Here is a 144,179-nt window from a genome sequence, read left to right on the forward strand (position 1 = left end):
CAAGCTCGGCGACCGGCTCGCGGGAGGCTCCAGGCGGGAACTGACCAGGGAGCGCTTAGCCAGGCTCGCTGGAGGTTTCCCCGGCAGGCGCCCGGCTGCTAGCAGCGGCTTGGGCCCATATGAGGCAGGCTTCCATGGAGGCAGGGGGAACAACACTTTAAAACACAGTCCAAAGCAGGGAACAGGCACGGTCCGTGGCAGATGGCAGTGCAGGCACGGGGCACACTTGTAACAAAGTCCAAACGCACACTGGGAAGTCCAGATACAGGTCAGGGCAGGGCTGCCCAGAAAGAGAGTCCTTTGTGTAGTTATCCAAACATGGAGTCAGTAAACTACACAGTCTATAACAGCAGCAAGGCAATTGACACGCAGGCAGGAAACTGACACGTGCATTAGAGCACACACGTGCAAAGCAGTCTTTGTGTAGCAGCAGTGAAACAGCAATGCAGGAAACTTTAACACAGTTCATGGCAGGCCTTAAAAGCAGGGGAGGGGGCCTACTTGGCAACATCCGTCTGCACTGTCTGCCAAGTCAGAGCTGGGAGCCCCCCTCCCTCTTGCTCTTTGCTCCCTTGTTGTAACAAATTTGGAGCTCCACACTTGAAAGGAAAACCTGCCTATCAAGCTAAATTGGGCTTAGATTGGGGTTTCCAGGGCAACAGCAGGAGTTCAGACAGAGTTCAGACAATCCCTGCCTAAGTTGCCAAGAGAATTGATTGCAGGTGCCAGACTGTCTGGCTTGATGAACAGCAACAAACAGCAACGAACAAGGCTTGCAACGACCACCTATTCATTTAGAATGGGGCTTCATGAACAGCTTGTTCACGAACAGCAAATTGGGCTGTTCGTGGCTTTTTTTTGGTTCATATTGCTGTTTGTGCTCATCTCTAATTGACTGATTCTAAGCTGTTTCCATAAGCAATAGCAATATATTTGCTGGTGTTCGACATGACAAATGTGCTCTTTTTTAGTAAAGGATGCCAAGTCAACATGGAGATGCTATATATGCATTTAAAAGTCCTGAGGAAGATGTTACTGTGGTTCTTTTGCTCTGTTAACTCTTCTCCAGTCCCTTTGTCCATTGTATTCACCCACTATCTATAGCAAACAGAATTCTGACTTTGCACATGTACACATGGAAGCTGTTTTATACCAAATAAGAATGCTTATCTATCAAAGTCAAGACTGTCTACTCTTACTGGCAGTGGATCTCCATAGTCTCAGACAGAGGTATTTTGCATCACCTATGACCTGATCCTTTTCATTGGAGATGATGGGGATTGAACCTGGGGCTGAGCCTGGGACCTTCTGAGCCACAGCTCAATCCCAGGAGGGGGAGGAGGAAGAAGTTTCAAGGCACCTGAGAGGTCTGAGAAGCTGCACCAAGTAGCTGCAATGTTTCCTGAATGTTTGATGTTTTATATAGCCCATAACTCAGAGCGGAACTACAAGTGACAAAAGGCACAGGTTGGACACTTGTCAGCTTCCCTCAAGTTTTGATGGGAAATGTAGGCATCCTAGTCTTGCAGCTTGGCTCTCTGACTGCTGTCCAATGGACTTTTCAACTGTCACTTGTCAAACATTCCACCAAGCTGTTCTTTTGTACTCCAGCTGTGATTTTACTCCTATCTGGGCTCCAGAACTAAAAGAATAGGTAATGTGTAATGACTTGGGAGGGCATTTGCTTGGATAGATGTGGGGAGTGTTAAATAAATACCTTTCTACAGAGCTTTCATGCTCGCCAGGTTTAATATCCTGCCTTCTACAATTTTTTATGGTAGATTTTTGGGGACTCCTTCACAGGAAATATGTTGCCTCTGTGGGAGTGAGGTTCCTGAATACTTACCATGTCTTGTTATGTTGCGGTTTTTATACCATCTTGAGGAATTAGGGCTTGAAAGGTTAAGACCAAGACCTTGAACTTGATCGAGAATTCCACTGGGAGCCTGTGCGGCTGGTGCAATACTGGTGTTACATGTGATTAGAATGGAGTCCCGGTCAAAACACACACTGCAGCATTCTGGACCAGCTGTAACTTACAGAGCAGGCCCAGAGGTAGCCCAGTGTAGAGCGAGTTACAGTAGTCCAATCTGGAGGTGACTGTTGAATGGACCACTGCAGCTAGGTCACAGGTTGAGAGGTAGGGGGAAAGTTGCTGAACTTGGTGGAGATAGAAAAACACTCATCCGGCAACAGCTGTGACCTGGGCCTCCATACATAAGGAGGCATCCAGGACCAGACCCAAGCTACTCACCAATGGCACAGGTGCAAACAGTGCCTTATGAAGAGTTGGGAGCTGGATCCCAGAACCTTAAAACCTGTGGGCCAGGTGCAGGACCTCCATCTTAGTGGGATTCAGTTTCAGTTGGCTCTGCTTTAACCATCCAGTAACAGGCTCCAAAGCCCTGGCCAAGTTATCTGGGGCAGCACCCAGCTGACTGTCTATCAACAGGTAAACCCCAAACTCTGCACCAATTGGGGAAGGGAGTGCATATAGATGTTAAACAGCATCAGGGAGAGCATCTCCCCTTGAGGTATGCCACACACCAAAGGGTGACAAGGCGACATCTCCTCCCCAAGCACCTCCACGGTTGTGGAGGAGAGAGATCAGCCATCGTAAGGCAGTTCCATGGATCTTCATGTCAGCGAGACAGTGGGTCAACAGGTCATGACTGACTGTGTCAAATGCTGCTGTGAGCTCTAATAACACTAGCAGCACCGACCTGTCTCAGAGCAGAACCACAAGTGACAAAAGGCACAGATTGGACACTTGTCAGCTTCCCTCAAGTTTTGATGGGAAATGTAGGCATCCTGGTCTCGCAGCTTGGCTCTCTGACTGCTGTCCAATGGACTTTTCAACTGTCACTTGTCCAACATTCCGCCAAGCTGCCTACATTTCCCATCAAAACATGAGGGAAGCTGACAAGTGTCCAATCTGTGCCTTTTGTCACTTGTGGTTCTGCTCTCAGTCCAGGTGTCTGTGGAGATTGTCTGTGAGGGCAACCAATACCATCTCCTCCCCATGGCCAGGATGGAAGCCATCCCTTCCATGGCCAGGAAGGAACAAAACTAAGCCCACTCCAGTCAACGTAACCCCCATGATCTAGTTGGTTTATCCCAATAGGGCAGAGTGAATGTCTGGAGCTGAGCAGTCAAGGAGAAGGCTGGTGGCTGGGGAGCTTGATAAGATTTTATGAGCTCTTATCACCTTGAATAAGAGCTGCAGTTTCTAAGTCAAAGATGGGAGCCCGAGTTCCAGTTTGTTCTTTAATGTAGAGGACTGCATCAAGGGACTCTGGCAGTTGGTGGATCTGAAAAGTTACTTGGCTGAATTCACAGACGTTATTTGCTGCACCTATGTGTTCAGTTTTCTACACCTATGTGTTCAGTTATAAAAATCTAGTTGTATTGTTCTAACTAGAGATGGGCACAAACAGCATTACGAAACATAAAAACATAGCCCCTCCTTCCCTCTGGTGCCAGGGCTGCTGCCAGGCCCTGGGGCCAAGCTCGGTGGGCACCTCAGCTGAGGGCTCACATTGATTATTAATCAGTGCCTGATCTGTTCAGGTCTGTGGGAGTGGTGGGCTAGGGCTCTAATCCCTCCCTCCATCTGGTGCCATGGCTGCTGCCAGGCCCTGGAGCCAAGCTTGGTGGGCACTGTGGCAGAGGGCACACAGAGTCAACTCGTTTCCTGTCCTTAATTTTAGTTTGGTGGCACAATGAGTCTTCCTCTTGTGTTGGCTGCCAAGGGTGGTTGTGGGGTGAAGTGCGATGGCAGTCCTCCTGGTTCAGTTGTGGAAAGCAGTATTGGGTGTGGCTCGGGGGCTGCAGGGTGTCCTCCCACTCCCCCCAATTCAGCTATGTGGGCTGTGGAGGCCCAAGAGGTCTTTGCGCAAGGGGGAGAGAATCTCTCTCAACATTTTGAGGAGGGGTGGGTGGGCGATGTATTCCCTGGAGGAATGGTATGTGTGTTATGAAAGATCCCGCCCATCCCCATCCCAAACTCTCAGTGGTGTCCCCTCCTGCAGTCCACCCCTCACCCCGTCATCCGTGTCCAGCCCCGCAACACAACCTGTAACCATTCGTCCTCCTTCCCCTGGGACAGTTAGCGGTCAACATTACAAACCTTCCATACGGAGGCACTTTCAGGCCCTTCCTGATGACCCCCATGTGGTGCGGTGCCGTGCCTGTGATGTACTGGTGCGCAGGGGCAAAAACCCAAAGCACCTGTCTTCAACAGCCCTGACTCGGCACCTGAAGAGGCACCACCCGAGCCTGTCTCCCTCCTCACCCAGTGAAACATCCATTGCGGGGAGAAAGAGGGCCACCAGCTCTTGTGAGCGGGGGTCGGTGGGAGGATCAGTTTGCCCTGAGGGTGATGCTGGCGAGAGCAGAGTGCTCCGGCAGGCCGCACTGGCGGAGGTTCTCCCCTCGGGGGCCGGGGAGAGCGCCGCTTACAACCTTGAGGCTGATGGCTCAGGAGGCAGCTGCCGCCACACTGTTCCTCAGTGGGACCCTTGGGTGAGGACCCGCGGTGGCTGGGGAATCAGACCCCTGGTCCGAATGACACGTCCTCTCCCTCCCATGCTGGGAATTCCAGCACGCTCCTCTTTGGCCTGGCAGTTGCGGGGGGATCTTTGTAGGAATATATAGCAGAGTTTGTGCAAAGATTGCGCATTGGAAGTAATGAGAATAGATTGACAAAAACACACTCCAGTGTAGCTCTGTAAAATTACTTTACTAAAGGATAAAAATTAGGGTTACATTTGGAGAAAATAATAAATTGCTAAGTTGACTACATCTTGCTAGATAAGTGACTTAGAGTCAAGATGAAGTAAAGTGGAAATGGAAGAAGTGGAAGTGAACAAAGAGCAATAAAACTTCAGTATATAGCATCAATTAATTGCCCCCAATAAACTAACTGCCCAATAGAAAATCCTAGTCTTACTTCATTATGCTTAGTGACTCCCCTTTCTATGGCGGGAATCTTATTCGAAGCTCTAATGGTTACATTCAAAGTATGTTTACTAATTAAGTAGGTAACACAAACAGTTTAACTCTTTCATGACTGAAAGGAAAACAGTTGCTAAATTCCCACAATCTTCCCACTTACCCCCCACATGACAGGTCCTCTCCCTCCCATCCTTTCCGGCAAGGCAGGAAGGTGGGTGATGCTGCTGATGGAAGCCTCCTTTGGGCACTTGCGCAGCAGCTCAAGAACTGTTGAACATATAGTTCAGCCGCACGGTGCCCCCATCCATCGCAAATGCTGAGCCCTCTGAGCAGGGGGGAATGGGTCGCTCGACTGATGTCCTTCCCACAAAGGCAGGAAAGTGGCCAATGTCAGCTGCTGCTACTGCTGTCCCATTTCCATCTCCCTCTCTCAGGAACCACTCTGACCCATCCAAACAATGCCTCCTGTCCTGCCCATCCCCTACTTTCCGCAAAGGCAGGACAGCGGATCAGGTCAGCCCCAGTTTCACGTGGGACTATCCTGTTACTGGTCCCTCCTTGGTTACACAGCTTGGTGGCGTTCGCACAACCGATTGTATTGTGTACGGATACAGTCGGTTGACAATGTGGCGGCACCCCTGTCAACGGGACTGACGGGACCTCTTTCAGCTGGGTTGGAATGTGTCCCGCAACGCCCGTCCTTTCCAGCAAGGCAGGAAGGTGGGTACTGTTGGCTGCCACCGCCGCACTGTTCCTTGGTGGGACCCTCGGGTGAGGACCTGCGGTGGCTGGGGGATGACAGGTCCTCTCCCACCCATTCGGGGAATACCAGCGCATTCCTGTTTGGCCTCGAGTTTGGTGGGGGGGTCTTCCCACTTAACCCCCACATGACAGGTCCTTTCCCTCCCGTTCTTTCTGGCAAGGCAGGAAGGTGGGTACTGTCGGCTGCCACTGCCGCACTGTTCCTCAGTGGGACCTGCGGGTGAGGACCCATGGTGGCTGGGGGATCAGGCCCCCGTCCGAATGTCATGTCCACTCCCACCCTCGCCGGGAATACCAGTGCGCTCCTTTTTGGCCTGGCGGGCGGGCACATGGGGGGTGCTGCCGGTGAGCGGCCAGACCCCCCCACATCAGCTACCATTTCTGTATCGCTGGGAATACCAACACGCTTTATTGTGCCGTCCCTGAACCATGAACCATGATCCGGTTCAGCAATGGTAGATGTTCGTTGTGGTTCGCTAACTCAGGATCATCATCTGCACCGAACCACAATCTGCTGGTTCATTAATTTTTTTCAATTCGTGCCCATGTCTAGTTCTAACTGTTCAAAAGTTTTCTTAACTTACAATTGTCTAGCACATTTGATTTCTAATATATCCCCACAGAACCCATATTGAAAGAGGTTACATCAGCATTCTGGCTGCAGCATTCTGTACCAACTATAGCTTCTAGAGAGTCTTCAAGGACAGTCCTACATAGAGTGCATTGCTGCAATCAAATCTAAATGTTACTAGTACATGCATCACAGTGACAAGCTCTTTTCTGCCCAGGAAAGGCCAGAGGTGTTGAAAGGCGCCCCTGGCTACCTCTGCCACTGGTTTATCCAAGAAGAGGCCCTGGTCCAGCAGCACCCACAAGATACAAACCTGCTTCTTTTTGGAGGGTGGGGGGCATGGTTGCAACTCCATCCACATCAGGAGACGTCCCAATTCCTAGGTCAAACTTTCCTCCTACCAGTAGCACCTCTGTTTTGTCAGGATGGTTTCAGCTTGTTAGTCCTCATCCATCCCAAAACTTCCTCTAGAACAGTGAGAATAGTGAAACTAAATGCAAATGCCTCCTCCTATTTGCACAAGAGAGTACACACATACCTACTTGCAGGATCTGAAGCACAGAACTGAACCCTACAAGAACAGGCTTTAGTATAATCATTTGTGCAACTGCCACCTTCCCTCTTTGGAGCCAACCCTTTGTTGGCCAGCTGGCAATTACCTGTGACTTCCAACTTCCCTCCTAATATGTAAAGCAGCTGACGGTTGTCATAACATGACCCACATTGTGGCAGGAATATTCTTTTTTTGTGTGACATGATTGAATTAAACACAGAAAAAAGCTACTTTTTGGAACAAGTTGTTCTTTTCAATGTGCACTTTGATTTGCAGGAAAAAAATGTTTGTTCTTTGTGAATATTCAAGAACAATGATTAATAGTACAAGGCATGGTTGGCATTGAAATGACGCCAGAACAGCTATCAAGAGCAATATAGTCCCCCATTTTCTGTTAAAGATGCAAAAGACTGGACCAAAGAGAGTCCTTCAAATATAGTTGGCCTTCTAATGTATTATTCGTAACTATATTTGCATAAAAGTCCCATTGATTTCCGAGTAAGTACACTCAGCATTGCAGTCACAGGTGCTTTTAGACTGCCAATGAAAATATATTAAGGTTTCACTAATATGTAGAATTACCTGAGAGTAAGTCCTATTGAATTCATTTGGACTTACTTCTCAGTAAACGTGTGGAGAAATGCATTCTATTTGGATGTTTGGAGTGTGTTAAAACCTTCACCCTCAGTTTTAAGAACTGCCTCTTCTCTAAGAACAAGTAGGATGGGGGCACGAAGGCCAGATGTTTTCCAAGCCACTCCTAGCCTTGCGCTTTAGTCATGCAGATATGGCCAAAAGTCTTTCTGATAAAAGCTTATCCTTCCTGAGGGGGGTGAGGACAGGGAAGACTAAGAGCCAAGCTACAAGTGACGCCTGACATAGGTTGGACACTTGTCAGCTTACCTCAAGTTTTGATGGGAAATGAAGGCGTCCTGGTTTTACAGCTTGGCTCTCCATTACAGCTGCAAGACCAGGATGCCTACATTTCCCATCAAAACTTGAGGGAAGCTGACAAGTGTCCAACCTCTGTCAGGCGTCACTTGTAGCTTGGCTCTAAGAAACCCAACTAAGACTGAAGACTAAGGCCAGAAAGTTTTCTTCCTGGAACCTCCAGGAAAGGCCTCTCTAATCTGTACCTTCGACCTGCCCAAGGGGTGGGCAAAGGAAGAGAATAAACCTTCTGGCACAGGATGGAGGGTCTCTTTGGCTAATTTGAGCTGGGAGCTGCAGGAGACTTTGCAGGTGGTGGCCATCGACCATGTGAAGAAGACTGGAGGCCAGAACCATGAAAAGTATGAGGGCATCACAATAAACCCGGAATTTTCTAAGACAGCCTGCCTAAACAGAAGATCAAAGTTAGGCATGTACAGCAGGAGGGACAGAGGAACTGCGTTTTTATCCATTTCTTTTTGAGTTCTTTTGCTTCCTCTGGTGCTGTGCTTAAAAGTGTGTGAACATTTTTTTTTCTTTTCTTTACTAAATGCTTTTTAATTCTTAAATTCTGGTAGCTTCTCTGTACCACAGACTTCCACCACTCAACCACACTACTTAAAACATGTGCCATGGAAAGGAGGTGGTCTGGTAGCAATCAGCTGATCCCTGAGTGTTGCAGAGGTGCCAGGTAGCCAGATTCTGAGTAGCAGGAGAGTGGGCAGAAGCAGGTCTCAGAGTGGCAAGCCTGCCAAGGGGAGTGGGGAGTTTTGGCCCTCTCCACAGGCAATTCCCTCAAAAGCCACATGATGGCATCATCTGGGGCAAATACTCACAGGGTCCTTTGGACTTTACCTGTAGCATTGTCACCATCTGCTAATATGCCTGGATTTGGGTTTGGTTTATTAATACTATGAAGGCTATGAATACTATTAAAACTATGAATACTAATACATATGCCATGTACAAGGTTTGTTACATCATATATGAACATTAGAAGGAAGAACATATATCTAATGGTAATGTGTAACATTGCATTATGTAATAGTGCCTAAAAGCTCAAAAGAAGGGGAGGGCAAAGGGGGGGGGGGTGCTCAAAAGGGGAGGATACAATGAGGAGGAACAGGGATTGTACCATGAAGACAAGCTATAGGATGGATGTGTAAAAGGCAGAGAGAATATGTGGGTATTTGCAACTTCATTTTGAGTCACTATTTAATTTATAACAGCAGGAGGAAACTCTTATCACCATGAATTAATTTGTTAATACAGTTGTCCCTTTTCCCATAATTTAATACAAAGAATAAAGAAGTTGCTTTTTTCCTACCTGGTCAGCAGCTGGCTTAAGATCTGTAGGGATTTACAATATAAAGAAAGCTAATTCTTATGATTACTGCAACAAAAGAACCCACAAATTAAATTCCCTATCTACAAATCCAGGTTTATCTGCAAAGAAAAGGAGGGGTGATAATGTCCAGCCCCTCCCCAAACAAGGAGTTTGATAATGTCCAACTACATCAGCAGTTCTCAAACTTTAGTAACCCACAGAACCCTCTTTGGATTTTAAAAAATTTGCAACCCACCAAGCTCTCCTCATTGTCATGTATGCCAGCATACCTGCCAATATTGTTCCACAGTTTGTACTAATCATTACTGTTTTGCCAAAGTTGTATTCTGTTATAACATCTGAGAGTGTGTAAACTGCTAACATAAAATGCAGGAGAGCCAGTGGGGCCTCTCTGTTATCTACTGAAAATATTTACTTCCACTTTTCTAGCAAGTGTCCTTGAAAGCGAGCTGCCAGCAGCAAAGGATGTATCTTTTCCCAGAGACTGGGATAGTTTCACTTTGTACTCTGTCTAGCCTAAACTAATCAGTTCCCATGTAACTTCTTTGGGTTTTCACGCCAGAATGTCAATGGACCCGAAGGGCGGGAAGTATCCCTATAATTAGTAATGCCTTTGTTTGAATTGTCACTTCTGCCAATTGCTACCTTTGTGTGAACACCTTGGACTGCATAGCTCTCTAATAAAGTTGCTTCAACTGGAACACCTGTGTGTTAACTGTGAAGAACTTGAGGGGACCTAACTGCGAGGGACTGACACTCATCCTCCCTCACCAATACACTGGAAAGTCCCTTTTCAAGTAGGGCATGCCCCATGGAGGTTTGTGGCCATGAAACAATACCATTCAGTTCAGTTCGAGGTTATTTTCAATAGGCATTGGCCATAACAGAAAAAAGAAATGCAGATACATCCAGAAAAGTACACTTTAGACTGGCAATAAAGATCCTTGTTAGCTATGCTTCAAAAACAAGTTTACAAATAATTATATTGTCTGTGCATATGGCCTACAAGGGTAGTTGATTCTATCGGGCCACAGTTCAAAAGAAACCGGAAATAACAAAAAGTATGATCAGTTTAATTTATATTACTAAAAATCTTTCTTGTTCCTACAGAAAGACGGCTGCCGCAGCTGCTGAACTGAATCAGTCTTGCACAAGTGATGTGTTCTGAGAACTGAAGACATACTTCCTAATTCCTATCTTAATTTTTTCTTTTAAATCAATTAAAATACCAATATATCTAAGCATACTTTTCTATTAAAACTTCAGCTGTACATTGCTCATGTACAAATCATTAGGATAAATAAAGATTGCAATTTCAGTGCATTTTCCCATTCGTGGCATGTTTTATAAGCAGCTTGGAATTTTTTCCCCTGTTATAGTCCCTCTGTGTAGCACAGGTTCAATAATTCCCCAAATCAGTCCTAGACCAAACTGAACCAGATAGATCTGTGGTCAAATTTGTTTTTTATGACCCAAGGCAGAGAACAGAGGCCAAGATTAATATGAATCCTACAAAGATCTTCAGGAAAATTTCATTTTTCAATAGCCTTAGGTAAATACATGAACAATTGTTACTCTTATAGTTGAATATCGCTGAGTTTCACTATTTTTGTTGCATAGAAACCCCATTGTCCCATTTATCATTTTAGACACCCTATATTCTATAATCTTTCTATTTATCTGAATCGTTTTCAAATGTACTGAGCAAAATTTGATCCACTTCTTGAAATGTTATCTACACAATGCATATTTCAATAACTCTTTAGGTAGGCATTACCACATTGAAAACATGAACACTGAATCTCCTCTTGCATCAACGTAGAGTTGCCAGTCCCCCACCAGGGCAGGGCACTCTGATCTTCCACCCTCTGCCCCCATTTACCTGGCCAAGGAGGAGGAATGGGCCTCCTGGGAGGTGCACTCCCCTGCCATGCAGCATACTCCCAGAAGGCATGGTGCACTCCCATGGGCCAGATCCAGCTCAATTTTGGCCCGAATCAGCCCGATTCCAGCCTCTGCAGAGTGCAGGAGCCACCCTATATGTATAGGCATTTATTGATATTGCTCATTTGTAGGGTGGCATCAGGGCTGGATTTACGGTGGGGCAAGGGGGTCACCTGCCCCCAGCGCCAATGAAGAGGGGGTGCCAGCACAGCTGCCAGCCAGGAGCTGTGCTGCAGAGCTGGTGGAGGCAGCACTGGCAGCTGAGCAGGAGGGTTGAGAGGCTACCCACATGGCTGCCTGCCGTACCGACAGCTGTGCCTGGGCTGTAGCTGCTGCGCCTGGCCGGGAGCACATGCTGGCAGTGGCAGCACAGGGCAACTGAGCAGGCAGCCTCCCAGCCCTCCCACTCAGTTGCCTTGTGCTGCTGCCACCGCCAGCATGAGCTCCTGGCTGGGCACAGCAGCTTCAGGCCAGGTGTGGTAGGTGGCCAGGGTAGCACATGGGGCAACTAAGCAGGAGGGCTGGGAGGCCAACCACATGCCACCCCAGCTGCCTGCCATGCCGATGGGGTGGCTAGTTTGCAGTGGCGTGCCCTGCATGATGACATCACTCGTAGTGATGGCATTGCACAGTCTGGGTATGCGTGCGTGGCTTGTGCGTGCACATAAATGCTCAGAGGGGCAACAACAGCCCTGGAGCTGCCCCCAGGTGCTGGAAATCCTTGCTACAGCCCTGGGTGGCATCACCCAGATTGTCCAGTATTTGGGGAGACTGTTCAGAGACAACATTCTCTAACTACCAGACACCTAGCCCCTCCCTTTTTTTAGGCAGCTTTGCACTGCCTAGCCCAGCTGTAGTGCCAGGGAGGAATGGCCAGCCAGCCTGTCCAGCCTCCTATGCAGTGTCAGAGGAGTGGCTAGCTAGGTCGCCCAGCTTCCTGCATGGCACCAGAAGCACCTGAGATGGACAGCACCCGCATAAGCTGGGATGGGGTGGAAGAGGAAAGAGGAATCCTGGACTGGGAGCACATACAATCCATTGCATATCTAATGACATTACTGTGTGTTCTATGGTGTTCTAGAAGTTTGGACTCAAGTTGGAAGAAATCAAGCCTTTTGATCACTTATCCTCAAAAGGTTTGGTTGGTCTAAGCTGGAATCCAGCATGGCCTTGAAAGTGGTAGCTCACCTGTCTCTAGGAGTCTTATTACTTATCAAAAAAAACCTCTGAATGATACATGCAGTCCTCTGTTCCTAAATCTAAAAATGCATCTCAATATTGATAAACAAGGAAGAGACAAAATAACCTTAAAAATATTTTTTTTCCATTTCCATTTTTTTAAACCTGATTACAAGGTAAGTCACCACCTACTACTTCATACTGTTTGACAAGCCCACATACTTTTCCCACCACAGCGAAGGGTGGGGGGGAGCAGCTCTTTCACCCCTCTGAATCTCTAAGGACTGACCCCTATATTCTTCTTTTGTATGCTTATATCAGACTCCTGTCCCATCTACTGGTTCCAAAAGATGCCAAGATAAACTTGGAGGATAAACTAGGTTAAGTCACAGCTGCTGGGAGTAATAATAACACAGCATTTGATGAAACATAGAATGGGACTGTAGTAGGGTTGCCAGCTCCTAGTTCCCTCCTGGCAGGAGAGGGGGGGACCTGGCACTCACCTTTAGTAAGTCTTTGTGTGTGCAAGGTGCACGTGTGCACCTGGAACTGACATGATGATGTCACTTCTGGAAGTGACATCATCGCACAGGCTGTAGGAGTGCTCCTACACTTCATGTTGGGCCAATTCTTAAAGAATCGGTCCACTTGGGGCTAAAATTGGCCTGGTGTGAAGCGCAGGAGCACTACTGCAGCCTGTGTGATGACAGGAAGTGATAACATCATGCTGCACTGGAAGTGTGCCCCAGGAGGCCCATTCCTGTGCCATTTCCCGCCACCAACCAGGTGAGTGGTGGCAGGGGGAGGAGTCTGGGAGCAGAGGATCCCCCACCTCCACTGAGGGACTAGCAACTCTAGACTGTAGATCAAATCACAGAACCTTGAATTTCTATCTTATCCAAGAAATAAATATTCAGAACAAAGTTAAACACAATCTTTGAAAATAATAACCAAAGTAGAAAAGATGCAATTGTCACTCGTATTTGTTCAGTATTATGCATTGTATAATATCCCCCTTATGGAACAAAGAAAGTGCTTCCTGAGGCATATACTGAAGTATCACCATAATCAGTTATTTCATTTTCTACATTTGTCTGCCCCAAAGCACAGACCATCTTGCAGTGAGAAGTGGCAAGAACAGCCCACTGATGTCTTTATGTTTACCACTGTTCGGGCTCTTCCACGACAATTTCATTTTCTAAACATTCTCATACTTCATTACTTTGTTTCTCTCATAATTTTTAGTGTTCCCAGTTTGAAATTGAGTGTTTCATTATTTTTGATTTATTAGGCCTTTATCTATGTTTAATGATGACTGATTCCCCAAAAACTACTTTTTAAGCTTTCCCAAAATATTGATTAGTACCCTCATTTTTCATCACTCTTGTCTGAGATTCACACACTACATTAACTCATTAATGACTTGAACTGAAGGTAATAATAGGATAAATCATTCAACACTGTCACAGAATTATACTTGCATTAGTCCTATTTTCCCCACAACCTTGGGTTTTCTAATATGCTACATGAAATAACGTAAATATTCTAAAACTGATAATGCAGAAGAGTATAAAGACACTGATTGGACAGTGCTGATGCAGGGATTTTTTTCATTTGCTACTGGTCAAATTTAGACCTTATATGAATTGATGCCATGAATTTTTGCAATTTTCTCCTTCCAAAGAAAAACCTATTAGTTCTGTGTTGTGAATAACAGCAACAGTTTTGTAAAATGAAGGAAAGAATTTAATTAAGCATCCTATTTCACAGTAAAACCTCTGTACAGCAGTGGTTTGGAGTTGCACTACCTTACACTGATGTGTAATTACATCAACTATATATGAGATGCATAGGGTTGCCCAGCTGAGCCTGGCAACCAGCAGGAGGATTGGGAGGCAGGGAGATGGGAGGGAGGCATATGACATCAGTGGCATTGGCAACATTATGTCACTACCATGTGCAACCTGGAAATGATAAAGGTAGTTCTAGGAATCATAACTATGGTAAAACTCTATGGTGATTCCTAGAGCTATGATTGTCGCTTCCAGATTGTACCCAGAAGTGACATGCTGGTGACTAGGCTGGAGCCTTTTTTCCACTTTTATTTTTTTACTGCCACCACTCAGAGAGTTGGTGGGCACTGGATCAAATCCCCAGGAGTTTGCCTACCATTGGCAGGGAAATGGTAAGTCTAGAGATGTGCAATAACTATTTAGATCTACTTTACAAAAACTGCATATCCACAAAAAAAGGGACAGGTATCCCAAACATAAAATGCCAGCTGTAAATATAAAGAGCAAGGTTTCTAATAATCTTGATGACTATCTTTTGCATACTGGTTGACCAGGAAATACTCTTTCAGCATACTTATTTGTAAGCAATTTCCATTGAAGCCAGAGGAACACAATGGCAAGTAAATATGCACAAGATTTGCTGCCAGTCAACTGAAGTCTTTTCACTTGTTAAATAAATTAAGGCATCTCATAATCTCCCCAAGCATTCTGTCTTGGATGTTGGATTGGTCAGTGATATTAGGATTAAATTTGGAAAGCTCCTTAACACTCCCATGATGCATCAATTTAAACATACATGCATATAGAACTCAGTGCAACTATCAGAGTTGTTTAGCTAAATTAGATTTTTTTATTCATATCCAAGTTTTCTTTCCTTTATAAATCCCAGTGCATTTTCTAATTAGCTGAAATATCATTATAGTTGTTAATGTCTGGGTTTTTAAACAACCAAGCAAACATTGTCACAAAAACGGATAAACTTTGACAAAGCTCAATGAAAATATATATCACCAGGGAAATTGTGAGGGAGTATCACTCTATTTCATAGTATATTTAACTTGCACTTTTAATAAAAATCAAACTCCAGCTAGAGGGGTTTTCATTTTATGCCTCAGAGGGGAGTTATTTTATTAGAATTTAAAACATAGAGATTAAATAAGGACTTTCTAAAAATTCTTAAACTTACCTGCTCAGCTAAATAAATTCTCTCACTCTGCACTTGGGATAATTTTAATAGAGTTTTTGATCCCTGGGTAGACAGATATAACAGTCATATAAATCCAAGATTTTCAGCATCTTCAAAGACATAAAATGTTTATGAGAGAATATGGTTTTAGAGACATCTGGTGGTTATACAGTCCTAAGGAGAGAAATCAACAGTGTTAACATCAAGGATAAATACTATTTTTCAACAAAAAAGTCTTGTAAAGAGGGAAAAAAAGATTAGTTTGTGTCATGTTATCTATGAATACTTGAGTCGATTTATCATAAGAGGTGGCCTTGTTTTATGAACTCATGTCCTCATTTTAAAGGGGCTGGTAGGGTACAATTCTAAAAAATAAATCTGAATTATTTCAAGCAAATAGATTGTTAAGCCCATCAAATCTTCATATATTTCATTGTTCATTAGTAACAAACAAACTTTTTGCCATTATAGTTATTTTTTAAAAAATTCTGAAACTCTAAAGATAATTCCGCAGCCGTGTTCAGTCATTACATTTGACCATGCTAGAGCAAACACACTAAACACAATCTTCTCCATACGCATGATTGCCATGTCTTCTAAAAGAGGCAACGTGTATGTTCCAGTCTTAGAACATATGTACCAGTTAAGTCTGGTGTCTGGTACATGTGTGCAGAGGCAGAAGATCCACTTTTTGCCCCTTTCAGAAGACGAGATGGGCACAAACCGGAAAAAAAAACCGAACCATGCAGTTCGTGGTTCATCAGATTTCACGAACCACATACCATGAACTTTCACAAACCTGCCCCTGGTTCGTGAACTTGTTCATTTGGTTCGTGAAAACATCACATCCAGGTCAAAAAAATCATCACTTCCGGGCCAGCAGAAGGCCACTTCCGGGCCAGCAGAAGTTCACTTCCGGGTCAGCAGAAGGTCTTCAGGAAGTCCATCCCCTGTTGCCTAGGAAACTGATTGATTGGCACCAGGCTGTCTGCAGTGATGAACCAAAAAATGAACCAAATGAACCAACCTAAAAGTTCATGGGGGTTCATCAGAAATGGAATCTGATGAACCATGGTTTGTGAACCATGAACCGGCCTGGTTCGTGCTAAATTTTGGTTCATATTTGTGCCCATCTCTACAGAAGACACAATGACCATGTGTGTAATGTTTTGTATTTAAAAATCATTTGTATTTTATTGCTGTTTGCTAATGTGTTTTTTTTAAGTTGTTGCTACTAGTTAAAATGCAAACCTCCGAGGAAAGAAGGGGGCCTGGATGGGTGAGTGGATTAAAGTCTTATTGGATTGTAATTGTACCCTAGAGAGTGGAATGAACTGGCATTTTAGTTAATGAGCTGGGAGAAAAGTGTTCATTCTGGAAAAAGCAGGCAACCTGTGTGGATGCCTAAAAGGGTCCTCATTCTGGGCAAAGCAGGTAATCTGGATTTTTATTCTAGTTCAGTCAGGCAATCTGTGTGACGCCTGAACTGTTTGAGTGTTTCTGAAATTCATCCTGCCGAGTTCAATGAAACCATGCATTTCTGAAAGAGTCTCTATCTGTGTGGTTTTCCGAGAAATTCTATCTAAGACAGGCAAACTGAATGTGCCCGGGGAAGTCTATGTCTCTCTGAATGATTATTCTGTCTGCCAGGCAAAATGTGTGCTCCTGAGAGAGAAAGCCTGTGTATATCTGAGTTACAGATTAATCTATCTAAGTCAGGTAAACTTTGTGGAAAGGCCTGTGTGAATCTATGTCTGTATGGAGTTTTTTCTGTTAGAGAAAATTTGTATGGAAAATCCAGTCTATGTGACTGAGGTTGTGATTATATAACTGCCTCTTAAACCACCAAGCTTAAGAAACATCCTGAAAACAATGTTTATTAAAACTCTGCAGCCATCAAGTTTATGTACCTACAAATAAATGCTACTTGTGTATAAGAAAGAAAAATCCTGTATTTTCCTCACAACCACCCTCACATGCTGACCATTCTGTCATACTACCAGCTATAAGAAAGCCTTCCTATATTACAAGTTATAATAAGAAGGTCTATGACAAATGCCTTTGCAGGCAGCAAAATGCTTTGTGGGAGTTAGGGAGATATTGCTATACAGTTAACACAAACACAGAAGCGAAGGTGTTCTTGAAGTAACTGCTTCGGTAAAGTAGAGAACACCTGACCTCTTTGTGAGTGGAAATATAAGGAGTGTTGATTGGGATTACAGCCCTCCTCAGATATAAATAGAAGGTAAATTAAGGAGGAGCTAAGTTTAACGTCCAAAGCCAAAGGTACAAGGTATAACAAAAGGACTGAAGGTGTAAAAAGGTTATCAGACTAGACAAACCATTAAAGGAAGGTAATAAAAAATAAGCAAAAATGTTACAACACATATCAGAAGGATTGTGTGTTGCATATTAGTTCCATACACACAGTCACAGCACCTTGAAGTAATATCTGAAAAGGTCTAGCATTTATATAGCAATTTAGTTAAGTAGTTATGGGAAGTGGAACTTTTTTTTCTGAATTCAGTTTTTAAGATATAGCTATTTATTCCTCTTATTCTCCATTTTCCTTTGAAACTTCGGCCTGTGAAGTTGTTTTATGTTACATGCCCCAGGGTGGTGCTCTAGCAGGAGGATAGGAAGGCTTGGGAGAAGACATTGCCCGTCTCTGAGCATCGATAGATTGAAATTCAGTAGAACCTCCCTGCCTACCCCCTCCCCTTTTTAAATTTCTTTTTTGATGAAAAGGAATTGATTTGAAAGACTCCAAATTCATAAAAAAATGGAAAATAAATAAATGGATATTTGGATTTCAGAAAGAAATTGGATAAAGAATTAAGAGAATTCCTCTTAACAATGCTAAACTTTAGAGTATTCAAAGTCCCCCCCCACCAAGTTCTGTAATTGTTACCACCACACCTACAGAACATAAGTTATTATTCGTAGGGAAAACCATAAGGAGGAAAGGTAATGGCTTAGTTCTTGGATGAGATTGTGGGAATATAGAAATGTCAAGAAGGAGGAGGAGACAAAGATCATGGAGGAGACAGCAAGCTCAAGGTAGATGGAACCATAGGGGCAGTATTTTGTTTCTTATATACCTTTTCCCCTTGGCCATCTATAGAATACTAATCTTAAACTATTTTTATAGAACTCACTCTCTCAGCAGTTATGTAGTTCTCTTTACTCTTTTTTTGTTAATTCCATAATTAAAACTGTTGTTATACTTTAAATCAGTTTGATGTTCTATCTGCTGCAAAGAAACTTTGCCAACAGAAATAAAATATGAACTGGGATCTTTTTTTGGTTCCCAGCATTTAATCTTTTAACCATTGCTCTGCTATAACTTTCAATGTGAGCCTGAAACAATACATGCAATATGCAATACTTGCTCTGCCATCCTCTGGCACTCTTGTAGCAACTATTCCCAAGACCAAATCACAGGATACTTACAGTGCCATCCTAAGCAGAGTTACTGTTGCCAGATACCCCCTTTAAGAACTATGGGCTCTGTTACCAGCAATCAGGGATTCTGCCATCTGTGCCACCCTCCCCCTTTCTGGACTATGAACTCTACTACCACTGCCTATCCCCTGAACCAGACACCCAGCCACTTGTGCCTGTTTCCTGCCATCGTGGTTTATGGACTCTGACACCCCTGCCTGCCCTCTACCCCCCTGGATTATGGACTCTCTTGCTTCATGCTGGGCACGAACTTTCCTGGAGCCACGGACTGGGCCGCTAGCAATGTCACAGAAGCAAGGAGGGTTCTCTGTGAGACAGACTGGGTGGCCCCTGGCCGGGGTCGATGAACACATAAATAGGACCATCAAAAAACCTGATTCCTATTCATAACTGGCTAACAGGACATGAGCAGAACTGGTGGGTGTCTAAACATCCCCATTTAAAACTTTTTGTTTCATACCAAAGAAATAAAGGTCACACAAGGACGTTCCAAGAACAGTTGCAAATTGAAATGTGTTCGTTTCTAAAAAATGTAAAAAAGAAAGAATGGCATGGACACCTTCATTCCATGGATGGATGTTTGCATGACAGATATAAGAGCCATTGACCCCAAGGCTAAAACAATGCAGGGATTGGTTCTGGGAAGGAGAAAAAAGAAACAATCATGAGTGTGTTTTTGATCTTGGACACACAGAAACATCTATTAAGTGGCTAAACTGGAAATTAGATACAGGGAGCATGTTTTTAACTTGAGATTGCATTATTTCTGGTACATTGGCTAGTTCGTTTTTTAAAATTTTGTTAGGGCTTTTGGATAAAAACATAGTCATCCCATCTGTTAAACTAATGTAAACATCTCTCAGTATTCATCCTGTAAAATGAGTAATTTTAAATATGTACTTCTCGTGGATATGCCACAATGCAGAAATCACTACTTTCTTCCAACTTAGTATGTGCATTGCTAAATTGGATCGAAAATGTTTTTCAAGCCATCATCCACATTTGTTTTTGGCGTTTGAAAATCTGTTTCCTGTTGTTTCCATGATTTTATTAATTGACCTTGATATACAAGTACAAATTTTATTTTGACAGAAAGAACGCTTTTGTTAGTTTATATCTAAAAGTTGTGTGTGTTCATGTTCCTAGGCATTCTTTTATCCAAACTGTGATTTTCTTTTCCCGAAGTTGATTTTCTCCCCTTTTTTGGGCATGAGGAATTTAGGCCTGAAGTATAGGTTAGAGCCACTAAGCAAATAATAATGTACAGTGTCCATTTGCTTCTAAGCATTGAAGGAGACCATGCCTCCAGTGTGCCCGCATGGGTTCGCTCAGTCACAAAGCCCTAACTCTCCAATATATTATAGCAATTTTTTCTCTTTTTTTCTATAACCATCCAAAGCAGTCAAAGGAATATGCTTTATATCCCTTTCCTGACTCCTTTCACCTTGGCAGAAGCACTCATTTTGATACTCATGGTGTTTTCTATTTCCTCAGGTACTCCCCCACAGGTTTAAGAGTATGAGGTAGAAGAAACAGTGCTTAAGCAAGAAAATAGACATTCAAGCATAGCTTAGTGTAACAGCGAAGACAGAGTTCATCACTCAGAAATGCGCTTATATTTAAGTGCTCCTGCTGGGTCCCCAAACACCCAAAGAGATGAATCTCTGCAGACAGCTGTTAGCATAGAGGAGCAGCGCTGAAGTGCCTTCCAACCATGCACCTCATCATAGCTAATAATATTGTTTCTGCATACACATGGGAGTGCCAAAAACGCGTGTACTCTTGAAAGGTTTCATTCCTTTTTTGCCTCACAGAATGGCTTTTTTTCTTCTTTTGTGGAAAAGCAGCGCTGCAACAGAGAGAAAAAGTTCTGCAAAATGCAGTTTGTATCAGAGAGTAGAAAGAAGTTATCTGTTTTGACAGCTTTGAAAGTGGTTTGAAAGAGACTTCATTTTGCAGGGTAAACAAAGCCTATTTACTAGAGGCAGGAGTGGGATGAACATACATACCACACGCAATAATGTCTCTTTTAAACCACTTCCAGCCTCTGAGAAAGCTACTATTTCTACCCAAAGATACTTTAGAAAAAGGGGAGTCTTCTACAGATAACTTGCTGGATGCTGCAGAAAAGCCTGTATACCCCATAGAAGAGCCAGGGAAAGACTGTGAAAAGATCTGCTCTAGGCCCTTGATAAAAGCGTTTATTTCATAGGATTGTTCTCTGTGCTGTTTCATTTCTGGTGCTTTTCCTAATCCAAGTTCTGTTTCTAGACAGAACAAAATTTGGAAATATGCTGAGGTTACTTGGAATACTTTTTCTTACTCAGAAATAGCTCTCATTAATGAAAGGACTGGCAAACTCTTTTTTAGAAACATAGAATTGACTCCATGTTTATATTTAGTTCCTTTTACAGTGCAATACTGTGTATCTCTGCTCCAAAGACCTACTGTGTTCAGTGGGGTTTTCTACCAAGCAAGCATGCAACTTTGGTTACATACATCGGCCTGCATTAAACGAAGCTGAAGTTGGTTCCTAGTTCCCAGATCCTTATTCGCAGTTCCTAGTTCCTTATTCGCAAAGCCAAAGAAAAATATTGTGGGGAAACTGAAAAGCTCTGAACCTCAAAATGAAGTTTGCAGGGGCGCATATTATACACCTCCATATTCAGCAGACTCAGCCCTCAGAGTGGACCGATACTGGGACATCCTACAAAACCCAGATCTTGAGTTAACAGCTTCAAATTAGGGTGCCCCCAGAACAATTCAATAAGAAGAAAGGGGCGGCAGCTGAAGCAGAAAAAAACTTTGGATCACCCCAAATCACACAGATCTGAACTCCAGCGGCTGTCCTGAACAAGAGGACATGTGATGGTGCTGATGCAGTCTCTACTTCTGGAGCTGAGACCTACTATTTCACCTTTCTCCCAGAACCTTGCATTAGGCATTGCTGTGAATAAGGGACTGGGAAACATAAGAGGCTTCTGCACCCCCAAATAATCTTTGGATCACCCCAAATCACACAGCCCTGAACTCCACAAACTGTTCCCCACAAGAGACTGGTTCTGAACCTTGTATTAGACATTGCTTTGAATAAGTAAGTGGAGAAAATATAAGACTTCTGCACCCCAAAATAATCTTTGGATCACCCCAAATCACACAATCCTGTAATCCAGAGACTATTCTGCATTAGAGGACATGTGCGGCGGGGGGAGCGGCGCAGCCGCGACCCCCGGGGTCCCCCAGCCCGCTGCGCGGCGGGCCGGGTGTCTTTGTCTTTGTCTTTGTCTTTGTCTTTGTCTTTGTCTGGGGATGGGGATGGGGATGGGGATGGGGATGGGGATGGGGATGGGGATGGGGATGGGGATGGGGAAATTTATTTTTGGCAACCTCTTCTACATGCAAAACTTAAAACTTTTGTGGTACAAAGTTGTAATGTTATAAAATGGTAAAAATGTCATAAAATTGTAATTTTACTAACAATTCAACTCAAATAAGTATAGATAATTCAAACAGTATAGCTTCTATAAATATTAAACATAACTTTTAAACATTATGTAAAAAGTATTAAATACTCAGTAGAGATGGGTTGAAGGTTGTATCTTAAATCCTGAGCAGCTTGACACCTTCAAGTGAGAACTGAAAACACGTTTCTCTGTTTTAGAGAAACCGTATGTCAGTACAAAATAAATGGGATGGATATTTTTGTTGCACTCTCCCAACCAGGAGACAGACTCCTCCTAAGAGTTTAATGGCTTCTTTCATTAACAAACGCAAGTCTTTTTCATTAAGTGAGGTGTCAAAATATAAATGTTTATTTAAATAAAACATAGAAAAATAGAACAGATGAACACAACAAGAATTAAGTTTCCTAACATTTCTTAATGAAATCTAACTCAGTCAGATTAATGATGAAATGCATTCAAGTTACCGTAGCACATATTACAAGGGTAAGTTTCCTGCCTAGATGTTCATGAGATTTCTTTTGGCTAAAACCCTGATCTGCTATTTGGATTACTATTTTTATATATTATCTTATGCAGATATTTAAGATCTTTTCATATGATAACATAGATAAATATCAAACCAATCATAATTTAATTCTTTTTTTACTATTTCCAATCATGTGACATTCTACCTAGCCAAAAGTACCACTATGCCCAGCTGCAAGATAAGAGATATGAATAGTAAAAATGACAGGAAAAGTTACATGACCAGATCATCCTTGGTCTCTGCTAACAATTACAGAATATTTATCTGATACTGTTCACTATTTTTAATTGGCTGTCACAGATAAACAAGCACCAGTTATACACCATACTAGAAAAAGAACTACAGTGAAGTTCATACGGCGTTATTTAGAATGCATATGTTTCACTAAGTATGTGTTCTAAACCATAATCAGCAGTCTACTGGTTTGAATCCCACTACTGACATGAGCTCAGTAGGTGGCCTTGGGTCAGCCACTCCTCTCAGCCCCAGCTCCATTGTGGGGATAAGAATAACACTAACTTGTTCACTGCTCTGGGTGAGGCACTAATATGTGTAGAAGAGTGGTATATAAGCACAGTTATTATTATTATTTATATTTCCATGACACCATCCCTTGACCTGTGAAATTAAGTATTTTGATAAATATGAAAGTGATACAAAATATAAATGCATTGCATAATGTGTGAGTGTACATATACAAACTTTAAAAATGGTATTGGATAATACCGCAAAGCAAGATTACTGAGAAAGCTGCTTTCACTGCTTTCAGTGTGGAGAGCTGCTTGTAGATCAAAACAACCTGGTGAGCTGTCTTCATGCAGAGTGCACTTGATTCTCTTGGCTTTACATTCTGCTTTCGTTCAGCATGGGTAAATCAATGTGTCAGCAGTAAACATTTGTATCACTCCTCTCTGAATGACCTTTTAAATTTTACTGCCTATCGTGTCAAAGCAATTAAAATTAACAATACAGTTACTAAGCTGCTAAGATCAATTAATGGCTCTTAGGCTTTATCTATTGATCTAGTGACATCTTCAAAACCCACTGGTAACAGACTATACATACTTCTCTTCTATCCACAATATATACACAAGGATTGATTACATATTCTTATCTCCTAAATTAATTAGTCAAACTCTTTACTTGAAGGATAGGTGACAAGTTGTGGACAGACTATGCTTGGACAGAATGTACACTGAGAATAAATGACATCAAACAAATTGGAAACTAAATAAATCACTTTTATTTAACAAATAAATTTCTTCTGAAGTATCTTTAGAAATTAAACAATAGAAACAAATAAACTATGTGGCATTCCTCAAATCCACATGTAGGATGCTATGGAAGTGGTACTTAGAGGGAAATTAATCTCCATTGCCTGCTGTCATGAAGAGCAAAAAGAAAACATTAGAAATGAAATGATATCTAGAATAAGAAAACTAGAAGATGAACACAAAAAAGGCCGCCCAATCTATAAACTTACGTGCTTGAAAATTAAAGGAAAAAACCTCCTCACATTCTATACAAGCTATTAAAGGCACCTAAGAAAAACTCAAACTAATTCTGTAAAATTAGCCAATGTATTTGCTGAATACTACCAAACCATTTGTACATCAGACAATCCTGACACTAATCATATTTTAAATTGTTTATCATCACAGGAAATTATTTGGAAAAAAACTCACAAGAACATAAACAATATCTGAACCAACCAATCACAACAGAAGATGTTACAGTCACTATCAAATCCTTGAAAAAAATAATAAAGCTTCAGACAGGGATGGATTCCCTCCCAAATTTTTACAAAAAAATACATTCACCTACTTTCAACTCCACTAACTGCCACATGCAACTCTGTTATGATAGGAGGTAGCATCCCTCTATCTTGGTCAGAGGCTGAAATAGTAGTTACTCCAAAAAAGGACAACGATATTACAAATACTAAATCTTCTCAACCAATACCCTTACTGAATCAAGACCAAAAGATCTTTACAAGCATATTTGCCAAAAGATTTTCTAAATTTAAATAACCAACTACATTCACCTTGACCAGACTGGCTTTATGCCAATAAGGAATCTTTTTGACAATACACGTAACACTTTAACTATAATTAATTTCTGTGAAGCATACAAAACCCCTGAATTACTTCTGGCCTTTGATATAGAGAAGGCATTTGATTAAGTGGAAATACCATATCTAAAACTTTTACTTCAAAAAATGGGTTTTGGTGACCAATTCTAAAATGCCATTAATGCTCTTTATCTTTCTCCAAAAGCTACAGTTAGGACTAACAATGTACATTCGATAGATATCCATATAGCAAGGGGAACTAGACAAGGCTGTCCCCTTTCCCCATTTCTGTTTGCCATAACTATAGACAGCAAAACAACCAATATAGCCGTCACTTACTAACTAGTATATCACTAAAGGATACTCGACACGTTTATATGCAAAATTACAAAATTTACTCATACATCAAATGAATTCTAAATGCTCAGTAAGACAGATTCAGTTTGGACAAACATGTTGGAACATATATCACACCCTCACTTCAAATAGAAAGGAAACAAGGGGGGGGGACATACAAGCCAATCCCCTAATGTTTGCAGAAACAAAAATACTTATAATAGGGCTGAGAAAGCCTCTACACAGTTTCATACAGATATCAATATACACAATGCACATATATGTTGCTCAAGTCAACAGTCAACAAAAAATCAACTGCTAAATTTGAATCAATATTTTCAAATTGTAACTGAACGGGTCAGCTAGCAAGAGGTCCTGTTTCCAGTTTCCCCTCGCCAGTGAGCGAGCCGTAACTTTGTGAGATATGCAATTTGAATTGCTGGATTTGTAACTGCTCTGAAGAAGGGGAAAACAGGGGTGGGCAATTGTTTTGGCTCGGGGGCCACTTTGTGGGAGCGGAGGTTAGCAGAGGGCCGCACCTTTTAAAATGATTGCATTCATTAGTTAACTTTGCATTTCAGAAAAGGTATAAATTATATCATAAAAATCAATAAATATAAATTAAATAAAATAGTGGTAGTTTTATTTAATTTATTTATTGTGTGAGGGAGAAAAGCTGCAGAGTGTTGCTCTTTCGGTGCCAGGTGCCCAGTAGGCGACTGGCTTGGCGGGCCGCATGTGGCTCTGTAGCGGGCCGCATGTGGCCCGCGGGCCGCAATTTGCCCACCCCTGCCCTAAGAGAAACTGACTCAACGGAGCACATCTTCTTTAACTGCCCAAGTCACAGTAAAATTAGAGCAGAAACCATCAGTCCATTAGTAGAAAGATTCCCTGGAAGTTCAAATAAAATTAAACTTGATTATCTTTTGTCTGATCGGAATCACCAGACACATCAAGTAGCAAGATTCTGTGGCCAGGTCTACAAGCAACGTAAATCGCATAAGGCAGACTGAATGTATATTTTAACCTTTTAAACAACTAATTTATGATGATCTTATTTTTTTACTCTTATATTTATTCATCGTTCTTCCCCTGTATCCAATCTCGACTGTTTTTAAACTGATTTGCAAATGGTTTTATATGTACTGGTCACAGACTATAATAATAAACGTGACTTGACTACCTCTGCACTAAGAATAGCAGAAATACCTGAACCTACTTCATGGGATGAATTATCCTAGCTACCACCAGAAGAAGCTGAGAAATGGAGAAAAGTGGAGGGTGTGGTGTCGGTGTTGAAGAGAATGATAGCACATTGAAAGAGCTCCGTCTCTCCCATGCCTGAAATTTAAAATTTATGTTGGAAGGGTAAAGTAAAAATATTTACCCTTCCAACATAAAGATACACTAAGAGATCCGAAAGGCAGATTCATATTTATTAAAGGCACTATAGAAAACCAAACTTACACATTTGGCTCAATTTATGCCCCAAACCAAGACAGCCTAATGAAATTCTAAAACAAAGTTCATTAGAATACACATGTATCACTTAGTATAATGTGCTCTAAACCATATTTTCATGACAAACCCACAGAAACAGCAGCAACATAATCTAAGAGTATAATGGAGAGCAACAAATAGAAACAGAAGGATTAAAAGTATCCTGCTCACTAGGTTGGAGGCAAGTTCTAACGACAACAGGGCCAACAACAAAGATTCTCAGGTCAAACTCCATGGTCAAGTAACAGATTCCAAAATCAAAGACTGTGACCCACCAAGGCTCAGGCAGCCAGAACCTAAGAGCTCACCAACAGCCAAGTCCAGAATACCACAATTGTGACTAGCTAATCTCATGCTAGCTGCAGCCTTATAAAGGGAGTTTCTCCTACAGGTGAGGCTGGGTTCATTAAGCTTCTTTCTCCAAGCTGGCTCATCTCTGCTACTCAGGAGGAGTAGATCAGGTCCTGTACTGGCTCTCCTGACATTTCCTCAGCAGGGGCAAGGCCGTGGGCTGCCAGGCATGTGCTCCTGTGCTTGGTCCATGCCTCTGCCCTTACCCTCAGCCTTCGCTGCTCCTGGAGTTCTTTGGGAGACAGTGGCAGGTCTGGCAGCAGGCAGGTCCATGCTAAGGCTGCCTGGCTTGATGATACTGTGGTTGCCAACCCTCCTGGAGATCCCCACAAATTACAACTGATCTCCAAATGACAGATTTTAACATTCTCCGAGACATGGAGGCTTCTTAGGCTGGCCTATGTGGAATTATACACCACATAGGTACTACCTGACAATTGATGCCAACCCACCTAGAGAACTCCGAGAGTTACAAATGACTTTCAAATGACAAGTTTTAATTATCTCAAACAGAATGGTGGCTTTGGAGTGTGGCTTCTGTGGAATTATACCCCACTGAGGACCCTCCATATTATGATTGCCGTACCTGGAGATCTACTTCCATTTCAGCTGAACTCCATATGTCCTATTTTACCTAAATTGGAGACAATGGTGGTATTGGGTATTGGCAACTGGGGTGTCTGAAGCACCTCTTTACAGTAGTTGCCAACCCGCCTGGAGATCTGTTTCCGTTACAACTGAACTCCATATGGTGACGTTATCTCTCTTGGAGACAATGGTGTCATTGGAGGTCAGTGCCTGTGGCATTATACCCCTCCAAAGCCCATCTTACTGTGCTTCCTAATATCCAGCTGGTATCATCTGGCCCATAATTTAAACCCTATCCTCTGCTGCCAACAGGAACAGCTCCCTGCCCTCCTCTAAGTGACAGCCCTTCAAATACTTAAAGAGAGCAATCATTTCTCCCTATGACATCATGCAATTTGGATGTTATGCCTCTGTTGATAGACCCCAAGATCGCACTCACCTTTTTGTCACTTCATCACACTGGCTGCTCATATTTAACTAACGTTCCATCTGAACCCCAAGATCTTGTTCATACACACTGCTCACCAGAAGTGTATCCCCCATCCAGTATGTGTGTTCCTCATTTTTGCTACCCAGATGTAGAACTTGGCACTTATCCTTGTTAAATTGCATCTTGTTCACATCCACGCACTTTTCCAATGTGTTCCGATCTCGTTGAATTCTATCCCTATCTACTGATTTTGTTTGCTTCTCCCAATTGCTGCTTCTCCCAATTCGATGTCATCTGCAAATTTAATGCATAGCCCCTCCACACCCTCATCCAGATCATTTATAAAAATATTGAAAAGTACCAGGCCCAGGACCGAGCCCTGTGGCACCCCACTGGGCACCTTCCTCTGTTCAGATGAAATGCATTGACATCTACTCTTTGAGTGTGGTTCTCCAACCAGTTCCCTATCCACCTAACTATCCTAGAGCCCAGTCCACAGTCCTCTAGTTTACCCATCAGAACATCATGAGGAACCTTGCCAAAAGCTTTACTGAAATCCAGATAAACTACATCAATTCTCACGATCCAGTAAGCCTGTCACTTGATCATAGAAGGAGATGGGGTTGGTCTAGCAGGACCCATTGAGGACAAATCCATGCGGACTTCCGCATATCACTATGTTGTCCATCAGATGCTTGCATACAGACGTGTTTAATATCTGTTCCAATATAAATTTTTTTGTCACTGCATCACACTGGCTGCTCATATTTAACTTACGTTCCATCTGAACCCCAAGATCAGCTGTAATTCAAGGAGAACTCTAGGCCCCATCTGGAGGTTGGCAATCTTATCCAGTCTCCCGCTCTTCAAATCAGCTCTGCTGTTCTCCTCTATATGCTTGAATCATCTCTCCATGCACTTACTGACGCTTTAGTCAAATCCCTCTCCAAATACCCACACTTTGTGCAGCTTTCTGACCGACATGTCGCCAAGTTTTGTTCACATTCATCCACTGTTCAATGTTCACACACAGCCCCTTTCCATTATTGTTGCATTCACCTTCATTTTCGACCCACTGACTGAATTGATCTATGGGGAAGCAGTTTCCTTTGTTTGGTTGATTATATATATTAACTAGCTTGATGCCCGTGCTTCGCTATGGTATTTAACTACTTAAAATCCAGTTATAATATTTATGGGTAAGTAACGTTTTTGGGTTGGGGGGGCAGGTTGAGTTGGTTTTGTAGTATAATAGCATAGTACCCGAGCTTCACAAAAGTGTTTGAATAAAGCGAAGAATGTTGATGCCTAAAACTGATGAAGTGAATTTCGAAATGTAACATTTATTGAAGAGATTTTTAAAAGGAAAAGATTGTAGTGCAAGAAATAAAGTGAAAAATACGTACAACCTTATTTTTCTACTGAAGGACCTCTTTATAAACCTCATGGGTGGTTTTCTCCCACTTTGGAGCCCCCACTTTGAGGAGAACCTTGTGGGCTTGGAAGTCAGGAGGGTTGAGCATGTTGAGGAACTCCACAGGGAGTCATTGAATGTGTCCTGAGTACTTTTTAGAATGTTGGGATGATGACCAATCAGGACCACATATGCAAATGACCTCAGGGCACAGTTGGCAGGGGGAGTGGGATGAGCAGCCTCCCAGCCACACAGGGAAGCTGTATCCCTATGGGGAAACACATTTTACCCCTTTTTGCCTCCTTAGGGGCCAAATTTCTTAAAATCTCTTCTTAGTGAGCCTCTACACCACAAAAGGAACGTTCTCCCCAAATTTCATGCTTTTAGGTTCAGGGGTTTGGGCTGGGCATTGATGAGTCAGTCAGGACACTTGTCTTAGATAGATAGATAGATAGATAGATAGATAGATAGATAGATAGATAGATAGATAGATAGATAGATAGATAGATAGATAGATAGATAGATAGATAGATAGATAGATAGATAGATAGATAGATAGATAGATAGATAGATAGATAGATAGATAGATAGATAGATAGATAGATAGATAGGACATCTCTTTTTGATTGTTTGTTGGAGCCTCCAGCCAGGCAACCGGTATTGGCTTGAAGCCATATTTTAAGCCCCAGGCTAATTCCAGACAATGGGGAGGGGGTTTGAAAACCTGATCTGGGTGCACATAAAGCCCCGAGCCACTGCAGAAAACCCTGCTGTCTGCTGTTCTTTTTTTTTTTTTTTGAACTTTTTATTTTCTGATTTTCTGGAATACATAACAATTTAAACAAAAATTTTACACATAACATGCAAAAAACATAAACAGTGAACCTTGGAACAGTCAATAAGAGATCAGCTATCACTGAAAAGTACATTATTGTTAGAGAAGGCACAATACTAGAGAAGACTCATAAGATTGCCAAAAAGCTGAAAGTGTTCATATCTGCATTCGGCAGTTTATTGGTAGCATGAAGATGGTTCAAAAAAGGTATCCATTGTGTAAAGAACGTTGAATGATGCTGTGGATTATCAGTAGAGTGAAGATAATCCGCTATTTTCTCCATGGTGAAGATATCCCACACTTTCTGGTACCACTGCTGCAATTTTGGAAGTCTGTCTTGTTTCCAGTATAACACAAGAAGCATTTTCTCTGCAGCTAATAACAAGAGTATTCAGTTTCTCCTGATTGTTGGTACTGTTGGGTCTTCCCAGAGACCCAGCAGGATTGTCTCAGGATTTTTAGGTACATCATAGCCTGTGATTTCTGTAACAAACCTCAAGATTAAGTCCCAGAATGACTGGATATTAGGGCACGTCCACCAGAGATGAATATAATCTCCAATTTGGCCGCATTGCTTCCAACAAAGTGGGGCTATAGTAGGATTAAGGTGATGGAGGGAACTAGGAGTCACGTACCATCTCGACATTATTTTAAAAGATGACATTTTAATATTGATTGCTTTAGTTTTTAGGTGTCTGCCTGACCAAATCAGGGCCCACTGGTTGTCCGTTAGTATGTTCTTGTAATCCCTATTCCATTTCATTTGGTATTTTAAGGGTGGATGTTCATTTTTTTACGTTTAAAATGGAATAAATTCTTGCTATAAATCCCTTATGTTGAGATGATATTTGTTTTAGCAGGAACTCAAAGTCTGTTAGCTCACGTTTCAAAGCATTTGCAATTGGTTGGCTGTTTATAAGGTGTGACAGTTGTAAGTATTTGTACCATAGCAAGGTATCAGCTGCATCTTTTTCAATTTGCCCTTTACTTAGGATGGCCCCTTGTTTGGTTATATCCATAATTCTACTTTTCTTAAGTATCTTCCATTTCTGGAATGAGATTAAATCCTTTCCAGGTGGAAACCAAGATTGGTCCAGGAAGGATAACGGAGAAGGAGTGGGGGCTAGATACTGCCTTACCCTGTCCCAAGTTATTAGAGTAGATTTTAGAAAAGGATTGGTAAATGTTTGAACTGGTCTGCCTTTATGATCTGTTGTGATTATATCTTTTATGTCATGTGGGGAAATGTGTGTTGTTTCAGCATAGCTCCAGTCTAAATTTTCTGTAGGATTTAACAAAAAGCACTATATTAGCTAATTGAGCAGCCATGTAATAATGTTTTAAATCAGGTATAGCCAATCCACCTCTATTGGAGGCACGTTTCATGGTTGAGAAGTTGATTCTAGGGTGTTTGTTAACCCAGATAAATTTATTTATGAGACTTTGCCATGACTGGATATCTTGATCCGTGAGATGAATAGGCAACATACGAAAGTTAAATAAGAAAAGAGGTAAAATCATGGATTTGACTAGCAGTATTTTTTCAGCCCAGGAAAAATTAAACTTGTCCCAATCCTTAAACTTATCGTTAACCTAGAAGCTGAAGTTGGTTCCCAGTTTCTTATTCGCAGTTCCCTATTCCTTATTCGTTATTCGCAAAGCCATGGAAAAATATTGTGGGAAAACTGAAAAGCTCTAAACTCCAAAATGAAGTTTGAAGGGGCACATATTATACACCTCCATATTCAGAAGACTCAGCACTCTAAGTGGACCTATACTGGGTCATCCTACAAAACCCAGATCTTGAGTAAACAGCTTCAAAATACGATGCCACCAGAACAATTCAATAAGAAAGGGGCGCCAGCTGAAGCAGAAAAAAAAATTGGATTACCCCAAATCACACAGATCTGAACTCCAGAGATTGTCCCCTACAAGAGGACATGTGCTGGTGCTGATCCAGTCTCTGGTTCTGGACCTAAGGCCTCCTAGGGGGCCTGCCTGGAAAAAACTTGTATTAGGCATTGCTGTGAATAAGGAAGTGGGGAACTATAAGCCCTCTGAAACCCAAAACAATCTTTGGATCACTCCAAATCACACAGATCTGAATTCCAGAGACTGTCCCCTACAAGAGGACATATGCTGGTTCTGATCCAGTCTCTAGTTCTGGACCTAAGGCCTCGAATGTGGCCTGTCTCCAAGCACCCAGTACTAGACATGGCTTTGAATAAGGAAGTGGTGAAAATATTAAGCCCTCTGAAACCCAAAACAATCTTTGGATCACCCCAAATCACACACCCCTGAACTCCAGAGACTGTCCCCTACAAGAGGACATGTGCTGGTGCTGATCCAGTCTCTGGTTCTGGACCTAAGGCGTCGAATGTGGCACCTCTCCAAGCACCCTGTATTAGACATGGCTTTGAATAAGGAAGTGGTGAAAATATAAACCCTCTGAAACCCAAAACAATATTTGGATCACCCCAAATCACACACCCCTGAACTCCAGAGACTGTCTCCTACAAGAGGACATGTGCTGGTGCTGATCCAGTCTCTGGTTCTGGACCTAAGGCCTCGAATGTGGCCTGCTTCCTAGCACCCTGTATTAGACATGGCTTTGAATATGGGAGTGGTGAAAATATAAGCCCCTGCAACCCCAAATAATCTTTGGATCACCCCAAATCACACACCCCTGAACTCCAGAGACTGTCCCCTACAAGAGGACATGTGCTGGTGCTGATTCAGTCTCTGGTTCTGGACCTAAGGCGTCGACTGTGGCTTGTCTCCAAGCACCCAGTATTAGACATGGCTTTGAATAAGGAAGTGGTGAAAATATAAGCCCCCCTGCACCCCAAAATAATCTTTGGACCACCCCAAATCACAGAGTTCTGAACTACAGAGACTGTCCCCTACAAAAGGACATGTGCTGGTTCTGATCCAGTCTCTGGTTCTGGTCTTAAGGCCTCCTATGTGGCCTGCCTGAAAAAAAACTTGTATTAGACATTGCTGTGAATAAGGAAGTGGGGAACTATAAGCCCTCTGAAACCCAAAACAATCTTTGGATCACTCCAAATCATACACCCCCGGAACTCCAGAGACTGTCCCCTACAAGAGGACATGTGCTGGTTCTGATCCAGTCTCTAGTTCCAGAGTTGAGGCCTACTATTTCACCTTTCTCTCAGAACCTTGTACTTTATATTGCTGTGAATAAGGAACTCAGAAATATAACAGCCCTCGGCACCCCCAAATAATCTTTGGATCACCAGAAATCAAACAGACCTGGGTTCCAGAGACTGTCCCTCACAAGAGGACATATGCTGGTGTTGATCCAATCTCTGCTTCCGGAGCTGAGGCCTCCTATTGGGCCTGCCTCCCAGAACCTTCTATCAGACATTGCTGTAAATAAGGAACTGGGGAAAATGAAAGTCCTCTATGCATCAAAACAATCTTTGGATCACCCCATCTCACACAGACCCGAACTCCAGAGACTGCCCTCTGTAAGAAAACATGTGCTGGTTCTGATCCAGTCTCTACTTCTGGAGCTGAGGCCTACTATTTCACCTTTCTCCCTGAACTTTATATTAGACATTGCTGTCAATAAGGAAGTGAGAAACATAAAAAACCTCTGCATCCCCAAATAATCTTTGGATCACCCCAAATCACACACCCCTGAACTCCAGAGAGTGTCCCCTACAAGAAGATGTGCTGGTGCTGATCCAGTCTCTGGTTCTGGACCTAAGATCTCCTATGTGGCCTGCCTGGAAAAAACTTGTATTAGACATTGCTGTGAATAGGGAAGTGGGGAACTAAGCCCCCTGAAACCCAAAACAATCTTTGGATCACCCCAAATCACACACCCCTGCAATCCAGAGACTGTCCCCTACAAAAGGACATGTGCTGGTATTACAGCATATCTGAATGGGAATAATAGGAAAGGGCATAAAAATCAACACTCTAGTCCAGGCTCCAAATCTGAGCAGACCCGAGACCAGGGCTGCTTTGAGAGAGAAACTTTTCCGAATACAAGCTTCTTGGAGGCAGCCGAAAAGGGAGCTCACAGCACCAGAACCACTTTGGGGGGGCAGAGAGCTTATATTTCCCCCACTTTCCCCCACTTTCTTATTCAAAGCAATATCTAAAACAAGTTTTTTTCCAGGCAGGCCTCTTGTAGGGGACACTCTCTGGAGTGCAGGGGTGTGTGATTTGGGGTGATCCAAAGATTGTTTTGGGTTTCAGAGGGCTTATACTTCCTTACTTCTTTATTCAAAGCTATGTCTAATACAAGTTTTTTTCCAGGCAGGCCACTTAGGAGGCCTTAGGTCCAGAACCAGAGACTGGAATAGCACCAGCACATGTCCTCTTGTAGGGGACAGTCTCTGGAGTTCAGCGGTGTGTGATTAGGGGTGATCCAAAGATTATTTGGGGTTGCAGGGGGCTTAAATTTTCACCACTTCCTTATTCAAAGCCATGTCTAATACAGGGTGCTTGGAGGAAGGCCACATTCAATGCCTTTGTTCCAGAACCAGAGACTGGATCAGCACCAGCACATGTCCTCTTGTAGGGGTCAGTCTCTGGAGTTCAGGGGTGTGTGATTTGGGGTGATCCAAAGATTATTTGGGGTTGCACGGGCCTTATATCTTCACCACTTCCTTATTCAAAGCCATGTCTAATACAGGGTGCTTAGAGAGAGGCCACATTCAAGGCCTTAGTTCCAGAACCAGAGACTGGATCAGCACCGGCACATGTCCTCTTGTAGGGGACAGTCTCTGGAGTTCAGGGGTGTGTGATTTGTGGTGATCCAAAGATTATTTGGGGTTGCAGGGGGCTTATATCTTCACCACTTCCTTATTCAAAGCAATGTCTAATACAGGGTGCTTGGAGGAAGGCCACACTCGAGGCCTTAGGTCCAGAACCAGAGACTGGATCAGAACCAGCACATGTCCTCTTGTAGGGGACAGTCTCTGGAGTTCAGCGGTGTGAGATTTGGGGTGATCCAAAGATTATTTGGGGTTGCAGGGGGCTTATATTTTCACCACTTCCTTATTCAAAGCAATGTCTAATACAGGGTGCTTGGAGAGGTGCCACATTCGACGCCTTAGGTCCAGAACCAGAGACTGAATCAGCACCAGCACATGTCCTCTTGTTGGAGACAGTCTCTGGAGTTCAGGGGTGTGTGATTTGTGATGATCCAAATATTATTTGGGGTTGCAGGGGGCTTATATTTTCACCACATCCCTAATCAAAGCCATGTCTAATACAGGGTGCTTGGAGACAGGCCACATTCGAGGCCTTAGGCCCAGAACTAGAGACTGGATCAGCACCAGCACATGTCCTCTTGTTGCGGACAGTCTCTGGTGTGCAGAGGTGTGTGATTTGGAGTGATCCAAAGATTGTTTTGGGTTGCAGGGGGCTTATAGTTCCCCACTTCCTTATTCACAGCAATGCCTAATACAATTTTTTTCCTGGCAGGCCACATAGGAGGCCTTAGATCCAGAACCAGAGACTGGATCAGCACCAGCACATGTCCTCTTGTAGGGGACAGTCTCTGGAGTTCAGGGGTGTGTGATGTGGGGTGATCCAAAGATTGTTTTGGGTTGCAGAGGGCTTATATTTTCAACACTTCCTTATTCAAAGCCATGTCTAATACAGGGTGCTTGGAGACAAGCCACATTCGACGCCTTAGGTCCAGAACCAGAGACTGGATCAGCACCAGCCCATGTCCTCTTGTAGGGGACAGTCTCTGGAGTTCAGGGGTGTGTGATTTGGGGTGATCCAAAGATTGTTTTGTGTTGCAGAGGGTTTATATTTTCACCACTTCCTTATTCAAAGCAATGTCTAATACAGGGTGCTTGGAGACAAGCCGCATTCGACGCCTTAGGTCCAGAACCAGAGACTGGATCAGCACCAGCACATGTCCTCTTGTAGGGGACAGTCTCTGGAGTTCAGGGGTGTGTGATTTGTGGTGATCCAAAGATTGTTTTGGGTTTCAGAGGGTTTATACTTCCTTACTTCTTTATTCAAAGCTATGTCTAATACAAGTTTTTTCCAGGCAGGCTACTTAGGAGGCCTTAGGTCCAGAACCAGAGACTGGAATAGCACCAGCACATGTCCTCTTGTAGGGGACAGTCTCTGGAGTTCAGCGGTGTGTGATTAGGGGTGATCCAAAGATTATTTGGGGTTGCAGGGGGCTTAAATTTTCACCACTTCCTTATTCAAAGCCATGTCTAATACAGGGTGCTTGGAGGAAGGCCACATTCAATGCCTTTGTTCCAGAACCAGAGACTGCATCAGCACCAGCACATGTCCTCTTGTAGGGGTCAGTCTCTGGAGTTCAGGGGTGTGTGATTTGGGGTGATCCAAAGATTATTTGGGGTTGCACGGGCCTTATATCTTCACCACTTCCTTATTCAAAGCCATGTCTAATACAGGGTGCTTAGAGAGAGGCCACATTCGAGGCCTTAGGTCCAGAACCAGAGACTGGATCAGCACCGGCACATGTCCTCTTGTAGGGGACAGTCTCTGGAGTTCAGGGGTGTGTGATTTGTGGTGATCCAAAGATTATTTGGGGTTGCAGGGGGCTTATATCTTCACCACTTCCTTATTCAAAGCAATGTCTAATACAGGGTGCTTGGAGGAAGGCCACACTCGAGGCCTTAGGTCCAGAACCAGAGACTGGATCAGAACCAGCACATGTCCTCTTGTAGGGGACAGTCTCTGGAGTTCAGCGGTGTGAGATTTGGGGTGATCCAAAGATTATTTGGGGTTGCAGGGGGCTTATATTTTCACCACTTCCTTATTCAAAGCCATGTCTAATACAGGGTGCTTGGAGTCAGGCCACATTTGAGGCCTTAGGTCCAGAACCAGAGACTGGATCAGCACCAGCACATGTCCTCTTGTGGAGGACAGTCTCTGGAGTTCAGGGGTGTGTGATTGGGAGTGATCCAAAGATTATTTGGGGTTGCAGGGGCTTATATTTTCACCACTTCCTTATTCAAAGCCATGTCTAATACAGGGTGCTTGGAGACAGGCCACATTCGAGGCCTTGGGCCCAGAACCAGAGACTGGATCAGCACCAGCACATGTCCTCTTGTAGGGGACAGTCTCTAGAGTTCAGGGGTGTGTGATTTGGGGTGATCCAAAGATTATTTGGGGTTGCAGGAGGCTTATATCTTCACCACTTCCTTATTCAAAGCCATGTCTAATACAGGGTGCTTGGAGACAGGCCACATTCGAGGCCTTTGGTCCAGAACCAGAGACTAGATCAGCACCAGCACATGTCCTCTTGTAGGGGACAGTCTCTGGAGTTCAGGGGTGTGTGATTTGGGGTGATCCAAAGATTGTTTTGGGTTTCAGAGGGCTTATATTTTCACCACATCCCTAATCAAAGCCATGTCTAATTCAGGGTGCTTGGAGACAGGCCACATTCGAGGCCTTAGGCCCAGAACCAAAGACTGGATCAGCACCAGCACATGTCTTCTTGTTACGGACAGTCTCTGGTGTGCAGAGGTGTGTGATTTGGAGTGATCCAAAGATTGTTTTGGGTTGCAGGGGGCTTATAGTTCCCCACTTCCTTATTCACAGCAATGCCTAATACAATTTTTTTCCTGGCAGGCCACATAGGAGGCCTTAGATCCAGAACCAGAGACTGGATCAGCACCAGCACATGTCCTCTTGTAGGGGACAGTCTCTGGAGTTCAGGGGTGTGTGATGTGGGGTGATCCAAAGATTGTTTTGGGTTGCAGAGGGCTTATATTTTCACCACTTCCTTATTCAAAGCCATGTCTAATACAGGGTGCTTGGAGACAAGCCACATTCGACGCCTTAGGTCCAGAACCAGAGACTGGATCAGCACCAGCACATGTCCACTTGTAGGGGACAGTCTCTGGAGTTCAGGGGTGTGTGATTTGGAGTGATCCAAAGATTGTTTTTTGTTTCAGAGGGCTTATATTTTCACCACTTCCTTATTCAAAGCCATGTCTAATACAGGGTGGTTGGAGACAAGCCACATTCGACGCCTTAGGTCCAGAACCAAAGACTGGAACAGCACCAGCACATGTCCTCTTGTAGGAGACAGTCTCTGGAGTTCAGGGGTGTGTGATTTGGGGTGATCCAAAGATTGTTTTGCATTTCAGAGGGCTTATAGTTCCCCACTTCCTTATTCACAGCAATGCCTAATACAAGTTTTTTACAGGCAGGCCCCATAGGAGGCTTTAGGTCCAGAACCAGAGACTGGATCAGCACCAGCACATGTCCTCTTGTAGGGGACAATCTCTGGAGTTCAGAACTCTGTGATTTGGGGTGATCCAAAGTATTTTTCTGCTGCAGCTGCCTCTCCTTTCTTCTTATTGAAATGTTCTGGGGGCATCCTATTTTGAAGCTGTTAACTCAAGATCTGGGTTTTGTAGGATGACCCAGTATAGGTCCACTTCGAGTGCTGAGTCTTCTGAATATGGAGGTGTATAATATGTGCCCCTGCAAACTTCATTTTGGAGTTACAGCTTTTCAGTTTTCCCACAATATTTTTCTTTGGCTTTGCGAATAACGAATAAGGAACTGCCAATAAGGAACTGGGAACTGGGAACCAACTTCAGCTTCGTCTGCATTAATCATTTTTTCTGCTATAATACAATTAGTCTTTATATTAGCAATCAAGGGCCTTAACCTCATCTAAACCATCAGTTAAATTATCATCATTTGACAACTCACAGCTTCGCTTCAAGAGATAATCCACGGTTAATTGTAATGTTGTATAATAAGCAACCTGCTGGGAGATATTTTTTTAAAATGTTTGATGGTGTGTATTAAAATACATTCCTAGAGTATCTATCTGAAAGTCATTTACAAGGCCTGGAAGTTATTTTAATATCAGTGTCAATTTTATTAGCATCTTTATGCTTTAATTTTAAACAGTAACCAGAGTTATAGTCAAAGATGTATTTCTTTAGGGAGAAATAAGCTATTACTTGCAATTTCTCGAAAGCCAGTTTGGTGTAGTGGTTAATAGCGTGGGATTCTAATCTGGAGAACTGGGTTTGATTCCCCACTCTTCCACTTGAAGTCAGCTGGGTGACCTTGGGTAAGTCACAGCTTCTAGAAGCTCTCTCAGCCCCACCCACCTCACAGGGTGTTTGTTGTGGGATTAATAATGACATACTTCATAAACCCTGAGTGGGCATTAAGTCGTCCTGACAGGCGGTATATAAATCGAATGTTGTTGTTGTTGTTATAAGTAGATTAAATAATAGGCTTGTAAATGAATTGTGCTAAAGATTTGTCGTAAAAGTGGGGCAGTTTTATTCTTGGAGTCTCTTGAAGAAGACTGGCATAAATTAACCATTTTATGGTAGTAAAATTTATTCTGGAGGAGTTGGCCGTGTTAGTCTGTTGTTGCAAAATAGTAAAAAGTCCAGTAGCACCTTTAAGACTAACCAGCTTTAATTGAGGCATAAGCTTTCGAGAACCACAGCTGTCTTCGTCAAATGCATGGCATCCTATGTATCTGATGAAGAGTGCTGGGGCTCTTGAAAGCTTATGCCTCAGTAAAGTTGGTTAGTCTTAAAGGTACTACTGGACTTTTAAAAATTGATTCTGTAACCCTTTGTTTTGGCAAAGAATTTTGTTCGGAAATTCATAAATAGTACTGATGTGGAAGGGGGAAAAACAAAAGCAGAAAGCAATTTCTTCCTACTCTAACAGTCAAGAACATCAAAATGGGATGAGGCTAGAAGACTTAGAAACCGGTTTCAATATATTTTATGTAGGTGGCCATGTTGGTTTGCAGTAGAACAGCAAGATTCAAGTCCAGCATCATATCCGATGAAGGGAGCTTTCACTCTCAAAAGCTTATAGCCTGAAAATCTTGTCTGTTTTCAAGGTGCCACTGGACTCAAATCTTAATATATTTTTTATCAGTATCAAGATCAATATCCTGTCATCTGATTGTGTAAACCATGGGCTGGATCCAACCATTTTTTTCTATTGGTGAAAAAGGGAAGAGGGGTTCTCATTGATTACCAAAAAGGCTCTAGAGCCCACATGACTAAACACATGTAGGACAGGGAGTGTACCAAGGAGTAGAATTAGGCAAGATGTAGTGAAAAAGCTGGTTGGATCCACCCAACACATTCTAAACTCATCCTATACAAAGTTAAGGTATGTATACATCAATGTGTCTATTTCTATGACTGTAACACCTTTAATGTGGAGGTATTGCCAGGCACCAAAGAATTGACTCATTAGGGGAAAAGGTCAAAGACTCAGAGAAAGAGACAGATGGGCACTTAACACTGCCCAGCAGGTGGCAGTTGACACATCTCCAGAAGCTGCCTCAGATGTGCAGGAGGAGTTCCAAGACTGTGACTCAGCCTGCTTACCATGGGATAGACCCCTGCCTTGGAACTGGACACTGAACCCTCCACTCCAGAAACTGCCTCTAAAACAAACATCTCTCCTCCACCACCTCTTCAACTCTCTCAAATCCCTGAGCCACTCTGCTACAGTATTCACTATGGTAACAAGGTACAAAACCTTTCACTTTTGACAGCCTCCTCCAGGGAGAGGGGGCACTTGTTTCTCCACATCCCTGAAGAAGAATTCAGCTTCTCATTTCACCTTCATCCTTTGCTGGAGCAACATCTATGATATACTTTTTGCCAGTACACTCCAGCTGCAGTGACCTGACTCCCGGACATCAGCCTTGAAGAGGACAGATTTTTCCAGCTCCCTCTACTGAATGGAGGCCCTATAAGCTGCATGCACAGCTACTCCAACTGACTGAGATATACTCTGCCATATACATATCAACAGCCCAGACCTCAGCTACGGGCCAGGTACCTGCACCCCTCCTGGGGAAAAGTCTGTTCAGCATCTCAAAGAAATCTGAAAGAGACTAAAGATGTTCCCCTACTTTCTGTCCCAGTGCCAAATCTTGTGACTCCAAGATTTTCCTTTGGCCCAAACCAGGACTTGTTTCATTATTAGTTTGTTGAAGAGCTATGCATCCAAATGGGCTACACCATGTTTGTTACAGCCCAGCATACTCCTGAATGACTACCCCAGCATTTTTAAAAGGAACTCAGTCAGGCCTTTAAGGAACAGGTAGCCAATCGACAGATCTGACACATATGACCAGGGCCTGATACAGTGGGGTAGATCCCTATCCCACCACACACAAAGAAAATTCAAGCTCCAATGCACTCTCCCTGTCTCTCTCTCAAAATGCCAACAGCAACTGTCTCTCCCTCACTGTCTGCAAAACCAGAGCTGGGAGCCCCCCTCCCCCCTGCTCTTTGCTTTTTTGCAACAAATTTGGAGCTCCACACTTGAAAGGAAGACTTGCCTATCAAGCTAAATTCGGCTTAGATTGGGGTTTCCAGGGCAACAGCAGGAGTTCAGACAGAGTTCAGGCAGTCCCTGCCTCCGGTTGCCAAGGGAATTGATTGCAAGTGCCAGATTGTCTGGCTTGACGAACAGCAATGAACAGCAATGAACGAGCCTTGCAACGACCACCTGTTCATTTAGAATGGGGCCTCATGAACAGCTTGTTCACGAACAAGTGATTGGGCTGTTCGTGGCTTTTTTTAGTTCATATTGCTGTTCGTGCCCATCTCTAGTTAGGACTGCTGAGAACACTGAATAGTCATTGCTACGGGTGCAACATAGAACAGATTTTATGAAAGCAGTGCAGAGTTCAGTGAGTTAGTCAATAATTTTGGGACACATCAACAGGCTCAATGTCAATGGAAGGCAAAGAGGTGTGAGTTACACTCCAGCAACCCCAAATGATAACATTAGGGAAAAGACTAAAAATCTATAAATGCCTACATTGTTTTGACTTAGAAATATGGAGGTGCATAAAAACAGTAGTAATTTTTAGAGCAAAGACAGTTCAGATGTTTGGGTCTTCTTAAAATATTAACTCTTCTTGGAATCTGACTTTTGGGAAATATATCCAAGAGCAAGGAGTTCTAGAGATCTCACTCCCACTGACTCACTCTTTGTTATCTGTTTTTCTTATATTTAAAATCAGTTCACTCAGTATAATCTATTCATACTGTATGTTCTGCTTGAGTCTACATTATGCTCCAAGATTATATCAGTGCTTTAGGGACAGCACACCAGCCAAGGAAATTAATTGAATGATAAAATGAATCACAATTAATGCTTGCTTATTGCTAGCATTCTTTATTTCATGCTCTGTGCATATTGGAACACTATTTTCACTTAGCCTTATAATTGCATTATCATATGGTTGACTTTTTATATGTAAGGTACTTTTCTTTTAAAAAGGAACAAGAAATGACATGCCAAATTAATCAGAAAAAGGAGATGAAAGCATTACTGGTAATGTGTTGTCACCATGTTTGTGTAGAGGATAGCAGTGCAAGCAATTTAACAGGAATGCCCATAATTTTGTTGTTGTTAAAGTAACTCTCTGTTTACAATAATCAACATGTTGATGCACAGTGCCACTAAGCTCCGTTTGGCTTGTGTAGGCAAGGAAAAGCAAGTATTTACAGAATAACTGCTCTAAACTTAGAGCCAGCCAGGGTAGAACTATCCAAGTGCTGTCAAAGCTGTAGGGAACTGATCCAGAGCCATGGGAACCACAGTGCCCAGCATTGTATTTCCAGGTACCCATATGCTTCTTCCTCCAAAGACTCTTCTCCAAAGCAAAGGACCAACTTTGTCTCTCCTTCACCTCACTGGAGCAGGAGATGCTTCAGAAGAATCCTAAAGGTATAATATGCAAGGAGCACCTGTTCAGAATTAGGTGCCCCTCATAAGAGGATGCTTGGTTTGAAAGTTCTCAACATTTTGTAACTGCTCCCCCATGGAAGCCATTTCATGACTAGCCCTGCCTCTTATGGTAGCCATGTTGTGGTAGTGACACAAGGTACCCTTTCTGAACATTTTGTTAAGTGCCCACAGGCTCAAGATGGTTTATATGGCAGCTGGACTAAAGGGCTAGGTAGGTAGCCATGTTGGTCTGCTGTGGGACTGCAGAATTTGAATCCAGTGGCACCTTATAGACCAACAAGATTTTCAGAGTATAAGATTTTCAGAGAAAATCTTGTTGGTCTGTAAGGTGCCCCTGAACTCAAATGCAAAGAGTTAATAACAGTACTTTTTTTCTAAAAAAATGTTTAGGGATACTCTCAGTTTGACTCAAGAAAATCACCATTTTATAGTTCAAATTGGAAAAAATAAACGCAGTCAATGGACAAAATTACCAAGAACATGCATTACCTCATATTACACAGCTCACAATAACTTCCAGATTGGCATGAGGTTGTGTTCACCGTGAAAGGAAATGACGTCAGAAGACTGTCGGTGATGAGAATTATGGGTATCAATATTGCCAACCAAGCCCCTCTATAGTGACACGTGCGCACAACCAACGAGTTTCGGTATAAACAAACTCTTTGCACTCTTCGCGCAAAACGTACACAAATACACAAATTGGTCGCCGCCATTGGGGGTGCAACAAAACTGACCAATCACTGTGCTAGATTCCAACTACCAGAGCTCCAAGTGGCTTAGAGAAGACTTATTTTTATTTGTCTGCACCCTAATGATCACCAACTATGTCAGCAATATCGGTGGCATGTTCGATGCTCAAAGACGTTCCATTTTTTGTAAGACGAACAGCACTCCTAGTGAGTTTAAATATAACTAAACATCTTTGTTGCCAACATACACTGCATAAAACTTAACAAATCACATAAATATCCATAATATGTTTGGAGTTGGTTTAGCGGGAATTCCAACAGTTTAAATTTTTTACTTTCTCCCGTTAGATTCACAAAATGTTTAGAGGTATGCGTACCCCTGCGTACCCCTAGAAAAAAAGCACTGGTTAATAATTATGCAGTTCTGCTACTAATTGCAATAAACCTTAGTTTTCACAATATCTTGAGTATTCTTTTCAGGGATGGGAGATAAAACGAAAAATGGTGAATTGCTAAAGGTTTCTAAAGATGATTGGTTCATTCATAACCCCCAAACCCAGGAAGAAATTTCAGCAACATTCCTAGGATCAGATGCCTTTCTAAGGCCATCTAATGAGCTCATAGCCAATATGAAATTTAAAGTTAAACTGGGGGCTCCCTGGCTTTCTTCTCATCCCATCAGCACATGAGGTGGCCTTATACTGAGTCAGACTACTGGTTTATCAAGGTCAATCTAGTCTGACTGGCAGCAGTTCTCTGTGGTATCAAGAAGATGCCAGGTATCAAACTGAGACTTTTCATCTACAAAGCAGATGCATTACCATTGAGGCACAGCCTCCTCCACCAATCAGTCTATTATGGCAATCATAATGGCTACTATGGTAGCCGGCAGTGGTTATTGTAGCCACTACACTACACAAGTTTGTTTGAGTGCATTCTATGAAGAACTGTTTCAATTCAATTTACTTTTGTATTTTAATGAGGCCTTCATAGGACCAGAATATCTGGGACTATGACTTTCATAGGCAAAGCTCCTGAACATTGTATGTTAATGGGAGAAAACTATGTTTGATTGTAGTCTGTAAGGAAGATTTTGTGTTGGATTCCAAGGAGTCTTTTCCTTCATGATAGGAGTCATCTGGAGATTTCCTTCCACACAAGGAAGGAATCTTCTTCACTCAACAAAGACTCCTTTCACTCTGAGGAGACCTTTTGTATATAAGAAGCAGTTTGGAGCCAACCAATACTTAGTATAATATTGAGAAAGAGAGACTATGGGAAATATAACCCACGAAAATTATATGCCTATTTGTAAGGAAGACTTAAGAAAGTAAAGGGAGGGGAGGTTATAAGAGCTTATTTTCATACTCCAAGATCAAATTATCTTAATGTGGGTAATACTACTGAGGAAACAATATGAATGTCTGATTGCACTGCGTTGAAATGATAGGTTTTAATTTCTATCAAAATGAGTGCTGCTGAATCAGTATCCTACTGGGAAAATAATACAATATACAGTTCTTCTGTGCACACAGCATCAATAACAAATGCAATTGCCTTTAATTCTCTGGGAAGGAAATTGCCCTTTATGCTGAAAACAATATTAAGACCTGTGCCCTATTAGTTCTTACCTAAGCACAAAATCTTCTCCGGTTCATTGGTTTGTGAGGAATCTTTAAAACAACAGATAGTTTTCTGCTCAGTGTGTCAGAAGTCAGGTAACAAAACAGGCGTGTGAGACCCATGCTAAAATTCATGTGGGGACTCCACTTCAGAGAGTGACACATTTCTCTACCCCTGTGGATATTCAAACTACTCCAAGAATGTCTGTATCTTAATAGTTCAACAGTTTGATCCTCTGTAGCACTGTGTTCAATTGTGTTCAATTTCATTATTTTTAATAAATATGTGACAGGCTCATTTTTAAAACTTTTCTACAGACTAGACTTCATCAAAGACTAATATGAATACTAGTACAAAAATAAAGTTATTTGGTACATTTTTAAAGTAGCACCATTTGTAAGCCACTGAATGAAACAGCCGGATAGGTTACTGCTTATGAGTTCATTTAAAACTCAAACAGTCGAAATCATTATTCATATCAATGAGTGAAGGCTATACATTGTGCAGAATTATATGTAAGTTTCTCCAAACTTTAAAAAAAGAAATGCATCCACTTAAGGCTGAAATCAAAACGAAGGAAGGGGAAGTAGGAGGGCATGATTAACTCATCAATTGTTCTTTGTCTCAGAAATGACCTTCCCTAGCAGCTTTTTCTACTGCTGACCATCCCTGCCCTTGAATAACAGTGCCATCCTATGCAGAGTTACATCTCCTAAGTATACTAAAGACATCTTAACTTTTCTTAGTATGGCACTGTTAAACTTATCTCATTGCCTTCAATGGAAGTTAATCACAAGTTAATCACTACTAACATTTTCTGGGGGTGTATCACTCTGAGAATAACAAATTTTATGACATTTTGGCATCCCTCATTCACTGGAAAATTCAAAGGAAAAGAAGAAAGTCTCAGTTCCCTGTGAGGAAATGGCAGCTTCAGAGGGAGGACCATATGTCATCATATCCCCACTGAGCCCCCTCCCTTCCCCAAACTCCCCCTCCCCAGGAACCATCTCCAGATCTCCAGGAATGTCCAAGCCAGATCTGATGTCTGGGGCTATATGTAGTAATTCAAGTTTCCTGAATGGTTGCATTCCAACTTGTATATGGGAGAAATTTTTCTTTTAAGTTTTGCAGAAACTTTGAGTCCAGAACTGCTGTAACATCACTGAAGGATGTTGCAGAATTGCTTCTGGTTAATACTGGAGAAGTAAGACCTTATAGCCCAACTGTAATGGGGAAAGGCCCCAGGTCTAAATGATATCCCCCTGAGCTAGGTTTGCCAGATCCCCTTAACCTCCTTGTGGGAGGAGGGAGACCTGGCACTCATCTGTCCAGTAGTGCTTGTGCTTGTGCATTTTGTGCATGCACTTCCAGGCTGCACAATGACATCACTTCCAGGAAGCGATGTCATCATGCAGGGCATTGTGCCACCCCTGGGAGTACTCCCATACTCCACAACAGACTGATTTCGACCTGTTTGGAGCTGAACATTTGCATGTTATAATATTTTATAATACGGCTGCTGTAAGTGCATGCTTTACATTATTGATTATTTCCTTGTGGTACAAGAGTGCTAGAAATCCTATTTCCATGTGCTGTTGTCATGCAATTATTTCAAGGGATTCAGAGAAAATGTAATTGCTCCACTTTTGACTATGATACCAGGCCATTCATTTGAGCAGTTTGTTACCCTTCTTCTTGCTAGGGAGAATGTACACATCACACAGATAACAGAGGTGAATACATGGGAAAGGAGATGACAAGCTTCCTAGCAGCAGAAGGAATAGAGTGTCATCTGACTCTACCCTATATGCCTGAGCTCATTGGAATAGCGGAAAGAAAGAATTGCTCTCTCACAGAAATGTGCAGAAGTATACTCCATGAAGCAGAGCTACCTGAGAAATACTGGAGAGAAGCTGTCAACACTGTTACCTACCTGAAGAACATACTGCCTACAAAGGGTTCAAGCAGCACACCATTTGAACTGTGGTACAACCACAAGCCCAATGTATAACATGTTAGAGTGTTCAGATCAAAAGCCTACACTTACATTCAAAAAGAGAAAATGTTCAAAATGGATCTCAGAACTGAAGAAGGCATATTTGTTGGATATGCACTGGGATGCAAAGGATACCTCAATGCAGAGGCAGACATGGTGAAGATTCACAACGTGGTATACAATGATGAGACGGAGAAAGCAAGCAAGAAAGAGAAAGTAAACGTCATGGAATCTACACCAAGAGAAGCTGATGAAGCACAGCAGCCAGAAATGGTGCAACTGTGTGACCTGACTGAGACACAAGAGACACCTACAGAACCCACAGAAAGAGAAGGGGAAGCAGAGTCAAGTGTCAGATGCTCAGCCAAACCAAACAAAGGAATTCCACCAAGGAAATTTTCCTACCTGGCAAAAACAGAAGCTGTACTAGAACCTTCTAGCTGGGAAGACATAGAAGGAATGCCAGCAAGAGAAGCAGAAAAATGGAGAAAAGCTGCAAAAGACTCCCTCATCCAGAACAACACATGGATTCTCACAGAACTACCACCTGGAAAGAGGACAGTAGGATGCAAATGGATCTTCAAAACCAAACTTGATGCAGATGGAGAAGTACAGAAGTACAAAGCAAGACTAGTTGCAAAGGGATACTCTCAAAAGTATGGAGAAGACTATGATGAGACCTTTGCATCAGTTGTGAAACACACTTCAGTAAGAACACTACTGAGCATAGCAGGCACAAGGAAGATGCATGTGGAGCATCTGGATGTGAAGACTGCTTTTCTACATGGAGAGCTGAAGGAAGATGTATACCTGACACAGCCTCGTGGATTTGAACAGTCCAAAGATAGAGGACTTGTATGCAAACTGCAGAAGAGCATTTATGGACTGAAACAGGCTGCATGGGCCTGGAACCAGAAACTGAACCAAATGCTCAACAATCAAGGATTCAAGCAAAGTGGGGCAGAACGCTGCCTGTACTCAAGAAAGAAAGACAACAAATGGACTTACATTCTGATTTTTGTTGATGATCTTCTTCTTTGTTATGAAAATCAACAAGATTGTGATGAAATAATTCAGCACCTAAACCAAGAAGTTGAGGTGAAGCATCTTGGAAATGTCAGCTTTTACCTTGGCATCCAGAAAGAGCAAGAGGAAGATGGAAGCTATCATCTCAATCAAAAGCATTATGGACTTCCTAGACAACATGAACATGAAAGAAGGAAGACCCACATACACTCCAATGGAAACAGATTTCCTGAAACAAGATGGAAACAATGAACCTCTGAGAAACATCAAAATGTACAGAGAAGCAATTGGAAAACTGCTGTACATAAATACAGTGACTAGAACTGACATAGCAGCACCAGTTGGAATACTATGCAGGAAAAGTGCATCACCAAGTGTGAATGACTGGAATGCAGTCAAAAGACTGGCAAGTTACCTAAAAGCACTGCACAACTGAAGCTCAAGTTACCATCAAGCGACAATCCCAGACTAGTGAGATTCATGCATGCTTACTGGGCAGAAGACACCACAGACAGGAAGTCTACCAGTGGATGAGTGTTCTTCTATGGTAGAGGAGCAATCAGTTGGACAAGCAGAAAACAAGAACTTGTAGCAGCATCGACTACAGAAGCTGAATACATATCAGCAGCAGAAGCATGCCAAGAACTCAAGTGGATTCTATAACTGTTAGAAGACTTTGAGATAGATGAACCCAAACCATTACAACTCTTTGAAGATAATCAAACATGCATTAAACTTGCAAAGACAGAAAGAATTGGATCAAGAACCAAGCATATCGACATAAAGAGTCACATTGTAAGAAACATGCAAGAAGAAGGGCTAATGAGCTACAGTACTGTCCTACAGAAGCAATCATTGCAGACGTTCTCACCAAGCCACTTAACAAAGAGAAGTTTCAAAGTCTACGTGAAAGGCTGAATCTTGTGGACTTTGTATACTAGACATTAAGAAGGTGTGTTGGAAATTGCAATGTCTGGTGTACAAGAAGAAAGGAAGAAGGGAAGAAGAGCCTTCCATGCAGGGAGCAGCAAGGATCACTTTGTTAGGACAGTGAGGGCAGCAATTCTCTTGTTTCCTGGGGGTCATTTCCTTATCTTGCCTCCTATTGGGCTAAACATGGCAATATCTTGCTTCTTTTTTCTCCTGGCTCTCTCTTCTCTAAGATGTAGTCAGATAGCGAGGACCTATTTCTATCTCTCCCCTTTACTTTCAAGTATGTCGTTCCTAAATAAACTTTTTAACCTCTTTAATCAGCTCAGCGTGACTTCACTGCACTTTATTTACCTACTCTGCCTAACAGGGACCCCTGACAACTCTATTCTAGATCCCTATTTTTATAAGTGCACTTTTTTAAAACTAAGCCTTTAATTGCAATCTGAAATGGTACAATTAGGGTTGCCAGCTCTAAGTTGGGAAATTCCTGGATATTTGGGAGTAGACCCTGAAGAGGGCAACATTTGGGAAGAGCAGGGACCTTAGTGGGATATAAAACCATAGAGATCTCCCTCCAAAGCAGCCATTTTCTCCAGGAGAACTGATCTCTGTAGCCCGGAGGTCAGTTGTAATTCCAGGAGATCTCCAGGCCCAACCAGGGGGTTAGAACTAGATGACCCTGGAGGTCCCTTCCAACCATATGATTCTATTATTTCCCCCCCCCCCCAGTATAAACTCAGTGCAAATAAAACAATAGCATATCATTTGAAAGGTTCTTGCTAGTCCTTAGCATACTGTGCTGGTTTTCTACTGATAGGAATTTATTAATGTATATAAGCCTAGAAAAATACAACCAGCTCATTCCACCACATCAGCATTTCACCATCTCATTCTGATTCCTCATTTCACTCAGGCCTAAGTAATTCCATAATGAGCTAAAGGAACCATTTTTGAATGTCACTCTTATGTGCTTTTTTAACATCATATTCAACTCCAGTTTCAGGAGAGTGTTTTTACTATTTATTTAGAAAATACCTCTCCAGACAGCTGTTTGAGGTGACTTACAAATGGGGTTCTTGGGAGCCCTATTTGGGTAGAAAGGCAACGTAGAAATATTTTAAATAAATGAATGAATGAAACAATTAAACAAGACATTAAATCCAAGCCAGAGCATTTGAAAAACAGCATAAAACAAACATCAGGCTGCCTGAAATGATATTGCCAAAACAGTTCTCAGGAGGACACAAGCACAGCTTTAAAAGATTAAGTTCTGAGTTAAATGCCTAGGTGAAAAAACAACATTTTGGCCTTGAACCTAAAGGTAAGTAAGGTATCTACAAGGCAAGCCTCAAGTGGAAGTTCACCACCATTGAAAAAGCCCCATTTATGGCTACACCCATCTCAGGCGGGGCCAAAGAACACAGCTTGAGCAGAAGATCTTAACTGGTATTTTATTTGAGTAACTAACAGTTACTCAAAGGCAAGTTTCAAAAGCAACTAAAGAGTATCTTTTCCTTTCCAAATTACCAGAGAAAAGCCCCCTCAAATGTCACCAACTTTGTTTTATACTATCTTGTCCTTTACACAGCTGTTGCTAAGACTTCTATTCTTCAACCTTTTTTCCTGTGGGCTTTCCAAAATACCTGCTGTTTCTGAGAATGGATAGTGCTTGTTTGATATCTGCCAAATGCTAGCACACAGTATAAGTTAATTATTTAAACTTTGTGGTGAACAAGTGCCATGCTAACTTTGTTCCCCTGAGTGCTGTTTTGATTAGAGAAGTTTAAGCATTGTTTTTATTTTATTTTCCCATCTGGAGGCTTACTTGATCATTCCGCTGAACTAGCCTAGATACTCTCGTTGGTAAAAACGTTAACTAATTTAATAAAGCAAATGAAGGCACGGTGCTAGATTTTTCCAATAAGACATTGGATTGGTCTTTGATTTTTAGACACTTTGGTCTAGGCACTTTTACTTTCCCCAAATAACTTTTCTTCAATTGAACAGGAAATTTGAACACCTAAACTAGGATCTAGATAACTGAGAATATTTCATGTAAGTTTGTGTGAGGGTTGAATCCAACAAGCTCTTCTGATGGTTAAAAGGAAGGAAGGAGCGCCCTTTGACCATCACATGGGCTATGTTGGGGATAAAGGTACCTACACAGACAAGAGACATATGAAATGGCGGCTGTAACAAGGAGGGGGAGGATGAGCAAAAAAGCCGGCAAAGGAATTTACCATATTGAGCTGGTAAGAGCAGTTGGTTTTAATTTCATTTTCAACATGGGAGTGCTACTGTGCTCCGCAGCTGCCCGATCCAGCCCAATTCAGGCCTGAATCGGGCCAGATTGGCCCACAAGAGCATGCAGCACTGCCCAGGAGCACACCCTCAGGAGGTGCGTTCCTCCCCTGCCAGTCAGGTAAGGAGGGGCGGGGGGGGTGGAGGGTGGGAGTGGGGGTTCCCCTGCCCACAGTGGGGGACTGGCAACCCTACTACCAGGCCTCTTCATTTCTTTAATATATTCTGCTGGACAGGAATTTAAACTAAATAATGTACTGGCCCGTTTACCAGCAAATACAGAGTGCTTACAAGGTGCCCAAATATTGTACAACATGTATATTTGGAGACGTAAACAAAACTCAAATGTAAACAAGTTATGTATCAGCCCAAATTATTTCTCATTTTGTGAAAGAAAATTTCCTACACCAGAAAATGTACGTGTTTGAACTTCTATAAAAAGATGCATTTGCTGACAAAGGAAAGGATTAAGAACTTGAAAGGGCAAACCAGTCAAAGTTACACAATTAATCACAGCTTGAAAGTAAAAATTATTTCATGTGTTCATTCATTTAGGTAAGATTGAAGATGGCCAGCACTGAATATAGCAAGTTTAATTCATTTGAGTTTAAAAAACTCTTTTCTTATCACAGTTAGTACATGGCCTGATTAGACTAGGAATTACTTTATTATGATATAATATTGTGGTTGGATTGGATTTTGCAGCTGCCTAGCAGAAACTAAAAGTTGGCTGACAAACTGAGTCCCGTTCCTGTTGGGTGACTGCTTATTCCCTTCAAGCAGCTGGCCTTGGCACTTGGTGCTGGAAGGTTGAACAGCAGACTTAGGGGGCAAGACAGGTAAGCACCCATGGCTGACAACCTCCTGGTAGGGCCTGGAGATCTCCCAGAAATATAACTGATCCCCAGATGACAGAGATAATTTCCCCTGGAGAAAAATGACTGCTCTGGATAATGGAATCTATGATATTATATCCCGCTGAGATTTCTCTCTTCCCCAAACCCCACTTCTCAGGCTCCACCCCTTAATCTCCAAGAATTTCCCAACCCAGAGCTGGAAACCCTATAAAGCCATGTTAATCCATCCACTTAGGGGAAATACACTCTTGCCTTGGCTCATTAGTGATGGGAAAACTGCTGAACATGATTGCCACAAAGTCCACAGTGCTGCTAGCAACAACCACCCCATTCTTTGTCTGTGTCTAAATGAGGGAACAAATGGTGTGGAGGAAGCTGAGGCAGTGGGACCATGTTTAGCAAAGAGGACATCAGAGAGCATCTGGCACAAGGCCTCCCAAAACCTGGAGCCAAACTAGACATGGTTGATGGGCAGCATTCAGCTTGGCAAGTCATGTTGAGAAGGCCTGCCTCAGACTTTCCGCAGATTACTTTAGCCTACGCTTTAGCTAATGATCCCTTCTTTTATTATATGCTGATAAATACTAATTGGCAACTTATTTATAACAAGTATAACAAGTATAATTACTGATATTTCAACAGTAATTGCCCTTTTCATGAAAATAACTGGCTTTCCCCTCTTTTATAAGTTTACTAATAATTTTCCCCGTTATCTAGGCATTTCCCTTTCCGTTGACATTTAGTGTCTAAGGAGCCCCACTACACTTATCCCTTCAATATTTTTTCCATTAGTTACATTTTTGTATCTGTAGTTAGACACTTGGTAATGTAACTCTTAGAAAATGAAGCTGCTGCCTCAGAAGCTAATGTCAATATCCTTGTTTATATACTGGTCTTATAATTAAATATTTTATTATAGTGTAAGGGGGAAAATACTCTTGGGTGTTCCTAGTTTTAAGTTGATTTATGAAGGCTAAAGGCCTTCAGAAAAACACACAATCCTTGGGTAAGTAGTCAGATTTTTAAAAAACATTCAGGCTGACTTAATTCAGATTCTGGTGGCCAATTGTGATATCGTATCAATGGCAGAAACTTATTTACTTGAGGGCTTCTGCCCTTCCTTGCACTCAAGGAGACTCACACCATAAGATACAATCCAATAAAAATTTAGCAATTTAGAATCAAACAACACCACAAACATTTACAAAAGCAGCACCAGAAACATTATTTTACTCCCTTCACAGGACTTTAAAAGAAAAGTCTGACAACCTTTATAAAAACTAAGTGGTCAAGTTACATGCCTAAGCTCTGGGTTTTGAAAGTTTGAAAGTTTTGAAAGACAAAACTCTTAAGTTTTGAAAGACAAACACATCCATCCAAAAGGCCCTGTTTCTTACAGTTCTGACCTGACAGGAGGAAGGGACAGGGGTCAAACTGTAATTGAAGAAGGTAGGCTCCCACAGATTATATCCATCTAGAGTCGTCAGCTGTTGGCATGAATCCAACAGGAAAAAGTAAGGGCAGGGATGGGGAGACATACCATTACCTCAATGGTGCAATGGCACTTCTAGCAAATATCCAGAAATGACATGTCATCAGTGTGACACTCTAGGATTTTAACAAAGTTATTTCATGTATTTGCCTGAGCTTTAAAAAAAAAGTTTTCCTCACAGCCTTCAGTAGGTTAGTTAGGCTTGAGTTCCATATATCCATTTATTACTTATTTGTTTAGAAAATGTATATGCTGCCCCTCCTGAGACCTGCTTGAGGCAGCTCACAACTAAGATCATAAAGCAAAGCCATGAAAACACAAACTTTAGAAAGCAAGCCAACAACATTAAAACACAACCACTAAAACACACCAGTACATAACAACAGCATAAAATACGCACTGGGCAGTCTAAAATAAGGTAGATAAAATGATCCCTCAGACCAGAAGTAGGCCATGAAATATTAACTAGATATAACACCTTAGTTAGCCTGGGGGAAGGAATGTTCTAGTCTGACACCTAAAAAACCTCAAGGTAGGCACTAGGCAGGACTCATTCTAAAGATGAAGCACCACCACTGAATCTCCCTGTCTCTGGTCACATCCACCTTACTTCTGAAGGCATGGGTACATGCAGCTGGGCCTTAGAAGAGGATCTTAGCTGAGTGAACCATGCAGATGGAGGAGATCCTTCAATTATCCTGGCAATGGGACTTGGAATGGAGAAGCCAGGGACAGTGGTTGATGCCTGCCTGGCTACCTTCAGTGGGGGAACAGTCAATAGAGGGCAGTCTGAGGAGCATGGTTACTCCTTTAGGTATGGGCCATTTCCCCACATCTTAAAAATAGCGCCCCACTCACGGAACGCTGGTGGCTCTTTCGCATAATTTCTGACGTCACCGTTTCAAAACCAGAGGCAGGCAATTATGATTCTGTTTTCACGGCACCACTTGTGCATTTCTTTCATTATTAATTACAGTAATTATGAAAACAGAGTGCTTTGTAATTATAGTAATTAATATAGAAATGGAACAAATTCCCTATCTAAATAGCCTATAACAAAAAAAACCCACATGATTTTACTTTTTTTTTTTCTTTGAGCAACTTTCTTTTCTTTCTGACCTGACCTGTGTCCTCTCTCTGCTATTTTTTCAAATAAGGGCATAAAGCTGTGTTCCTTAAGGGAAAGGGGAGAGAGCCTCTGGGTCTTATTGATTGATTGCAGGCTGTAGCTACTAAGATTACATATAGAGGTGAGGTTGTCCAATCCTGAAGCACACGTGGTGGGACTTTGAATCAGATAAGAGTTGAATTAACATTCTGGAGTGTTGAGAATCAACTCAGAGAGAGAGAGAGAGAGAGAGAGAGCCTTTGCAAGTTTTCTTGTGCCAAAGTACAGTGTAGTATTTTATAATATATTATTCCTTTCTCACTTTCTTAGTTTTCTTTTTGAATAGTTCATTCTGTTTTATGTGCGCTGTGTGTGTTGTCTTCTTTCTGAAGCATTGTTTTTACTTAGGGTTTACTTCCCCACCTTCCCTTCTTTATTATTTGCCTTCACTTCTGTCTTGCTTACTCCTGCCACTTCTGGTCATTTGGAGGCCAATTTACTATTTAATCTCCCCTCAGTCTTATTTGCCTCATTATCACTGTGAGACTGGCTGTCTAGCCTGCGTGTTCCCGAGTGTATATTGAACCCTTTTGATTTTTGATTATGTCCCTCCCCTCTACACACACTAAAGCTGCTGCGGTTCTTTAGGAACGACAATTAATCTGGGATTTGTCTGTCCTGTGTAACTCAGTCTGTGTTGTATGTCTGGGTATCCTAGATGTAATCTCACAACACTTATTTATTTATCATTCACAGTCCAGTAATATAATTTTGTATATTTCATACATACATTACATTATCTTAGCTGACATCTGTGCACAAATACAGCACATCATGATTGGCAGGGGATCTTCAGGCTCTGGTGGGAATATCAATCAATCAATCAATCAATCAGTCAGTCAGTCAATCAGTCAATCAATCAAAGGGTTTATTACGGTCACAAGACCAGCCAAGTAAAATACAGATATTGTATATTGGGAATATTGTGTAGCATGGTGTGAGCACATCTGGCAGAGAGAGCAGGAGAGAAAGGGGTAATTTTGAAAAACCAGCAGCAGCCAACAATAGTAGCAGTCTACCTGGCACTAAAAGTCCCCCCTGCAAGCTCAAGCTCCTGTTCTTCAAGCTAAGTGACGGCTGTGCCAATTCTTCAAGCTTCTTTATATGTTACTGTTTCCTATCAATTCATCCATATAATTTAATGTTAAACATGAGCACATTTTACTGCCTCAAAAAGGGGGCCCCTTTATTCTATCTGTCTGATATTTGGCAGCATACGTGTCTTAGTAGAGTACTAAAAGGTTAGTAGGTTTTTCCAGCAGACTCAAGAAAGGGAGTGGAACTTCCATTGAAACCAATGGGAAATCACAAAATAGAACTGAAACAAAACAACAACAGAAGAAACAATAACAAAAACATATGAAACAACCCAATAACAAAACAGTCCCTTTCTCCCACACGAGCCTAATAATTGTCACCTGGAATTGGACTTGGAAACAAACTGGGAATCACCAAAGCTGTTTTAAGATAGGTGAGAGATGTTCCCTTTGACAAGCCCCTGACAATAATTGGGCTGCCATATTTCTGCCATATTTCTGACCTACTGGAAGTTTCAAGAAGGAGCAGCCCAATGTAGAGTATATTACAGTAGTGTAGCCAAAAGGTTACAAAAGAATGTAAAAGGTTAGAAAAGAATGGGTTAGCATGGCTGGATCAGCTGAATCTGAGGGTGAGAGTTGCCAGGCCAGATGCAGTTGAAAGAAGGAACTTCAAACAGCAAGGTGGGTCCATGAGCATCTATTAAGCTCTTGATCTGCAGAAAAAAACCGTCTCCATCTAAGGCAGGTGGACCCACAAAACATCAGCCTTCCAGACCATTATTTGTTTGTTTGCTTACATTACCTCACCTTTCTGCCCTCATCAGAGCCAGAAAAGCAGCTAATATTAAAAACAAACATAATAAGAATACATCTTTAAAAATCATTAAAACCACCAAAACCACATTATTAAAACAATTAAAACCAGAGCTTAAATACACATACAAAAACATTTAAATGAACAATTAAAACGTAGGGCAGGAAGAAAGTTATGCCAAATGAAACCCACTGGCAGAAGATGGCAACAGAAGGGGACAGATGAATCTCTGTAGAGAGAAGTCAAGAGTTTTAGAGACACAACTGAGAAGGTCCTCTCTCTGTTTGCCACTTGCCTGATCTAGGAAGGTGGGGGTACCTGAAGCAGGCCCTCCGAAGATGACCACAGTGGTTGGGTAGGTTTATAAGGAAATAGATTGCCCTTCAGGTATGTTGGTCCCAAACTATTAGGACTTTGAAGGTCAACACCAGCACTTTGAATTGTGCCTGGAGAAAGATTTGGAGCCAATGTAGATGGCCCCAAACCAGATCGATATGGTCCCTAAAACCCACTCCAGTCAACATCCTGGCTGCAGCATTGTGCACCAATTAAAGTTTCTGAACACTTTTCAAGGGCTGCCACATGTAAAGTGAATTGCTGTAATCTAATTTAGATGTAACCAGGGCTTACACTATTGTAGCCAGATCTTTTCTCTCCAGGAAAGGCTACAACTATGGACCTGTTGCTTCAAGGGAAATGCAATCCCATCCAGAATGGGTAACACCATAAATCCTGGGTCAGAACTTCAGCTCACCAATAGCACTTCCATCTTGTCAGGACTGGAGTGCCACTGGGAGTTTGTTAGCCTGCCCCCACTCCAGAACTGGTTTAGGGTTTCTACTGCCTTCCTGGGATTAGGCAGAAGTGTGAGAGGGCTTAGTGTTACACTGGTCATGACCTGGCCAAAATCTCCAGATGACTTCATCCAGCAGTTTCATGTGGATGTTGAAAAGCATAGAAAGCAAGATGGAGTATTGTGGGACCCCAAAGACCAAAGGGTGGAGAAGCAATCTTCCAGCACCATCTTCTGAAACCTACCCTCCTGACAGGACCAGAACTACCACAAAACTGTGCCTCCCAATCCCATCCCAGAGAGGCAGTCCAAAATGATACCATGATTGATGATATCATAACTTCTACTTTGTCTGGATTTAGATTCACTTGTTCTGCTTGAGCCACCTGACCCCAGCTTCAAAGCACCAGTTGAGAGACAAGATAGATGTATCTATAGGCTTGGATAATGAAATATAGGGCTGGTTGTCATTTACATTTTGAGGATGCCCAAACCTGTGCCAAGCACAAAATAAGCCCAGGCCTAGTGTAAATGTGCCAAAGGTTGATCAGGCCCCAGCTGAAGTCCACCCCAACTCAGCAGGATCTTTCCCTTTTGGTTATCAAACCCCCTTGTGATTTGGTAAGTGGTTTCTTCTTAGAAATGAACCAGGCTCATCTAGATTCAAGTGGGCATTGTTGACATCTTTGGGGATCTGGCCACCATCTTGCATAGGGTTCCCAGGTCCACCGGGCTCCTGGGCCTACACGATGATGTCACTACCAGGAAGTTACGTCATCGTATGGGCCACAGCTGCCCCCGGGAGTGCTCCCACACTCCGCAGGAGGACCAAATCTGGCTGCTCCGGTACGCGGGAGCACTCCCACACTCACAAGGCTGTGGTGAGGATAACAGAGGCAAGAGAGCAACATCTACCACTCTGAATTCCTTGGAAGAAGGATGGGATTAAAATGTTCTTAGTAGAAGGTTAATAATTAATAGTACCCCCTGTGATTCTTAGCTGAAACAAGCCATGCATATACAACTTATTCTATTTCAGTATATCACACAATATCTAGTATTGGTAAACATGAAATAAAAAAGATTTTAAGAACTTGTATGTCATATGATATGTGATTGTTCAAAACAGAATTCACAAAAATGCATTTTTCAGAAAAGACAATGTGATTACCCCAAGAGTTTAAAATATAATGTAATTCTATTCTCTGTTCCTCAAACATTCATTTCTACATTTGGATCAAGCACTCCATAGTTTTTTAATCCAAGAGTATCTTTCAGAGGCAACATCCATCACTCAGGGGTTTGTTGTTTCCAAGGATCTGCAAATGGTAATTGTAGAGTACAATCTTTTGTTTCCACAAATCGATGGTCTTTTAAGGAACAAATAGCCCTTTAGTGCTCATTTCTCTTTGGACCCCTTCAGTCAGTGATTGGAAAAACCATCACACTCCATCAATTTGCCACTAGATTAGTCACCTCCAGATGCCAGCTGCAAACTCACTAATTTCCTTCTGTAGTGCAATTAACAAGCTGGGAGAAAGCATGATTTACTTGTATGCATGCTCTTATCCTATATTACAAGGGAACATGACTACTAGGGTAACCTCTAGACCTGAAGTGGTGATGTTCAAGTGATATTAACCAGTGAGGATCATCCAAAGTAAATTCATTACTCCTTGTGCCATTTCCCCCTTAAAGTATTATATCCATTAGTCCTCTGACACCAAAACCAATGTTCTTGTTTCATTCAGTGTGTACACTCTCTGTAAGAGAATTAGTTACCAAGACCCACTTCTTAAAGGTCACTTTTATCTCAAGATCTAAAGGGGGGGAGCCTGTAATAGAATGTGCATTTAGCTTCTGCCTTTGGGAAACTTAACAAGTCATTACCTTTAAATGCAAATCTGCTTTATGTTTGCATTAACGGGTGTTTTTAAATGCAGAGGAGTTAGCCGTGTTAGTCTGTGGTAGCAAAATCAAAAAGAGTCCAGTAGCACCTTTAAGACTAACCAATTTTATTGTAGCATAAGCTTTCGAGAATCAAGTTCTCTTCGTCAGATGCCTGATACATACAAGTTCTTATACTTACCATTTAAATCAGTAATTAATCCTGAATCCTTATAGCAGGGATGATAGAAAGGCTGTATCAATCCCTTGATGTGTTCCCAATGTGACCTGAAGCACTTTTTTAAAAATCATACTTCACACATTGGCAGAGCCAATCATAGAGCTCCTATTTTGCATGCAGAAGGTCCAAGATTCAAGCCTTGGCATCTTCAGTTATAAACTGGATTTCTGACTGCAGAACTAAGAAAGATCTCTGATTGACACCTTAGAGAGCTGAGGCACTACGCAAAATGAATTAACTATCTGACTTAGCGTGAAATAGATTAACCATCTGACCTACAACTATCTTGGGGGTTAGGAAGCTGGTGCCCTTTATAGGACAAAGGGCTGGCTTCCAAAAGCTTCTAATATACGGCAGAAATAACTGCATTTGATAAGTTTGATCCCTATTCTGAGGTGTGTGCCATGCATAATCTTTTGGCTATCATATAAGAACACAATAAGAACTCTGCTGGATCAGACCAAGTGATTAGCTAGTTATGTACCTTATTTTCCCCCAAAGATCTCAAACATGGCATAGCTTATTCATTCTGTAAGTATTTAAGAACAGTTCACTGACTGTAACAATTTCCAATCTTTCCAACTGATAATTTGATAGTTCGATGACAGACAGAATTTCTTTTTGTTGATTCTGCTTCTGTTATGGGCATGGTGCCTGGAAAACCTCTGGTGGTATCATCCAATCCTCTTTGCACTATTTCTTTATGGCACTGTATTACTACTCTCCTATCTCTGCGCTCCTATGAAACAGCAAATCCCTCAATTTTGTGTGCAGTTCCCAGGAAGCAACTTCTGCAACTTCTCACCTCCCCAAAGCTGCAGACAAGAGTCTCTCTAGATGTGCGGCTTCCCACAGCTGCTGTGAAGTTGTGGGGAATGGCAGTTAAAAAATAAAGGGTAGTCCAGACAGCCTCAGAACACCACCACGGGATGAGGAAGGGCTCCTCCCTGCCCCCTCAAGCCATTTTCCAAAATAACAAGAGTGAGATGTCTCTGTTTTTGCTGCTCCACATGGAGTATTCTGTGCTCCCCCATGCTATTTTGACATGGGAAAATGGCTTGAGGGGGGAGGCAGAACTTGGAGTTTCTAACTACAGTAGGCTGAAATTGGGGGCAACCTTGCACAAATTGTTCCCTGGGAACCAATGTAGGATTAGTGGATTTGCAGCATAGGGATGCCAGGGGCCCCAGAGGCCAAAGCAGGGGTGCAGGGGGCTGGGGACGGGAGACAGTGGGGTGCCCATCCCCTGTGCGCACATGTGGTGCAAGCTCCCATGCTCCCCCATTGTGCCAGATTATCAAGTTACTTTCTGGCACAATGTGGCCCTCCCGACCGGCAGCATAAGCTGCTTGGGGCGGGAGCCAAGTTTGCAGCCCCAGAAGTAGGGTGGCAGACCCTACTTTCCCAGGCACCCAGGGATTTGCCTGAGAGGCAAAGGAAAAGGCATAAAAGCCACTCCGCCTCTCAGGCTGCAGATTTCTTTCTTGCCTAGCCTGCCCACCCTCCCCATTTCAGTGCAGGATTGGCCAATCGCTGTTTATCAGGGCCAGGAAAGAATTTTTTGCTCCTAGCCTTAATTGGCTACATGGCTGGGACTTTTTTCGCCTACCTTGCACTGTAGGGGTTAATTGTTTAGATGGTGGAGCTGTAAATAGTTTGTCACTGGCAGGATACGATGGGATTTGAGTGGGACAGTGACCCCCTTGGCACATTCCCTTAGGGGAATTGGGGGTCTGTCAGGAGCAGCTGGTGGGCTTCACGGCAGCCACCTGCAAGGGCAGACTGCCCAGTGGGACTCCTGGACAAGTCCACCCCATGGGCTTCATGGCAGTGGGGCTGCAGAGCTTTAAAGGTGAACCACTTGCCTGGCTGCCGGGTACCAGCCATCCTTTGGAGGGCTCACCCCCGGGGCAGTGGGGGATCACCCAGACAGGTCAAGGCGGAGGTCCAGGGAGACCCTGAGCTTGGCCTGCACCACTAGTTAGATCCCTTGCCATTCAAAGTTTATGTTAATTAATAAAGTGGCCCATATTTTATACCCAAGCAACTTGTCTGCCTTTTATTTCAACTGGGGGGGGGCAATGGAGGAATAGTGGAGCATGCTGAAGCCAAGTGTTACAAAAACCACCCTTCTGGAGGCAATTTTCACTGAACTCCACTTCAGCATGTAGCATGACTCCTCTGTTGCGTTGGAAAAGGAGCATGACAGAGGAGTTACTGTGCATGCTGAAGTGGAGCACAGTAAAAACTGCCTCCAAAGAGGTGGTTTTCACAGAGCTTGGTTACAGCACACTCTACAGTTCCTCCATCGCTGGTGCAATGAGGGAGTGAGGGAGCAAGTGCTTGCCCTTCTCCCCAGCCTTGTGCCCTCTGCCAGCCAGGTGAGAGGGGATGGGGGATGGTAGGTGGGGGCAAGGGTTTCCCACCCTGGGCAGGGGGATGACAAGCCTACTGCAGCATCATAGCAGCATGGGGACAGGGGAATAGTCATATGGTGCCATGAGGTAATTGTGCAAACTGGCCTTTTAAAAAAATATAAGGGATATTTCCATTAATGTCAGGGAAGAGCGGGCAGGAGTCATGACTGGAACAGATCCATTCCACTGATATGAAGTTTTGGAGGTGTTTCATTCATCGAGTTGCCATAAGTCAGAAGCGACTTGATGGCACATAACACATACACCCACAAACACACACATACATAAGCCCCCAGGTTATATGTGACAATGTGGTTCTGCATGTTGCTGAATGCATAAAAAGAACTATTGACCAGCACAAACAGGCTGTAGTGTGAAACCACCTTCACTTAGCACTTTCTACCAACAGCGGAAAAGATCAAGAATCCAGTAGCATCTATAAGACTAACAAAATTTGTGGTAGGGCATGAGCTTTCATGAGCCACAGCTCACTTCTTCAGATACCAACAGTCCCTCATGCTTCTACTTTCCAGACTTCTAACACCCAGGCCAGCTGTAATTGTCATATCTTCCTTGCAACCCCATCGATCTAAAACTGAATACCTAACTACTGTTATAAAATCTCAATAATCTCTTCTATACAGCTCTAATCGGTTGACAGTGTTTTAAAGGAGAAGGTGGCCATCCACGCTTTACCAATGAACTGAGAGCAAATTCAGTAAAATAAAAACCAGATACACATTTGGAAAGAGAAAACATGGGACTTTCCAATGGCTGGAAGTCTGTATCCTGTTTTGTGAGTGCTATACCAAACAGCTCGCCAGATGAAAGGGCAATAATTATTATAAAAAAATATGACAGAATGCAGGGCTTTTTTTCAGCTGGAACGTGGTGGAACTGAGTTCCGGAACCTCTTGAAAATGGTCACCTGGCTGGTGGCCACGCCCCCTGATCTCAAGACAGAGATCCAAGCCAGTGGCGCAGAGGGCAATCTAAACTCCCCTCTGTCTGGAGATCAGGGGGCAGGGCCACCATTTTCACCGTGGGTGATTTAAACTTTTTAAAAAAAAATTTATTGGTGAGTTTAAATTTCCAATTTAATACATACATTCCCCTTATATCTCATTTACTCTGATCCCCACCCTTTTCCTCCCCCCTCCCTATTGACTTCCAACAGCTTTCCAACCCTTACCCCCTCTTATTACTTAGCTCTATTTCACTTGTATTTTTCTACAACACATATATCATAATATCTCTTACTCTAAGCATATTCTAGTTCTTTTATACATATACTCTATCAAATATACTATCAATATAGTATTTTTTGTATACTATACCATACAATATAGCATAGCATACATTATAATATAACAAAACAGCCCAATATGGTATACTGTATGATGTACTAACACCATACACCATAGTACATTGTATATAATATGTAGTATACATCCTCTAATATATCCATTTTACTCTTCCTTTGTTAAACTGTATGTTCTAAATCAGATTTTCTTAAACATAATACTAGCTTAGATTGTAATACTTAAATTTCCCCCTTGATGGTAAAGTCACTTCCCTCTTCTATTTACAACATCACACTTTAGAAATTCTCAAACTGCCAAGGGTGATTTAAACTTTTAAAAGCTCCCCCCTTGTTCCAGCTGACCCAAAGTGACATCATTGGCCCTGGGAGCATGCGTGCACTTTGCCAGGGGCCAGGGGCACTACCTCCCGCCAAGAGTTGCCCCTTGTAGCTGGCAACCCACTGAGTTCCACCACCTCTTTTCCCAGAAAAAAAGCCCTGACAGAATGTATAATTCCCACTGAAATTAACCAATACATTGGCAGTTCTTTTCACGAACAGAGAAAGGGTGATTACTCTTGTCAGGTAAACACAGTGTCAGAAAGGCCGCCAAGTAGAATTTTATCACTTCACATTAAAAAAAAAATCCATATAAAAGCATTTAGTAAAACCCATTTCTTGTGGTTTGGCTGATTCATGGAAGCTGCCTTGAAACTGTCCTCACATGGCAACTGCTTCATGGAGCTGGGAGACTGTGATTGCTCATTACATCCAGGCCAACTTGCTCAGTCTGATATATTACACCCAAGATGATTGCAAGGGGGTAGTTGTGTTAGTCTGTTGTAGCCAAATAAAACAAAAGTCCAGAGACTGGGCTGAGCTCAGTGGACCAGTGGTCCAAGTCAGTATAAGGCAATTTGATATATTCAGTATTTCCTTTGAGTGTGTCTGTGTTTCTATACAAGCTGCCACAGGAATATATAATGGCAGCAAAATTTCAGCAGCACCTTAAAGACTAATTACATTTCTTTCAATATGAGCATTTGTGAGTTACCGCTTAGGGAAATCAAACTGAGAATTCTTCTTATGGAGCAAGTTGTAACCTGCACATTAAGGTGGTGCTACTGGACTTTTGGTTTTACAACAACCAACAGGCATGGTTGTAAAAATAGTAAGCAATCAACAAGCAGTGACTTTCCTCTTCAATCCAATTCAAAGGACCTTTGGAACAGAAAAGTCCTCAGTGCATTCCAGAAGGCTGGTAGGGACAATGTCAGCATCTCCTTCTGGGAGAGAGAGTTCTACAGTCTGGGAGTGGCAGCAGACAAAGCCCACCTCCACAGGTCTCAGCCATACCCACTACTTCAGCTAGTTCTAGTTCCCATAGGAGAGCACTTTATGTTATGAATGTTGTGGAGGGTAGTGCTCCTACATTTTGTTCCAGGTAGGTGGCCAAACCAAGCCCCAAACTCTGTATGCATTATGCTGAATACACATACAATTTGCAATTTTCAGACATTATGTTCACTCATACTGGGGGTCCGCCAACTGTGCAAACTTGGAATGTGCGCTATCTGCAACCCTCCTGGTACATGTGGTTGCTGTGTTTTTGGAAAGGGACAACATGTGAATTTTGAACACACACGTACACCCTCTGTAAGTGCTACATGACTTTCAGCATTCTGGTTCCTGTGTGCCAAAGCAAAGAAGCCCAGTGTTGCCCTTTTCAGACAATGGCAACTACATGTACGGGGAAAGTCTACCAGCACTTGTCAGCCTCTCAGTATGCATGGACTGAAACATCTGAAAAAAGCCCACTTAAAAAGAAAAAGAGGAATCTGCAGATAAATTTGAGGTTTAAATTGCACATTGAACTGTATACACACTGAATTTAATGACAGCATTACTCAACAACTGTATTAAGATAAATCATGTGTACACTGCAGATGGGTTTTACGCGCATGTAGTATAATATATGCAGGGATCAAGTGTATAATATATACTGTACAATATATATGGTAATCATATGATGGGATATTAAACAATGAACACACATGTATTAATCAAACCCAGGTCAACAATTACTGAGATTTTAGAAACTTTAAAGTCATGCCAAGGCACACACCTGCTGAAACAAACAATGGCCCCAGTTTCTGCTGCTAGCATTGGCTTGACTATCAAATTACAATTTATGGTGCACGGATTCTAGTCATATAAATATACATGCATGCATATATAAGATAGGAGATACGTGCAAACTGTGCTAACCCTGTGGTCAAATGCAGTTTGACTCAATGAATTTAAAGCACAAAATTCCTATAGACTAAAAACATACTCTTATCCAGTCTGGATTATGCATTACCCAGTTTCATTACTTTGGCTGAATTCATTTCAGGACAGCCGCTTATTCCCTACTTTCTGAATAACAGCAACATTATAGTATATTTAAAATTCCACACTTCATCTTTCAGCTTCAATTCATCTTATTTCCAGCCTAGCAATTTTCCTTCCTAGAAAAGGCCTTCAAAATTATATCAAATCAGTGAACAAGCAATAGGTCAAGATGGCTTAAGTTAGAGATCTCAGGAGAGTGCTGCAGCTGGTTAAAGGTATAGATGCTGTTTACAGCTTTAGCAAAGTAAATTCCTTGATGTTGTAATGATATTATGCTGGAGAAGACAAGGGGGAGAGGTCATTCAAAAGAATATTTCCTAACACTTTAACCACTATAGTACAAATTAAAATGATAAATCATTCCTTGACAGGAAGCAATTTTAAAGAAACAGGGTGTAGATTTTAGGTCCAATGAGTATTTTAAACTTTTAATAAACTTTTTACAGTGCTATTAAGTAGTATGGCAAATCCTATGAACTACAGGATCAAGACTTTTTCTAAGGATGCTAGTTTCATTCTACAAGGAGGAAGCAAGAAAGATCTTTTTTTTAAAAAAAAATCTCAAAATCCTCTGCTCTTGTTTTTATAAACTATACCACAAAATTAGAGGAACTTTGAATCTGCATAATAACACCTGGGATCCCACCAGTCTGTTGCTCTCTAAAATCATTACATCGGAACAGTTTGTCTTTTAAAAAAATTAGCTCCTTTCAACTTGCCTGTCACATTCATTCAAAGAGTCAAGACTTGCATGATAGGAAGCAAATCTCTTGTCAACTACACACAGAATATGAACAAAATGTGATCTGTGCAGAACTTCAAGGGATTATAGAATATACCAAGGATTCTTCATGACATTTTGTGTTCCATGAAGATAAATTCCTTTTTCTACAGTGTGCCAAAATATATTAATGCTAACACAATTTAGACATTTACTAGTACATTTCAGGACAAGTCCAGAGTTTTAGTCAGTGACCTTAGTTTCCATCACTTATCAATACACAATAACATTTATCAAGGGACAATGGTAAATGTCCCTAGCAGACCTTGTAAAACAACTATTTCTGACACTTTTCTGAAATTCTCAAAAACATCCAAGTTGCCTTTGTTTAGTGACCTGATAAAAGTTGGTTTAACAGGATTAGGCTGTTACCATGTAAAATGGCTAGGTAGCAAATTACTGTCATTTTACAGGGTCCAATCCTACAGCCCTTGAAGAGGAAATGTTTCCATAATTATCATTGTGTGTTTGTGTGTTTAGCGATGGAGTTTGGGGTGCATGCTAGAAAATCTCCCGAACATGTTGATGCGACTTTCTGAAGTGACTATGCGGTGCAGTGGGAAAATGCCAATTCTGCCCACATTTTTCCCCTGCTGGCCTGTTGAGTGACCAGGAAACAGGCCCAGGCTGTGAGGGGCTTAGGTCACCCTAGTCAAAGTTCAACTCAACACTCATCAGTCACATTGATAAAAATGTCAAAGAGAGTCATGCAAAACACAGATAAGATACCGGAAAGACTGTCCTCCTTGCTAGAATACATAACCATCAGTATTATTTTTTTCTTAGATGGCCTTCTCTCTCTTATTTTCAGGCCTTCATCCAAGAGGCCTTGTGAGGCAACATACCATAGTCATTTGATAGACCCAGTGTATATTTATCTTCCACTTACAGATGTTGCACTGACCTACCATCCCCTTCAGCTCTCTCTCCCTGAACCTTGGCAGTCAAATTCACTGACATGGTCTGGTTGTTACATGCCACTCTGGTGACTCAAAGCAGCTATAAACAGAGCCAGAAACTCATTTAAGCAGAATTTACAGCTGGTAGGCCAGACCAGAGGGGTTCAAAAGCTGCCCCAGTATACTTGGCCTTATGCATTTCATTATTCTAAAGACCAATGGCCTGATCAGTTTATAGGGGAAAATTTTGGCCTCTAAAGTATATCTTAATATGTAGTTTGCTTTATGAGAGAATGGATTTATTGTCTTCTGTTGTCCTTTTGGCACAAGCAATATCATTTCTTTACCTCAGAATCTCTCATTTTATGACAAATGACATGCATAAGTTGACAGACAAATTCATGAGTCTGTGTCTTTGGTAAAATGCCCCTAGTGGATCACTTGTCGGCTCTTTGAAATTTATTACAGTCACATTAAAATATATGCCAAGCTCTCACAGGACAATAAACATATTCTTTCCATCAAGCTCATGTAGCAAATCCTAAAGGTGGGTTAATCAGTTTCACTCAGCTATGGCAACATACAGGCCAGCTAAAAAACTTTTATGACTGTGACGTCTGATATAGTATCCTACTCATTTTTTTTTCCTTTTATACTTGAAGTACATATTCATATGCCACGAAAATGAATATAATACATTTTTTGAAATAATGAAAGCAAGCTAATATATGATCTAATGCAAACAACAGGATTTAAGGCACTTACACTGCATTCCTAAGTACACTTTCCTGCGAGCAAGCCTCATTGAATAAAGCCAAGTACAATACTGGCTAGACTTGCTTAGTATTGCTCTCAATGACTCTCACATTAAATTGCAAATTGAAAGTATGATATAGCTCTCCAGGATCACATGCCACAAACAAGATTTTTTTTTAAAGAGCATAATTCACATGTATAGCTGTCAATGTTTGGTAGTGTTCCCATGGAAATGTTCCATCTTATCATGCAAGTGGGGCATACTCTCCTCCCCAAAGTGAAAAAACTATCTGCACATAGAAAGGCAGCACAATGTGAAAAAATGTTCAGATGTTGGTTATCCCAGTACGTGGATTTTCCAAGTGCAGGGAGTTTTTGACCTAGGGGAGCATCAGAGCATACAATTCTGTTGTTTTCATTCTGAAATTGGACAGGAAGTCATTGCTAGAGCCTCCTAGAAGTGGGGGTGTTACTGTTGGAGAAGCGACAGACTGCTAAGAATGTAGTTACTGTAAATACTACTGAAAAAGTAGTTTGTACCCTAGGGGGAGCAGTGGGGCATTCTCTAGTATTTAGGGTTCATTCAATGTTTTCTCTTGTTTTCTCTCTCTGTTTTCTTTCTTTCTCTTGTATTATGTGTTAGTGATTGTAATCCAAAGGCCTCACTGTTGCAGTCATAGTGATCTGAAAAAAAATCATGTTTTTTGCAGTAAATTCATTGAAAGCAAATTCCAAAGCATGGATTGGATTACTTCCTGAACTCTGCCAACAGGTTATGGGCCCAGACCCCAGGATAAATTGCAAGAAAGCTGTAACTGTGAGTTAGCAAGAGAAAGGAGGGACATGCCTAGTCCAAAGGAAGATCTCAAACAGTGCAGATATTAAGTTTGCTGCGGCCAAATTGAATAATGGCAATTATCAGTTGTGGAAGTTCAAACTGGAAATGCTACTGTGCAAAGATGACCTCTGGGATGTTTTAAACACTGACAGAGTAGCCAGTGATCCTGCAGAATGGGACAATAAAAACAGGCAAGTAAAGGCAACTGTGAGTCTATTAATGGAAGATGATCAGCTGATCCACATGAGGAAAGAAGAAACAGGTAAAGGTATGAGGAACACACTCCAGAAAGTGCATGCGCATTCAAACCTAAACAGCAAGCTATATTTGCCACGTAAACTGTATAAAATAAAACTTGGCAGACAGCAAGGTATGCACGAACATTTAAATGCCATGCTAGAAATTGTGAAACAACTGTGTGGGACTGGACAAGAAATGAAAGACAATTAGATAGCAGCACTATTACTGTGCAGAGTCCTATGGTCCACTCATCAATGCCCTTGAGACTAGATCAGAAGCAAATCTAACACTTGAATATGTTAAGGGCAAATTAATGGAAGAATATAATCACAGAAAAGAACTACAAGTAGGTGAAGACACTGAAAAACCAGAAACAGCTCTCAAGGTAAATGAAGTGAAAAAGCACATGACAGAAACCAGGGTGTGTTATTGCTACAAAAGGGCTGGACATTTGAAAAAGAATAGTTCAATCTGGAAAGCTAAACGGAGAAAACAAATCACAGAATCACTTAAAGAAAGGGCTAAGAAAGCTGCAAGTGAATCTGTAGATTACAAATGGAATGGACATCTAAAAGCTACTCAGAACAACACATCAAATGGATGGTACAGTGATTCAGGCACCTCAAGCCACATGACAAGCAACCAGGATCTTGATCTCAGTACAAAGAAGAAGATCTTCCTTGCAGATGGAAAAAGCATCAATGCAGAAGGAATTAGGTATGGCTTCTTAAAGTGCTGTGGGCTATCTAAAAATCACATAAACTCCTTATCAAAAATAAAATTAACAATAACATTAAATGTATATACTACCCTTCAGGACAACTTAATGCCCACTCAGAGCGATTTACAAAATATGTCATTATTATCCTCACAACAACAATCACCCTGTGAGGTGGGTGGGGCTGAGAGAGCTTCCAAGAGCTGTGACTGACCAAAGGTCACCCAGCTGGCTTCAAGCAGAGGAGTGAAGAATCAAACCTGGTTCTCCAGATTAGAGTCCCATTGTTCTTAACCACTACACCAAACTGGCTCTCTTGTATGTTCTTGTATGTCTGTATGTTCCAGAACTGGAAGGGAGCCTTCTGTCTGTGAAGCGCCTCACCAGTAATGGTCTTACAGTGACCATTACAGTATAATTTCATTACAGTGAAATTTCAAAGAAAGCAATGTGAGATTAAGAAAGGGAAAGAGGTTATACTCAGAGGAATTGTGAAAGAGCATCTGTATAAACTTACCCCACCAAATGAGGAGGCTAGAATTACTACACAAGTTTGTCATGGCAACTGCATTCACCTGCGGCACAGACATCTAGGACACCCACAATCTATAAAAGAGCTTGAAAACCGAGGCTTAACTAAGGACATGAAGATGATGTCATGTCAAACATATATGAAGTGTACATGGTGCATAAAGGCAAAAGCTACACATGCCTCACTTCCTAAAGGCAGTGAAAACTAGTCTACATATCCCCTACAGATAGTGCACAGTGACATTTCTGGACCCATGACAACTATTACACCACAAGGAAACAAATACCTGATAACTTTCATCAATGAAATGCTTGGGAAACTCCAAAAGTTTGTGACAGCAGCCAGGAATAAATTCCAAAGGAATCCACAAACACTGCACAGACAGTAGGGGGATACACAAGTAAAGAAGTGGAGCAGTACCTAAAGGAACAGGGTACAGAACACCAGACAACCATGCCATACACACCTGAACAAAACGGAACATCAGAAAGGAAGAACCACACCTTAGTTGACATGGCCAGATGCATGCTTCTGGATACTGGATTGCCAAATAAGTACTGGGATGAAGGAATTATGACAGCAACATAACTACAAAATAGATTACTATCAAAAGCAATTGACAGCATTCCATACAAATTATGGCATGGATCAAGCCAAGCATCAAGTGCATGAGAGTGTTTAGATGCAAAGCCTATGCCTTCATTCCCAGTGAAAAATACTCAAAGCTGGATAATAGAGTCACAGAAGGAATACTAGGGAGTGACAGTGATCTCTGTAAAGGATGCAGAATTCTATTCCCAAAGACAAAATTGCAATAATTGGTATAGTATACTTTGATGAGACCCCAGTACTAAATTTGATGCAATTCACAGAAGTTAAAGAAAACTCATTAACAAGTGACTGTAAGCAATCGACTCCAGCCTCCAACATATTTAATATACAGGCCTATGATATAAAATCATAGAACCCCTGGATTAAATGCAGCTTGATCTGCAGCAGAGGAATTCCAGCAAGAGAGTTGCTGAGACTCACCTGGGAGTTCAGGCAAGAAAGGAACATTCAAGCTGAATGCAGAGGACTGGGATGATTTGATTTTCTGCCTCTCCAGTTACAGGTGTGAGTTGTGATAAGACAGGGTCCCTCTGAGTCACCACACTTAGCACATTCCAATACCCTCCTTCCGTGATTAAATCCCCACCCTAAGATCAAGAATCAATCAATCAGCACCAATAAGTTTATTTCTCTCTGGGAACCTATATTTCTCACATCTACATTCATTGACTTAGCTCTGGTGGCCTTCATTAGCAAACTGCCCCTTTTGTGAGGCAGCAGGATAGACTTTGCATTTTTTTTTCACACACCGCAGCAGCCAGTAATCAAAGTAATCAAACCTTTGTAATTCCCAGAGACTGACCTTTACGGTCTTTGTTCCAACAGATGAGGGGGCTCCCTAGCCTCAGGACACATTTTGTCCTATAAGAACCAGGGCTCTTGCCCCATTCAAACTGTGCGTGCTTATTAGATCCAAGTACTGTTCCCCTGGGGCCACTTCTTCCCTGAGTCTCTCTGGCCGAGAATGCTGGACGTTTGAAGTTCTCTTCCTCCATGGACTACTCTACTCTCCAGGATCAGTAAATATACTTCCCACACACACACACACTATTCCACCTGCCTAGCTTCTTAGGACTCTGTGTGTCTGTAACCATTTTATTATTGCTCCTGTGTGTGTACATTTTCCTCTTTTAATAAAACATTACTCTTTGAACCTAAAAGCACCAGCCTCATCTGCTACCTTGGGTAAAGGACCCTGTAAACATTGGGGGAGTTTATCCCACAGTCACCCCTCTTGTATAGCAGTCCTCCTTGCCACTAATTCCCTCCCACTCTCTTACTCACAAGAAGACACATCTAGGTAACATGAGCAAGAGACAGCAAGACCAAGCAAAGTAGAGGTGGAATTCAGCACAGACTTGTCAGAGTTTCAAGAGGAAATGAGACCAAGCAGTTACAACCCTCCGTTACTCAACCTGAGCAACTAAAGGCATACCACCCCACAGACTATCCTATGTAGCCAAAACTGAGAAAATACCTGAGCCCTTCTCTTGAGACGATATCTCCCAGTTGCCTGAAAATGAAGCCAAAAAATGGAGAGAAGCAGCAGCAGAAGAGATACCATCACTTCACAAGAATAAGACTTGGACAATCACCAAATTACCACCTGGGTGCAAAACTATAGGATACAAATGGACAATCAAAGTTAAATATAATGCAGAAGGAGAAATTGAAAGGGTATACGGCAAGACTTGTTGCAAAAGAACATTCCCAAAAATATGGCGAGGATTGCAAGCTAACCAGTGAACATACATCCTGATTTACTTGGATAAATAATACTTCATTTCGAACAAGAAAGAGACTGTGATTGGATAATATACCAGTTGAATGAAAATTTTGAAGTGAAGCAGCTGGGAGACATTATGTATTACCTTGGTGTTCAGATAGAAAGAGCAACTAATGGAACCTATTTCCTTAGTTAGAAACAAAAATTAACTGGGATGCTGGAGCATTTTCAAATGAAAGATTCCAAAGAGGTGAAAACATCCATAGAAATAGGATACCTGAAAAATGACAGCAGTCGAGAAGCATTGTCAAATAATAACCAATATTATGAGGCAATTAGAAAACTATTGTATCTAGTCACATTGTGTCTAGGCCAGATACAACTGCTGCTGTAGGATTTCTGAGTAGAAAGGTTTCTGCACCTAGCCAGGCAGACTGAAACAGGGTGAAAAGAGTGATGTGGTATCTGAAGCGAACAAGCCGGTTGAAGTTGTGACTACCAGCAACTGCAGATCCAAAACTGAAAGCATATGTAGATGCTGATTGGGCTGGGGACTGCACTGATCAGAAGTCCAGCAGTGGATTTTTTTTTCAGCATGGAGAAGGTACCATGAGCTGAGCAAGCTGAAAACAATTATAGCACTTTCTTCAACAGAAGCATAATATATTGCAGCTGCATGTGCAATGGTCTGCCTGAGGAGGTCAGGAGAGCCTCCACTCTTCTGGTTTTCCACAAACGATTGTAGGAAGGGGGTCTCAGATACTTCATTAACACGTTAGGGACCATAGATTTCACCACTATGTTGCCTTATGTCCTATCTGTTGCTTTAAGTATGTGCTCCTATTCTTCTATTACCCAAATAAAGGGTCTCCTTGTGAGTTGGGGGAATTAGCGTACAAGTAGAAGGAGCAAGAACTATCATTCCTCTATAGAATTCTTAAAGGAAACAAACAGATGTTCAACAAAAATGCTTTTAGCATGCAGGAATCTGCCACCCACAGAACAGACAAGACTTGGCCTTGGGGCTGGCACCACTCACTGGCCAGGCCCACAGCATCCCCCCTCTCCACTCCCCTTCAAAGAGTGCGCCTCAGGGAGGACTAGGCTGGCCAGGCTGGTTCCCTACCACTGGCCTCTGGCTATGCAGCCATGCCACTGAGAGACACACAGGGGCCTGTGTGGCCTGGCACAATAACAACCTGGCAACCCTACCACTTTGTGAAGTAGTTTAGGGTCAGAGAACACGTTATGTTATTTATACCAATGAGCTTCCATGACAGAGTAGAGATTAAGACTCGGTCTTCAAGATAACAGACTGACACTATATCACAATGGCTCTCCAAAAAGTCCTGGAGATCTCCTGGAATGACAACTGGTTTGTACACTACAGCTATCTGGTCCCCTGGAGAGAAAATGGCTGCTTTGGAGAGGGTACTCTATGGCTTATATACCCAACTGAGGTCCTTCCCCACCTTAAAACCTGCCCTCCCCAGGCTCTCCCTTTAAATCTCTAGGAGTTTTCCAGCCTAGAGTTGGCAACCCTAGGTGAAAGAGTAGTTCAGTATTTTTGGAGAGCCATTGTGGTGTAGTGTTGTCATGATGATAGATGCCTTGGTTGTTTGCAGATGCTGTGCCTTGGAGTTTTAAGATAAAACATATTAGAAATAAGCAAGAGAAAGTTAACCTTTTGGCAAATGCTTTCCAAAGTGATATAGGTCCAATTGCATAATTAGAGTTTTCTATCAACACCAATGTATATATTAATGAAGATAGATGGCTATGTAAGCAGCTACCTTAGCACCAATTATTTGAATCATAATCAAAGAACAATTTTCTGTTCTCTTTGGTCATCCTAATATATCTTACTATCACTATCATACTGTTTAGACATTTTGTTAGATGAATATATCTCTAGAGATTCAAACAATTGATCACTTTAATTCAGTAAACCTGTTTTTTTTTTACTTCCTGTAAAGATGGATTATATTTAATGGAAACATTATGTTAAAATGGAGCATGTGAGAAATCTATAATGACCTCTGTGTTAAATTGAGAGGGAACTAATGAACTGGCAGATGTATTGGGAAACTTACTTTCCATGTTTAAGGTATTTAAAAGTTTTACAGCAATCAATCTACTACGTTACCAAAGATTCATTACAGTTTCAGTAATTTTGTTGTTATTTACTGAGGGTGAATAAATTAACAGTAACAACTAGCCAGATTTTGTAACGGAGGTTCTGGCTCTTGACAATTTAAAAGCATAAGCAATTACAAAAGTGGGAACAATAAATGGAAATATATTCCAGTTGCTTAATTAAAAATATAAACATGCTGAAGAGCCATCAACCTTTTAATTTCATGAATTTTCAAAGCTTGTTGGAATTTAGATGAAAAAGAATAACTAATAATAGTCTGAATCCAACTGCTCCCAGGGTCTTTTCTAAGAACAACAACTTTTTTTCTAAGAAGGAAAAATATGTGATCTGTTTGTTCCCTTCTGTTCACAATAATCAAAGAGATCTGACCATAGTAATTGGGGTGAAGACCGATATAGTACCAGTGATGGATCCTAGTAGAGTACAATTTAGTTGGGAGGAGCGTTTCAACATATTTTGACAGTGATTTGGAATCCAAAATATGCATATTGAGATGGTGTGAAAACTAGAGATGGTAACAAAATCGAATTGGATCAGATTTCACAATCATGTTGCAGTCCCTCATCTGCAGACTGCTCATCAGATTGAATCAATTATCAGTCCAACCCAGGGCTTTTTTTCAGCTGGAACACGATGGAACAGAATTCCATCACCTCTTGAAAATGGTCACATGGTCGATGGCCCCACCCCCAATCTCCAGACAGAGAGGAGTTTAGATTGCCCTCCGTGCCAGCTGGCATGGAGGGTAATTTAAATTCCTCTCTGTCTGGAGATCAGGAGGCGGGGCTACCGACCATGTGACCATTTTTGCTGAGGGCAATTTAAATTTTAAAAAACTCCCCCCTTGTTCCAACTGACCCAAAGCGATGTCATTGTGTGGTCCTGAGTTCCACCACTGAGTTCCACCGCCTCTTTTCCCAGAAAAAAAGCCCTGGCCCAACCAATGTAAATTGCTCGTATCTAGTATTCCTGTGACAGTCCACATTGCCTTTGCATCTGTGTTGATGCTTGCTATGACATAATGACTGGATCCACTCTCACCTATTCTTATTATTTTGTAGTAATAATTGCCACTTTTTTTAGCTGCCTTAATTTCCTTTAGGCAAAAGAGACTGGATTCAAAATACAGGATAAAATTTAAAATCCTTTTAAAATTTTAAAACCCCTTTTTAATCGAGGCCATCGATGAAATCACTCCCCGTCGTCCTCTTTGTTCCCATAGTTGCCAAGCCTCTTGGCATACAAAGGAGCTACGGCAACGAAAATGGGAACTAAGATGACTTGAGCACGTGTGGCAGCGATCCTGCGATGAGGAAACAAGAACATCTTATAGGCTGCTTATGAAATGCTATGAGATGGCAGTGAAGGCAGCGAAGAAGGAATTTAACGCAGCTTCCATTGCATCAGCAAGCTCACGCCCAGCTAAACTGTTCAATGTGGTACGTTCACTGGTCTCCCTTTCAGGTGGAGACCATCAAAATTCAAATTTGGTCATAAGCTGTGAGGCATTTGCGAGCTTTTTTGCTGATAAAATCCTCTCTCCACCGCAATTTACCGGCCACAGTTGAGACAGTATGTGAACTAGAGGCCACTTGGCCATCTTTGGGGGTAATATTCGATCATTTCAGCCCTCTTTCCGGGGAAGAGGTGGACAGGATTCTGCGGGCAGTGAGGCCTACCACATGCCCCCTGGACCCGTGTCTGTCATGGCTGGTGAAAGCCAGTGTTGATGGGTTATGGGATTCCTTAGAGGCTATTGTTAACTTGTCCTGGGCTCTGGGGGGTTTTCCCAGGGCACTAAAGGAGGTTGTGATGAAGCCCCTTCTAAAGAAACCATCATTGGATCCTGTCAACCCGCTTGGTTACCACCCAGTCTTGAACCGCCCGTTTCTGGGTAAGGTGATTGAGCGGGCAGCAGAGAAACAACTGCAGAGTTTCCTGAAGGAGGCCTCGGTCCTAGACCCCTTCCAGTCTGGGTTTCGCCCAGGGCACGGGGTGGAGACATTGCTGGTCGCCCTCACAGACAATCTTCGCAAGCATCTGGATTGAGGTGGATCGGTGCTGCTAATACTACTAGACCTTTCAGCAGCGTTCGATACAGTCGACTACGATCTTTTGACCCACCGCCTCGCCGACATGGGAATCCAAGGGATGGCACTACAGTGGCTAGTTTCTTTTCTTCACGGTCAGGGACAGAGAGTGGCACTGGGGGAGAAGTTATCATCCTGAAGGCCACTAATATGCGGTGTGCCACAGGGGGCAATACTCTCCCCGTTACTGTTTAACATCTACATGCGCCCCCTCGCCCAGTTGGTGTGAAGTTTTGGGCTTGGATGTCACCAATATGCGGATGACACCCAGCTATATCTGTTGATGGATGGCCAGCCTGAATTGGCCCCGGATGTCCTGGAGCATGCTTTTGAAGCCGTGGCTGGATGGTTGAGGCAAAGTCGGCTGAAACTAAACCCTGCGAAGACAGAGATCCTGTATTTGAGTCGCGGAAATGTGGATTCAGGTCCTCAGCTTCCTATACTTGATGGGGCAGCGCTTACACTGGCCCCGAGAGTTAGGAGCCTGGGGGTGATTCTGGATGCCTCCTTGACTATGAGGCCCAGGTCACTGCAGTTGCCAGGTCTTCTTTTTTCTATCTTCAACAGACCAGGCAGCTTGCCCCTTATCTTTCGTCCCATGACTTGGCTACAGTGATCCAGGCAATGGTCACCTCTAGGCTTGACTACTGTAATGCACTCTATGCTGGGTTTCCCCTGAACCCCATCCGGTGGTTACAGCTGGTACAGAATGCAGCAGCGCGGGTCATCACCAGAACATCAAGGTGTGAGCATATAATGCTGGGATTGCATCAACTGCACTGGTTACCAGTAGAGTACCGAATCAGGTTCAAGGTTCTGGTATTAACCTATAAAACCCTATGCAGACAGAGACCGGTGTATCCGCAGGACTGCCTCTCCCCATATAAGCCTCAGAGCACTTTGCTGTAACGGCAAACATCTGCTGAAGGTCCCTGGCCCCAGGGAGGCCCGCCTGGCATCGACCAGAGCCAGGGCCTTTTTGGTCCTGGCCCCAGCCTGGTGGAACGCTCTATCTAATGAGACCAGGGTCCAGCAGGATTTACTGTCTTTTCGCCAGGCCTGTAAGGCAGAGCTGTTCCACCAGGCGTATGGTTGATGCTAGGCGGAGACACCCCCGTCCAGTCCAGCATGGTCTGTGCCCTCCCCACTAATGACATCCTCCATCTGTTGAGCTCCACTGTAAATGCTCTGGTGAAGGTGAAAGGGAGGTGCCTTGTGTATGCATATAGTGCATTTTATTATGCCGCTGAGTATACGTGTGTGTATATATATATATATATGTATGTATGTATGTATGTATGTATGTATTTTAAATGTTAGGATGTTTATATATTTATAATTTAAACTGTAATTGTTAGATGTATTTTAAATGTATGTGAATTGTAATCCACCCTGAGCCTGCTGGTGTGGGGAGGGCAGAATATAAATCTAATAAATTAAATTAAATTAATTATTTGCTTTAGAAGATAATGAAAATACAACATGTGTTGTTGCATAATTACCATGTGGGGAATTATACAATCACTTCAACACATTGTAAAATAGTGGATTAGCACATATTATTGATTGGGCTAAAAGTAGCATAATCAGGCAAGCGATGCTGTTTTTCAGTGGTGTAAATGCCTGTGATTAGTTAGAAATTAAATCTGCTGCTGTCCAGTGCTGCAGGGCTTGGAGAGAACATAGTCCATCAGATATCATGCCCATGGACTGAAAGGCACAGGTTCAAATCCTTACTCTGCCATGGAAGCAGAGGAGAGGATAATGTTGTGAACCGCTTTGAGTCTCCACTGGGGAGAAAGGCAGGGTATAAATTAACTAATTAAATAAATAAATACCATGTTTTGTTGACATATGCAGTTTATTCTAGAACTGAATGACAGAATAACACAGAAGAACGAAACTTTTTTTGAACTAACACGGTATTGATTCACTGTGTCCAGGGACACGGGGCCTCCCCAACCCCTAGACTTACCTCAGAGCCGACTGAGGTCCCCGCCTCCCAGATTTGAAGCCCAGAACTGCCAGAGGCATGGGCGGTGGAGAAACTGGACAGCAAATGGAGCCCAGGTGTCATGGCCCCACCACCACTGTGCTGCTGCTGCACCGCAGAGGGAGCAGGTGATGAGGGAACCATAATAACAATAATAATAATAATAACATTCAATTTATATACCGCCCTTCAGGACAACTTAATGCCCACTCAAAGCGGTTTACAAAGTGTTATTATTACCCCACAACAATCACCCTGTGAAGTGGGTGGGGCTGAGAGAGCTCCAGAGAACTGTGACTCGCCCAAGGTCACCCAGCTGGCTTCGTGGAGGAGTGCGGAATCAAACCCGGCTCTCCAGATTAGAGTCCCGTGCTCTTAACCACTACACCAAACTGGCTCTCTTGTATGTTCTTGTATGTCTTGTATGTTCCAGAAAACTGCCTACCTGACCCTCAAATGGCCACCACAGCAGCCATTTGAGGGGCAGGGAGGCTATTTTCGGCCTCTTCCGCCACCCTGTGGGCCCCCAAGGCAGCGGAGGAGGCCAAAAATGGCCTTCCCACTCCTCCTGGGAGGAGAGGAAGGATGCCATGCCACAGGGGAAGGTAAGTGTGGGGCTGGGGCTGGGGGTAGGGGGTAGGGGGACTGGGGTTTGGGCAGTTTAAAAGGACCTGCCACTGGCAGGTCCCTTTAAACTATCAGCTGGCAGGAATCCATCCCCCTGCCGCCTGCCAGCTGATAGTTTAAAGGGACCTGCCCTTGCAAGTCCCTTAAAGGGGCAGTTTAAATGGCCATTTCCCTGGAGAAATGGCCATTTAAACTGCCCCTATAAATACAACCCGATGAACAAGTATACTGTTTGTGGAAGTTCCGTGAAAAGGAGCTTTCCACGAACCCTGGTTCAGGAACCCTGAACTGGCCTGGTTCGTGGGTTTTTTGGGGTCATATTTAGGTTTGTGCCCATCTCTTATTTTCTTTCACAAATATCTATTTGATTCATTGATATCATATTAATGCTGTTTTATGTTTGTTTGCATGATTTGTACCCTGCCTTTCTACCCTCCAAGGGCCACTAAGGCAACTAACAAATTAAAATAAATAAAAATCTCATTTCAGAAGCCATTAAAATCAGCACACAAATACCTTATATACTATTTATACAAAATTCAAAAATAGCGACAATTTTTCTATTGCATTTTGTTAATATTTTTAGAGGAAAGTGTTCACCACAGTTTCATTCTGATTGGGAAGAAGCCACAAAAGAAATCTGAACTTCGAACTGAATTAGACTTACCATGGAATTGGGTAACATTCCTATTTGTAGGGTCTCCCTAGTCATTAAGAATACTGTGTTATTGTAGATTAGGAACATTGAAGCCGTCTCCTTCCTCAGCCTAATACATTTCATTAAGTTGCAAAGTGGTGCAGCAGAATACCGCCTTCTCTTTTTCCGCAACTACCACATATCCCCCAGGGGGCTTTAAAAATAACAGCAAGCAGCCTCCCATCCATTTTAAAATCAAGGCAGTGTGCACTTCCTATTCACGGAGGGGTGATTTATTGGCCCATGGTAAATTGTATATCATCCTCCTGAATATGAAGAATGAGAATAGTAACAAACAAATCCTACAGGATGACCTCACATTGACAGGAGAACACTGCCCATGGATTTCCGTATGCATTTGGAAATTGCTTTTCATGACAAGCATTCCAGGTGCTGTAAATCTGAGAAGGCAAAAGCTTCAACTTGCACTTTGGCACCTGACCTGCAACAGTTTTTGGTAATGAGGGGACAAAAGCACCCATTCTTGGAATGGCCGTAATCGGGACAGGTATCAAGCTCTCATGGAAACCTGAATGATTTATCTTCCTTATTTTTGCATGGGCAAATTTGAAGTAACAAGGAGGACAACCCATATAACAGAAGCTTTATTTGTCAGGATATGGAAGTGAGAGAGGCAGAAAACAGGAAACTGGAGAAAAGCCTTGTGAATCAAGGCAGACTTCTGTGATAAAATTATAACCATCTCATATTTAGGCCTTAGATCTGAAGGGATTTAAGTGAGCAGATCTAAGCAATATGATGTGCTGTCTCCTACAAGGCTAAAAGAAAGCACTGGGAATAACAAGCTTGGTGGCAATTTGCAACATAATTTGCTTTGGCTTTGGACTGAAGGTAAGTTCCTTCTCCTTTGTGCTGTCTGAACTGAACTGTTGCATGTTCTCTCAGTACATGCTGGAGAACATGGTGTCTGTTTTAGTGAACTAGGTCTAGTTTTAAACAAAACTGGAACATGCAGGTTGCAGGAGCTAAAGCTCACCATTACCAGTGCCTGATTGTAATGAATTAAGCTAGAGTGAGACAAAAATGCTGAAGTCACTGCCACACTGTGTTTATTATTCTAAAATAGGTCTCTCTCAGGGGTCATTTCATAGAAAAACAACTGCAGGAACTCATTAGCATATCTCATTAGCATATGCCACACACCCTGACATCACCGGAAATGTGTCAGAAGGCAACACCCACCTCAGGCCCCTTTCCCCAAAAATCTCCAGGTATTTCCTGAAAATAAAGCATCATGAACTCAAAACAGCTTACCCTCCTCTGGAGAGCCAGCCCCAGCAGCCCTGCTTGCATGCACGCACGCACTCACGCACGCTCTCACTCCCGAGTCACGAATGAAAATAAAGCAGCAGAATGAATTTAAAGCAGCTTACCCTCCTTTGGAGTTCCAGGCCTAGTAGCCCAGCTTGCACTCACTCACTCTGTCTGTCTCTCTCTAACTCATGAGTCACGAATGAAAATAAAGCAGCAGAATGAATTTAAAGCAGCAGCTTACCCCCCTTTGGAGGGGAGGCAGTAGGGAGGAAAAGGAGTCATGTGGGTGGGGCAAAACCCACGTGACCTCTTTTCAGATCTACAGGAACGCCATTCCAGCGCGTTCCCCCTCCAAATGAGCCCTGCTCTCTCACACATGCACGCGCACACACTACACACATATACTGGCTTGTGTATCCTGGGAAAGAAAAGGAAATGTTGATTCATTCCAACGCATGCCTGTCTCTGTCCACAAGAATATGAATAAAACTTTGGAAGCTTTTTCTAATACTTTATTTATTTAGACATTTACACCCTGCTGTTCTCCCAATAATGACTCAAAGTGGCTTACAGTTTTTCTCTGCTCCCATTTTACCCTCACAACAACACCCCTGTGAGGTAGGTTAGGCTGAGAGTCATAGCTCCAATGTCACACTGCAAGCTTCCATGGTAGAATAGTGATTCAAACCTGAGCCTCCCAAATCCCCATTCCACATTCAAAGCCTCTGTACCATTCTGGCTATTTAAAATTTAACATATATCTCACTGAAGAGATACTGGGTGAAAAACAGAATGTACAGGCAGAAATGAAACAGAAAAAAGGTATCATGTTAGAAAAGAAAAAAACAACATTTTAGACAGCAAAATAAAAAATTACCCCTCCCCCCCAAAAAACCTGTTCAAATTCATGAAATGACAAGGCTCAGTACAAATGAGATGACACAATGAAGCAGTACTTTTTCAGACCATTGTTTTGAAATGTTATCATTCCAGCAATACCGGTTGATCGGGTATTTCTTCCAAGGTGAAAAACAATTCTAGTCATAGCAGATTTGACTTTCTGTCTGCACTAAATGTATCATAATAAAAGAAATAATGAGACTGCACAGGAATATTAAGCTATGAAGTTTGACTCATCTCTAATATCTGCCAACATCAAGAGCATTAATTAAAAAGTTGTTTGGAACCATACTGTGTGACTTCCCATTGCAAGCGTTTGAGGCATGAATTCATGTCCTTAAGATGGCACAACGTTTTCAGCAATTGCTACTAATAACATCACTATGAAGAAGCATATAAATGTCTGACATGTCCAAAACAATTTATAGTTGCCAGAGCTATAAAAATTGGGGTCAGGAACCAGAGACTCTTGGGCTAAAGTTGGCCCCTTGAGGGCTGCTGCCTGCCTCCTCAATTGCCCATCTCCATGTCACACTTCCACTCCTCAGTGTAGTTGTTGTTTGCTTCCTCTTAAAGTCATTAAGGTTCAATAGGGTTTGTTTTTATGCAAGTGCCACTTTCAAAGTAATGACTACTAGAGAAGGGCACAAACAGAAAAAAATCCCAAACATGATGTTTGTTGTTTGTTGCTATCGACAAACTGGGACTCACGAACAACCACAAACATGGCCCTGTTCACAAACATGTTCGTGGTTGGCTGTTCGTGGGGGCCAGCAGGCTCTCCTCCAGCCATCATCCAAGTTTGGCCAAGATCCCTATTACACCACTTCCAGAAACCTGACCTGAGCAGGCACCAGGAAAGGTACCAATAATAAATAATAGCTTGGCCCAGAGCCTCGCAGCAGCCCTGGAACTTGAAGGGGTAGATCCCTATCCCACAACACACAAAGAAAAGTCAAGTTCGAATGCACTCTCTCTATCAAAATGCCAACAACAACTGTCTCTCCCTCTCCACTGTCTGCAAAGTCAGAGCTGGGAGCCCCCCTCCCCCTGCTCTTTGCTCCCTTGTTGTAACAAATTTGGAGCTCCACACTTGAAAGGAAGACCTACCTATCAAGCTAAATTGGGCTTAGAATGGGGTTTCCAGGGCAACAGCAGGAGTTCAGACAGAGTTCAGACAATCCCTGCCTAAGTTGCCAAGGGAATTGATTGCAGGTGCCAGACTGTCTGGCTTGAAGAACAGCAACTAACAGCAATGAACGAGGCATGCAATGACCACCTGTTCGTTTAGAATGGGGCCTCACAAACAGCTTGTTTGTGAACAGCAGATTGGGCTGTTTGTGGCTTTTTTTTTGTTTGTATTGCTGTTTGTGCCCATCTCTAGTGACTACCTACATGAGTCATGTAGAAAGAGTGTAGCATCTCAAACACCAGGCACTTCAGTTTCACTTCAGCCATTCTTGCCACAAATATTTTACTTGGAAGAGTTGCTAAGAAAAGTAGCCAGCATTAGACTAGCTGCCTGTAATAAGCATTTGCACGGCAAAGAGTATTTCATTGACATTTAGAGCTGTCAGGCATTATCCCAAAAGTTCCTTTTTCAATCTGCTGAGCAGGGAAAGGTGGCAGTCACAGCTCCCCACCACCAACACCATTATTCTCCCAGGCCATTTCTCACATCTAGAATCCTGGTTGTCACAGAAAGGGAACGGCAAGTCTGGAGGGAGGAAAACTGGCCAAAGAAACCATGGCTGATTCATTCGGGAGCAGATGTAAAAAAGATAACAATCTGAAAAGACTATTAATTTGAGTAATATGCCCGTAGTCTCTTGCAACCCTTTGGATTCCTGGATGGTTATTTCTACATTTGATAACAGAAAAATAAGACGCTTCTTGTGCATTTGCCTAGCCAACGAGAAAGCTACTAGCAATAACTCTTCCTCCTAGATCAACAATATCAAAGACCCTGATATTCATAGTAGTCACCCCAAGCAAAACTAGATTAATCCCCTTAACATGAAATATCAGAGAGTTCAACAAGAGACGTCTTTTTTCCCCTCCATCCCTTCATTTCTGAAAGGCCATATAAGTTTCTCATTAACGCCTCCTGCACCACAACTCCAAAAGCTTTATTAAAAACACTGTTCTTCTTTACTGTTGTCTTTCTCATTTTACAGCATACACAGTAAGTCACTTAGAGCAGCAAATCACTCTAATTGCATCTGCTGCCTGTCAAAGGGTGCTCCCCCCCCACCCCTCTTCAACGCTGATTCCAGCATTTTTTGATGGCACAGTGTATAACTTTTTATTGACCAACAAAGAAACATCATGAAATACATTTCCATCTCCCTAATATTGATTTAAGTCAAGCCTGGTAATCATATAAAAGCAAGCACATTTTATAGTCTGCCACAAGAAGAAGAAAACTGAAATGCCGAGCTAGAAAACAATTGTTTTGCGGGCAAACTTCCTTCCACCCCAACCACAAGTTAAACTCTTTGGACAAAGTTTTCCAGAGTTCTGATAGCTGAAATGTGGTGTATTTTCTGAAATCCCACTAGAAGCACATTTTCTATTTATATGCAAGTTTGGAAGGTGACCTGTCCAGAGTCGCATCTCACACATTGAACACATGAAGCTGTCTTATACTGAATCAGACCATTTGTCTATCAAACTGGCAGCGGCTCTCCAGAGACCAAGGCAGAGGACTTTCCCATCACCTGATGGCCGGGGATTAAGTCTGGGATCTTCATGCCAAGCAGATGCTCTACCACTGAGCCACAATCCCTTCCTTGTGATGCAGTGTGACACAGTGTGCACATTATCTTAGGGCACCTCTTCATCAGGTTTATGATTATGTCTTTTGATCACTCTTACAGACCCAGATTCGAATAACCTGTCATTCAGTAAGGCTCATGGAGGCACAGACACGTAGGGATTTCAAAAGCCTCGAAATCATTTATTTTTCAGCGCACAGAGTCAATTCTCTCAAGGCACCCTAGTGTGTGCTGTTGCAATCTGGAAATGATCCTCAAGTACTGAATCAGCAAGTGCTGTATCTAGGAATGTGCAGTTATATACTTTGTCCATTTTTTACAAGACAAATTAGAGTTCAGTAAATTAAAAGCATGCCCCACTCCGTTTTATAAACTAGACAACTTTGTTAATAAAATCATATTTTTCTACATTTTAAGTCCCTTCCTGCAAACAAGCACACATATACCATTTCGCAGGATTCTAATGTGGCTACGTCAGCTAATGATGGACTAGTTGTTGAATCTGGCGATGGTTTTTAATTTGAATGTAACACAGATACCCAAATCTAATACATTTCAGTTGAGATATCCACTTGGGGTGCTGTTGTGTTGCATTGCCACCCTAGTCAGAATGAAGAGACAGACACCAAGCTTGGATCTAAGAACCACTTTATTAAATTAACATCAACCAAGAACATTAACCAATAACGGTGGCAAAAGCCTACTTGAAGTACAGTAGGCCATGGGGTCACCCCTGGACCTGTCCGGGTGAGCCCCTCTGCCCTGGGTGCGAGCCATCCATGCAGATGGCTAGGACCCAGCCGGCCAGGCAATTTGGTTCCCCTCTATTAAGCTCCTAAAGCCTCATCCGAACAGCAATGAGGGAAGGACTTGCATGTGGGGTTCCCCACATGCTGGGTGTGATGGCAAGCCCTGTATGCTTCGGGCTCCATGTTGCTACAACATGACTGGTGCCGCAATTGTCATTCTAGGAATGAGCTGGCACAATCAAAGGCTGAACAAGAAATGGAGCAGCCCATTGGAAGACCTCGGTCCATGTAATACTCTCCCTCAAAAGAAAAACCCAGGAGCTCAAAGTCACTAGGGTGTACTGGAAGGAGATGAAATACAGACTTAATGTCACATTTCACCATCTCCGTCTCCGTCCCCTACTGATGTACCACTTTGACTGCTTGGTCAGAGGTATACCTGACAGAGCACAGATGCTCGGGGATAACATTATTCACTGAATCTCCCTTGTAGAACAACAGGTGATGAATTAGGCAAAGCTCACCCGCTAACTTCTTGGGCACCCCCCCAAAGGAGACACCCTCAAGTTCAGGACTGGGAGGGGGGCTGCAAATAGCCCTAAAACCCTTCCCTCAGCACATTCCTTTAATATTTTCTCCCTCATTATATCTTCCTTACCAATCACCAAATGTAAGTTATCAGACATGAAAAGTGCCCTTGGCCCTTGAACTGGAATTCTAAAACCAAATTTAAACCCATTTTAAAAAAGAGCATCTTGGCATCTCAGATAAGCACGCAACAAACGTTCAAGGACCTTCAGTCTTACTGGGCTGGGTCCCTTTTCCAGTGGCCTGCTGGCCACCAGCTCCCCCACCCCCAGGTTTCTTACTCCCTGAACCTTGCTTAGCCTTAGGCAGGCATTATAGAGGTGTGGCCCCGCGCAGGAGGGGCATTCATGATTAAACCTGCAGGGCTTCCGGTTACAAACCCTTATATGCAAACTCTCAGCAAAGCAGCCGGGGATGAAACTGCTGCCTCACTGGAGTGCAGGTACCAGTGGCTGGAGATGGGCACTGTACAAGGTGGCCACTGTCAGATCGGTCTCCTAAATTAGGCTTGGCTAGGGACATCACCTGCAGCCATAGCTGCTGGTGTATACGTTCCCAGGGCAAACTTGGATTCAGAGCCACCCACATCCTGAACTCCTCGTTGTACTGCAACCATGCAGCACCTGAGAAGCAGTGTAGCCCTTGTAGATAATGTCCAAGTATTGCAATAAAGGCACAGCCTGATGGGGTTGTGCCCTTGCCAATACCTCCACATAAATTAAAAATCCAGGCAGCCAATTGGCTCAGGTCCGGTCAACGCACCTACGCTTCAACCATTCCTTATCCCTGTTGTCCAATTCATTTTTATCCTTCTTCTCCAACTCCCTGAAGAGAAGGGTAAAGACATCCACATATTCATCTTTAAGGATCTTGTCCCTCGTCGCCTGGGTCAAATCCCCCAAGGGGCTGTGTACCCAACTGGTAAAGCACTAAATGGAACTTGGCCATAGGCCAAATTATGGGATGGCTAAAAACCCCAAGGGTCACCTGAGCACTCAGGTCACCCCACTGAAGGGGCTACATACGCTGAACTGTCTGCTTCCCCCACATGGTGGGGTTTGTTGAAGACTGAGGCAATGAAGAAGCCCCTAAGCCCTGGACAAGCCAGGGAGGTTGCCCCACAGGAGGCCATACTAGGGGAAACTGCTAGTACGGCCCCTGAGACGTCCCCTGAACCCCATAGGCAGCCCCTTGCCCCCATGACCAGGGGTAAGCAGTCTGAGGCATAGCCAGTTTCCTCCAGCTTCCACTGCCATCACCACTGGAGCAAAATCTGATGGCCAATCCTGGTCCAACTCCACCACTGGCTCATCTGCCTCTTGATCTGAAGCCATCTGGGCACCACTGACTTTGCCAGCTGAAGCTCCTGCTGTTCCCTCCAAAGCAGAGAGATGCATCAGTATCTACCTATTAATGACTTCTGGTTTGGGATTCATGGAGGTCTGACGCAGCTCCAACTGTGGAGCTGACCGGACTGCCGTTTTAAGCGGCCGGCGGGGGCAAAATAGCCCGCGACCAACTGCTCTCAGGCGGAGAGCAGGCAAAGAACGCTCAAGACCTCAGGGCGCGTTGATCTCGGGCGAGGGGGGGCTCTACGCGACGGGCCCCCTCACGACCCTTGAGGTCCCACCCTGTGACAGGTCGGCTATGATCTCTGCGGCAGTTTCGGGGCCAATGCGGTTGGCATAAGACCTACGTACCCAAGCTTCAACAGGGGAAAGAGGAGTAGAGGAGAAACGAAGATTGAAACAGTGATTACAACCCACGGAAAGTGAATGGGAAGGTAAAGATCACTATCTTCTGATACGGGACAGATTGTTAAAAGTAAAGAAGATTAAAAGTAGATTTTAAAACTGCAACAGGCTAACTATAAGGAGGAGAAGACTCGGCAAGAGTCGAAATAGAAAAAAGACTAAGTTTAAAGAAGTTATTAAAGAATTTGGACTATTGTTTTGAATACTTGCGGTTATGGAGCTGTGAGAAAATTTTACCATCGCGAGAGCTACTGCGGGAAGTCGGGAGACAGGAAGTACGTAATAACAATAGAGTTGCTGGAGAGAAGCGGCCCCTGCCGGAGGGCAGGAAGAAGGGAATCGCCATCTTTGAAAGGGGAAAAGCCGCGGCTTCAGCGGAAGAGGAAGTAAGCCATTTTGGATCACAAAAACCATAGAAGAACCATAGAGAAAAGACGCCCGACATTTTGGATTTTCTAAAAGTTTTTTCTTTGCAAAAAGACCGGGACATCTAAATTAAAAATTAAAAAGACACTAAATTTTACGCCACGGAGTTAAGGAAGAGGGCGGACTCGTGGGAGCGAGCTAAGGCAAGCCCCACGATGTCGAAAAAAGAGTGGCAATCGGCAATAGAGAACCTAGACAAAAAACTCTTAGAAGTGATTAAAGAACTTAAGGACATGAAACCGGAGCTGATCAAAGAGGTTAAACAGACAGTGAAAAGTGAGCTGTCAGAAGTAAAGAAAGGTATGGAAACAATGCATAATGAACTGCAAGGAACACAGCAGAGAGTTAAAGTAGTAGAAGGCGCGGTGGAGAATCTAGCTGACACGCAACAAACAGAGATGAGACTGATGAGGGGGAGAATGGCGGTTGCGGAAAGTAAACACATGGAGAAGCAGCTAATATTTCGCGGCTTGCCGGAAGTGGAAGGAAAGACAGCGCAAGAACAGATGACTGAGGTGTTAGCTGAATACCTGGGGAAGGAGGAGGAGGAAGTTGTGGCTATCCTGGACGTGGTATACCGTGTAAATTCAAGAATTGCGACCCAGAGGAAATTACCAAGAGATGTGATTGTGCAATTTACGACCCGAAATATGAAAGAGAAGATTGTGACTAAACAGTTTCAAGATCCATTGGAGATTGACGGCAAGACGATTATCATTATGAAGGAATTACCTAGATCGGTGTTATTGGACCGGAAAAAATATAAGGCGCTAATTCAGATTTTGAAGGACATGAAAATCAGGTACAGATGGGAATTACCAGAAGGAGTGTCCTTTGAATTTGGAGGGGCCAAAAAACGCATCAGATCCGAACGAGAGATGGAGCGATTTATAAGAGACAATGAAAAGGACTTACCAGCAACAAGATTATGATTATGGAGTGTAAAGTTTTATCTTGGAATGTAAATGGACTTAATTCACCGAATAAGAGAAAAAGCATTTTTCACTGGCTATTAAAACAAAAATGTGATATTGTATGTTTGCAAGAGACCCATATTCGAAAACAAGATGTAAAGTATCTAAAATCAAAAAAATTGGGCAATGATTTTGCAGCAGCCTCTAATAAGAAAAAAAGAGGAGTAGTGCTTTATATTAAAGAGGAGCTGCAGCCAAAGTTTGTAATGAAAGATGTGGAAGCCAGATTTATAGCAGTGGAATGCGTATGGAATTCAAAGAGAGTGCTGGTAGTTGGAATTTATGCACCTAATGGAGCAAAAGAAAACTTCTTTGAGGATTTAAGGAAGCAACTAGATGAACTTTCATATGACCAGATAATACTTGCTGGAGACTTCAATGGAGTAACAAATTTGGATTTAGACAAAAAATCATCAACTGCACAAAAGAAGAGAGGATTGCTACCAAAGTTGTTTTTTGAATTGATACAACAGGAAACTTTAGAAGATGTATGGAGAAGACAAAACCCGAAAAGCAGACAATTTACATTCTACTCCGCAAGACACTTTACACTATCGAGAATTGATATGATCTGGGCCTCAAAAGACTTAGCGTTATGGACTAAGGAAGTGGAAATAATGCCGATGGTAGGCTCGGATCATAATCCAATTATGTGGAAATTGGGGAGAAGGAGCAAAAGGAGAGGATGGAGAATAAACGAGGACTTACTTCAAGAGGGAGAGAATATGGAGATGCTGAGAAGAGAGACAAAGTTCTTCATACAATACAACATGAATAAAGAAGTACCAACCAACAAGGTTTGGGACACTTACAAGGCGGTAATTAGGGGCATACTAATGGACTTAAATGGAAGAGCCAGAAAAAAGAAAGAGGAGAAGAGACAGGAGATTATGGAGAAAATAAAAGCCAAAGAAATACAGTTAAAGAAGAGACAGGGAAAAAGAAAATTTATCAGGACATTAAAATATTACAAGAACAGCTGACAGCAATGAATAATAAAGAATTGGAGTGGAATCTTAAAAGACTGAATCAAAAAGGGTTTGAAGGTGCAAACAAACCTGGGAAATATTTGGCATGGCAATTGAAAAAGAGAAAGGAAAAGAAAATAATAAACAAAATATGTGAAGATAACAAAACGTATTTGGAACAGACATCCATTAGTAGAGCCTTCTATAAATTTTATGCTAAATTGTATAATAAGAAAGAGGTGAATAAAGAATCAATAGCGACATATTTGGAGAAAATGAAGCTCCCAGTAATCTCGGAAGCGTGGAGAGACAGACTGAACAACGAAGTAACGGATGAGGAAATAAAAATGGCAATACAATCAACAAATTTGGGAAAGGCGCCAGGGCCAGATGGACTTACAGCCAAATTTTATAAGACAATGGCCAACGAACTGGTACCATTCCTAAAAGAAGTGATCAATGGAGTATTAAAGGATCAACGGATTCCAGATACCTGGAAGGAAGCTAACATTTCATTGATCCCCAAAGAGGGCCAAGATCTGACTAATGTGAAAAATTACAGACCCATATCCTTACTTAATAATGACTATAAAATCTTTGCGAAGATACTGGCAGAGAGAGTGAAGGGATGGCTTTCGGAAGTTATTGAGGAGGAACAAGCAGGTTTTTTACCTGGTAGACAAATCAGAGACAATTTAAGGACAGTGATCAATGCTATTGAGTATTATGATAAGCGTTGTGACAAAGAGGTTGGTTTCTTCTTTGTTGATGCTGAAAAAGCGTTTGACAATTTGAACTGGGACTTTATGTTTGCCACTACGGAAAAGCTACAAATGGGAGAAAGATTCATAAGAGCAGTTAAAGAAATCTACAGAGACCAGAATGCAGCAATTGTGGTGAATGATGAGACTACTAAGAAATTGACTATAAGTAAAGGAACAAGACAAGGTTGCCCGTTGTCTCCGCTGTTATTCATTTTGGTATTGGAGATACTGATGATACAAATACGACAAGATGAAGAAATCCGCGGAATAAAAATAAAAGACTTTTCTTATAAGGTCAGAGCATTTGCAGACGATATAATGTTAATTGTGGAAGACCCAATGGAGAATATGCCAAAAGTGATAGAGAAGATCAAGGAGTTCGGAGATTTGGCAGGGTTTTATATTAACAAAAAGAAGTCAAAGATACTATGCAAAAATATGACTAAGCAAAAACAACAACTGTTAATGGAAATAACGGACTGTGAAGTAACAACTAAGGTGAAATATTTGGGAGTTGAACTGACTGCAAAGAATATAGATCTATTCAAAAATAACTATGAAAAATTATGGACTCAGATTGAGCAAGATTTGATCAAATGGAATAGATTGAATTTGTCATGGTTGGGAAGGATTGCAGCAGTTAAGATGAACGTGTTACCAAGAGTAATGTTTTTGTTACAGACAATACCAATTATCCGAGACTCTAAGCAGTTTGAAAAATGGCAGAGGAAAATATCAGACTTTGTTTGGGCAGGCAAGAAGCCTCGAGTGAAAATGAAAGTTTTACAAGATGCAAAGGAAAGAGGCGGAATGCAACTGCCCAATTTAAGACTTTACTATGATGCAATCTGCCTAGTGTGGCTGAAAGACTGGATGACGCTGAAGAATAAGAAATTATTGGCCCTAGAGGGATATAAAAAAATATTCGGATGGCATGCATACCTATGGTACGATAAAGTGAAAGTGAACTCTATGTTCTTACATCATTACATACGGAAAAGCCTATTTGCAACTTGGAAGAAGTACAGAGACTTTCTACAAGAAGGAACCCCCATGTGGGTGGTTCCATATGAAGTAATAGATCCGAGAGCTGTCGATACTGAGCAACAGTGTTTAACATATAAGGAGATAACCCGAATAGAATCTTCCAAACTTAAAATAAAGACACAGGACGAGTTATCACCCAACTATGACTGGTTTCAGTATAGGCAGATCAGAGATCTCTACAACTCGGACTGTGCAAAGGGAGGCATAAGAACAGAGAATTCGGAACTAGAGCAGACACTTTTAAAAGAGGATAAGAAGGAAATTTCCAAGGTATACCAAGTACTGCTGAAATGGTATACTGAAGATGAAATAGTTAAAGTACAAATGGTGAAGTGGGCCATAAATTTTAACAAAGAAATAACAATGGAGGCATGGGAATACCTGTGGAAAAACACAATGAAGACTACAACGTGTACTAATATTAAAGAGAACATTTACAAAATGATCTATCGTTGGTACATGACACCAAAGAAGATTGCGCTAGGGAATTCGAACACTTCTAATAAATGCTGGAAATGTAAAAAACATGAGGGCTCTCTGTACCATATGTGGTGGACGTGTGAGGTAGCTAGGCAGTACTGGGGAGAAATAATAAAAGTAATAAGTGAGATTCTACAATTTCAAATTAATAAGAACCCAGAACTCCTGCTACTGAACTTGGGAATGGAGAACATTCCAGCCCAATATAGAACATTGCTATTTTACATGACAGCAGCGGCCAGACTTTTGTATGCGCAAAAATGGAAAGTACAAGAAGTGCCAACTATTGAGGACTGGACTTATAAATTGCTGTATACGGCCGAAATGGACAAAATGACAAGAAAACTGAGAGATCTGGACCCAGGACAGTTCAACACAGACTGGGAGAAGCTGAAGCAATATGTGTTGAAGAAATGGGAGGTGGGAGGAGAACTGTGGCAGTTTGAGAACTATTGAAACATGACAAAATGTAGAGGGGGGTGACTTTACCGGAGGGTAGAGAGAGAAATGAAAATGTCTAAGCAGTTATCTTGTTAGATTGTTATATATAGAAAAATATATAGAATATGGATAGAAAATAACTAACTATAAGGACCGACTAATTAATACTGTTTCTGGTATAAACGTGTAACATGTTAAACTGAATAAGTCTACCTGAAGAAACATATGGATCAAATTGATTGATAACTTTTGATGATAGTTATATAGATGTATAATTAAAGAAAGAGGAAATTAATAATATAATTAAATATAACTAAAGTAGAATGAAGACAAGATATGTAGAAAAAGTAATATACAGAATATAAGTTAAATTGGTTGACTTATATGAACGCATGGATTATATGGTTTATATGGTATATGGTTTATAGAAATATTTGAAACCAGGAAATTCTGAAATTATGGAAAAAGGGACAAATTGTTTGTCTAATACGGAAGAAGGGACTTAAAGATAGGGTACAGAGTGTTAAAAATAGTTAAAGAATTATTGCTTAGATTAAAGGGAAAGTATATGTTTGTTAGATAGATGAATTTAAAATGAGTAAGGGAAAAGGGACAAAGGGTTGGAAAACTGTTGGAAGTCTACAAAAGAGGGGGGAAAGGGAGGGGGTTAGAAATTGGGAAACGGGAATTGATTGTAATGTGAAATCAAATGATTCTAATTCCAATAAAAATGTTATTAAAAAAAAAAGTATCTACCTATTAATAGAATCCTTATATGCACGCCTAAGTGGCCTTTTCTTACTGGTTCCCTGTGCAGTGCACTCTGAGGCCCCCTTTGCCTGCTCCAAAACGGCCAAACGTTTCAAAATATCTTAATTGGCACCAATGTTATCCTTACCCAATGAAGATAGTGCAGGAGGGGGTCTCTTGGGGGGCGCCCTCTTGATAGGCTGCTTGCCCTTGGATGAGCCACAGCTTTTTTAGGCAGCATGCTTATAATTAAACAGTAGACAAAATGGCCACTGCCTGACACAAGATGGCCACTGCTCCCAAAATGGTTGCCTCTTCCCGAGTGTGCAAATGTGGCCTATTGAAAGCCTATAGCTTATAATTAGACATGGTAATGACGAGTTATGTTTGTGTGAATTGGGTCTGTTCAAGTGTACAGTTCATATTTTGTTGGTGTTTGTATGGCTTATGGCTTCGGCCGGAAAAGCAATAAACAATAAATTAGACATGGGCACAAACAGCAATACGAACGAAAAAACCCACGAACAGCCCATTCGTCTGTTCACGAACAAGCCGTTCGTGAGTCCCCATTCCAAATGAACAGGTTGTCATTGCAAGCCTCGTTCATTGCATTTGGCAGCTGTATGTCAAGCCAGACAGTCTGGCACCTTTCAATCAATTCCCCTGGCAACAGCAGGGACTGAACTCTGTCTGAACTCCTTCTGGCTTTTCTTCTGGCTTTAACCCCTCAGCTTCCAGCAGACAGTCCAGTTCTTGCCACTCAGAAGAGAAATAGACAGCAAAGGGGGGGACCCATGGATCATACCTTTCCCGGGGTGCAATCTCTCTGAAACTTGGGGGGGGGGGTCTTCAGAGGACACTGAGGACTATGTCCCCTGCAAATTTGGTGGGTATTGGACATTGGGAATGTCAGTTTTGTAACCCCTCAAAGTAGCTTCCAACAGGCAGTACAGTTTTTGCCACTGTGAAGAGAAAATGACAGCAAAGGGGGCGTCCCTCTTGCACCGGGAAGGAGCAGCCCCAGCTCTGCCCGCTGTCAGAGGGACGAGGGGAGTCAGAGGGTTGTGGGGTGTTTAAAGGGCCCTGCCCTTTGCACATGGCAGGAAAGGGCACTTTAAACTATCAGCTGGCAGGCAGCAAGGGGGAATCCCCCCTGCCACCTGCCAGCTGATAGTTTAAAGGTATCTTTAAAGGGCCATGAACACGAACACCAAACATGTTCGTTAAGGGGACATGTTCGCTTCTGTTCATTATTCATTGTTCATGGATGGCAACGAACAGGGTGTTCATAATTTTTTCCCATTCTTTCCCATGTCTACTTATAATGAAGGGGACCCTTGTGAGTAGCAGCAGGAGGGCAAGAATGGCTAATGGGTGAGAGAGACCCAACTATGTCCCCCGCCCAGGCCTACAAAGCCCTACCACCTAATAACTAAAGCATGCCTGCACAGCACAGGGCCACTGCAGCCATGCTAAATTGTACTTTGCCAGCCATCCCCCACCAACCAGCCTAGGAGCCCCCCCCCTTTCCTCTTCCCAAACAGCCTGCCATTTCTCCCAAAACTCTTTTCTGAGAGCCTCATAAGCATACCAAGGGTGGGGGTGGGGGTGCAGCATGATGGGGAACCAGGTAACCTGTCTCTCTCCTCTCTTGATGGAAGCCATGAGTGAAAAATGGAAAAAGAGACAATTTTACTTGATTTTGCATTGCCACTGCAGCCCCTCATCCTGCGGTACATTTTGCTTTGTGAGGCTCTCCTTCAGAGAGGAGCTGAGGTACAAACAAACAACAGGTTTGCACTACCCAAGATCCATTTACAGTTGCTTGGACCAAAGAGGAAACTCTGTCCATATCAAGCCATGCATGATCACAGAGATGAAATATGTTAGCTGAGACCTCATCTTTCTCTGTATTGCTGAGATAACAAAATAAACTTGAGATACTATATTGGCAAGGACTGAATGTGGATTGACTGTTACTAATACTTATGCAGATGGAGACTGCTATATTTCCTTCACTTAAGTCCAAACTAATTTAAACTCAAGACTATTGAGACAATATTTTTGTTTCATCCAAAGGCCTCTTCAATCTGAAAATATTTTTGGTCAAACCACCAAAACTTTTCATTTGCTATCCCAGGGGTCCCTGACCTTTCTGAGCCTGTGGGCACCTTTGGACTTCTGACAGCCATGGTACCATGGGTGCCACATTGGGGACCCCTGCCCTTTCCTCTCCTTTTTATTTTCTAGCTCTAGTGAAGATATTTAACCATAACTTTCTGCAAAAAAAATGAGCCCCCTGTGGGCAACCTATGTTATACACAGCATCCCTAGATTTTCAAGTAGCAAAGGTCCCTCTCCCACAGAAGGCCATCTCATTTGACCTTTTCTCTCTGTGTAATACAGCAAAACTGTGAACTGATTGCAGATCAGTATCACTTCCTTTTATTCTTGCCTGAATCTCTCTAGCGGACATCCACTCTCTCACCTTCCAACCTAGATTACTAGCCTTCCTGCACCTTTTGGAACCCTTTTCTGCTTTACTAGCTTCGAACTTCACCTTGCAGTTTTGATTTCCTGTAGAGCTGAAATGGAGTTTGGTTCCAAAAAAAAAAAAATCTCCCTTTCAAATTCAACTAGTAATATTTCTGGCCGATCTACTGTTTGTTGACTGTTCTTGAATATTTTAAAATATGGCACCCAGCAATACTTGATTTTATGTGATATCTGACATTTGCTACTTGACAAGCATTTGATAGTTGTGGGTTTAAATTTCAATTAGCCACAATATTCATAGGGTGACCTTGGGCCAACTACTCGCTCTCCTAACCCACCTCATTGGGTTGTTCTAGAGATAACAACTAGGCCAGAACTCCTTGAAGGAAAAGTAGGAGAAAAATTAAACAGAAGAAACCAGATGTTCAAATGGATTGCATAGTGGTTTTCAGATTTTTTTTCACAATGACATGAACAGAGCCCAAGAATCTGTAGTAGAACAAAGCTCCATTTTGCTGCTGTTGAATGCATTTCATGGGTATGCACTGGTGTGTCTGTCAAGGAACCTTTATGCATTGTGAAGAACATGGTCTTAAGTGCACACAATTCACACAAGATAACACGTGATCTACCCTTGCCCATTACGAACCAGGAATATGCCCTAGAACACACCCAACATTCCCTGGAGCTATCAATTGCAGAGATATTATTTAATTGGACAAGATTTGATAGGTAATCTACAATGTCTAGTAATAGCTGGCAATTCACAATTTGTATCCAGAATGGGGGGGGGGGGGAGACAAATGATGCAGAGACACACTGGACTGGGGAAAATCAGGCCACACTTTTATTGATTAGCTTTCCCAAGTCTCAGCACTGGAGAGCCAGTTTAGTGTAGCGGTTAAGAGTGGTGGAGTTCTAATCTGGAGAACCGGGTTTGATTCCCCACTCCTCTGTTTGAAGCCAGCTGGGCAACCTTGGGTCAGCCGCAGCTCTTCCAGAGCTCTCTCAGCCCTACCCACCTCATAGGGTGATTGTTGTAGGGATAATAATGACATACTTTGTAAACTGCTCTAAGCGGGTGTTACGTTGTTCTAAAGGCTGGTATATAAATCAAATGTTATTATTAGGCTGAGGACAATTGGTGCCAGGCAGATGAAACCTTGACTGCTGACAATGAACCACCCCCACAACCCACCTGTTGGGAATAACAAAGGAAAGACACATGGTGTTAGGGACAGAAACAGCAAAAGACGCTGTTCCTGCCCACCACCAACCTCTTGGGAGCATGTGTTACTACATTAGGGTTGCTAGCTCCAGGTTGGGAAATTCCTGGAGATTTTGGGGGTAGCACCTGGAGAGGGTGGAAATTAGGGAGGGAAAAGATCTCAACAGTGAATAATGCCATAGAATCCACGTTCCAAAGCAGCCATTTTCTCCAGGGGAACTGGTCTGTAAGGCCTGGAGATCAGTTGCAATATCAGGAGATCTCCAGCTACCACCTGGAAGCGGGCAACCCTATACCACATCCATGCAAACATGTGAATACATGTGGTCAGACTGACATGGGGAATTAGCAGAGTGGGAACAGGGACCTCTTACCTAATGAGGTAGCTACTGGGGAAGAGCTGAGGACTGGATTAAGCCAAAAGGACATCCAGTTGCAGATGTGAATAGATGCAACTTCCCCTCCTCAGTTTCTCCCGCAGAAGATTCACAGCTATGGTGCTGCAAAATCACTGCTAGGATTGGCAGTTCTCCAATTTTTACCCAGACAGTTTGGTATTTTCTTAGACTGTCCAGGAGAAAATTCCTGAAAATAGCAGACACCTGGCTGCAGGGGGAGAGGGAGGAGGAGGAAGGGAAGGGAAAAGCAAGGAAGGGGAGGAAGCAGCATGCAGGAAGATGGCCCACTCATCACCACAGAACAGGTGGAATTTGGCCTGGGGCCCAGCTCTGCTTGGGCTGGGCCCACAGTGTCTGGTCCCCATCGGTGAGTCCAGTGCTGGCCCCCAACCACATTTTCCTGTCAGTGGTGCATCCAAGAGGTAGAGGATGAACTCCTCTGTGAGGAAGTGAAGAGGATTGAGTGGGGGCCATGGTACCTCTTCATGTGGCAGTGGAAGGGGGAAGCATTATCTTGGACTCAGGGCCTGACTGGCCCAGCTGGCTCCCCACTGCCTGCCCCCAGCTACATGGCCCCACCGCCATGAGACTCGGGTGCTGGGACATGTGAAATCCAGTGTGATAACATCTCTTCTGGGAGTGATGGTATTGCACCAAAGCCAGGAGTGTGAAGATCATTCCTAAGGTGAGTACTGCTGCACCCCACCCCAGGGTCTGGTATTTTTCCAGAGACCATCTGGCAACCCTAATCCCTGCTGCCAGGTCCACCTTGAGATGCCAAATATAGCGATTGCTCCCCGTATTCCGTGCCTGCCTCTCAGAGACTGAAGCTTGCTCACAGTGTTCCACATGAAATACAGGCATTCAGGTCAAGAGTGGAAGGGTGGGGGTAAAGATGAACGGAGGGGGCTGTCAACACATGGTCAGCAAAGGAAGCTGTAATCAATCTAGATCTGAGATGACTGAGCCACATAACCTTGCCATACATGGAGAGCTGTACATCATCTGTCTGTAATGGCCACTCTGATTGTAGGAACTCTCTGGGTGAAAGCAGCTGCCTGACTGACCGATGCTGGGCACAATAGCCAAGAGTTGTCTGCCCCCCCCCACTTCCTCTGCCCCCACACAATAAGTGCTCCAGCAAACTGGACTTCTGAGGTTTTGTATTTGAGGCCCATTGAGCAATGAAGATGCCAAGAAGTTGAAAGCATACAAATGCAAATTTTGTGGTAAAGCAACAGCAAAGCTACAAGTGACTTTCTCCACGTGGAGAACACTAGATTTTTTAAGCAAAGTTTCCTGGGAAATGAAGTCCAAGTGGTTCTTCCCCTCTGTTAGAATCGCTGCCTGAAGAGCCACAAGAGGGCTTCGTTTGGGGGCGGGCAGCTGCTACTTTCTCCCAGGGCGTCCTGCAGGCTGCCTGCTCCTGGGGAATCTGCTCTGGAGAAAGTGGCTGCATCGGTGAAGCTTTAGCTGCAGCGACAGTGGAAGGATCTGCTGCAGATTCTTCCGCTGTCACTGCGGCTGAAGCTTCACCGATGCTGCGGCTTCCAGAGCAGCTCCCTGGGAGCAGGCAGCCTGCAGGACGCCCTGGGAGAAAGTAGCAGCTGCCCGCCCCCAAACGAAGCCCTCTTGTGGCTCTTCAGGCAGCGATTCTAACAGAGGGGAAGAACCACTTGGACTTCATTTCCCAGGAAACTTTGCTTAAAAAATCTAGTGTTCTCCACGTGGAGAAAGTCGCTTGTAGTTATCCTCCAAGTCACATCTGGTTTTAACCTGTGCATTTTTATCCTGCGTGTTGTTGTTTTATCGTAATAGATTATGTTGTTGTTTTTGTGTCTTTGAAACTTGTTATTTCTTTGTTAGCTGCATTACATCTAAGGAGATAAGGTGGGGTATACATAGCTTAAATAAATCCAAGAATGCTAGTTCCAAACTGAGACTGGAAATTCTCCCTAGATTTGCCTGTCCCTTTTTTGTTGCCATCTTCCACCAGAGGATAAAGGACTTTTTATGTCACTTGGCATTCCCTCAATGATCTCTCCTTCTTCCCTAATGTTTTAACTTTTGTTTTTATTTTTTGAACTGTATTTTAAAAAAATTGTTAATCACTTTGATGGCCCTATGAGCATGGTGCGGTAAACATCTTGTAAATAAATTTTTTAAACCATGTTCAAATTGTCAAATGGTAAATTTAGGAAATTCAACAAACTTGAAATATTTGTTAATATTAATATTAGTTCTAATATTGCCTGTCCCATTGAATAGTTTGAATTGACCTTTAGTGTTCCTTAATCTGCAAGCCTCTGCCTTTCTCAAGCAAACATTAAAACATTGTCAGTGTCCCCCATCCCTTACCAACGTTATAATCTCAGATGAATTGTTTTGCAGAAGCTACCATGCATCTACTGGCACAGAATATCAATGAAAATCCATAGAATATAGCCTAGAAGACATCTGGCTTTCCTGTACCCGCTTCCACTGAATTGCGTTAAACACACTGTGGAAGAACCTGCATTGAACTTTCTGTCAATTTTTTAAGGGAAGGCACAAAAGAAAATGTCTTGCATGTTAATCATTTTTGAAGGCTTGTAATTGTTTTCTGATGAAAGCTGGTGCTGGTGCAATAGTTCTCCAAAGACAATAAATGACTTTTTTCCTATTGTCTTCTGCACAAGCTTGAAGCGCAAAGAAAAGAACACTGCATTTCCCATAAGAGCACTAAAGGCGAAATTTATACTTGCAGAGAGTCCTGTGTATCACATAAATGACACTTAAAGCACATATTAGAGGATAAATCCTACTTTCTCTTCCTCCCAAAGGCTGTAGGGAATCTCAGGCTGCAGAACTAATGGGTTTTGGCTGCACCAGGAGGAAGAGTCTAGGGAGACATCTCAAGAACTGTCAAAATTCTGTGAAACTAAGCTATAGAAATAGGCCTTCTTCTGCACAGAGAGTGGAGAAGACCAAATGTAAAGCTGAAGGGACCCAAATGTCATCGAATCCAAATCTTGTATGCACTCATACAAGATTTACTAAACAATTACTTCCAACCAAGCATTAAACCACATTGCAGATCACAGAGTAAGAATGTTTCTCTCATCTGATTCTCTTTTCTAAATCAGGAGATTCCGTCTTTGACTAGTTCATCTCCAGTCTTCATAGGGCTGGCCCAAGGATCTTTGGTGCCCTAGGCCAGCCATGAAGTTGGCACCCCTCCACACACTGCTAGACAAGTTACACTCATCTACCCATCCCCCCCCCACCACCACACACACATTGAGCTGTTATACACACAGCCAAGCCATCGCACCTGAGCCAAGTGCACAGCACACAGACTTGGACAGGAAAGAAAGAAGTGGTGTGTCCTGCAGTTCAAGAGTATGGGTGTGGGATTAGCACATTTTAGTAGAGACCTTGGATCAATTATGTAATTATGAATTTACACTAGTAAGAGACATAAAATGTATTTTTTATGCATGTCTTAAATAACTAGTCTCCGCAGGGCCTCTCTGCCTACATACCAAAGAAGAAGGGAGAAGTATAGTCTTCAGAAGATAGATAACTGGACATTCCTGAAACTCAAGAGGCAGAGGCAGAGACGAATTATGAGTCCCCCCCTCCCTTTGGAGAAGAGTGTGTGTGTGCAAAAAGTAACAAGTTACAGAATAGAGAGAGATGCTAACATGAAGACAAGGAGGGTAATAAAGATGTCGCGAGACTGAGAAATGGAGAATGGCCAATCTAAAGGTGTAAAAGAGATCAGATGTTTATTTTGAATGTGACTTTCGTTTCTCCAAAATGATGTCATAAGCCCTTAAAAATAGCATGTGCTCCTTTGTTCTCTGGTACACTCTGAGCTCACTTGTAGCCTGTACCCTATTTGCAAATATACGTTGTTCTTTACATTAGCCCTTGTCTGTCTCATCTCTTTTGCTCGGTGAATTGGAAGGAGCAAGGGGGAAGGCACTTTTGTGCAACATGGGGAGCCCAGGAATGGCAGAGCTGGCAGCTGCCTATTCTTTCTTCCTCATAAGGGAAGGGAAGGTATGTTGGGTGAGCAGGCCTCTGCCAGCAGCCTGCCACCCCTGGTGCTCCACCACTCCCCTGGCACTCTACCCAATCACCTCATGTCACTAATAGGAGGGCCATCCTCAGGCCTTCCTCTGCAAAACCTCCAAGGATGAAAATGCAACAGATTTCCCCAATCCACTCCTTAAACTGTGGCCCATTTACCACTAGTATATAACTCTGAATATTCAGAAGACCTGAAAGACCAAAATACAATAATAAAAGGATATTGACCCCTCCTCCTATGACCAAAATACCTGATTTACGTTTGACTCTTCCTGAGCTCCAAAACAGCTGCATGAAATGTGTAGACAGAAGTGTAAAGTAGCAGGTAGGAGTTATTAGGTGTGGGCATGCTCTGAATCAGTCCAAACACAACTGTTTAGTACTTATTAAATGTATGATACTCCTTTAAACTGAGTCAGACCATTGGCCCACCTAGCACACCGTTGTCTACTTTGATTGGTTTATCCAGGGTTTCAGGCATTTCCAATACCTGTAGCTTGAAATCTTTAAAGTGGAGGTGCCAAGGCTGCCCCTGACAAGACAGCCTCTGCGTGGATGTTGAAGTCCTCTAGGACCACTGACCTAAGGAACCACAGCACTCAATCAGTGACTGCCTCTGATAGCCTCAGCAGGGTGTCAGCTGGTGAGCTGGGCGGTCAGTACACCAGCAGAACATTCATTCTCTCCCCAGCTTCCCACACCAGGCCTATACATTATATGCCAGAAGTCTTTGGTGCAGGGACCCTTCAGAAGGGAAAAATATCTCAGAGGAGTATATTAAACCCACCCTCCCAACCTTCTATTTGAGGTGGATAAAGGACTGAGTAACCTGGTGCCATTAACTGTGTGAGAAAGGACCATATCCTCCTCGCTCAGCTAGGTCTTGGTCACACAAACCAGGTCACAATTGTTCCTCTTAATAAATTCCCAAAGGGTATCAATTTTATTCTTCACTGACTTGATATTACACAACATCAAACTGGAAGAGAAAGAAACATACTGGGTCTGACTACCATCATTCCAAGGGATGGGACAGAGGTTAGACTGGAGCTGAGCATATCCATATCTCAACCCATTTCTTTGAATTCCATACCTCCTCCTACCACCAAACCTCCCTCCCCCACCCCCAAAGTGCTGTGATGCTCCGATCTCAGGGGCACATTCCAACCCGCAAGCCTGAAATATACACAGCTAGACTTAAAATCCAGCTGAGCAGCACAGTGGGGCATACAGCAATTTAGTACCATTCAAAGCAGCTGATCTCTTTCAGCATAGGCAGGAGTTCTCCCTCTCTCTCTCTCTGGCAGCATAGGTCCCTGGAGGCAGGGGCTCTTGTAGTGCCTCAGGCACTGAGGAGGGCAGGGTTAAGCAGCTGGCTTCTCTCTGCACAGGCAGGAGTTCATTCATTCTCCTCTCTGTTTTTCTCCCTCTCTGGCAGCACAGGTTCCTGGAGGCAAGCATCTTGTAGTTTCTCAAGCACAGAGGAGGGCGGGGCTGAGCGACTGGCTTCATTCAGCACAGGCAGGAGTTCGTTCTTTTGTTCATTCTCCTCTCTGTCTCTCTCCCTCTCTGACTTCAACTCTTACTTCAATGTGTTTAGACTGGAGTAGGTCTGCACAGGATTGCACTGTAAGTCTCCTTAAACACTATCCTTACCTTACAGCTGCCATGTGAACACTTTTTTATAAAATGCTTGGCAGTTTCCCAGGGCCATGTGGGCAACCTATGTGGTGAGTGGCTCCCATAGATTATGGCTGTGTCATGGAATAATTGTCATAGCCAAGTCATTCAAACATTAAGGTAGGAAACATGGTGGTACCCCCCAAAACAAATAAAATAAAACCAGAAAAGTAGCATACTTTTCCCTATCTCAGAGAAGAAACTAGGAATGTTCCTTGGCATCTGTAGCCTACAGCCCAGGAAAGCAAGGCTGATCGCATCTAGGACTGCAGCTTCATTCTGTCATTACTTTTGCATATCTTGTTCAAGTAGCATTATCAAGCAGTTCTGGTTTAAATGTTCCCGGACTGGCGGAAGAGTGGGCTCATGATGAATACTTTTTGTTCACAAAGTAAGTGCAATCAAATGAGATTGTATTTTTTACCATTCAGAGTACATATATTCCTACTTGCTTAAACAATATGCTCCATAGGGTTATCAGAGAAGAATACAGTAGCCACTGCAGGAAAAGCAAGAACAGTGAAATGAAATTACATGTATGGGTATACAGAACATTTAAAAAAAAAAAAAAGATCTGAGACAAAGACTGTGCAGTTAACAGCCCAAGCATTATGAAAAGTTTCAGCAAATACAAGTGTCTGAAGAAGGGAGCTCTGACTCTCAAAAGCTTACAGTCTGAAAATCTTATTTTTCTCTAAGGCACCATAGGACTCAAATCCTGCTGTTCTACTGCAGACCAACATGGCTACCCACCTAAGCAAATACAAAGAATGACACTGTCATATTCTGAAAGACACTATCAATCACATTTCTTGGCCATACTTCAAGGAGCTCATGGCAGCATACTTGCCTCTCCCTCTGACCATTTTACCTTTACAATAAACTCTACTAAGCAGATTAGATTGAAAGAGAGCAATTGGATCAAAGTTGTCAACCTTTTACTCCTAAACAGAATTATATCCTTCCATATCAATTGGGAGTAATCCTAAGTAGGTCTCCTCAGAAGCAAGTCTCATGTTATTGATTGGGGTTCACTTCAAGGGACATGTTCTATAGATTGCAGCCAATGGGCTCAGAAGGGTGTAACTTGATGTAGTATTGCACTGCAAGCAAGTTCCATTGCTAAGCAAAGGTCTGAACCTAGCTTCCCCAGCCATAGCCCCACACTCTAACAACTAGCTGACAGCCTTTGCCAGATGAAAGGAAATCTACTGCGAGCTTTCAAAGTGAAAAGAATGGCAAGCCAACCATTTATAACATGAGTGGGTAGCACAGCTGGGCTTGTACTGTGGTCTACAGTATAACAAGAGGAAGAATGGCTGCCCCGCACAAAACATATACCAATTCCCAAACGGTCTACATTTTATACTAAAATGACCAAAAAAAGAGCTGGATATATAAAAGGTGTGTGTTGCTTTTAAGATTTCTGATGCTCTAAGTTTGAGTGTGCACAAAGTGTCTTTCACCACCAAGTGACCACAACCAGCTCCTACTCATTGGGAATGGAGGAAGAAACCAAGGTTCCAGAGTTGGAAGAGGAAACTTCCTAACAGTCCTGCATTGTTAATACCCCCCCCCCATTTTAAAAATTAGAAGCACGTGTTGCCCTCCATCTTTTCTCTCAATGAAACACCCCTATCTTTTCATACCTGAATAAGTTTCTCTCTTTATAGAAGATAATCCCTTCCTCGCCAATAGTTAGCTAGTTTTGCTAAGTAAAAATGTAATTAAATAAATAAGGGGAACTGGGGAAACTGTTGGATCATATAAATATGGGAATATAACTCCTTTATTGTCATATCAATGACAATAAGCCATATGTATGACAAGCTATACAAAAAACAATTGAACAGGGTGCAAAGATAGCAGTAGTTTTTTCAAGTCTGCAGGAATCCATTAAAGAGTTAAAATATTAAGATCTTTCCTGATAAGATGAAAGGGTTGGAAGCCTCCACACTGCCACCTCTCTCTCCACTCTGCCTGACCTGACCCCTGTCTGTAACAAGATAAGAAAGAACATTAGGCCCCAACATGAACACAGAATCAGCTGCTCTGCTCAGCAGCTACTCAACACACAGGGATCAGACAAATCCATCATATGAGGATTGTGTTTGTTACAAAAGCAACACGGGAGGATCGGTCTCTTGCTGCGACTGTTACAGCACAATGATGATGCATGCAAGCAAACACACCAGGTCTCTTCTTTGTTGCCCTTAGATCCGTAGCCTTCTGTGCAAACTCATTGTGAGCAGCTCCTGATTTAAAAGGAAATGAGGACAAATATACAATCCATTTTCAGGAATTTCCAGGGACAGTGATTAACTGAGGATTAGACAAATCAGAATAGTTCAGCATATTCTGTTGTCTGCCAAATCATTTACAAATGGACTCCCTAAATGACATGAACCAGTCCCCCAACTCCTTAACTTTACCCTAAAATTAGCCGTCTGATTCACTAAATGGGCCACAATGGTTCAAACTCAAGAGAACAAGCTAAAAGCAGATGACTATGTGGATTACTGCATACGATCCCTTAGAACATCAAATGTACATTCTCAGTCACTTGAACATGAACCAGAAAATGCTGGTTGACTTCTATAGATTTCATATCAAAGCTAAGTCTACCCAATGACTGCCTAAGAACCTGTTGCTGTAGTATTGTCAGCACCTGGTTGAAAGACCAATGAGAACCCATGAGGGCCAGTCTGCCTGAACATTTTCTCATTGGGCAGAAGTTGTGTCCACGAGAGGAGCATCAATTGGAGAAAAACAAAGAGAGTCACTTGTGTTATCATAAGCAAGCAAGGGTGTCTGTTCATGTGGGAATGGACCAGCCACAGAGAAAGCATCACTCGCTTTTTCTTGGCTACACTTCTTCCCTACCAGTGATTTACAAGTTTGGCCCTTCCTCCACAGCTGCCTTCGGTCCTGCCTTTTAAAGAAGTCCACGGGGACAGGACAGCTCCAGACTCATCCAGTGCCCCATGACCTCGGGCTAGACTCTGGGGGAATGGCCAATAGGGGAAGCTGGATTCCCAGAACAAGCCTCCTACCCCCATGCCTCTTAGGGTTGCCAGGTACCTATACCCTCCTGGCAGGGGGGGAATGGACCTGGCACTTACCTCGTCACTCACATGGTTACTCTTTGCACTCATAAATTGAACATGCACCCCAACACTTGCATGATAGACATCACTTCCAGAAGTGACATCATCATGCCAGCCATGGGAGCACTCGGCTCAGGGCTGATTCAGCGTGTATGGAGCCCAACTGAAGCACGGGAACACTCCTGCAGCCGGCACGATGATGTCATTTCCGGAAGTGATGTTGCTGCCAGTGGCAGGCAACCTCCGGGAGGCTTACCACCTCCTGCCTATCATTGGCAGATTGGCAGGTGAGGGGGCAAATCCAGGAGTTTGCCCACCACCTGCAGGCATCTGGCAACCCTCATGCCTCTGCCCTTTCCCACTACCTCAAAAAGCCTCCTCCATGTGGGCCCAAGAAGGGTTGGGACTAGGCTTACCATTTGCCCACTTATGGCAGGCAAACTCCCAGTGGTTCTTCCCTTTGTTTGCCATTGCTCCAAGCATGATAGAAGCAAAATAAAGGAGTTGCTGACACATCACTTTCCAGGTACAACCCAGAAATGACACCAGCTGAGGCACCAGAAATGGCACCAGCTGAGGTGATGCCTAGATCGACCCAGTGTCACTTCTGGGTTGTACCCAGAAGGTTGTACCCAGAAGTAACATTGTGGTATCTCCAACATGGCCAACATCATACCTCCACTTCCTCACCCCCCCACCCTCCCGCTGGTTGCCATGCCTGGAAACCCTAGGGTGGACACTACTGACATCAACTGCCAGAAGGTGCAGCTCAGCCAAAGAGCTCTGCTCTCCTGTTGGCTCAGGCAACACCCAAGGTGTGCTTTCCTGGGCCATAGTTCACCTGGTTCTTCCACCCCTGCTTCCGGGTAGGCCCTGAGCCTTGAAGATGCTGGGGCTGCCTTGGCCAGTGGCAGCATCTATGCTGCCTGCCTCAAAGACCTTTTCAGCCCTGGTACGTTCGGGAGCAGGGCCCCGGATCGTGGACAGGGCCCAAATGGAATTTAGTTTTCTTGGCATAAAAACAAATTTGGGGAAATGTCAACAGAGGCTCATATTTCTCATTACTACTACTAATCCTGAAATAATTGTCTTTTTGAGGCATCAAAGAGATGTATTTTCTAAATTATGTGCCACTGTTAATCAGGACATCTCCCACCAGCTGTGAAATTAGCCTTACTATCTGAAGCATGGTGGTATATTTCCTCCAGCTTTGGAAACCACAGGGAAGGGACATTGTTCTGAAGCTGAAACTCAGCTCTCATTTCTAAAAGAAGAGACTTAATACAATTAATGCAAATCATTTAAAGCATGTTTAAAAGAGTATTAAGAGCATATGGTGATTAATATGTACTAATTAAAGACAACCTAATTATTTCCACATGCAAATAGAGGTTTGTTTGAACATGCAAATGCAGCCATTGAAGCACCATCTCCCACATTTACAAACAAGAAGCGCTTCAATTCCAGGCCCATTCCTTGAGGTTAAAAGAAATTAAACTGTTGAAAATTGAAGAGATTTCTATTTAATCTTAATTTTACTTGCTGAAGCTATAAATTAGCAAAGAAATTGGCCACATTAACAATAACAGAAGCATTTGGACCCATTTATAGTACAATTAGTAAACACTAGGCCCATTCTTGCAGAAAGTCAATAGGGAATTCTGCCTTAGGCCTACAGCAACATTTCATAGAAAGTTAAATTCTACATACCCGCTTATGCCAGTTTAACTTTGGAACAAGTCCATATTTACCTAACCAGGGCATCAAGGGAGTCTTCAATACTGAGGGATTTCAACTTTAAAATTACTCTAAGTAAAAACGTGTTGTGAATATAACCCCATTGCTTGTTACACTAATTTCTATTTTACTAACATGCAAATTCCACCCACTGGTGGAGATACAAAAAGATGTCTCTCCTCTCCAGTTCAAGATGCCCAGTAGGCTTGCCAGCTGTCCTGTATTTACCCAGACGGTCAGGTATTCTCTTGGACTGTCCAGGGGAAATAGAATCAAAATAGCAAGACATTTGGCAAGAGAGAAAGAGGCACTGCTGCAGCCTGGGCCAGGCCACCCTCTGCCACTCTGCCCCTCAATGAGCCTGGCCCTGTGAAAGCCGCCCAGATGGGGGAGGAGTGACAGATGAAGTCACTCCTGGGAGTGATGTCATCACACTGGGCCTGGAGTTCTAAACTGGTAGGTCCACTTTTTTTAATTCCATCTGGTAGCTCTACTGCCCAGAATGTCATTTGAATTAGGATCTACTGCTATGTGATAGCTGGTCTAGAAGTGATAATTAGAGGGCTGCCAATCTCCTGCCCAGGGCAGGGGATCCCCTGTTCCCACCTCCTCCCCACAACCCACTTACCTGGCCTGTGGAAGGGGGGGCACTAGGAATATTATATTCCAACATATTTTATTTAAATTTCCCCTTTAGTAATGTGCCCAAGCGTCAGGCTCCTTCATGGTACTATGTGGCCCTGAGGATAGGAATGGGATATAGGAATGACTGCTACTCTGAGATATAAAAACAACAAAGTAAATTTTTATTTTTATAAGAAGTGTATTGGTTTCATATTATTTCTAAAACTTGATGGTTTCAAAAGAGTAGTTCTCAATTCTTCAAGTTACTTTACTTAAACCCAGTCACATAGATCTTCTCTCAAGCTTCACACACAGTTTGCCTGCTTTTGCTATTAATTTCTCTCCCAATTACAAGTAAGACCTTTTCTCAGGCGCGCACACAGCTTGCCTGCTTTCTCCTGACTGAATGTTCTTTCACAAACACACAGTTCAGGCTTCCACACAGGTTACATTTCTCTCAAACAACATAAACAAGCTCAGTCTGCATACAGCTTGCCTCTCTTGCCCTGACTAAATATTTCTCCCAGATTGGTTGATGACTGAAAGTGTGGGCAGAGTGAATGCAGTTTTAGACAGAGAGTGGAAAGAAAATACTTAGGCAGGGCAAGAGAGGCAAGCTGTGTGCAGCCTTAGCATGTTTATGTTGTCTGCGACCCGAAACAGACGTGACGAGTTACCTAAGTTCAACCTGGGTTTCCTTACCTCAAGCACCCCTTTGCCCACTTCGACGTTTCTCTCCCCCTCCCTCTCCCCTTTGCAAGAGAGCCGCATTCTTTTGCATTGCACCCAGCCAAAAAAAAAAAGAGAGAGAGTTGGGGAGGGGGGCGAAGAGGACTGACTGATGAGGACTTAAAGCAGAAGAATGCAAATTAACCTTCAGGCAGAAGGTTAATTAGGCAGAGCACGTGGGGCTATGTAGCTCCGGGCCATGCAAGCCTCCCCCCCCCCCGTCGCACTGAGCGTCACTTCATCTCCCCCCTCCTCTCGTCTGGCCCAGTCCCCGCAGTTCTGGGCTGTGCGGCTTCTGGTGGGAGCCGGGCGAGTGAGGGAGAGATGCAGCATGCTCCGGGAGCCTTTCCTCCCGCTCTCCCGGTGCAGCCCGGTGTCGCTCTGTGGGGGCTGGGCCAGGCGAGGGGGGGAGATGAAGCGACGCTCAGTGTAATGGGGGGGGAGGCAGAGCACGTGGGGGTATGTAGCTCTGGGCCACGCAAGCAGGGGAAGGAGAAATGCAGCGATGCACCTGCAAGGACGCCTACATTTCCCATCAAACCTCGAGGTAAGGAAACCCAGATTGAACTTAGGTAACTCATCACGTCTGTTTCGAGTCCGAGAGAAATATAACCTGTGTGACTTCCGGTTTGGGATTCATGGAGGTCTGAAGCAGCTCCATTTGCGGAGCTGACCGGACTGCCGTTTTAAGCGGCCGGCGGGGTGAAAATAGCCCGCGGCCGACTGCTCTCAGGCGGAGAGCAGGCAAAGAACGCTCAAGACCCTAGGGTGAGCTAGATCTCGGACGAGGGGGGGCTCTGCGCAATGGGTCCCCTCCCGATCCTTGAGGTCCCACCCCGCGACGGGTCGGCTACAATCTCTGCGGCAGTTTTGGGGCCAATTCGGCTGGCATAAGACCTACATACCCAAGCTTCGATTGGGGGAAGAAGTGGAGAGGAGAAGTGAAAATCGAAACAGTGATTACAACCCGAGAAAAGTGAATGAGAAGGTAAAGATCACTATCTTCCGATACGGGACAGATTGATAAAAACAGAGAGGAAAAAAAGTAGACTTTTAAACTGCAACAGATTAATGAAAAGGAGGGGAAGACTCGGCAAAAGTTGTATTTGAAAAGAGACTAAGTTTAAAGAAGTTATTAAAGAAATTGGATTATTGTTTTGAATACCTGTGGTTATGGAGCTGTGAGAAAAAGACACCATCGCGAGATCTGCTGTGGGAAGACGGGAGACAGGAAGTGCGTAATAACAATAGAGTGGCTGGAGAGAAGCGGCCCTTGCCGGAGGGCAGGAAGAAGGGAATCGCCATTTTTGAAAGGGGAAGGGTCGCGGCTTCAGCGGAAAAGGAAGTAGGCCATTTTGGATTATAAAACCATAGAGAGACCATAGAGAAAAGACGCCCGACATTTTGGACTCTTTAAAAACTAATTTATGCAAGAAGACCGGGACATTTGAAATAAAAAAGGCACTAAATTTAACGCCACGGAGTTAAGGAAGAGAGCGGACTCGTGGGAGCGAGCTAAAGCAAGCCCCACGATGTCGAAACAAGAGTGGCAATCGGCAATAGAAAACCTGGATAAAAAACTTTTAGAGGTGATTAAAGAATTTAAAGACATGAAATTGGAGCTGATCAAAGAGGTTAAACAGACAGTAAAATCGGAGCTGTCAGAAGTAAAATCGGAGCTGTCAGAGGTGAAGAAAGGTATGGAAACGATACAAAATGAATTACAAGGAACGCAGCAGAGAGTTAAAACAGTAGAAGGAGCGATGGAGAACTTAGCAGACACGCAACAAACAGAGATGAGACTGATGAGGGGAAGGATGGCGGTTGCGGAAAGTAGACACATGGAGAAGCAGCTCAGATTTCGCGGTTTGCCGGAGATAGAAGGAAAGACAGCGCAAGAACAGATGACTGAGGTGTTAGCTGAATACCTGGGGAAGGAGGAGGAGGAAGTTGTGGCTATCCTCGATGTGGCATATCGCATGAATTCGAGAATTGCAACCCAGAGGAAAGTACCAAGAGATGTGATTGTGCAATTTACAACACGAAACATGAAAGAGAAGATTGTGACTAAACAGTTTCAAGATCCATTGGAGATCGATGGCAAGACAATTATCATAATGAAGGAATTACCCAGATCAGTGTTACTGGATCGGAAAAAATATAAAGCGCTAATCCAGATGCTGAAGGACATGAAAATCAGGTACAGATGGGAGCTTCCAGAAGGTTTGTCCTTTGAATTTGGAGGTGCCAAAAAGCGCATTAGATCTGAGCGGGAGATGGAGCGATTTATAAGGGACAATGAAAAAGACTTACCAACAAGATTATGAGTATGGAGTGTAAAGTATTATCTTGGAATGTAAATGGACTAAACTCACCGAATAAGAGGAAAAATATTTTCCACTGGCTATTAAAACAAAAATGTGACATTGTTTGTTTGCAAGAGACTCATATTCGAAAGCAGGATGTAAAATATTTAAAATTGGGAAAATTGGGCAAGGATTTTGTAGCAGCCTCAAGCAAGAAAAAAAGAGGAGTGGTGTTGTATGTAAAAGAGGAGCTACAGCCAAAATTTGTAATGAAAGATGTGGAAGCCAGATTTGTAGCAGTGGAATGTACTTGGAATTTAAAGAGAGTGTTGGTAGTCGGAGTCTATGCACCTAACGGTGCAAAAGAAAGCTTCTTTGAGGATTTGAGGAAGCATTTAGATGATCTTTCATATGACCAGATAATTCTTGCTGGAGACTTCAATGGAGTGACAGATTTGGAATTAGACAAAAAGACAACAACGGCACAGAAGAAAAGAGGACTATTACCAAAGCTCTTTTTTGAGTTGATTCAACAAGAGACTCTCGAAGATGTATGGAGGAGAGAATATCCCAAAAGCAGACAGTTTACTTTTTATTCTGCAAGGCACTCAACATTATCAAGAATTGACATGATCTGGGCCTCAAAAGACTTAGCGTTATGGACTAAGGAGGTAGAAATAATGCCAATGGTAGGCTCAGATCACAACCCAATTATGTGGAAACTAGGGAAAAGGAGAAAAAGGAAACCATGGAGAATAAATGAGGACTTGCTACAAGATGGAGAGAATATGGAGATATTGAGAAGAGAGACAAAGTGCTTCATACAATATAACGTGAACAAAGAAGTACCAACTGACAAAGTCTGGGATGCTTACAAGGCGGTTATAAGGGGCATACTAATGGACTTAAATGGCAGAGCAAGAAAGAAGAAAGAGGAGAAAAGACAAGAGATTGAGGAAAAAATAAAAGCCAAAGAAACACAGTTAAAAAAGAGACCAGGGAAAAAGAAAATATATCAGGAAATTAAAATACTCCAAGAACAGTTAACAGCAATGAGCAATAAAGAATTGGAGTGGAACCTTAAAAGACTGAATCAGAAAGCATTTGAAGGTGCAAATAAACCTGGGAAATACCTGGCATGGCAATTGAAGAAGAGAAGGGAAAGGAAAATAATAAATAAAATTTGTGAAGACAATAAAACGTATTTGGAACAGACTGCCATTAGTAGAGCCTTTTATAAATTCTACGCTAAGCTGTACAATAAGAAAGAAGTAAATAAAGAATCAATAGTGTCATATTTGGAGAAAACGAAACTTCCAGAAATCTCGGAAGCTTGGAGAAATAAATTGAACAGTGAAGTAACGGACGAGGAAATAAGTAAGGCAATACAATCTGCAAATTTAGGAAAGGCGCCAGGGCCAGATGGACTTACGGCTAAATTTTATAAGACAATGGCCAATGAACTGGCACCATTCCTAAAAGAGGTGATCAATGGAGTTTTAAGGGATCAAAGAATCCCAGACACTTGGAGTGAAGCGAACATATCATTGATCCCAAAAGAGGGCCAAGACTTGACTAACGTGAAAAATTACAGACCTATATCGTTACTTAATAATGACTACAAAATTTTTGGGAAGATATTGGCGGAGAGACTGAAGGGGTGGCTCTCGGAGGTTATAGAGGAGGAACAAGCAGGTTTTTTGCCAGACAGACAAATAAGAGACAATTTAAGGACAGTTATTAATGCTATTGAATATTATGATAAGCGTTGTGACAAAGAGGTTGGTTTCTTCTTTGTTGACGCTGAAAAGGCGTTTGACAATTTAAACTGGGACTTTATGTTTGCCACTATGGAAAAGCTACAATTGGGAGAAAGATTCATCAGAGCAATTAAGGAAATTTACAGAGACCAGACTGCAGCAATTGTGGTGAATGATGAAGTGACCAAGAAATTGATTATAAGTAAAGGAACAAGACAAGGTTGCCCGTTGTCTCCACTGTTGTTCATTTTAGTATTGGAGATCCTGATGATACAAATACGACAAGATGAAGAAATTCGAGGAATAAAAATAAAGGACTATTCATACAAGGTCAGAGCATTTGCGGATGATATAATGTTAATTATAGAGGACCCATTGGAGAACATGCCAAAAGTGATAGATAAGATCAAGGAGTTTGGAGATTTGGCAGGTTTTTATATTAATAAAAAGAAGTCAAAGATACTATGCAAAAATATGACTAAGCAGAAACAACAATTAATAATGGAAAGAACGGACTGTGAAGTAACAAGTAAGGTGAAATATTTGGGAATTGAACTGACTGCAAAGAATATAGATCTATTTAAAAACAATTATGAGAAACTATGGACTCAGATAGAGAGAGATTTGATTAAATGGAACAGGTTGAATCTGTCATGGTTGGGTAGGATTGCAGCAGTTAAGATGAATGTGTTACCAAGAGTAATGTTTTTGCTACAGACAATACCAATCATCAGAGACTCTAAACAATTTGAAAAATGGCAGAGGAAAATATCAGACTTTGTGTGGGCAGGCAAGAAGCCTCGAGTGAAAATGAAAGTTTTACAAGACGCAAAAGAAAGAGGCGGAATGCAACTGCCCAACCTGAGACTTTACCATGATGCAATCTGCCTAGTGTGGTTGAAAGAGTGGATGACGCTAAAGAACAAGAAATTACTAGCCCTAGAGGGATATAAAAAAATATTTGGATGGCATGCATACCTATGGCATGATAAAGTAAAGGTGAACTCGATGTTCCTGCACCATTATATACGGAGAAGTTTATATATAATCTGGAAGAAGTACAGAATTTATCTACAAGAAGGAACTCCTTTGTGGGTAGTTCCATATGAGGTGATAGATCCGAGAGCTGTTGATAATGAGCAACAATGTTTAACTTATAAAGAAATAACTAGATCTGAAGCATCCAAACTCAGAATGAAGACGCAGGAGGAACTATCACCTTATTACGACTGGTTCCAGTACAGACAGATCAGAGACTTATATAATTCGGACTCTGTAAAGGGAGGTATACGAACAGAGAACTCGGAACTAGAGCAGACCCTTCTTAAAGAGGACAAGAAAAGAATATCTAAGGTATACCAAGTACTGTTGAAATGGTATACTGAGGATGAGTTAGTAAAAACACAAATGGTGAAATGGGCTATAAATTTTAACAAAGAAATAACAATGGAGGCATGGGAATACTTGTGGAAGACTACAATGAAGACAACGACATGTACTAGTATTAAAGAGAACATTTACAAAATGATCTATCGTTGGTACATGACACCAAAGAAGATTGCGCTAGGGAATTTGAACACTTCCAATAAATGCTGGAAATGTAGGAAGCATGAGGGCTCCCTCTATCATATGTGGTGGTCGTGTGAGGTAGCTAGGCAGTACTGGGGGGAAATAATAAGAGAAATGAGTGAAATTTTACAATTTCAAATAAATAAGAACCCAGAACTCCTGCTACTAAACTTGGGTATGGAGGGAATTCCAGCCCATCATAGGACGCTGATATTTTATATGACAGCAGCAGCTAGACTTTTGTATGCGCAAAAATGGAAAGTACAAGAAGTGCCAACCATTGAAGATTGGATTTACAAATTGCTGTACATGGCAGAAATGGACAAGATGACAAGAAAACTGAGAAACCTGGACTCAGGGCAGTTTAACACAGACTGGGAGAAGCTGAAACAATATTTGGAGAAGAAATGGGAGGTGGGAGGAGAACTGTGGCAGTTTGAGAACTACTGAAGTTCAATAAAATGTAGAGGGAGGTGACTTTACCGGGGGGGAGAAGAGACAATCGTGATTTTCTAAGCAGTTAGATTAATAGATTGATATATATATAGATATATACAGACTAATAAACAGAATATCGATAGAAAATAACTAACCATAAGGGCTAATTATAAGGACTGATTAACTAATAATATTTTCTTTTTGGTAAGATTGGTATAATGTAACAAACTGAATATGTTTACTTGAAGATATATATGAGTCAAATTGATTGATTATGTGATGATAGCTATATAGAATTATTATTGAAGGGAAGTAGAAATATTAAAGTGATTATATATAACTAAAAGAATGAGTAACATAGAGAGCATAAGTCAAATTGTTTGATTTAAACGAAGGTATGATCTATATGGTTTATGATTTATAGAAATATTTGAAATTGGAATTATGGAAATTGGGATAAATTGTTTATCCAATATGGAAATAATGACTCATAGTCTGGGTACAGAGTATTAAAAATAGTTAAGAATGTATTGCTTAGAATAAATGGGAGACCATATATTTGTTAGATAGAGGAATTTAAAAGGAGTAAGGGAAAAGGGACAAAGGGTTGGAAAACTGTTGGAAGTCAACAAAAAAAGGGGGGGAAAGGGAGGGGGTTAGAAATGGAAAATGGGGAAATTGATTGTAATGTATAAATAATTGATCCTAACCCAATAAAAAACTTTTCTAAAAAAAAAAAAGAAATATAACCTGTGTGGAAGCCTGAACTGTGTGTTTGTGAACGAACATTCAGCAGAAAGCAGGCAAACTGTGTGCGCGCCTGAGAAAAGGTCTTACTTGTAATTGAGAGAGAAATTAATAGCAAAAGCAGGCAAACTGTTTGTGAAGTTTGAGAGAAGATCTATGTGACTGGGTTTAAGTAAAGTAACTTGAAGAATTGAGAACTACTCTTTTGCAACCAACAAGTTTTAGAAATAATATGAAACTGATATGCTTCTTATAAAAGTTTATTTTGTTTTCTTTTTAATCCCAGAGTTATTTCTATATCCCATTCTTTTCCTCTGTCGCCGCAGAGGGTGAGTGCCGGGTTCCCAGTCCCCCGCTGGGAGACTAAAGGGAACTGGCAAACCTAGATAATTATGAGGTGATAATTCTTAAAAGGTCTGCTCAGATGTAAGTCTCATGTTATTCAATGAGGCTTACTGCCAGGAAAATGCCCTTAGAATGGCTGCCTAAGGAAAGCATTTTCTGCTCACTTAGAGGGCCTCAGTTACTTCCAAATAAAGATATACAGGATTGGGCTGTAAAATGCAACTCTAGATTAAACTCCAGAACGTATAGGTCATGTTTATGAGCACTCGCTCCTGTTAAAACATTCCTCTAGATGTGATAGTTTAGGACATATTGTGAGTTGATTTTTAAGTGCGGAAGTATATAAAAATGTTTCCCCTGCACAAGCGCACCTGCACTCTGACTTGTCCACTTTTCAGAATGCTGTCACCTCAGGGTACCAATTTTGTAATCTGTCTTGAGCCTCAGCAAGAAACACAGTAGATAAAGAAATATTGTGCCTAACATGGACCAACAGATCTGTAATTTCATAAAAATGTTTTAAAATCATCTGCTAGAGTGGAAAGGAAGGAAAGACATACTCACTTCTCAAGAAGATATTCCTGCCCCTTATAAATTTACTCACAGGAAGACATTTTCTTTGACTAGGGCTGAATGAAAGGTCTGGTCTAAAAGTTTTTTTAAAAGATTCTCTGGATTAAGAAGAGAGTTAAGGCACTTTCAAATCATTAATATCCAAAAGAAACATGAAAATTTTAAATGTACCTTAAATTCCATGCTATGTGAACTGTACAGACTGTACTGTCTAACATTTTTTGCTTGCTTCCAACTTAGTATGCCTGCATGGAGCCTTTTTCTTTATCTTTCAGACTTTCTCCAGATAAGTATTAACCCATACCTTCCAGCAGACATTCCATGTTATTAGTTTCAACAAGTATTTAACATAATACTAACCTCATGTTCAGTGTTGCAGCCCCAAATTGCTGAGGAAGAAAATTGGGTCAAAAATTATTTTTTCTTTACTTCATCTACTTTTTTCTGTCCCACAATCCCACTCCTCAGATAACTGATTTTGCTACTGCGGCTAGGACTAACTGTCCTGCATTCAGCATTCATTCTTGTTTTGGAAAGGTATTTCATACAGGAGGCTTACTTTATTGAATGTGTTCTTAAATTGCCCTTACATCAACACATAATTTAATTGAAAACTTTCAGATTTCAAGATGAAAGGAATTTTAATACATTTCAACCATTTCCTATTCATCTGTTAAAATTTTGGTTAGATTACACCCTTCTCTATGTTGATTCACCATTCTAAGTTTCTGGGACAAATCATCCCGATCATATGCAAAATCTGTGCATGCTCTGAAGTACTCTTGTGTCATGCTAGGAAACACTAAATTTTCCACAGATTTTTACAAAATTGGCTCCCACACAACCCATTACTTCCATGTTGCACTAGACATCATTCTCAGCACAACGCAGCAGTGCTCCAGAGCATGGCCCTTTCCCCCCACTGGCCAGGTATAAGGCAGTCCAGCAGTGTTATGGAACACCCCTGCACAGCCTTTCTCCAAGAGTGTCTCCTCTGCCTGAGATACCTCAGTGAGATATTAGGACAAACAGCAGGTCTCTCTCTATGAAATCAAATAAATGGACACACCTCTGACATCTGAAGTGGGAAAATTCAGTAATCAATAGGCAAACATTTCAATCTCTTAGGACACTACTGCTGAGTCTGACCTCAAAACCACACTAAAACACACATAAATGTCAAATACAGCCTGCAAGATGAAATTGCTGGTCCAAAATTTATCATCAGATTCTACTCATTTCAGACTTAATCAAGGTCAAGATATCATTCCCACTACAGAAAGTAATTATCTCTCTTTAGTGTTAAATTAGCATAGCAAGAAAAACAGCTGCTGTGAATGGGTCACTCAGTTCTTATTGTGTATGTCTGTGTGTCTGTTTCTGTGTGTGTGTATTTGAGCTCTGCAGAAAAATTAAACATGCTGTCACTTCTTACATTTTATAGCTTCTTGGCCTTACTTTTGGCAATTTTTTTGCCCGTGTACCCATGTATGTCTATTTTGTGTGCCTGACAAAGTGGGATCTAGTCAACAGGAGCTTATGCCATGAAGCATACAAACATTTTGGTTATTTTCCTGTAAAGTAGGACACTATTATTATCCCCATATGGAAAGCAAAGAGAGAACTGAGGCTGAAAGATAACAGCTTGCCTAAGGCCACCTCCTAAGCTCATAGCTGAGGTGATAATTCAACTGGGGACTCACAGCTCACACATCAGTTGCTCACAGCTAGCCCATAAGAAGATGCTTTTTCTGGGCACTACTAGTGCCTTGATATCAAGGATGATTCAATGTTTGCAAATAAAGCATTTAAAAGCCATCCTTACTTTATTTAAAATGTCTGCTTTCTGTCTAGTACCTGTTATGGTTGTCTGATTCTCTCACAATTCAAAACAAACAGTATTAATAGTAGTTTTACCTCTGAGCAGTGGTGACTTTCATCATGGCAGCTGGTTGAGTAGCCACTATTAAAATATAGTTACTGGTTAGTTTGGATTACATATGTCCAGAGTCATTTAAAATCAGCTACATTTAAAAACAGCTGTATCCATTTGCACCTGCACACTTAGTGCCATTAATCATGTTACGGTGTCCTTAGAACTTAGTGGATTGAACTAGTTTCCAGGCACCGATAAAAGAGCATGTGAAGTATTTAGTATCAGCTAGTTTCAAATGTAGGCACTGCTTTTGTACCTGCACAGGTGGTGACATTCATGTGTCGGTCACATTCATTGCACTGGCACATGTTCATATCTGACTGAACCAGAAACAGTTCCCTGATTGAGATACACATTAATCAATTTTAAAAACCATGAAGCTGCCTACCACATCGGCTCAGTGGTCTATTGCCCCCTCTGACTAGCAGAAGCTTTCCAAGATTTCAGGTCCTTGAAAATAGTTTCAGGTGGACAGCTGTTGTTCTGCAGTAGATGAGCAAAGTTTCCAGGGTATACGCTTTCAAGTTCCCTTTGTCAGATGCATTGTAGCTGGCAAAGGGAGCCTGACTCTTGAAAGCTTATACCCTGGAAACTCTTTGTTGTTCTTTGAGGTGCTACTGGACTCAAACCTTGCTCACCTGATCCTTTTAATGGGAAATGCCAAGGATTGAACCAGAGGCCTTCTTCATACCGATGCTCTAGCTCTGAGCCATAGTTCTAGCTCTGAGCCATAGAGCCCCACAGAGAGGGCTCGCAACTTGGGTGTCCTCCTGGATGCGTGGCTGTCATTAGAAGATCATGTGTCAGCTGTGGCCAGAGGGGCTTTTTATCAGGTTCACCTGGTTCACCAGTTGCGTCCCTTTCTGGATCAGGATGCCTTGCGCACAGTCACCCATGCCCTCGTTTCCTCCCGTCTGGACTACTGTAATGCTCTCTACATGGGGCTCCCCTTGAGGACCACCCGGAGGCTACAATTAGTTCAGAATGCAGCCGTGCGGGCAATTATGGGAGCGACACGGCACGCCCATGTAACGCCTCTCCTGCGCGAGCTACATTGGCTTCCGGTGGTCTTCCGGGTGCGCTTCAAGGTGCTGGTTACTATCTTTAGAGCGTTCCATGGCTTAGGGCCTAGGTATTTACGAGACCACTTGCTGCTACCGATAGCCTCCCACAGGCCGGTACGCTCCCACAGAGAGGGCCTCCTCAGGGTGCCGTCGGTTAAACAATGTCGGCTGGTGACCCCCAGGGGGAGAGCCTTCTCTGTTGGGGCACCTGCCCTCTGGAATGAATTGCCCCCAGAGATACGTATGGTCCCTGACCTACACCCCTTTCGCCGTGCCCTTAAGACGTTATTATTCCAACAAGCGGGGCTGGCCTAAATGTGTTTTAATTGAGTTGTGCTGTTCTGAGTTAAATTATCCAATATGTTTATATTTTATATCCTTACTGTTTTATATTTGTATGTTTTATTTTGGCTCTACACCGCCCTGAGTCCTTCGGGAGATGGGCGGTATAAAAATTCAATTAAAGTTAAAGTTAAAGTTATGTTCTGTGCACTTCCTTTCTCCTTGCTGGCTGGAGCAACAGTGACATCACAGCAGTTAAGTGGTATGACATCAGAATGGCTAAACCAATGGCAGGCCAATGGGACTTTACTTTCTTTTTCAAACAAAACCATGGTGATGTCAAAGAAGATCAGCCAATAGCATTGAGGAATAGGGAAAGCACAGAAGGAAGAGGCAGAGGATGCAACACAGAGTCAAATGCAACACAGAATCAAACAGGGAGGCAAAATGGACAGGGTTGGAACATAAGAGATAAGCCATGCACTTTCCCCACTCCCAAGCAGGACTGAAGCATTGCTTTTACTGGGCTGATCTTATTGGTTAACACAGAGGCAGTAGGCAAGGGCTAGAGGCAGAGATGGGAAAAGCTGTTTCAGCATTTCAGACATTTCAGCATTTAGGGGGAAATTAAAATTCACACATTAAAAGGTTGCCACTTACAATCTGTGATCCAATACCATCAGAACAAAGGGGTGATTGAGCATGCCCTCTTGAGTTGAACCTGCATGGTCCTACCACAGTATGCTTGGCAGAAGGAGCCTTAGCAATACAAAGTATACTGTCCAGGCAAGCTGAAGTCCAATAGCCACGGGAGTTCTTTAGCAATATATTTTATCTTATATTTTTCTCTTTTCTCTTTATTTTCTCCCAAATTCCTGCTACAGTGCAAGAAAATCAGGCTTGTTGCCCTTTAATTTGCCTTCTTTGTAAACCCAGACATCAAAACAATATTTAACCCAACTTCATCAAACCACATAAGCAGCATAAGAAATATATGGTATGATTGGTATCAGGGGTCATTTTGTAGAAAAAGAACTGCAGGAACTCATTAGCATATCTCATTAGCATATGCCACACACCCTGACATCACTAGAAGTGTGTCAGAAGGCAACACCCACCCCCAAGCCCCTTTCCCCAAAAATCTCCAGGTATTTCCTGAAAATAAAGCAGCATGAACTCAAAGCAGCTTACTCTCCTCTGGAGAGCCAGCCCCAGCAGCCCTGCTTGCATGCACGCATGCACACACTCACTCACAAGTCACGAATGAAAATAAAGCAGCAGAATGAATTTAAAGCAGCAGCTTACCCTCCTTTGGAGGGGAGGCAGTGAGGAGGAAAAGGAATCATGTGGGTGGGGCCAAAACCCACGTGACCTCTTTTCAGATGTACAGGAATGCCATTCCGGCACGTTCCCCCTCCAAATGAGCCCTGATTGGTATGAAAATTTGGGAAGTTTGTTTTAGTTTTATTTGTTTTAGATATAAATGTAATTTTTTTTCTTCATTCAGATTGTGAGCACCTTAAGTTCAGCAATGTTTGACTTAGGAAGAAAAAATTGCCCGAGAGATAGAACATGATATAAATCAAACAAGTAATCAAAAGCATGATATAATACATATAAATATTTCAAATGATAATTCCTAGTAACAATAAATTCTGAAGAAACAGTAATGCAGAGAGACAGAAGAGGCAATACACAACATTTTTAACAATAAAAAGGTAAATGTTGAATACCAGTGTTTAAAAAAATGAACCACCAGAGAAAACTAACTCCGCTCAGTCCAGCTGGCCAGATTAGGTAAATTTTTTTACAAGCTAGCTCTGTTGGGTAGATCTTCTGTTGAGAGGAAAGAGCCTTATTCTGGGTTAAGTCCAATTGGGGCCTCAGCCCCTTCTCACCACTGAATTTTTTAAAACTGCTTTTTATTTCTTATTATAAGCAGCTATAAAATGATCTCACATGCAGAGCCGTAGCCTGTCTTTCTCACCAGGTGGGGCTGCCACATTTCATAATCACAGAAAAGAATGGGAAATGGATAATTTCCTCATAATCCACAGGCACTTCTATATTCTTGTTACCAAGACCATCTGTCAATGTATGAATTGTTAGTGTTGTTTTGGAAACATGTCAGACCTGCTATTTTTATGGTCTGAACTCTGAAGCATTTATCTACTTCCTTCAATAAATAACTCTTAAGTCACCTCTTCCTACTGGGAGTTACCTTGCCTCTGATATTAGAAAGACAGTTGCCCAGTGTTGCAGGTCTTCCATGCTCTGAGAGGCAGATTGTGATATATTTTTGAACAATTAGGACTAGAGATGGGCACGAACCAAAAAAACCTCGAACCATGAGGTTCGTGGTTTGTAGATTTTGACGAACCAAAAACCACGAACTGGCACGGAACTGACCATGAAACTCACTGTGTTTTTGTGAGAATAAAATGAAGGAGGGGAAAGTTGTGTACACTGCCCTGAGTGCCTTAGAGAAAATGTGAGATAAATTCACACTAAATAATAAATATATAAATAAAATAAATATAACATTATTGGCCATGTTTTGGTTCTTCATAATCCCATTCTTGATAAGAACTGTAGATCATAACACATGAAAATATTTTGGAAGTATCTAGTAACAAATACCAGCCATTTGTTATGAGATGATTATATTACCTCATCATCTTAAATATCATTCAAGGCAAATCCCTTTATTCCCACTGTAGGTGACACTTGTAACTCGTAAACAAATCCCAAATTAGGAGTGATTTGCATTTTGCTTAGTTTGTTTGCACTTTGTTGATTAGATCATTAACAATAAAGCATATTAATTAAACACAAGAGCAGTTAATCTACCTGACTAAACTAAGGATATTAAATTTACCAATTCATCATAAGAATGACATTCAGAGAATAATAACTGCTGGATATGCATTCGCTTCTCTCATACAGGTCAAAATATGTCACCATCAATGCTTGACAAGGAAATTGTGAGAAGCAAGTAAGATGTGTTATGTGCTTAACATAATCACTCATTTATGTTATTTAACTTTAATTAAGCTCCAGTTATACATTAGGCACTTTAAAGAACACAAAAGTGACACAATCACTGGCCATAGTCTAACATAAAGCTGGTTTCATAACCAGCAATAGGACACTGGAACTGTTTGTCCAATAACTGAAAACACCAAAAAGAAAAAAGCCTTCCTTCGAATAACTGCTCTGTGCATTGGTGACAAGTGTTGCATCCAAGATAAAAGGGCTTATTTATATTTACACAGAGATTAGCATAGAGAGATGGGGACAGGGAGCCATCCTACGTGCTTTAGCAATCAAAAATCTTCCCCACCCTACAGATGTTCAGAGAGAAGCTTTGGTGCTCACCAATCAGTTCCAAACAAAGGAAGAAAGAAAACTGTCCCCTACCGTGTAAGGCTCCTGCCTGACACTTGCCTTGGCATTACAATGAAAAGGAAATGTCACAGCATGTACTGAAAATTGCCCATCGTTAAGCACAATGTGGTTTGGTTCTCCTCACTGCCCAGGTTAAGATGGTGCATTTCCCCAGACTCTGACCTCCTGTACCAGAGCACAAGGCAGTGCAATGTTTACAGTACCTTTTGAGGCTCTCTATAGTAGAAACGTAGGATGTGGTATATATAGTAATGAAACTCTGCTTAGGACTAGGGATGTGCGTTTCGGCATTCAGAATGCCGAAAGAATGCTGAAACAAAAGTGTTTCGGCTTCTTTCGGGGAATGCCGAAACGTTTCGGGGAATGCCGAAACGTTTCGGGTAGCCGAAAGAAAAAAGCCGAAACGTTTCGGGATTCTTTCGGCTTTCTTTCGGCTTTTCAATGGGAAAATGCCTCCGTCTTCCCGGACGTCTGGGGGAGGCATTTTCCCACCGAATAAGCCCAAAATTGGTGGGGACCTTCCTCTAACCCTTCTCTAACAACCACCCAAGTTTCAGACAGATTGGACTTTGGGGGGCCATGTTATGGCCCCCCAAAGCAGGTCCCCCCATCCTCCCATAAGAAAGCGAAGGAGCAGCATATTGTTAGCATGCTGCTACTCATCTTCTTCATTATTCCCTATGGGGAAAAAATGAAGAAGCAGGCTTCCTTTGCCAGGGGTGGCATTTTGCATGCAAAATGCCCCCTCACCCTCAGGGGCCCTTCTCCCACCCCTCCTCCCACCCCCCACCAAGGCTCAGCCTGCTCCCACTTGGGGGGGCCATTTCATGGCCTCCCCAAGTAGGTGCTCTAATCTCTACCACTGACAGCTGGGGGAGGCTTGTGTTGCCAGGGGTGGCATTTTGCATGCAAAATGCCCCCCAGCCCTCAGGGGCCCTTCTCCCACCCTTCCCCCCACCCCCCACCCAGGCTCAGACTGCTCCCACTTGGGGGGGCTATTTCATGGCCTCCCCAAGTAGGTGCTCTTTTCTCTACCACTGACAGCTGGGGAAGGCTTGTCTTGCCAGGGGTGGCATTTTGCATGCAAAATGCCCCCCAGCCCTCTGGGGCCCTTCTCCCACCCTTCCTCCCACCCCCCACCAAGGCTCAGACTGCTCCCACTTGGGGGGGGGGGCATTTCATGGCCTCCCCAAGTAGGTCCTCTCAGCCCCTAAAGTCCACCCCTTACAGCCCCACACAAACCCAATTCCCCCCAGCTGCCACACACAGACCCAAATCCCCACATTAGCCCCTCACAGACCCAAATCCACCCCCACCTGCCCCACACCCATAACCCCAGGAACAGGCTGGCAAAGGCCAGCCCTCTCCCTTTGTTCCCTATGCTGGGAACTTCTAAACTCTCTTTCCCTGGGCAATTCTGCACAGCCCAGGGGTGCCACAATGGTGGGCACACTTCTGAGTGCCAGCTGGTCCCTGTGAAAGAGCACCTGAACCACAGACACCCTCCCTCAAATTCCCCCACCACCTACAGAGATGGCTGGCCAGCCAGCCCCATTGTTCCCTATGATGGGAACCAACTGCACAACAAAGAATAAAACAAGAACAACACAAAATAAAGTTTTAAATGTTTTTTCTCCCTTCCAAAGTACAAGTAGGCAAAGCATTATGACACATTACACCAGCAGTCCCCCACACAGAAAAATAACACAACTCACTTAACATCAGAGAATCACAAAGCATGATTCCTGTCAAAAACACTTTATTTCTTGAACAGCTTTAGGTTACACAGCAGGGGGGAACACCAAAGGGCATGGCAGCACTATCTTACACAAAAATAACACAACTCACTTAACATCAGAGAATCACAAAGCACAATTCCTGTCAAAAACACTTTATTTCTTGAACAGCTTTAGGTTACACAGCAGGGGGGAACACCAAAGGGCATGGCAGCACTATCTTACACAAAAATAACACAACTCACTTAACATCAGAGAATCACAAAAACACAATTCCTGGCAAAAACACTTTATTTCTTGAACAGCTTTAGGTTACACAGTAGGAGGGCACAACAGGGCATGATAGCAATGTACTACAAAAAATAATACAACCCACTTCACCGTTTTTGACAGCAATTGTGTTTGTGTGATTCTCTGATGTGAAGTGAGTTGTGTTATTTTTGTGTAGCACACTGCTTTCCTGCTCTGTGGTGCCTTCCTACTGTGTAACCTAAAGCAGTTACAGAAATAAAGTGCTTTTGACAGCAATTTTTTGGGGTGATTCTTTAATGTGAAGTGAGTTGTGTTATTTTTGTGTAAGATACTGCTTCCATGCCCTTTGGTGTTCCCCCCCTGCTGTGTAGCCTAAAGCTGTTCAAGAAATAAAGTGTTTTTGACAGGAATTGTGCTTTTGTGATTCTCTGATGTTAAGTGAGTTGTGTTATTTTTGTGTAAGATAGTGCTGCCATGCCCTTTGGTGTTCCCCCCTGCTGTGTAACCTAAAGCTGTTCAAGAAATAAAGTGTTTTTGACAGGAATCGTGTTTTGTGATTCTCTGATGTTAAGTGAGTTGTGTTATTTTTCTGTGTGGGGGACTGCTGGTGTAATGTGTCATAATGCTTTGCCTACTTGTACTTTGGAAAGGAGAAAAAACATTTAAAACTTTATTTTGTGTTGTTCTTGTTTTATTCTTTGTTGTGCAGTTGGTTCCCATCATAGGGAACAATGGGGCTGGCTGGCCAGCCATCTCTGTAGGTAGTGGGGGAATTTGAGGGAGGGTGTCTGTGGTTCAGGTGCTCTTTCACAGGGACCAGCTGGCACTCAGAAGTGTGCCCACCATTGTGGCACCCCTGGGCTGTGCAGAATTGCCCAGGGAAAGAGAGTTTAGAAGTTCCCAGCATAGGGAACAAAGGGAGAGGGCTGGCCTTTGCCAGCCTGTTCCTGGGGTTATGGGTGTGGGGCAGGTGGGGGTGGATTTGGGTCTGTGAGGGGCTAATGTGAGGATTTGGGTCTGTGTGTGGCAGCTGGGGGGAATTGGGTTTGTGTGGGGCTGTAAGGGGTGGACTTTAGGGGCTGAGAGGACCTACTTGGGGAGGCCATGAAATGCCCCCCCCCCAAGTGGGAGCAGTCTGAGCCTTGGTGGGGGGTGGGAGGAAGGGTGGGAGAAGGGCCCCAGAGGGCTGGGGGGGCATTTTGCATGCAAAATGCCACCCCTGGCAAGACAAGCCTCCCCCAGCTGTCAGTGGTAGAGATGAGAGCAGAGCACCTACTTGGGGAGGCCATGAAATGGCCCCCCCAAGTGGGAGCAGTCTGAGCCTTGGTGGGGGGTGGGAGGAGGGGTGGGAGAAGGGCCCCAGAGGGTTGGGGGGCATTTTGCATGCAAAATGCCACCCCTGGCAACACAAGCCTCCCCGAGCTGTCAGTGGTAGAGATTAGAGCACCTACTTGGGGAGGCCATGAAATGCCCCCCCCAAGTGGGAGCAGGCTGAGCCTTGGTGGGGGGTGGGAGGAGGGGTGGGAGAAGGGCCCCTGAGGGTAAGGGGGCATTTTGCATGCAAAATGCCACCCCTGGCAAAGGAAGCCTGCCTCTTCATTTTTTCCCCATAGGAAATAATGAAGAAAGATGAGCAGCAGCATGCTAACAATATGCTGCTCCTTCGCTTTCTTATGGGAGGATGGGGGTACCTGCTTTGGGGGGCCATAACATGGCCCCCCAAAGTCCAATCTGTCTGAAACTTGGGTGGTTGTTAGAGAAGGGTTAGAGGAAGGTCTCCACCAATTTTGGGCTTATTCGGTGGGAAAATGCCTCCTCCAGGCGTCCTGGAAGACGGAGGCATTTTCCCACAGAAAAAAGCCGAAAGAATGCCGAAATAATGCCGAAAGAATCCCGAAAGCCGAAAGCCGAAAGAGATTCTTGTTTCGGCTTTCGGCTTTAACGATAGAGAATCTTCTTTCGGCTTTCTACTTTCGGCTATAGCCGAAAATTTTTGGCTTGCACACCCCTACTTAGGACTCTCTTAAGAATCCTCGTGGACAGAGTCCGGCTATACCCTCCCATAAACATTCCAAATGTATTTCCATTTGATTAATAAAATACAACTCCAGCAACAACTGCTTCATTCTCTTTTAATAAATCACAATTTCTTTTTAACACATCTTTGTTGTGGAATTTCTTCATGCAAACTATACCAAATGCTGGATAACCAATTATTTTCTATTTGTCCCCCACTGAGTCCATTTATGCTAGAAATTCATTAGAATCCTTGACATTTTTGCTCAGGAGCCAGGTTTGTTATACTTTTCCTGCTTAAACAGAGTTTTCCCTTTTCCATTTCTAAGGTTTGCTGCATAAAGCCTACAAAGAGATTTCAATGAAATGTCAGAACAGCCTTGCTAAATGTATTCAGGGAATCCAACACTACAAACCAGCAGCTACAATGCATGGGCAAGAACACTGAACAATACACAAAGTGTCATGTGTGTCATTGCACACCATTTTCTCATGTCAAGATGCTTTATGTGTGCAGTAGGAAACAGCACACACAAAGCAATGTCTGAGGGATCAAACTGTATGACATAGACATTTATTACTGGATCTTGGATTAGATCTCCCTCATATTGTACATTGTATACCTGATTTTTTTTCTGCTGCAAAAGATTTTAAGGAACAATCGTAAAAAACCTGGCTTTTCCCGATGTAACACTTCCAGAAATATGGGTCCTAAGACCAATGGGAAAACAATTAGTTATCAATCATATATTACATATACATAATCATTCTTTTAATATTGCATATCACAATATTGCAGCCAATTTTTATCTCTGTTTTACAGGTTTCAGCATATAACTTATATAACATATATAACAGGCACACCGTCAGTTCACCCAATGACATGGAAAACTCCCAATGGCGTAGGAGTTTTCCACGTCATTGGGTGAACTGACGGTGTGCCTGTTAAATGACTTTGGATGGTTGTAAATGGTTGCTCCTGAGGAAGTCTGTGAGGACGAAGAACTAATAGGAAATTGCCGGCCTTAGTTCCGGGCACCATTGAAGGTTCCACTTTTCATCTTGGAACAAACCATGAACCTGTCTAACCGGCTCCTGAAACAAATAAGAGGACTCATGTCACTTTAAAATGTTTCAAGGACTTTGATATAGTACAAGTCATTTATTTGCCGCTGTACCCCTTGATCCTCCTTGGGAGGATTCTTGAATGTTATATATGTTATATAAGTTATATGCTGAAACCTGTAAAACAGAGATAAAAATTGGCTGCAATATTGTCATATGCGATATTAAAAGAATGATTATGTATATGTAATATATGATTGATAACTAATTGTTTTCCCGTTGGTCTTAGGACCCATATTTCTGAAAGATTTTAAGGAAGCAGGAACATGTCAGGGTTCCCTCCAGTGCCACTACTCTGAGCCAGTCTGGAGCTGCTGCTTTTAAATAAAAAATAAAAACATCAGGAGAGCCAGTCCCAGAACTTTTGCATCGTGAGAATTTTGGCCCTCTGAATGTGGGGCTCCATGTAATGCAGCTCCCTGTAGCTTCTCTCAAAGTTTCTCTTGCAGCATTAAGCAAAAAGAAGTCCTTATTTATGTGAACTTCAGGAGCTATCTCATGCCAAAAAAGGTTCTTCTGTCTCTTACCAATGCGCAACTTTGTTACATTGACAGCAGACCCATACATTTCTACATGCTACACTTGGGCCATTTCCACACATCCTTAAAGGGACAGCCCGCTCACCAAACACTGGTGGCTTTTCTCCTTCACTCCACATGTCTCTGATTTCAAAGCGGTAGCAGACTGTTTGGCTTCTGGGGTTTTTTGGCACCTTTTGGGGGATGCAGGAAAGCATGGGAAATCACATTTTCATAAAAGGTGCCGAAAAAATGGAAGCCAAACAGCCTGCTACTCCTTTGAAATGGGAGATGTGTGGCGTGAAGGAGAAAAGCTGCCAGCGTTCAGTGAGCGGGCCATCCCTTTAAGGGTGAGTGGAAATGGCCCAAGAAGATCTCTCTTTCAGGGGGGAAAACCAGCCAATCACAGCTACTTACTTACTTACTTACTTACTTACTTACTTACTTACTTACTTACTTACTTACTTACTTACTTACTTACTTACTTACTTACTTACTTACTTACTTACTTAGAAAATGTATAGGTACCTCTCCAGAGACCTGCCCAAGTTGGCTCACAAAATAAAACATGATACTATCATAAAACAGTATAAAAATAATCAAAACAAACTATTAAAAGCATAGAACATTTAGCAATCTCACATAATCTTTAAAAAGCAGCCCCCGGGCTAGAGGGCAGTGGTTCAAAGAAACTTTTAAAAGATCAAACCCATTAGTTAAAGCCTTCTTAGAAAGAAACATGTTGGCCTGGCACCCAAAAGAGAGTTGGGTAGGCAGTAGGGCAAGCCTCAAGGGCACATTCCACAAGCAAGGTGCCACCACTAAAAAAGCCACACCTGCAGTCACCACATTCAGGCATGAGCACAGAAGGCAAAAAAGTGAGGAGGATTTTAAAGGAGACCAGCTAGCATCACCTCCCTCGCGTCAGTCCCTTTTCCTCCACTTCCTTATTCTCTATTACCATGAAATGCTTGTCCTATGTTCAGCCTTATTCTCCCTCCCTCTTTCTGCAGAAATTTATCCTTCTCTCCCTCTCCTTCTTCCATAAGAGGGCCATCATGGTTTAATAATATTCAACAAGACAAAGTAAAAATATAATAGATTCTTATGCTAGAAATTAAGCTGTTACTTTATATTGTTAAGAAAAGGGGGGAGCTATTGTGGATATTCAGCAAAACAAAAATAATAGAACTGCACAGCAGTGAAAGTTGTGGTAAGTACACTGATCCTATCATCACAAAAGCTGCAACTTTCAAATCAATTAGGACAACTGTAGATTTCCTGCTGCTCGGTTGCTTCTTCCTCAAAGCAAAGAGCCAGCAAGAAGGAACATTTTCAGATTTTTTTTGCTCTCTACTGAATACCAGAATGCATTTTTGCTGTGGCTACTATTTAAGACCACAGCAAAAGTGAATTCTAGTATTCAGCATTGGGCATAATGATGGTGCTGGTACATGTGGAGGCATTCCTACACTGTAAAAATCATGAAGTTATTGTTAAAAGTCTAGGTTATCACAGAACCTTCTTAGCACTAGAAACAGTAATGGGTTTTTAAGGGAGAGGGGAGCTCAAAGGAAAGAGAAATTCATAGTAAACTGAACATATGAATCCTGGTACTCAGTGGAGGAACTAATAGTTAAGATGCTCAGGGCATCCATCCTAATAGTAAGAGAATGTCTGATTCCCCAGTCTGATTAGCACATAGCAGGCAGCGAGGCTATGCTAAACACAGTGGGAAAACATTTCATTCATGAAAAGAGAGCTGTAAAAGGTTTCCCTTGCTTCTTTTTCTGCTGGGGAGTAAAGGAAAATCTAATCACAATGCATGAAACAGCTATCTGCCATGAAACTGGACCCTAGAGGAGTTGCAGCATTAAAGAAGTGCATAAGATTAGCTGCAAGTTTTGCTGCAACTAGATTGCTGGGCTATGCCTGTGCAGCAATCCAATTAAGGATCTTACACCAGAATACTGCAAACATGGTGTATACATGCCAGCTCTCTCCCATCACAGAAATCATTTGGGTGATGCTGCCAAATGTGCTCTGAGCAACAGGTGCAGGGCCAGTGCCAGGGTTTCTGGCACCTGAGGCCAGGGGCAGTTTCAGGTCTGCTCCTGCCCCCTTGCATGCATGCATGCGCAAAGCGCGTGCGCGCACCCGAACTGTGGGGCAGCAGGCAGGAAGGCTGCCCTCTCAGACTGCCCCCTGCCGCCACTGGCATGCACTCCCAACCAGGCACGGTGGGTGGCTGGGGAGGCATGCATGCATCCTCTCAGCCCTCCTGTTCCTTGCGCCAGTCCAGATGCCTGCCGTGCCTGGCCCGCGGCTGCTGCTCCTGGCCAGGGGTGTGTGCTGGCAGTGGTGGCAGCGCAGGAAGGCTGGGAGGCTGCAGTAGCTGTGGGCTAGGCGTGGCATGCCGCCAGGGCGGTGCATGGGTGGCTTCCCATCCCTCCTGCTCAGCCACCCATGCACTGCTGCCGCCTGCTCCGCAGCATACGCCCTTGTCCCTAACGCCCCCTCTGGGGCCTCAGCACTGGAGGCAGTTGCTGGACCTGTCTCAATGGAGGCGCCGGCCCTGAACATGTGCAAAATCCCTTGACCATGTGAACTGGACTCAGGTCGAAGGTCAGAGGGAAAGAATATTGTGAGCCTGTAGAAATGAAAAGTGAAGGATTTCAAAGAAGGCTCAGAAGTCTATAATAAATTGGAATAAGCAGAAATAATTTATTGAGGAGAATCAGGGTTACAGGTCAGCAGTCAGAGCAATATTTCTGTACATTTCTGGCACATCATACTGCACAGCCCCTCAATACCAATATCCAGTTCTGGCATCCACCCAGTAGTTACCCCCACAGAGTACCACATAGCTCACAAAATAAAACAAAAGGGGAAAGTAAGAAGAGGAGGGAAAGATGAGGAAGGGATGTTATCCTTGTCTGCACTGGGAAATTATTTGGGGTGGTCTAGTTTTGCTGATCCTCAGACTGGCATTCCAACTATGATTTGGATGACAGCCCAAGGAAATGAGATTGGCAAGGCGGCCAAGCAAGTGACTCAGCATCAATTCCCCGCAATGAATCCAAAGAGGGAGTGAGGTTGGATCTGAACCTAGGACACATAGGTAGGAGGCAGGTGAGTGAGAAAGCCCGCATGCATGTACAGAGTGGCATATGCAGGATGGTGGATGTGCTGTCCATGAATAATGTGTGTGCTGACAGTGTACAATTTGGCATTGGGAAGACGGATCCTTTATAGTGACGGAGCATAATAGAAAAACAAAAGTTGACCTCAGCAGGTCCAAGGGAGTCCAAGGTGGTGTGGCAGCCTGCCACTGCTCCAATTAGAGAAGGAGAAGAAGGATTGGGGACTTGAGAGAAGCTTGATTGACCCATTTAAATGAGAGCTGTCTGTGGAAAACTTTGACTGGCCTGTTTGAATAAGAGCTGGTGTGAAGAAATCTTTGAAATGAAGGGAAAGGCAGCTGTTGCCTGGGCTATAACCTTGATTTCTTAATTATGTCAAGATATCAATATATCTAATTCTCAATATGGCTCCATCTGTAGTTAAATCTGTATATGGAGCCATGAACAGACAATATAGATCTTTCTACAAGCCTGAAAAAAGTTTTCCAAAAAAAATCTTAAAATCAAAATAATGTACATTGGTGAGCTAAACCCCACCACAAAATAATAGAAGCAGAGCCTGTACCTTTAAGAAAGATCTCAATGGCCATTATGGGGGTTGCTAGGCAACTACAATAATATTGCCAGCCTTCAAACTTTGGTTTCTGTTAGTAAATTCAGGGCTGGATCTACATATTTTTGAGTGGGGGGCAAAAGTAAGAAATGGCGCCCTCTTATATTATTTCTTTATATATATGTATATGATCAATGTTTTTAATATAGATATATAATGAACAAGTTCTTTAAACAACAGAATAAATTGTGTTGGCTTCTATTAATTTTTAATAATAACACTTTTACATTATGTTATCCATCATTAGCTAAGCAATCCTCCTAGAATTCTTTTTGTTGTAGGGAGCTAAGGGAGTTCATAGGCAGACATGCATGTTAGATATTAGGAAGACAGACTTTAAGGAACTCAGAGGCATGACGAGAGTCATTTCATGGCAAAAAAATACTGGAAGGGAGAGGAGCAAGTGAACGGTGGGCTCTCCTAAAACAAGAGCTATTGCAAGCTCAAGCTGTCAATATTCTAGTAAAACTAATGTGGTAGCAAACTCATTATGATGGGGGAAATTTAAACTGCAACACCCAAACTCCAACTACCCAAATAAAGAAAATAGATTCAAATTCTTTATTCTAGAAAAATAACATTTATTGGTTAGCCAAGGCAAGTTTCTGACACCCAAAAGAATCCACAGCAGATGCAAAGCAGAGATATAAGAAAAGTAAACTCTCTTATTAGGGCATCATGTCCTTAGGAGAAAATAGAGATAAAATAGCACAGCATGTAAGGGTATTTCTTTCTTGAATAAGCATTAGTAATAATGTATATATTGAATATAAAAAATAATCTCCCCTTCATCTAAAATGGAACTTTCGGGGGGGGGGGGTTGTTCTGCAAAACTTCTCACTGCATCATCATAATTTATGGTATTTGCCACATCACTTTCAATAGACAATATAACCAGATTTGATAAACGCTCACATTGCTGACCTGAGGTAGGTTTTTATAAGCTTCATTTTGCTAAAACTTCTCTCACAGGATGCTGATGTTGTTGGTAGAACAGCGTACATTCTTAACACTATACACAAATTAGGAAATGCATCCTGTAAATCATTTGTGTAAATAACAGATAATAAATCTAGGCACCTCATTTGTTCTGTATTTTTAGAAAAATTATGAGTTTGATCTCTGAAAGTTTCAAGTTCACATTTAAATTTGTCAATACTTAAGTCCTCTGAATATTGTTTTGCCAAATGTTCTGCAGCCACCATTAAGTCTACGCTACTCATTTTCATTAATTTTTTACCACCAAGAAAAGAAAAATCTGTGTTTAGACTTTTGGTGTTTTCAAGTCTCGTATGCAATTCTGTTAGTATTCTATCAAAAACCATGTTCATCTCATGCCTAAATTGTTCTTCTGTTGAAAATGTACAGGACACATCGCTTGCAAGTTCATCTGCCATCTTCTTTTTCTTGGATCTTCTTCTCAATACTGCCTCCACAGACCTTGTAGTGGTGATATTTGTTGCATCTTCAAGCCAGATTTTCGCAGTCGCTGTAAAGTAGTGATCAAACCTTCCATCAAGGAAACTGATCAGTATGATGTCACTCGTCTGGAATGTCTGTATTTACACGATTAATCTCTCTCAAGATACTGTTCCATATTACCAGATTCAGAATAAACCTAAAAATCCATTCGTGAATGTAAAAGGCTTCCTGCATCAGATTTAGTTTTGGGAGGAAAATCTCCACCTTTAATTTCTTCCAATTCATGAGCTACTTTACCCAAGTTTTTTTTTTAAGGGCACTCACACACACCAACTTTGTAGACCACTGTGTCTGGCTGGTTCCCTTTAAAGTACTGTCTGTATACTTTTTTATAGTTTCCCTGCATATTGTAGATGATACAAAAAAAAAAAAACACTCGCTGTACAATTCCAAATAGATGTGATGCTTCTGGTCACACTGAAGAAGCACCGATCAGAAGAGAAGAGGCACATCCTCTTTGTGAATCAGAATAACGATTGAATAAATATTTGCCCTTGAGAAAGCCTTTGGTGCAAAACAATCGTGGCTAGCAGGTTGTTGGGCAGAACTTGTCCCGTTGGCAGTCCTCTTCCACACATGAGACTTCTACACAGATTGAAGTGCAGAGTCATTGCAATTGTTCCTTTTCTCATCTACCATACCAAGTGTGGTCGTCATGGGAGCCTCAGGAGTTCTCCAGACCTTGAATACACTGTTTCTGGATGTGGACTGAGTGTTTTTTCTACCTAAATCAAAAAGAGTCCAGTAGCACCTTTAAGACTAAACAACTTTATTGTAGCATAAGCTTTCAAGAATCACAGTTCTCTTCATCAGATGCATGGAGAGCAATAAGAAACTGTTCAGATATAGAGGAGGAGAGGGGAGGGCGGAATAGATGCAAACAGCTCCTTCTGATATGGAGATCAGTTTGCTTCTGTAAAGGAAATCAGTTACTTTTGATAATGAGATAACCGTTCATAGTCCCTATTCAGTCCCAGCTTGACAGAGTCAAATTTACATATGAATTCCAATTCAGCAGCTTCCCGTTGGATTTTGTTTTTGAAAGGTTTCTGTTGAACTGCAGTAACCTTTAAGTCTTTGATGATCAGATATAGAGGAGGAGAGGGGAGGGCGGAATAGATGCAAACAGCTCCTTCTGATATGGAGATCAGTTTGCTTCTGTAAAGGAAATCAGTTACTTTTGATAATGAGATAACCGTTCATAGTCCCTATTCAGTCCCAGCTTGACAGAGTCAAATTTACATATGAATTCCAATTCAGCAGCTTCCCGTTGGATTTTGTTTTTGAAAGGTTTCTGTTGAACTGCAGTAACCTTTAAGTCTTTGATGGAATGTCCTGGTAGATTGAAGTGTTCTCCCACTGGTTTCTGGATGTTGCCATTTCTAATGTCAGATTTGTGTCCATTTATTCTTTTGCGTAGAGGTTGGCTGGTTTGTCCAATGTACAGAGCAGATGGACATTGTTGGCACATGAGGGCATATATCACATTGGAGGATGAGCAGCTGTAAATTTGACTCTGTCAAGCTGGGACTGAATAGGGACTATGAATGGTTATCTCATTATCAAAAGTAACTGATTTCCTTTACAGAAGCAAACTGATCTCCCGATCTTGTCTGATCTCGGAAGCTAAGCAGGGTCGGGCCTGGTTAGTACTTGGATGGGAGACCGCCTGGGAATACCGGGTGCTGTAGGCTTTTGCCCCTTTAGAGGCCAGGTGGTTAACTGGTCCTCTAAGAATTGTGTAAGGAGGCACCTGTCTAGACTTTTGAGGGAAAACCCTTACTCCATTGATTTGAAGTGTATTGAATATCTTAACAGCAGGCCAAAAACTCAGAGGGTATTACTTTCTTTTGAGTCTAAGAAGATCCCTACACTTATAATGTCTCAAAGATATACTTTGAGACCTTTTGGAATTTTCCCCACAAGAGTCTTTACTAATACTAAGATCTGCCCTCTCCTACCTACTCATACACATAAAAAGAAAGCAGCCAAGCCTGAGGACCGAAGCCTAATCCCTTCGACTAACACGACTTCAGCTTCCTTGGTCCCGGACCTGATTAGCTGGACTGATGCCCCTCTTCTCCCATTGACGAAGGCCACCTATCTGGACAACTCCGTAGAGCAAGAACTACTCTCATCCTTTACTCATCTCCCAAAATCTGAACGAACAGAGATTATGGATAGATTGGAGGAATTAATACTTCGTCTCCGCAATTCGGAAGGCCAACCTGATATAAATAAGTCGGTCTCCCCCTCTAACTCAGCCCTGAAAATGGGGTATGAAACCTCCCCGATGATGATTGAGCCTACATCCCTGCCTTGCCCAAATGAAGTATATGCTGAAAATATTGCTGCTCCCCTTACCTCGGTATCAAAGAACTCACCACTGAATGGGTGTATTTTCCTGGATACTGAGAAGACCTTGGACACTATTGACAAGGCGGATTGACTATCACCTTTCCTTCTGTCTTGGAATATTGCTGGATGGCATTCTAAAACATCGGACAAAGACTTTGTCAACTATGTTTCACAGTTTAAGATCATCCTCTTCCAAGAAACCTGGATGCAAGACTCGTTCAAACTTCCTAACTATCTTGCCTTTCACTCCTATGCCTCAGTTGGACCAAAAGGGGGAAGACCCTCTGGTGGACTGAGTACTTTTGTGTCGACATCCTTAAGTGCTTCTCCAAGAAAACTGGAAATCGACAAGAATTGGATTTTGGCTGTCAGCATACTCTCTTCTCACTTTGAGATCATCTGCATTAATGTATATATTCATCCACTTATGAAGCAATCAGATATCAAAAATGCTTGGGAAGAACGGGAAGATTGTGTTCACTTTGTCCTAGATAAGTTTCCCTCAGCCTCTTTAATTATTGGTGGTGATTTTAACGCAAGATTAGGACATACTGACGAACAGCTGATCAACGAATGTGGAATAGGTGGTCTAAATTTAATTGATGAATCCTGGCCTCTCTTTAGGCGACGATCACTAGATCCAATCGCTAATTTTGCTGGTGCATGCCTTTTTCAAATGGCACTTAGGTTAAATCTTGTCATTCTGAATGGTCTATCATTGGGAGATTGCCCTGGCCAATTTACTTATTGGTTGGGACTAAAACACTCCATCATTGATTACATCCTTATTTCGCAAGACCTTTATGATGACCATATTGATTTTATGATTGATATAAGAACAGAAAGTGACCATTTGCCTCTAAATCTTAAAAAGATTGATCCACCAAGACTCCTTAGGAGCTGGGCCTGCCCCAAAACAACCAAACCCAATGGTTTAAAACAAAGAGGCAGATTTAGAATTAAATGGTCCTCCCACATTAATGACAATTTTGGCTCTTGGATAAAATCAGCAGATGGTCAGCTTCTCTTAGACACCCTAACCTCTAATAACACTAAAGGGAACTACCTAATTGATCAGTATAATTTATTAATCTCAAATCTTCAGCCATTGCTTTCAAGATCTGGAAGCCCTAAATATGATAGGATCCCCAATAATAAAAAATGGTTTGACCATGAATGCATCCCTCTCCTCCTCTATATCTGACCAGTTTCTTCTTGCCCTCCATGCATCTGACAAAGAGAACTGTGATTCTCGAAAGCTTATGCTACAATAAAGTTGGTTAGCCTTAAAGGTGCTACTGGACTCTTATTGATTTTGCTACTACAGACTAACACGGCTAACTCCTCTAGATCTTTTTTCTACCTGTTACTGTTTACATTGATTAGAAAATTATCTGTGGATCTGTATATGTGTAGTGCTGCTGTGTTTACATGGATGAGATTTATGAATTGGATGTATACTATTTATTAATTATCGTCTGTTACTATTTAGGAGCTATTGACTGCTTGTTATGCTTTGCACTTTGCACTTTGGCATTGTATTAACACATTGACTCCTGTTTCTTATTGTTAATTGCTTATTGGGAGACCTTTTTGTTTTTGGTTACCTCATATCTCCCTAGTGGGCTTCCTGGCTGTCCTTGACAATTATTTATATTAAGGCCACCACTCTCTAATTTCCTTAGAATTTGACTAGCAATGTAGTCTCCAGTCTTTCCATGTAATTCTATAAAGTCAATAAAGCTTTCCTTTATTTCACATTTCCCACCTACATCAATTTTCACAAAAACGAATGATTTGACTCATCGGCTCACAGTGAGATATATCAGGTGTATAATCAAACATGATAGTAAAGTATTTTGCAGGCATAATATCCCTCAATATTTTTTCATGGACTTTCTGAGCCGTGAGTTCTATTATCTTGTTTAGAATGGTACTTGATAAGTAAGACACTTGCCCTTTTTTAAAGTTATCTGACATGTTCTTTAAAGTAGAACTGTGCTTTGCTAAAAAAGCTATCAAGTTCAGGAAATTTCCTTGTTTTTTTTAAGCACAAGTCATGGCGAGTATGTGTGGATTCTGAAGAGAACCTTGAAAAGGAATACAATTTTTTGCCAAAAACAGGACTGCATCAATTACTATGTGAATAATTTGGGTCCACTTTTGCTTTTCTGCCTGTATTGATGTTTCTAATGCTTTGCTAATGCCACTGCAACTTTTGATAGTTTTCAAAAGAGTTTTCCACTTAACTACACATACCTTGTGCACCGATGATGATTTGTGCTGGTGTAATTTTTCCGGCATCTTCTTCCAATTTGTAAACTCAGTGGTTTGTAAAGTGGACAACATTCCTGCAGTGCTTGCTGCATCAAGAAACAACATGCATGGAGCACAAAAAAGAGCATTCTCAATTTTTGAATATATTAACCAGCTTCTTTTGGTTTTCTCACCATTTAGGGTAAAGGTAGTCCCCTGTGCAAGCACCGAGTCATTACTGACCCATGGGGGGGACGTCACATCATGATGTTTTCTTGGCAGACTTTTTTTTACGGGGTGGTTTGCCATTGCTTTCCCCGGTCATCTACACTTTACCCCCAGGAAACTGGGTACTCATTTTACCCACCTCGGAGGGATGGAAGGCTGAGTCAACCTTGAGCCGGCTACCTGAACCCAGCTTCCACTGGGATCGAACTCAGGTCATGAGCAGAGCTTGGACTGCAGTCCTGCAGCTTACCACTCTGTTCCATGGGGCTCCCTTCTCACCATTTAATAGCTGTTTATACCACACTGAAGATGTTAAATGCCTGTTTTGCCTTTCTGTTGACATGAAGTCAACACAGTTCGAATATTTTCCAGCTTGTGTGGCAACAATTTCAGTTAGAAAGCACCGAATTTTGCCATCTATTTTATTAGCAGCTGGCCAAGTGCTAGAGTCTGAGTAGTCTTTTGATAACTTTGATGACCGCAGAAATCCTTCATAATCAGTTAAGGGGTTTTTTTTCTGTATAGGTACTGGAAACAGCAGATGAACATGGCGGTCCAGAAGAATCTTCAGTAATTTCCTGGCTTTCGGATTCTGTCTCTTGTTGTGGAGCAACCATAACACTTGGCTTTTTAAACCATTTTTTCATTGAGACAGCAGTTTGAGCAGCCAAATGTTCCTTTTCTTTCACTCGCTTTCAGAACTGTGCGCCCAAGTGTTTCTGCCTTGGATTACTCATGACTGCCATAATTTATGGAAGTGAGGTAGATGTCTGTAGGTTATGTTACCAAATCACAAATCAGGTGGTACTGTTTCACAACAAAGTGCATGCATGAGTGACACCATTCCTAGAACAGAATATGCCGCACAAGTATTTAATTTTGCATTTAAGAAGGAAAGTGTGTACAAAGTAAATAGCAGCATTATTTAAATAAGTTTCCACAATGGTGCCGGGACTTGACTCTCTGCCCGCGCTCCTCTTCTCCTCTTATTTTTTCATGCAGCCAAAGCAAAAAGAGGCGCCACAGTCTCAATCTGAATTTCCAAACTGGCACATGGTTTGGGCAAGTTCAGGTGGAGCCATGGGGAGTGGGGAGGAGAAGGTCCAATTAGTAAGCCCATCGTCCAGGCCTTTAGAAGCACTGTGCTGGCTGCTGACTGCTTGCTCTCCTCAGCACGCACAGCATACACAGTCAGTAGTGCCACAGGCTGCAAGGAAAAGTGGGAGGGCAGCTGGCAGCACATGCTCTGCACGCATGCACGCGCAAAAGCAGCAACTGTCTCGCTGCCACTTGCTCTTGTCATGCTCACACAGTCAAAGAGGAGAGGAAGGATGGCAGCCGGCAGCCAGGCTTGCTCTGCATGCATGCATGTGCATATGCGTAGTAGCCTCCTTGCTGGCGCCCTCTCTATGGCAAGCACCCCCCCTGCCCCTTTCCTAAATACAGCCTTGAGTAAATTGCAGAGTGAGTGCCCTTTGCGGGGTGAGTGCCCTTTGCCTACCACCTCACCCCTGCTCTTCTCCCTCCTGCTGTGGAGGGAAGACTCAATAATGCCATCCCCTACAGCAACCACTGGGCAATTTGCTACCATGCAATTTTTGAGACTCACCCAGGTACATTGGTGACTACCAGATGATGCCATATAACATGCCTGGGCCCAGAGCCTCCACACAACTTGTGAGACTTATCCAGGTTGTTGTGAAGATAAAATGGTGAATGCTTTAAGCTGTCCTGTATCCTTGCTGGGGGGGAAAGGCGGGTATTACAAAAGTAAATAAATAATAAAGATAGGGGACCAGATAAAAGGAATGTTGGTTGGTAGTCAGGAAGGAGACAAGTAAGTGGGGAAAGAGGGAGGATATAAGGGCTGCCAAGAGGAGGGAAAGAGGAAAATGAGGCGTCTCCAGCTGATGCTTGTGGGATCCCCGCTTATACAATATAATAGCTATGGCACCTTGGCTGTGCTGGGTTTCTTGGGTTCCCAGGATTCTTCCAAAGGTCATGCATATCTTAGCTCCTTCCTTGTAGTGCTAGCCATTGTCTCAGGGGGCTCACATTCGATCATGCGGTATAAATTATTCCAGCCTCACACGTTTTTTACCAATTCACCTCTATTTTTGCCCAGAGATTGTAAAAATATATGGCAGACCATTCCAAATCTAACAAAAGCAGTCTGGCTAAGTGAAGCCAACAAAATGGAGGTGTATTGATCTTGGCAACAATGAGGCCAGGATGAACACATCATGCAGGCAGCATTCTGCAGCCTTATGTCTATCACTGGGAAAAGATTGTAGTATAACCTTGTGCATTTGATATCAAGTAATTTCTAATGGGAATGCAGATTACACAGTCATAATTAATTTGTTTGGCATTGTTTTTATGTGGCATAGGTAATTACTGGAAACTGGATCCTCAAACATGGAAGTGTAGACACAGTGTTTCCATCTGCACATGAAATTAAATATGCAAATCTCTTCCTTTTTAGTATCCAGAGATACTAAAGAGATACTCCAGAGATTTCTGATCATATAGAACTGGAAAACTAAAGGTTAGATGGATGTGTTTTTTAAGTTAACCACAACTTTTTTAAAAAAAAACCCACCCAGTTCACTGTTCAGAGATGAATAGTCCTTCCTATGGTCAAAAGGAAATTGCCTAAAGGAGCTGAAGGAAGTATAAAGATTAACAAATTAGACCTGATCAAAGGCTGTCACAACATGGTATCAATATTCTGAAGAACATCCTTATTGGATCTTTTCCTCAGGACTCTTTAAAAATAGATGGGGGAAAAGCAAGTTTCTGAATATTCAAATATTCAACAATAAATTGATGCTAGGAAACAACTTTGCATGCCAACATGGTAGCCCTTCTTTTGAAGTCTGAATAGGAAATAGTCTTTTTTGCACAGAAGTTGGAGAATCTTTATTTGGTGACAAAAGCATGTTAGATCTTCAAACCTGCGAAATTGCAGGGTCCACACTACCTACGCTAGAGCAATATTCCTAAAATCAAAGGGAGATTTACAGTGGAATTCTAAGAACTAGGGCTGCCAAAGTCCAGGTGCATTCAAGAGATCTCTGGAGATTACAGCTGTTCTCCAGACAGAGTACAAAGATCAGTTTCCCTGGAGAAAAGAGCTTCTTTGGAGGGTAGATTCTATGGCATTATACCCCACTGAAGTCCCTCCCCTCCCCAAACCCTGCCCTCCTCAGGCTCCACCCCAAATCTCCAGGAAGTTAGGATTTGGCAACTCTACTAAGAACAGTCTCCTGGAAGTAAGTGCTGGAAGGACTGACGATGTCTCTTGCTCAGACCTTCAGGACTGCTAGTGGAGCAAAAGGAAGGCGACAACCATAAAGTTAGTTAAATAGATAGGCTGCTATCAGTCTCCTTCTTGCCAGGGGAACTTCCTTCCTTCCCTTCTCTCCCCCTTCTCTCTCTCTCTTCTTCCCT

The sequence above is a fragment of the Eublepharis macularius genome, chromosome 6 (assembly GCF_028583425.1).
Source record: "Eublepharis macularius isolate TG4126 chromosome 6, MPM_Emac_v1.0, whole genome shotgun sequence".
In the NCBI taxonomy this organism is placed as follows: Eukaryota; Metazoa; Chordata; class Lepidosauria; order Squamata; family Eublepharidae; genus Eublepharis; species Eublepharis macularius.